The 121,896-nt window shown below is 44.2% G+C and overlaps 1 protein-coding gene across 2 annotated transcripts; it reads left to right on the top strand.

Moving 5' to 3' along the window:
- Nucleotides 1-5,155: 5,155 nt before the first annotated feature.
- On the top strand, nucleotides 5,156-89,003 carry FAM131A (family with sequence similarity 131 member A). 2 transcript variants are annotated; one of them, XM_077290109.1, is made up of 7 exons: nucleotides 5,156-5,425; nucleotides 64,986-65,110; nucleotides 68,817-68,897; nucleotides 79,114-79,207; nucleotides 81,333-81,515; nucleotides 81,925-82,053; nucleotides 87,742-89,003. In XM_077290109.1, exons 1-7 carry the CDS (start codon nucleotides 5,386-5,388, stop codon nucleotides 88,143-88,145), a joined length of 1,056 nt encoding a protein of 351 aa, XP_077146224.1. In that variant the 5' UTR covers nucleotides 5,156-5,385; the 3' UTR covers nucleotides 88,146-89,003. The 2 variants fall into 2 exon arrangements, with proteins under 2 accessions (XP_077146224.1, XP_077146225.1); XM_077290110.1 differs by lacking the exons at nucleotides 5,156-5,425; nucleotides 64,986-65,110; nucleotides 68,817-68,897 and adding an exon at nucleotides 78,807-78,961.
- The last annotated feature ends 32,893 nt before the right edge of the window (nucleotides 89,004-121,896 follow it).

Below are 121,896 nucleotides of genomic sequence, written 5' to 3'. Positions count from 1 at the left end.
TAGGCCAGTCTGAAGAAATGCGTTTTAGGGCACGCTTAAAACTGTGGGTATTGGGGATTAATCGAATTGTCCTGGGTAGTGCATTCCAAAGAATTGTCGCTACACGTGAGAACTTTTGGAGACAGGAGTATGAGGTTCAGATTATTGAGGATGTTTATCTTAGGTCATTAGCAGAACAGAGGGCACGGGAGGAGTAGTAGACAGACGAGAGAGGAGACATAGGGTGGTGCTGAACTGTGGAGCGCTTTGTGGGTGAGAGTGATAAGCTTATATTGAACTCTGGAGTGGATGAGTAACCAGTGCAATGACTGGCACAAGGTACAGGCATCGGTGTAGCAGTTGGTAAGGAATATGATCCTGACTGCAGCATTCAAAACAGATTGGAGTGGGTAGAGTTTAGTAAGAGGGAGACCGATTAGTAGAGAGTTACAATAGTCCAGACGAGAATAAAGAAGGGCTACAGTAACTGTTTTTGCAGAGTCGAAAGTAAGAAAAGGTGGAATTCTAGAAATGTTTTTGAGGTGTAGTTGACAAGAGAGAGCCAGTGATTGGATGTGGGGGTGAATGAAAGATCTGAATCAAGTATTACCCCAAGACAGCAAGCATGTTGCTGGGGAGTAAAGGTAGAGCAAGATAGGTAAATGGCAATGCCGAGCATAGGTAGGTTAGTGGAAGGAGGAAACACAAGGAGTTTGGTTTTTGACGGGTCCAGTTTCAGATGGAGGACATGATGTTGGAGACAGCGGTAAGACAAGCACTGGTGTTTTGTAATAATGCACAAGTGATGTCAGGAGTAAAGGTGTATAATTGGGTGTCATCAGCATAGAGATGGTACTTGAACCTACTCCAATAGGGGCAGTATACAAAGAGAAGAGGAGTGGACCTAGGACTGATCCTTGAGGAACCCCGACATTAAGAGGAGAGGAGGAGGAGCCAGCAAAAGATACAGTGAAGGAGCGGTCAGAGAGGTAAGAGGTGAACTAGGAGAGAACGGTGTCCTTGAGGCCGATGGAGCGGAGCATAGTGAGGAGGAGCTGATGATCCACAGTGTCGAATGCTGCAGAGAGATCCAGGAGAATCAGCAAGAAGTATTGACCATTAGATTAACCTGTTAGTAGATCATTAGAGACTTTAGTCAGGGCAGTTTTAGTAGAGTGTAAAGAGCGGAAACCGAATTGTAGAGGGTCAAGAAGAAAGTGATCTGAGAGATAGCAGATCAGACTGGAGTGGACCAAGCATTCCAGGAGTTTAGAGATGAAGGGAAGAGTAGAGACAGGTCTATAGTTAGCGGCACAGTTTTAGTCGAGGGATGGTTTTTTAAGTAATGGATGTAAGTGGTGACAGCTGGGGAAATGGACTGGAGGAGATGTGAGGGAATAGGGTCACTGGTGCAAGTAGTAGGGTGAGAAGATGCAAGGGGTCTGATGACTTCTCCAATGACTGGTTCAAAGACAAAGTGAGCTAGATTCAGTGGGGGAGGGAGGACAATGCATAGTATGAGGGGATTGGGAGAAAATTTCCTGTTGGATGTGGTCAATTTTTTTATTTGAAATAATTGGCCAGATCGTCACTGCTGAGATCCGTGGTTGGGGCCTGCCCTCTTGAATTGAGGAGGGAATGAAAAGTGTCAAAGAGACGTTTAGAATTGTTGGCTAGTGAGGTGATGAGGGTGTTGAAGTATATTTGTTTGGAGAGGTGAATGGCAGAGTTGTATGTTTTAAGCATAAACTTTTAATGGTTGAAATCTCCGGCCAGATTGGATTTTCTCCACAGACGTTTGGCACACCTGGAGCACCGTTGTAGGAAACGTGTTTGCAGCGTGTGCCAGCGTTGTCGCTGTCTGTGCCAAGTTGTTCTATGTATAGGAGGTGCAGCTTCATCCAGGGCACTTTGCAATGTTTCATTATAATGTTTCAGTGCAGAGTCAGGACATGAGAGGGAGGAGATTTTGGACAATGATGACTGCAAATTCTTCATAAGTTTCTGGGTATTAATGGCACTTATATTTCTATAAGGGTGGAAAGGAGGGATGTCATGAGCATGGTGACAGTTATTGACAGAGAATTAAAGGGAACCTGTCACCTGAATTTGGCGGGACAGGTTTGTGTTCCCGGAACACAGCAAAATACTTCCGGGACATAGTGCACCAGCGCATGCGCACTAATGCTTTTCGGCTTTGCCCGCAGTTGGGCAAAGCATACTGCGCGTGCGCAAGGCAAGATTGCGTTGCGCAGGCGTGTACTACAGAGGACACAGCATGAACTTCAATCCAATATCGCGGCCAGCATGCAGCCAGCGGGTAAGGAAAGGGTGAATCAAACACCCGAAAACCCCGCCCATATGACCGCAAACCTGTCCCGCCAAATTCAGGTGACAGGTTCCCTTTAAAGAAGGTTGTGGTCAGAGCATGGGAGTGAGAAGTTGGTAAAATCATGCAGTGAGCAGAGCCAGGAGAAGACCAGGTCCAGGGAATTTACATCTTCATGCGTAGGAGAGTTAGGCTAGTTTCACATTTGCGGTCGGGAGGGCTGCGGATGGCAGCGTACTTCCTCCTTGAAGCCCCGCCTACTCTTCGCCTACTTCTCCATGCGGCCTGCGTTGCTCTGCCTACCTATCTTTAACAATTTTGCTTTTCCGTGCAGTTGCCGCACATGGCAAATCGCCGCATGCGGATGCATCCGCATACATGCACGTCCCTGTGTACCCATTGTTAAAGATAGGTGGAAACCCAGCGTTTGGTGACATCCATGACTTCCAGCAGTCATTGCCTGCAAAGGTTTCTCCACAAAGTATAACTCCACATCAAAAACTGCAACTGGTATTTTGTATGACCTCCATGATTTTTAAGGACAGCACTAAGTCTTCTAGGCATGAAATGAACAAGTTGGTGGCATATTGCAACATGCATCTTTTTCCATTCTTCAAGAATGACCTCTTTTAAAGACTTGGGTGGTGGATGGATATTGAAGCTAAACTTGTCTCTTGAGAATTCCCCATAGGTGTTCGATTGGGTTCAGATCCGGAGACTTATTTGGCCACTAGTGATGTGTCGTTCGCGAACAAGCCGACACAAAGAGCCGGCTCCCTGCTGTGAACGATGGGAGCCGGCACACCAGTGAGAGCCACTAAAATTCCTGAATGGCTCTCACTGGGCGTAAAATCCCGGGCTTCGGCATGTGTAACTCCGCCCACCTGAGCACACCCCGCCCACTCTTCAAATTAATTAGCTCTAAAGAAGTGGGCGGTGTTTCTGCGGTAGGTGGGCGGAGTTTCGCACACCTGAATAGATATTCAATAGGGATCCATTTAGGATCCAAAAAGAGCCGGTTCGTGAGCCGAAAGAGCCGGCTCTTTTTGGTGAGCGGAGCCATGAGAGCCGGATCACGAAAAAGAGCCGGACTGCGCATCACTATTGGCCACTGAATCACTTTCACCCTGTTCTTCAGAAATGCAACAGTGGCCTTAGATGTTTTGGATCATTGTCATATTGGAAAAGTGCACATCTGCCAAGGGCACGGAGTGATAGCAGCATCTTCTCTTTCAATCAAGAACGGTACATCTGTGACTTCATGATACCATCAATGAAATGTAGCTTCCCAACACCAGCAGCACTAATTCAGCCCAACATAAGGACACTGCCACCACCATGTCTCACTGTAGGCACCAAGTATTTTTCCTTGCATGCCTCAGCTTTCTCACACCATACAGTTTTGAAGCCATCAGTTCCAAAAACATTTATCTTGGTTTCCTCACTCTAGAGTTCCAGTAGTCTTCACATTTTTTTTTAGCTTGGGACTTGGCAAATTGTAGATGGGCTTTTTTGTGTATAGGCTTTAGGATTGGCTTCCTTTTTGGATGATGCCCATACACACCATTCCCTTGCAGTGTACCCCGTATTGTGTCATGGGAAACACTCACCCAAGTTTCACTTTTTATTTCTTTAGCTAACTGATGGGAACGCACCAGCAGGGAAATGTTTAACTTCACAGAAAGTCAGCTGTGATCCTGTGCTGCCATGTCAGTATACTCTTTTGTGTCCTCACCTGCCCAGGAGATGTGGCAAGATCAGACCATGTTCCTGCACGGTCAGACACAGCCATCACACAGCAGGGGCACATTTATAAGATTATCTCAGCATAGGGACATTTGTATTTAACACATCCAATTGTGGAAGCTATTATTATTCCAAGATCTATTGAATGTACTTTATTCGTGACACATCCAAGAATTACCTCCTTATTCTAATTTAGAGTAGGACAATAATGATATTAACCCCGCCACTTATTTACACCACCGGGGAAGTTCTAATTAGCAGAAAACAGGTTTAAACTATTTTCTCATATGTAAACCTGGGATATGCCTTACAATCTGAAATATGTCAGCGGCGGGCTAGGACGTCCCATGGACGGACGGGGGTGTATGCATGTGGGGGGCTCTGGCTCTCCTATTTATGCCCCTGCCGCCATTCCCCTGTAAGGAAAGGAATACATTGATATCTATATTATCTGGGTGTTACCACTTAGGTGTGGTGCTTCAGAGCTGCTATTGCATGGATAATACAAGCATTTGCTAAACCAGTCAGGAGAGGTGACGGGAACCAAAATGGTTAGGAATAGTGTGGCTTTATTATTCCTGTCTCATTCTCCAAATGCAGCCAGCCACTGTTCACAGGGAGGAACACAAGGTAACATAGACTGAGGCAGCATTTGGTTTGTCTGTTACCATGGAGACACATTGGTATGCACAAGAGCTGTAGACAGGGCTGTTTACTAAGTTTGCAATAATGCACCCCACCCAATGCACACAAGAATCTGGGGGTCTCTACTAGGTAAATCAGGTGGTGGGCTGCCCTGAGCCACTAGGTGTAGCTAGGGGGCTTTATCGTATTTCCTGACAGACCAGCGCCCATGTAATTGGCCCCATAATTATCAGCCAGGCTGAGAGGCTCCCCTCATCCCCTATTATCAGGGAGCACTTCCCAAGGGACAGGTCAGCACTCTCTCCTCCAGCACCGCCATTTCTTCCGTGTGGGCAGCTCCCCGGTGTGTGACCAGCTCCCCGGTGTGTGACCAGCCATTGCTTCTCCTCATTCCCCCAATCTGTCCCCGGCCCCCTCTCTCCCGCCCCTACAATAAGGCGGCACAGGGTGTTGCTGTGGATGCTGTAGTCGTGGAGGGGCAGTGACGTCACGGTCTCCGCTCATCAGCAGCTGCAGCTCCGGGGAACATAACGGGAGCAGGGACGCGGCAGTCTCCCCGTTCTCAGCGACGGCCCCTCGTCCTTACACTGGGGAGCGGTTCTTCAGCACAGCCGGGCTCCTCAGTCACCCAGAAACGCGTGTGCCCGGGTCCTGTGCACTGTCGGGATGTGCCCGGACTGCTGAGGATGACTATGGGCTGTATCGGGAGCCGGAGCAGCGGGACCGGTGAGAGGAGGGGGCGATGTGTGTGTTCTGTGGAGACATGGAGCAGTGCTGCCGGGTCTGTGCCTGTCTGTTCTGTGTGATGATGATACACCTGATGAGCAGAACGGACAACAGCCTCCCACTGCAGTGCACGCAAAGCTCTCCTCTGCTGTGCTCTGCCTGCACTACTAGGGGATGCTCTGCCTGAGGGCTATGCCCTGCCTGCACTACTAGGGGATGCTCTGCCTGAGGGCTATGCCCTGCCTGCACTACTAGGGGATGCTCTGCCTGAGGGCTATGCCCTGCCTGCACTACTAGGGGATGCTCTGCCTGAGGGCTATGCCCTGCCTGCACTACTAGGGGATGCTCTGCCTGAGGGCTATGCCCTGCCTGCACTACTAGGGGATGCTCTGCCTGAGGGCTATGCCCAGCCTGCACTACTAGGGGATGCTCTGCCTGAGGGCTATGCCCAGCCTGCACTACTAGGGGATGCTCTGCCTGCACTACTAGGGGATGCTCTGCCTGAGGGCTATGCCCAGCCTGCACTACTAGGGGATGCTCTGCCTGCACTACTAGGGGATGCTCTGCCTGCACTACTAGGGGATGCTCTGCCTGCACTACTAGGGGATGCTCTGCCTGAGGGCTATGCCCTGCCTGCACTACTAGGGGATGCTCTGCCTGCACTACTAGGGGGTGCTCTGCCTGAGGGCTATGCCCTGCCTGTACTACTAGGGGATGTTCTGCCTGCACCACTAGGGGATGCTCTGCCTGCACTACTAGGGGATGCTCTGCCTGAGGGCTATGCCCTGCCTGCACTACTAGGGGATGCTCTGCCTGCACTACTAGGGGGTGCTCTGCCTGAGGGCTATGCCCTGCCTGCACTACTAGGGGATGCTCTGCCTGAGGGCTATGCCCAGCCTGCACTACTAGGGGATGCTCTGCCTGCACTACTAGGGGATGCTCTGCCTGAGGGCTATGCCCAGCCTGCACTACTAGGGGATGCTCTGCCTGCACTACTAGGGGATGCTCTGCCTGCACTACTAGGGGATGCTCTGCCTGCACTACTAGGGGATGCTCTGCCTGAGGGCTATGCCCTGCCTGCACTACTAGGGGATGCTCTGCCTGCACTACTAGGGGGTGCTCTGCCTGAGGGCTATGCCCTGCCTGTACTACTAGGGGATGTTCTGCCTGCACCACTAGGGGATGCTCTGCCTGCACTACTAGGGGATGCTCTGCCTGAGGGCTATGCCCTGCCTGCACTACTAGGGGATGCTCTGCCTGCACTACTAGGGGGTGCTCTGCCTGAGGGCTATGCCCTGCCTGCACTACTAGGGGATGCTCTGCCTGAGGGCTATGCCCTGCCTGTACTACTAGGGGATGTTCTGCCTGCACCACTAGGGGATGCTCTGCCTGCACTACTAGGGGATGCTCTGCTCTGCCTGAGGGCTATGCCCTGCCTGCACTACTAGGGGATGCTCTGCCTGCACTACTAGGGGGTGCTCTGCCTGAGGGCTATGCCCTGCCTGCACTACTAGGGGATGCTCTGCCTGAGGGCTATGCCCTGCCTGTACTACTAGGGGATGTTCTGCCTGCACCACTAGGGGATGCTCTGCCTGCACTACTAGGGGATGCTCTGCCTGCACTACTAGGGGATGCTCTGCCTGCACTACTAGGGGATGCTCTGCCTGCACTACTAGGGGATGCTCTGCCTGAGGGCTATGCCCTGCCTGCACTACTAGGGGATGCTCTACCTGCACTACTAGGGGATGCTCTGCCTGCACTACTAGGGGATGCTCTACCTGCACTACTAGGGGATGCTCTGCCTGCACTACTAGGGGATGCTCTACCTGCACTACTAGGGGATGCTCTGCCTGCACTCCTAGGCAATGCTTTGCCTGCACTACTAGGCGATGCTTTGCCTGCACTACTAGGCGATGCTCTGCCTGTACTACTAGGGGATGCTGTGCCTGCACTACTAGGGGATGCTCTGCCTGAGGACTATGCCCTGCCTACACTACTAGGCTATGCTCTGCCTGTACTACTAGGCGATGCTCTGTCTGCACTACTAAGGGATGCTCTGCCTGCACTACTAGGGGATGCTCTGCCTGCACTACTAGGAAATGCTCTGCCTGCACTACTAGGAGATGCTCTGCCTGCACTACTACTGCGTGAAGCTCTACCTGCACTACTAGGCGATGCTCTGCCTGAATGAACTACTAGGCAATGCGCTCACTGAGGGCTATGCTCAGCATCAACTAGTAGTGCAAACAATGACTGAGGGCTATGCTCTGCCTGCACTGCTAGGCAATGCTCTGACTGAGGGCTATGCTTTGCCTGCACTACTAAGCGATGCTCTCACTGAGGGCTATGCTCTACCTGTCCTACTAGTCGACACTATGATTGAGAGCTAAGCTCTGCCGGCATTACTAGTTGACGCTATGACTAAGGAATATGTTCTGCCTGCACTACTCGTCGACGCTATGACTAAGGGCTATGCTCTGTCTTCACTGCTATGAGATGTTCTCACTGATGGCTATGCTCAGCGTCAACTAGTAGTGCAAGCAGTGACTCAGGGCTAGACTTTATCTTCACTGCTACGCAAAGTTTTCACTGACGGCTATGCTCAGCATCGACTAGTAGTGAAAGCAATGACTGAGGGCGATGCTCTGTCTGCAATACTAGTTGGCGCTATGACTGAGGGCTGTGCTCTACCTGCACTACAAGGCGTTGCGCTCACTGAGGGCTATGCTCAGCATCGACTAGTAGTGCAAACAATGACTGAGGGCTATGCTCTCTTCACTGCTACGCGATGTTCTCACTGACGGCTATGCTCAGCATCGATTAGTAGTGCAAGCAATAACTGAGGACTATGCTCTGTCTGCACTACTAGTCAACGCTATGATTAAGGGCTATGCTCTGCCTGCACTACTAGGCGATGCTCTGCCTGGCACTACTAGTCGATGCTATGACTGAGGGCTATGCTCTGCCTGCACTACTAGGCGATGCGCTCACTGAGGGCTATGCTGTGCCTGCATTACTAGTCGGCGCTATGACTGGGGGCTATGCTATGCTCTGCCTGCACTACTGTGTGATACTCTGACAGAGGCTAATGCAGGGGCGCACATATCATTGGTGCCAAAACGGGCAAAATAAGTAAGGGTTCCACGTTAACCTTCAAATCCGCAAGCAGGTATTGTCAAAGACACAAAGAGGGGCCCATATACTGTTCTTGCACAGGGGCCCTCTTTAGTCTGTTTTTGCCACTGGATTAATGCTCTGCCCACACTACTATGCATTGCTCTGCCCGCACTACTATGCAATGCTCTGCCCGCACTACTATGCAATGCTCTGCCCACACTACTATGCAATGCTCTGCCCGCACTACTATGCAATGCTCTGCCCGCACTACTATGCAATGCTCTGCCCGCACTACTAAGCAATGCTCTGCCCGCACTACTAAGCAATGCTCTGCCCGCACTACTATGCAATGCTCTGCCCGCACTACTAAGCAATGCTCTGCCCGCACTACTAAGCAATGCTCTGCCCGCACTACTAAGCAATGCTCTGCCCGCACTACTAAGCAATGCTCTGCCCCCACTACTATGCAATGCTCTGCCTGCACTACTAAGCAATGCTCTGCCCGCACTACTATGCAATGCTCTGCCCGCACTACTATGCAATGCTCTGCCCGCACTACTAAGCAATGCTCTGCCCGCACTACTATGCAATGCTCTGCCCGCACTACTATGCAATGCTCTGCCCGCACTACTATGCAATGCTCTGCCCGCACTACTATGCAATGCTCTGCCCGCACTACTATGCAATGCTCTGCCCCCACTACTATGCAATGCTCTGCCCGCACTACTATGCAATGCTCTGCCCGCACTACTATGCAATGCTCTGCCCGCACTACTATGCAATGCTCTGCCCACACTACTATGCAATGCTCTGCCTTCACTACTAAGCAACGCTCTGCCCGCACTACTATCCAATGCTCTGACCGCACTACTAAGCAATGCTCTGCCTGCACTACTATCCAATGCCCTGCCCCGTACTATGTGTGATGCCCTGCCCCGCACTGTAGGCGATGCTCTGCCCCGCACCGTGGGCGATGCCCTGCCCCGCACCATGGGCGATGCCCTGCCCCGCACCATGGGCGATGCCCTGCCCCGTACTATGTGTGATGCCGTGCCCTGCACTATAGTCAATGCCCTGCCCCGTACTATAGTCGATGCCCTGCCCCGCACTGTAGGCGATGCTCTGCCCCATACTATGGGTGATGCCCTGCCCCGCACTATGGCCAAGCATGACTTCTGTGTATTATGACCCTTCAGACCATGAAGATAACTTTGTACAATACCCCTGGAATGGTCACTATGCTCATAGAACAAGGGTAATATTATCCATATCTTGTTACAGCTGTTGACCAGAAAAACTAAGTATTCTCTGATAAAGGGAAGACCAAAAATGAAGTGTTGTCCCATTCTAGTAAATTGTTAGCGTACAGTAATGAATGTACCCATAGAATGCCCTCCTACACAACCCATCTTGGCCAGGGGTATTTCCAGTAATGGGGTGTGAAGATGGAGACCTGAATAGTCTGTCTGAAGGGCTTTTATAACAAAACCAGGGAGCAAGGAAGAGATAGGTGAGAGTTGGTTGTGACTGACCGTGCCAAGTATCATTGAGGTCAGTGCTGGGCATCTCTGTACCTGGCATGGGCAATAATTGCCATAAGATGTACAATGCATACCTGGTATACAGAATAACTGTGTGCCATGCACAGATAGGTGAGGTAAGCAGTGCTAGCGAACCCTAATAACTATTCGTGTGAAGGTGTCTGTAAGTGTCCACAGCTTTTCTCAAGAAATTTGTGTAGACATGGCTACTACTGAATCTTGAGCTGCATAAAGGCCTTGCACAAATGATTTCATGGTAGATCTTGCTGCATGTGGTTAACCCTGGCAGTGCTGGAGAATGGGAACAATATTCTGCAGGCTTTGTCAGTATGTAGTAACTGCTCTGGCTGAGGATTGTGCTTTCTAGGCTCAGTATGCTGTCAAACGAGGATGTGCTTAATGCTTGGCAGGCTTTGGCAATGCACTTGAGGGGTTAAAGCAGTGCTAGCTGAAGTGGGCATAACGGTGCTGTGTCGGTACAGGCAGGAGATGGTTAATACTTTTTGAGACTATGTGTCACCTAAACAGTGATACACTGCATTATACACCTGTGAAAAAAAATGACATATTGATTGTGGCAATACCAGCAGGGTCTTTTCTCTCTTTCTTGCCTGGTCTGCTATGTTCCTCCTTGCTCTCCTGTGCCCTCTAACTCCGGCACATCTCACATTGGGTTGCCTTATACATTTTACAGGGGGTCACGATTTCTTCTCTTCATTATGTGCATACAATATTGTCTTGTGATGCGGCATTTTGGGGTTCAGTGACCTTTCTCCCTCCTCCTGCACTGATCTCTGGGGTCCAGGTCCCTGTGTCTTATTACCTTGAATCAGTAGACGCCTGGAGCCCTTTCTGCCCTCTCCTCCTGGGACCTCTTTCTTTCTCCTGTCCCCTGGGACCTTTTTGTCTGCACTACAGTAGAGGATGACTGTATTCTATCAGTACAGTTTCCTCCCTGCTGTTTGACATGTAGCAGTGCATGGTTGCTCACAGACTTGAGGCTTGGACACATTTGCACGCCAGTCCAAGTGATCACTGCAGCAAGCACATGGACCAGTGTGAGTAGGAGCCCTGCTCCCTGCAGATTAAGGAGACATTGAAGCTACTGTTACTTTATACCCAAGTATTATAATTAGGAAACTAGCAACGCTGGCCATATATGATGCAATTGTTGCAAATATTTAATAAAACCGCATTCTTTTTCTGCTGCTGATTTCACAACAGTGTTACAATCACACCCATAAGGGACCTTGTGCTGCATGTTTTATTTATTTAATTTTTACTTTATTTATTTTGGTGAATAGTTATTTCAAAATCATATGCCACACCAGAAAGTGTTATGTGAATGAGTACGGTAACTTCTGTCACCGGCAACCACCTATAGAAATTAATTTACATCCAGACGTTAAATCATTTCCATGGATTGTTTTTAAATGCCCCATTTTTTTCGATTGAAAGTGCATATTCACTGCCAGCTCTTATATATTTGGGAAAATTGTGTTATTGAGTACCATTAGGTTATTAGATTTATAACAGTACGAGTCCAGAGTGTGCCGGGAAACTCTGCAGATCATGGCGTTGTAAGGTTTGCAGTGCGACTACCTGGATTTACTGGATTCGATCAGGCAGATTCCTCCAGATAGTCTGATGGGCTTCTCCATGGAAGGTTTGTGTGTTGTGCAATATTGGAAGCTATGATGTATTTTTCAGTATGGTTTTCACGTTGGCACCTCTACATGGGCTTACTTTATTTGTGTACTCTTTCTGAATGATGAAAGAGACCAGTAAATGATGCATCTGAGTGGTGTGCAGTGCGTCTATAGCTGCGGATCAGTGCAGGTTACAAGGCTTTTTCTGCAGTTGTTTGTACTATGTATTTTAATTTTTCTTGTAGAGTCCCAGCATGGTGTATTGGGTCACTCTGCATGATATCTGCAGGGTTTTGCAGATGACGCATTCTTTACATTTATGCCCAGTGATCCTGTTTAGCTTAAAAACATATATCCAATTTCTAGAAAGTCTCACCCCCTTTTTTTTTTCTTTACTTATTTGCCTATGTGACTGTACCCGTAATGTACACTGAGCATCATTAGTGCTGCCATATAATAAACTGCCAGGGGAGATTGTCGCTGTGGCACCTTTATTACTTGTATCACTGAATGGTATCTGGCTTTGGTCCCAGACTGTAGTAGTAAATGGACCAAGAGATATGAGCAACCCCCTGCGAAGGACAAATAGTACCATTACAGCTCTCTGTACCAACGTCAGATGTTTTCTAGGGATCCATATTTACTAATCATTAGTTTCCTGACTATATTGAATTTTATGGCAGTACATTTACATATGGCATGCGGTGTAAAATGTCATTTTGGTTTTATATGAATACGCAAAAATGTTGTATAGGCTAACTTTAAGCGGCACATTCAGGACCATACAACCCATGCAGATGCCAAATATCCTGGTGGGCATGAACACCAAGACCAAGCCTTCGTTCAAAGCTGTTCTTTCTGGAGAGGAAATAGTAAATGTATTAATGAGAATTCACTGTTACTGCCTCATATGCATATACATTGGTGTAACATTATATGACAATACCTGAGCTGCTCAACACTTAGGGCAAACAAGGACAGCAGTGTCCTCCGAATGTACCTCTTATGCATTTACCAGGCAATAGTAAGCATGGCTGCTGTCAAGGGGATTTTCTGGTTATAAAACATTGATATCTATCCATAAGATATGTCATCAATATTATATCAGTGGGGGACAACATGTGGCACCCCACCAATCAGCTGTTATTTGCTCAAGTGGTAGCCAGATATATACACATGGTATGGAGCTGCAAGGCACCCCTCCATTCAGTGCGCAGCAGCCGCTGCCAGGTACTGCAGAACAGCTCCTATTCTTTTCTGCAATACCCAGCAGCCACTATACATTGAATGGAGATTCGCTTTGCAGCTTTGTTCCACCTGTATACATCCCGCAGCTGCCAGGACAAATAACAGCTGATAAATTGGGGTACTGGGTATCAAGACTCCACCGATCTAATAGTGATGACCATCTTAAAGATAGTAATCAGTATGTCATGACCTGACAAACACTTCGATGGGTTCTTAAATTTGACTAAAGACTGGTCTGATAATGACTCATATTCTTGCTTTGAGTAGATACAATGCTTCACAGGGAATCATCTGTCAGGAAGATTTTACTACTGAAACTAGATCCTAGTACAAGAATAAAAATCTTGTAGTAATCCAGTGTACCAGCACAAGGAAATAAAGCCACTTGCAAATTAGTCTGGAAGTGCACTGGGGGCAATCAGAGGGCATCGACATGCCTCCAATGCACTTCCAGGCTCATTTGTAGGTGTCTTCCAAGCTTGCTACTTCAGCAATGTCACATTGGATTACAACTGGATTTTTATTGTTGCCCTATCATTTATACAGCAGCCGTACCACAAGGTTTAATAGTAAGATCATCCTTATTGGCTTCCTTTAAGTCGTATTAAGTTCATATTGTAAATATGAGAGGAGTTTCTGTAACTTGCTCCCATGTAATATATCTGATGCCTCTGATCACACTACTGCCGTAGCTTCCACTCTTACAAGAGCCATAGCAGCTATGAATTAAGATTGATCTCATTCACTTATAATGAAACTGTGATTTATTCTTTTTTCTCCAAAAGTATTTCTTGATTTTTTTTTTCTCAAAAGCCTATCAATGATTTGAGTCATTTTTTTTAAATAATACACCATGTATACATGTGTCTATAAAACCATAAAACGGCACGAGAAAGAAGTGCAAGGCAAATATCGGTGTTAAATCCAATTTTTTATCAATAGATTTAAAATGAAATACACAGATTGTATTAGTCATAGAGACAACACAAGAATACAGACAAACGTGCACAAACACCTGAACAAGACTGTGCACCCTGCAATTTCGCTGTCTACCCTGCAGCCGTTTTTTAGCAGGCTGTAATACCTGCACGTTAATGTGTAAACACAATGCACGGGAGACCATCTGCATTATTTAAACTCTTTACATTTTTTCCCGTGATGAGAAATGGGCTCTGCAGGCTGTGATGCAAATACATTTCTTCGCAGCAGTTACAGCGCGGCCTGCCCATATTATTTTTATCCATCTTTCCATCCTACATTACTTGGCACTGTCACTTCCTGTCACATAGACCTCTGTGGCTATGGAAGAGCTATGAGAGCAGCTGGTCAATTAATGGCTACAGGCATGAGCAAGACGACCTGACTGTCATTATTATTATTGAAGGTCTGTGCCACGAAAATGCAGTCATCACTGTTCGCTCCCTTACTGCAATGAATTACTTTTTTTTTTATTCTCACTGCTACATTCCTTCCCATTACCGATAATGTATACAGGCTTTTAATTCTGTCTCTAACTTGATCCTTGTCAATAACCAACTGCCTTTCCAAGCAGCCACTCTGATATTATGGGACGTCTTCATGAAATATCGAAAAGTCAGTGTGTTTCTAGTTTGTCATTCTGGTGAGCAGTGTTATCATCCCTTTACAAAGTCAATCCATTAACTGGGCAATTATTGTGAATGTGCGTTCCTAGGAACACTTGTTTGCCGAGAATCATGCAGTGTAAACGGGCTGCCAATCACCCTCCTTTTCGGCAGCACATTGTCCTGAGTAAACAGGACACGTGCTGCCGAGAATAATAGCAGTCTATATTCACGGAATGATCTAAGACTTACCATTCCACCTGCATAGGAAATGAGTTCTGCCGATCTAAACAGGCTATTTAATGACTGCCGATCAGAACGGCGGTCGTTTAACTTCGAAAGTCATGTGTTGTAAACCTGCCCTTGGGCTAGGACTACAAGGCCAAAATTGTTGTATTGTAACACTGCTGGTAAAAATACCCCATAGATGATCATCAGTTGGTCCTCATTCAGATGCCGTTTTACAAGTACGGTACATGTTCTATTTGTGGTTTATGTGGATAGATTAGGTGGCTGTTATAGTCTATGGTGCTATTCACAAGTCCATGTTTTTTTTGCGGTCCGTGTGTCTGCAAAAATGTATGACACATGATCCGTTTTTGCTCTGTGTTCAAAATTATCCATACCCATACCAGTCTACGGATCAGTGAAAATCACACACAGCACAGGGATGGCATCAGTGCACAATCCATGCGATGACTGATATTATAAGGAATAGAAAATCTTTCCTATTCTATTTATTTTTCAATATATGAAAGTCACTGCTGAAAACTGATACAATGACCAGCCGCAGGCGAAAATGATGAAAAATACTGTAGTGATAAAACCGGGATCATTTTTTGCATATGTGAAAAATCACAGACATCTGAATGAAGCCATGTTTCTTGATTCATGGGCCGACTACGGATCTTCTGACTCGAACTTGACAGCCTCATACATGCTATTGTTAGTCGTTCCATACTCAGACTGCCAAAAAAAGGTGTGTGAATCCAGGCTGATACGCAACATCTAATTTACACAGCGGAGATGCACATTCGCCTTCCACTGCCACATTTTAAGTAGTATCCCTAAGGCTACTTTCACACTAGCGTTAACTGCAATCCGCCACAATGCGTCGTTTTGCCGAAAAAACGCATCCTGCAAAAGTGCTTGCAGGATGCGCTTTTTCCCCATAGACTAACATTAAGCGACGTATTGCGACGGATTGACACACGTCGCAACCGTCGTGCGACGGTTGCGCCGTGTTGTGGCGGACCGTCGGGACCAAAAAACGCTACATGTAACGTTTTTTGCTCACGACGGTCCGCTTTTCCCGACCGCGCATGCGCGGCCGGAACTCCGCCCCCACTTCCCCGCACCTCACAATGGGGCAGCGGATGCGCTGGAAAAATGCATCCGCTGCCCCCGTTGTGCGGCGGAGACAACGCTAGCGTCGGGAACCTCGGCCCGACGCTAGTGTGAAAGTAGCCTAAGGCTGCCGTCACACGTTCAGTATTTGGTCAGTATTTTACATCAGTATTTGTAAGCCAAAACCAGGAGTGGGTGATAAATGCAGAAGTGGTGCGTATGTTTCTATTAGGGCTTGTTTCCATTTGCGAGAAACACGTCCGTGTCTCGCATGTGGAAACCAAGCTCTGGTGCCGGCACTTGGGTGCGGAGTGTGCGGCCGCATAGGAACACATGGAGCCGCACGCTCCGCTCTGGAGTGCCGGCACCAGAGCTTGGTTTCCACATGCGAGACACGGACGTGTTTCTCGCAAATGGAAACAAGCCCTTATACTTTTCCTCTGATTGTTCCACTCCTGTTTTTGGCTTACAAATACTGATGTAAAATACTGACCAAATACTGCTAGTGTGACGGCAGCCTAAGTCTCCAACTCCAAGCTCCGGATTAAATAAAATATTTAGCAAATATATCTATTTCTTCTTATCTTAAGTAATGGGGCAAGGCTCATTAACCCCTTCACCCCGAAGCCTGTTTTCACCTAAGTGACAGGGCCAATTTTTACAATTCTGACCACTGTCACTTTATGAGGTCATAACTCTGAAACGCTTCAACGGATCCTGGTGATTCTGACATTGTTTTCTCGTGACATATTGTACTTTATGATAGTGGTAAAACTTATTCGATATGACTTGCATTTATTTGTGAAAAAAACTGAAATTTGTCGAAAATTATGAAAATTTAGCAATTTTCAAATTTTTCGTTTTTATGCCCTTAAATTAGAGAGTTATATCACATAATATAGTTAATAAACAACATTTCCCACATGTCTTTCTCATTTTTGCAACAAAATTTGCAAAACCATTTTTTTTACGGACCACCTCACACTTGAAGTGACTTTGAGGGGTCTATATGACAGAAAATACCCAAAAGTGACACCATTCTAAAAACTGCACCCCTCAAGGTACTCAAAACCACATTCAAAAATTTTATTAACCCTTCAGGTGCTTCACAGGAATTTTTGGAATGTTTAAAAAAAATTGAACATTTAACTGTTGACGTTTTTATTGGTACCATTTTCGGGCACATGACATTTTTTGATCGCTTTTTATTATTTTTGGGAGGCGGAATGAACAAAAACCAGCAATTCCTGAAATTCTTTTAGGGGGGGCGTTTATAGCATTCCACGTGTGGTAAAATTGATAAAGCAGCTTTATTCTTCAGGTCAGTACGATTACAGCAATACCTCATTTATATAATTTTTTTATGTTTTGGCGCTTTTACACAATAAAAACTTTTATATAAAAAAATAATTGTTTTTGCATCGCTTTATTCTGAGAGCTATAACTTTTTTATTGTTCTGCTGATGATGCTGTATGGCGGCTTTTTTTTTGCGGGACAAGATGACGTTTTCAGCGGTACCATGGTTATTTATATCCGTCTTTTTGATCGCGTGTTATTCCACTTTTTGTTTGCCTGTATGATAATAAAGCGTTTTTTGCCTTGTTTTTTTTTTTTTGCGGTGTTCACTGAAGGGGTTAACTAGTGGGATAGTTTTATAGAGCGGGTCGTTACGGACGCGGCGATACCAAATATGTGTACTTTTATAGTTTTTTTTAAAATTTGCATAAATAAATGGATTTACTGGGAAATGTTTTTTTTTTCCTTTATTTGGGGATTTTTTTTTTTTCTTATACATTCTATTTTTATTTTTTTTACTTTCTACTATTGTCCCAGGGTGGGACATCACTGTATTAGATCAGATCGTTGATCTGACAGTGTGCATAGCACTCTGTCAGATCAACGATCTGACAGGCAAGTTTAGGAGGCTTTCCGGCGCCTGCTCTCAGCAGGCGCCGGCTAGCCAGGTCATTTCATGACCCGGAAGGAGTCCCGAGGCCATTTTGGATCCGGGGACTCCTTTCGGATCACCGGAGCAATGCGATCTCATCGCGTTGCTCCGGTGGGAGAGCGCAGGGAGCCCCCGTCCCTGCGCGATCCCCCTCTATGCTGCTGTCACTACTGACAGCGGCATCAGAGGGGTTAAATGCCCGCGATCGGCGCTAGCGCCGATCGTGGGCATTGCTGCGGGGTGTCAGCTGTCATATACAGCTGACACCCGCACCCGATCACCGCGGCGCTCAGCGTGAGACCGCGGTGATAGGTGCGCCGTACTAGTACTGCTGCTGGCACAAATGCAGTGCCGGCAGCGCAGTACTAGTACGGCGCATGTCGCGAAGGGGTTAAGGGGTCGATTTTGACTTTTAGGATTGCCTTTGTATATGTAGGATTTTACAGTATATGTAGGAACTCTTTGAAATACTACTAGATTTCCGGTCTTCTTTTACTATTTTCCTGTCCAAATATATCTCTAAAATAGTATAGAAAATTCTCCTAAACGAGAGATCTTCGTTTAAGTTTTCATCCAAAAGTAGATCAGGTTGATCACACAACCCACCTCAGTTCCTTAGCCCAGGTCCTTGGGCATGCTAGACACCCACAAAGGTACCAAGGATGGAAAGAGTTCTAAAAACTAATCAAGTAATCAAGAATCTACATTCATTTCGTTATCACTTGGCTACAAGTATCTTCATCAGTATAAGCAGAGCCCTAAATACTGGTAGCAAATCTGTACATCAGCTATCTGGCTTCTGGTCATTTGCAGGCATTGGGTTAACTCAGTGACTTTCTTTTTAAGACCTTGTTAAAGAGGTATCTATCTCATGATATTCTTGAAATACAGTAAAAAGGAAATGATTTTGATCTGTACAGTAAGTTTTCTCCCAATAAGCACTGGCCCAATATATATGGACATAACTGTTTATCACTCATGGTAATTCTGCTTCATGTCACTTGTCTTATCCATGGTTTTTCCCCTCCTTTTTTTTTTCTATGCTGTTGTGCATAAATATGTGATTCTTCAGAATTTCTTTTAGTCTTTGCCTGATGAAGAGACCTGTGTAGTTTCGAAAGCTTGCAGTTTGTTACCATCTTTTCAGTTAGCCATTAAAAGGTATCAACCACTGAGGACTCTCAATTCTAAATATTTTCTCCCAATAAGCCTTAATTTTCAACCAATTTCATGGCTGTAATGATGTAAGAATGACACTTTATAGTTCTCCTTGTAAGCTTTGCCTACCTGGTGACAATGTAAGCAGTTGTCCGGTTGCTTTGCAAACAATAGGCTGCTTATATCATATCAATTACTTGACAACGTATGAACAAGATCGTCTTTTAGGAGATGTACGTTTTGCAGGCTGAAGAGTAATTTGCATCTTTTTTTTGTAATGTGCAAAAAAATTGCAGTTTTTTTATTTATTTGCCATGATAAAAAGGAAATGATTTTGGAAACCATTTCTTACATCCCCTGCAGAAAGAAGCAGCTGGACTTTCACTGACAGCATCCATCTGATGACAGGTACATTGCCATCTCTTAATTGATTGATGCAGGGACATTAAGCAGCATTGAGCAGGCAGTAAAGGGTAATAGGCTGCTCTCACGTAGGTCCTGCCTGCACTGCTGTCACTTGTGGGAGGTCGGCTGCTGCTGGTACCAGTGGGGAGCACTACTAGGACTATTGGGGAGGTGGGCCTGTCAGCCTTCAGGTTGAAGGGGAGGGTCGTTACGGTGAAATTAACCAACTACTGAGGGTCTGCTGTGACAAGTGGGAGAGTCTTCTGTCTGTTATTACTAGAAGTGATTCCATAATTATTGCTGCGATTATGGAATGAGGAACACAGCATTATTTTGACTACCAATGATGACGGATAGAGCAGTGACTTGTTCTTAAGAAGGGGCAATTTTTATTGTAAAAACCAAACATAACTGCAATTAAAAATTAGCTAAATTCTTCTATTTATGCAAAATTCACTTGGATTGTACATACAGTCGTCACATAGCCAGATTATACATATAAAATTAACTTGTGTGTGAGGGAAAAGATGAAAAATAAAGACTTTGCAAAATGAAATCATCATTTTTCAGCCAAATATCTCATTCTTCTGTAACTTTACATTTTTCTGGTTCTTCCTAATTTCTTATGATTTTGTCCATCTGAGTTTGAACACTATCTGGTTGACTGCAGCCACGTGTGGGGAGGCCTCGCTGTGTAGGGACACTCAGGTTCTTGTGTGCCAGTGGTAATATTTCATGACGGTGATTATCAGGTACATTTGGGTAGGGGGCATTGCTGTTAAAGGGGTCTGTGTGACTGCAGACTTATAAATTCCTCCAGCGCACACACTGTGTACCGCAGGGATTTGCCAGTTTCAGACCCGGGAATGAAAGGTATGTATGAGTTTTATATACCCGGCGAATGAGCGTGGCCTCGCTCCATAACAGTGTATGGCCTCACCCACTGACCGGGGTGTATAAAACTCAAACAACCCATAACCGGCGAATCCTCGCAGCACAGTACGTCCGCTGGACGAATTCATAAGTCTTCAGGCACACAGAGTCACTGCAGACTTTTATAGGTTTTGATTGGCAACCCCTTTAAAGGTAAATTTACTACATGTGTGCATTGTTATAGGTTTGATTGGAAACCCCTTTAAAGGTAAATTTACTACATGTGTGCATTGTATTTTGAGAGCTTAGATAATACTCCACTTGGCCCAGATATAAGACATATGCATTTCTTTAAATTAAATATATACATATATACAGTGGCTTGCAAAACTATCCACCTCCTTTGGCATTTTTCATGTTTTGTTACCTCACAACCTGGGATTTAACAGTTTTTTTGTTTGTTTTTTTAGGGTTTGCATTAGTTCATGTAAAGAACATACCTAGAACTGTGAACATTTGGTTTTCTTTTTATTGTGAAGCAAACAACAAATAGGACAAAATAACAGAAGACTTCAGTGTGCATAACTATTCAGTACCTTGTACATTCTCCTTTTGCTGCAATTACAGCTGCAAATTACTTTTGGGTAAGTCTCTATGAGCTTTCCACATCTTGCTGCTGGAATTTTTGCTCATTCCTCAAGGCAAAACTGCTCCTGCTCCATAAAGTTAGATGTTTCCTCTGGTAAACAGCAATCTTCAAATCTGACCACAGATTCCCCTTTGAATTAAGGTTTGGGCTTTGACTAGGCCACTCCACAACATTTACATGTTTCCCCTTAAACCACTCAAGTGTTGTTTTAACAGTATGCTTTGAGTCATCGTCTTATTGGAAGGTGAACCTCCATCCCAGTTTCAAATGACAGACTGAAACAGGTTTTGCTCAAGAATATCTCTCTATTTCGCACCATCCATCTTCCCCTCAACTCAGACCATATTCCCTGTCCCTTCTGCCGAAAAACATCCCCACAGCATGATGCTGCTATCACCATGTTTCACTGTGGGGATGGTATTCTTGGGGTGATGAGCTGTGTTTGTTTGGCGCCAAACATAGTATTTATTTTGGTGACCAAAAAGTTCAATTTTGGTCTCATCTGACCACAGCACCTTCCTCCATACATTTGGGGAGTCTCCCACATGTCTTTTGGCAAACTCAAAACCAGCCTTGCAATTTTTGTGTGTAAATAAATACTTTTTTTCTGCCCACTCTTCCATAAAGGCCACCTCTATGGAGTAGGGGGCCACTGGTGGAACTGGGAGAATCATCCGTTTATACATGGGTAAGCTGTTGTGGCCTTATACTTTGATTGGGACCAACTAGGGGGGATTGCAGTTTTGCACTTTTGTACTCCATGGATCCGATTTGGACCATGGGATTTCCCTGCTAGGTTCTTAGTACCTGTATTTCTTACGTATTTTACCCGGGATGTAATTTGTTTCTCCCATTCTACCTAGCATACCTACATGGTTCCTCCACATTCTTCCTGTTTGTATGTGCTATTATAGTATTTTACTATTTAACTTGATGTTATTGGCTATAATAATAAAATATATATTGTTTTTAAACTATTATGATTCGTGGGATGTCCTTACTCCGTTCTCTTGTTTTGAATGCATTTTGGAGTTTTCCTGCCTGTCCTGAATATTTGGACAGTACTATTGGGGGAGTAATATCTATCTACTCTCGGCCACAGGTTTATTATATGCTCGATGATTTTTGTCTGGCACCTCTATGGAGTGTACGGCTTATTGTGGTCGTATGTACTGATACTCCAGTCTCTGCTTGGGAACTCTGCAGCTTCTTCAGGGTTACCTTTGGTCCCTGTGACGTCTCTCTCATTAATTCCCTCCTTGCCCAGGCTGAGAGTTTTGGTCAGCTGCCTTCTCTTGGCAGATTTGTTATGGTACCATCTTCTTTTCATTTGATGATAATGGATTTGATTGTGCTCAAGGGGATTATCAGAGATGGGGATAATTTTTATAACACACCCCTGACTTGTACTTCTCCACAGCTTTGTCCCTGCCTTGTTTGGAGATCTGCTTGGTCTTCATGGTGTTTGGTTAGTGGTGCCTCTTGCGTAATGGTGTTGCAGCCTATGTGGCCTTTCAGAAAAGGTGTGTGTATACTGACAGATCATGTGACACTTAGGGTACCGTCACACAGTGCCATTTTGATCGCTACGACTGTACGATTCGTGACGTTCTAGCGATATCGTTACGATATCGCAGTGTCTGACACGCAGCAGCGATCAGGGATCCTGCTGAGAATCGTACGTCGTAGCAGATCGTATGGAACTTTCTTTCGTCGCTTGATCACCCGCTGACATCGCTGGATCGTTGTGTGTGACAGCGATCCAGCGATGTGTTCGCTTGTAACCAGGGTAAACATCGGGTAACTAAGCGCAGGGCCGCGCTTAGTAACCCGATGTTTACCCTGGTTACCAGCGTAAACGTAAAAAAAACAAACAGTACATACTCACATTCCGGTGTCTGTCCTCCGGCGTCTCAGCTTCTCTGCACTGTGAGCGCCGGCCAGCCGGAAAGCGATCACAGCGGTGGCGTCTGACGTCACCGCTCTGCTTTCCGGCTATGGTGCTTACACAGTGCAGAGAAGCAGAACGCTGGGGGACAGACACCGGAATGTAAGTATGTACTGTTTGTTTTTTTACGTTTACGCTGGTAACCAGGGTAAACATCGGGTTACTAAGCGCGGCCCTGCGCTTAGTAACCCGATGTTTACCCTGGTTACCCGGGGACTTCGGCATCGCTCCAGCGCCGTGATTGCACAGTGTGACCGCAGTCTACGACGCTGGAGCGATAATCATACGACGCTGCGACGTCACGGATCGTGCCGTCGTAGCGATGAAAATGGCACTGTGTGACGGTACCCTTAGATTGCACCCAGGTGGACTTCTTATCACTACGCATGTGACTGATTAAGGTAATTATTTGCACCAGAAATTTTTAGGGGCTCCATAGCAAAAGGGGTGAATACATATGCACATGCCAATGTTTAGTTATTTGATCCCATAAATTGTATTCATACCTATATTTTTCTCACTTCTCTTCACCATGTATTTATGAATGAATGAAGCACACCATTTAATAAAGATGGAAAGAAAACCCTATGACAGGGTTTACTTAGTATTTTAAAAGTGCCCCCTGGACCTGTTTGGTCACTTTTTTTGTGAATAAAAATAAAAATTGTGGATTAATAACCCATAGGGGCTCAGCAATGTTTTGGTTCAACTGAGAACCTTTTTCAAGCCAGGCTTTTTAGTTATATTTTGAGGTTGGAGGATTCGTCTATGCCTGGAAGGCTTTTGGCACCCAAATTATTGCATGGTTTGCTAGTGCAGACCGTATATATACGGTATATATATATATTTTTTTCTCACTGGCAAAATGATCTTTCTAGCTGTTTGAATTGAATTTGGTTCTATTGTTAAGTTTGTGTGTATATATTTGTGTGTGTATACATATATGCATATATAAATATAAAATAAATGAATATTCTATGTATATAATGCACAGGCAGCTGTTAGGCCGGTTTCACACGTCAGTGATTCCGGTACGTGAGGTGACAGTTTCCTCACGTACCGGAGATACTGACACACGTAGACCCATAAAAATCAATGCATCTGTGCAGATGTCATTGATTTTTTGCGGACCGTGTCTCCGTGTGCCAAACACGGAGACATGTCAGTGTTCGTGGGAGCGCACGTATTACACGGACCCAATAGAGTCAATGGGTCCGCGTAAAACACGGACCTCACACGGACATTCTCCGTCTGGGGTCCGTGTGCGTGCAGGAGACAGCGCTACAGTAAGCGCTGTCCCCCCCACATGGTGCTGAAGCCGGTATTCATATCTTCCCTGTAGCAGCGTTTGCTATAGAGAAAATATGAAGAATAGTGTTAAAAATAAAGATCCATGTGTCCGCCGCCCCCCCACCCCCTGTGCGCCCCCCCGCTGGTCAGAAAATACTTACCCGCTCCCTCGCTCCTTCCTGGTCTGGCCGCGCCTCCTACTGTATGCGGTCACGTGGGGCCGATCATTTACAATCATGAATAGTTGGCTCCGCCCCTATGGGAGGTGGAGCCACATATTCATGACTGTAAATGATCGGGCCCACGTGACCGCATGCAGGAGAAGCCGCGGCCAGACCAGGAAGCAGCGAGGGAGCGGGTAAGTATTTTCTGACCAGCGGGGGGCGCACAGGGGGTGGGGGGGCGGCGGACACATAGATCTTTATTTTAAACACTATTCTTCATATTTTCTCTACAGCAAACGTTGCTGCAGGGAAGATATGAATCGCAGCTTCAGCACCATGCAGAGTGGGTACCACACGCTCCGTGTGGTACCCACTCGCCATACGGGCGGCACACGTGTGCCGCACGTATGGCCTCCGTGAGTTCCCAGGCACACGGACACGGATAACTCCGGTACCGATTTATTCCGGTACCGGAATTATCTGGACGTGTGGGACAGCCCTTAGGCTGTACTGAATGTGGGTAATCACACAGGTGCAACTGCTGGTCCCAGTGCCATAAGTATATGGCTCTGGGCCCTAATCGCTAAGTTCCAGTGTTGTAAATTTCTGTCAGAGTTGCCTAGAAAGCACAATAAAACTATTGTAATGAGGGTGTCTGTCCCTGTGAAATGCTGCCTGTAGCCCGGGTGGCATGAATCACATGACCAGTTTCTTTTCATGCTTATCTTTACCCAAAAATAAAACTTGACTTTACTCTTGTACCCTTATGTTCAGCAATTACATTTAATCTATCTCTAGTAGAAATAGATTTTTTTTTTTGTCTAGATTTTCTTCTCAATTTCATAATTTCACATTAGCCTTAACGACCTGTCACCAAGTCAAAAGTGGCCTATTTGGGGGGGCGGTGCTCACAGGGTAATAATGCAAAGCAGCCTAAAGAATCCCCCGTATAAAGGCCATAAAAAGTCACACTAAATAAAATAGGCCATATTTTCTGAAACCAAATGACAAACTTAAAAGAAGAAAAATACTCATGTTCAGAGGAGCAAGGGGAATAAAATAGGAGCAAACATTGTCCAGTTTAACAAATCCAGGTTCTCTTTAACAAAGGGGTTGTATAATAAAGGATCCCTGTCGGTACGAACTGCAAGGCTTTGGCACCATTACGTGGTTGGCCATTGAATTCAATGGCCAGTAGGTAGTACTTGTGGCGAGCAAGAGTTTCCTGGACCTGTGGCAATTATAGACAAGCACAATAAATATGAGCAATACAAGGCACACACAAGTACTCGAGGAGAGAGGACCATGCCCGCGAGGGCTCACAGTCTACAGGGGATGGGTGAGGATACATTAGGATAATAATCTATAGGTGCAAATTATAGAAAGCCCTTGTCACTCATTACAGAGGTATGATTGACGTCTATATTACCTAAGCACTGTGAAGAATTGCAGAACGAGTGTTGGACTCCATCCCACACATCAAGGGGTGTCCTATACCCCTAGTAATATAATCTTTGGTGACCTTTCTGTATGGTATTGTTCATGTTATAATCCAGGGGTTCCTGTGTATTAAACTATGGTTTCTATGTGGATTGTCAGGATCTGCGTAGTGACATCAGTCAGTGGTGGATCAGTCTGAGGATGGATAGAATCTGCAGGGATAGTGGAGAAGACACAACTTTATCCTTGCGATTACTGAATGATCGTATCCTGTCACGCGCACTGACCTCAGTGTGTTTTCCATGTTCTGATAGACAGCCTCTACCGTTTGACATACTTTTATGACACTTTATTGATGGACTTCCACTTACAGCTAAGGACATCCACTCTTAGTGCTGATTAAGTGGTTGTCAACACAACAAACCAGTGAAGTTGGCAGCATTCCACCATGGAGTCTGGGGCGTTGTGTCTTAGGAGAGTATATCCACTACAAAGGGCCTCCAAGGGCACGAATGGGAAGTAACAGATGAAACAGAATACTGTATGTGCTTCTTCACTGATGTCTCAGACTTTGTCTTGGGTTGATCCATTTATACTGTCAGAGAAGTGGCATAAAGAATCATACGGTTCCCAAAGTAATTACTTCTAGTTATGTGCTGTCAGTAACGCAGCTTAAAGACAGTCACAGGCAGAGTGGTAAGACGCCATAGTATTACATTTTACAAATAATCCTTAAAACGGACTTCCTGGTAAAAGAAACGAGGAACACTATATTTAACAATAATCTGCACGATTCCAGCCCCTTGGATAGACAGCAGAAGATATGTTGTACTCTCATTTTTGACGAAGACATGTTGTATAGTAGTTTCCGCAAGAAGTGTGAAGCCGCAGGGGTACAGCTGTGAGTGGATACTTCATTTATGAAGCCATGTATTTAATTTCCATTGAAATTGGTAATCTTTTCTTATACCAGGATTTTCTGCAAAAAATACTAGTGTTGTTCTAACGTACTAATGTCAAACAGACTAGACATTATACTTAGAAGTCTGAATCAATAGATTAGGCTGCTTTCACACTAGTGTCGGTACGGGGCCGTCGTGCTGCGTCGGCCCGACGTACCGACGCATACTGTGCTAAAAATGCCCGACGGCAGTGGAAGCAGTCTTAAGATTCTTCCGCTGCTTCATTGTAAGGTCCGGGGAGGAGGGGGCGGAGTTTCAGCCACGCATGCGCGGTTGAAAATGGCAGTCTCGACGCACAAAAAAAGTTACATGTAACTTTTTTTGTGGCGGCGGTGCGCCAAAACACGGCGCAACCGTCGCACAACGGTTGCAACGTGTGGCACTGCGTCACAATGCGTCGCTAATAAAAGTCTATGGAGAAAAAACGCATCCTGCAGACAACTTTGCAGGATGCGTTTTTTATCCACAACGACGCATTGTGACGTGCAGTGCCCGACGCTAGTGTGAAAGTAGCCTTAGTGGGAACCCTGTAACATCCAGAAATGCTATATACCTGCTTATACAGGGGCAATCTGCAGGTAAATGGTACTGGGTTACTGAACTCCATGGAATGGAATAACGTAGTCTAGTACACTGTTCTATACCTTATTTGCCATTTTCAGATATAAATCAACTTGTCAGTCAAAAGTACACTCCTTGGGTCCTTGTCTGGCAATAAAAGTTGATAGTTGAAAGTTAAGTATGCACATCAGGAGCTTTGTTGGCATTTACCCTAGATCTGTATAAAAAACAAGATGTGAACAGTCCATAGTGTGTCGAGGGTTAGTAGGTACACATGATCCCACCACCATGGTCCTCCTGTACACAGGCTGCTATGGTATCATGTGTGATATACTGTCTCTCACCAGCACTGACCCCATTAAGTGGATATTCTGTGAAGGAACTGCCAAAAATAGGGGTTTGTAAATGCACTAACTAGCCATAGGAACATGGTTATAATATGATCCCAATTTTGAAGGAACCTGACACCATGAAAATGCAGGTTCAGTATAATAGAAACCCGTGCACCAATTGTGTATTTATCACCCACTCCTGAGGTTTGGATTACAAATACTGATGTAAACTACTGACCAAATACAACATGAACATGGCTTAACCTGTATTTTCATCATTTAATTCTGCTCTTTCTGGGATTTTGGGTCCAGTGGGCGGTCCTAGCAGTGACTGACAGCTTCCTTTGCATAAGAATGCACACAGGGATAGCTGTCAGTCACTGATAGGACCGCTCACTGGACACAAAATTCCCAGAAAGAGTAAAATTTCAATGGTGAAAATACAAGGTAGTGCGCAGTCAGACGGACGTATTTTCCGTGTGAGGATCGCATCACAATCCTCAGGCTGGCTGGCGGCTATTCTCACCTGAGTGACAACTGCAAGGAAATACATGCTGTCAGGCTCAGGTCAGGAGAGCAGAAGGCCAGTCCGAGGATTGCAATGTGATCCTCACGCGAATAATACGGCCGTCTGACTGCAACCTTATAATGAATCTTTTCTCACAAAGCTGTATGTCAATCTACTCTGCTCCCCCGCTCTATAACATGCTGCCAGCAGATTGGACGGCATTTGTCTGGTGACAGGTTCCCTTTAAAAATAATATTTTATACCATCTAACAGGGAAATGTAATATATATAAAGGGGAAACCCCCTTTAAAATGTAATTTCTAGTGTAAGTATCTCTAATCATAAACTGCGGCAGTATGGCTTAATATCATATAAGTCCTTCATTACACTGCTGAACTTTGTACATTCCGTACTTCTGATCCTCAGGACTTTGGGATTAGTACAGGTTTGTAGTTGGTTTATTAGATACAAATGTTCAATGAGTTTAGAAAATGTAAGAAATGTGTTACTGTATCCAAATTTGTCCTTCTTGGGTCTGTGCGGAAACATTCTCTATTGCTATAGTAACAGAAACTGCGTGTATTTCTGCTCTATTTGAAAAATAATTGTAGCGTGTGATGTATTAAATGTAAAATATTGTGCACAATACTCAAGAACACATTTCCTGTTTGCGATATATATATTTTGTAGAAAAACTTATGTAACATAAAACTTTATGAAACAAGGCAACCAAATGTCATGTGTTGTTAGCTTAACCCCTTAACGACCAGGGGTATTTTTGCTTTTGCATTTTAATTTTTTGCTCCCCTTCTCCCCACAGCTATAACTTTTTTGTTTTTCCATCAATATGGCCATGCGAGTGCTTGTTTTTTGCGGGACAAGTTGTACTTTTCAACGACACCATTGGTTTTACCAAATGCCAATGCCTAGTTTTATGTGCTGAGGTACATATGTATATATATGTCTTAGGCCGGTTTCACACGTCAGTGGCTCCGGTACGTGAGGTGACAGTTTCCTCACGTACCGGAGACACTGACACACGTAGACCCATAAAAATCAATGCATCTGTGCAGATGTCATTGATTTTTTGCGGACCGTGTCTCCGTGTGCCAAACACGGAGACATGTCAGTGTTCGTGGGAGCGCACGGATTACACGGACCCAATAGAGTCAATGGGTCCGCGTAAAACACGCACCTCACACGGACATTCTCCGTCTGGGGTCCGTGTGCGTGCCGGAGACAGCGCTACAGTAAGCGCTGTCCCCCCCACATGGTGCTGAAGCCGGTATTCATATCTTCCCTGTAGCAGCGTTTGCTATAGAGAAAATATGAAGAATAGTGTTAAAAATAAAGATTTAGGTGTCCGCCGCCCCCCCACCCCCTGTGCGCCCCCCCGCTGGTCAGAAAATACTTATCCGGGTCCCCCGTCGGCTGTCGCTCCTTCCTGGTCTGGCCGCGCCTCCTACTGTATGCGGTCACGTGGGGCCGATCAATTACAATCATGAATAGTCGGCTCCGCCCCTATGGGAGGTGGAGCCACATATTCATGACTGTAAATGATCGGGCCCACGTGACCGCATGCAGGAGAAGCCGCGGCAAGACCAAGAAGGAGCGACAGCCGACGGGGGACCCGGGTAAGTATTTTCTGACCAGCGGGGGGGCGCACAGGGGGTGGGGGGGCGGCGGACACCTAAATCTTTATTTTTAACACTATTCTTCATATTTTCTCTGCAGCAAACGTTACTGCAGAGAGGATATGAATCGCAGCTTCAGCACCATGCAGAGTGGGTACCACACGCTCCGTGTGGTACCCACTCGCCATACGGGTGGCACACGTGTGCCGCAGGTATGGCCTCCGTGAGTTCCCAGGCACACGGACACGGATAACTCCGGTACCGATTTATTCCGGTACCGGAATTATCTGGACGTGTGGGACAGCCCTTATGAGATTACTTGCCCTGGGAGGTGTTAGTTGCTATGTACGGCCTTTTTTGGCCTTTTTAAATGGTTTTAAATTGTCTTTTTCATTGCCCTGCATTGTATAATTATTTTCAATAAAGATTATTATGGTTGGTTGATCCCACTAGTGTGCATATTCTTTCTCTTGTTCTTTGTTGTACCATTGGTTTTACCATGTCGTGTACTAGAAAACGGGAAAAAAATTCCAAGTGCTGTGAAATTGCAAAAAAAGCGCAATCCCACACTTGTTTTGTTTTTTTTCACCATGTTCACTAAATGCTAAAACTGACCTGCCATTATGATTCTCCGGGTCATTACGAGTTCATAGACACCAAACATGTCTAGGTTCTTTTTTTATTTAAGTGTTGAAAAAAAATTCCAGTTTGCTTTTAAAAAAAAAAAATGGCGCCATTTTCTGATACCCGTAGCATCTCCACTTTTTGTGATTTGGGGTTGGGTGAGGGCTTAGTTTTTGGGCGCCGAGCTGATGTTTTTAATTATGCCATTTTGGTGCAGATATGTTCTTTTGATCACCCGTTATTGCATTTTAATGCAATGTTGCGACAACCAAAAAACGTAATTCTGGCGTTTTTACTTTTTTTCTCGTTACGCTGTTTAGCGATCAGGTTGCTTCTTTTTTTTATATTGATAGGGTGGGAGTCCAACATCGGTGTACCTTTACACCCAATATCGAAAAGGGGTTATTCTCTTTCAGAAGGGTTTTTCCTAAAACTTCTGTTAGTAGTAAACTGTCTTCCCTAATAGTTGCGCTTCACTCATCTTCCACAGATCCAACACCGCTCTCTACCGCTGATCCCAGTGTCTGTTTTTGTCCGTAGTGTTGATGTCAGTCAACGGTTCTATCAGCAAATATGCTCAGAGGCTCCACCAATGCAAGATTTATGTAGGCAAATACTTAAAGGGGTTTTCCCACAAAAAAAGTTCATTTTATTTATTAGATCTTGGAATAATAATAAGTTTCACAATTAGATGTGTTAAAAAAAAATGTTCCTGTGCTGAGATAATCTTATAAATATGTCCCTGCTGTGTACTGTGTAATGGCTGTGTCTGACCGTGCAGGAACATGGTCTGATCATACCACAGCTCCTGGGCAGTGGAGGATGTTAAAGACTATACTGACATTACTGCATGGGATCACAAGTGATTCTTTTTGTGAGGCAAAACACTGTCACTGCCTGTTTTTAAGCAATGTTTTACATCAAAGAAAGCTGCATTCCCATGCTGTAATATCTGTATAATCTCTTTTGCGTCCTCCCCTGCCCAGGAGATGTGGTATGATCAGTCCATATTCCTGCGCGGTCAGACACAGACATTACATAGTACACAGCAGGGGCACATTTATAAGATTATCTCGGAACATTTTTTTTTAAACACATCCAATTGTGGAACTCATTCTTATTGAAATATATAGTGATTAAAATGTTGATTAAAATTCACTTTCTTCTTGGGAAAACCCCTTTAATATTAAAATGCAACTTGTAACTTGTAATAACCTAGAATTCAACACACATACAGTTCAGGGGAGTTTAAGTATGCCACTGTTTAAAGTGGAAAACCCCATGTAAATGTAATAGGTAGGTGGTATTGTTAAAGTGCGGTTATTTTTATCATAATTTGTAGAGTCCATGAGCAGAACAGGCTAAGTGCTAATCTTGATGTCAATGTGGCATTATGGTTTCACAGCTTTCTTAAAGTCATTCATTTTGTGGTGTACTGGTCAGACAGGATTTATATGTAAAACTGAGGATAGTTTAAAATAACTCTTTTCCTCTAGTTTGTTTCTATTCTGAGATATGTTCACAGGCCTTGTGTACTTATATTTGTAGTATACTTATTAAGCACAGATGTCAGGATTAGTGATGAGCGAATGTGTGTGGATAACCTGTTATCCGATGATGCTCGGGTGTTATCCAAGTATCTTCGTTTGCTCAAATATTATGTTCGAGTCCCCGCGGCCGCATGATTTGCGGCTGTTAGACAACTGCAAAACATGTGGGGATTGCCTGTCTAACAGCCGCGAATTATGCAGCCGTGTGGACTCAAACATATTACATGTTGTCTGAGCAAGATCGCACATCACTAGTCAAAATGAATGTCGGTGTAAATGCCCTATTTCCAAACTCTAGTATGTAGTGTACAGGGCCGGGACAAAGTATTTTGGTGTGCTAGGCAGATGAAGCTGACACCACCCCCCTCCCCAATGAATCCTCAGCACCCAATTAAAGGAACGAGTCAGAGACTAAGGTAAAAGAACCTTAAAGTACCCCCTGTTTTTTACCCAAAAAATGCCCTCAAAAGTAAAAATAAAATAATGTAGGTACTTTAGGGGTGAGGCTCAACAGAGTGGAGCCGTTTGGTTTCAAGTTAAAATGTCCATTATTTGGCAGATAGATAAAGGGATACAGATACACAGGATTGTTTTTAAAGAAGCACTCCTCCACCTATCAAAAGTTGTATTCTCTTAATATATTGTAATCATGATATTTTATGGCACTGTGTACTTACGATTGCTCATTTTGCCTGCTCAGTTAATTCTTTAATGTTCAATTGGGTCTATGATATCACATGATTAAAAACAGACTAGCTAAATCCTTCTAAGTCTGGCCCATATACCGTATATTTGTATCTCATGAACCTACAAATCCCAGTATGTCTTTTACAATGGTAAAAAGATACTGTGAGTTGTTGTGACCATTCATTGCCAGACTATGGACCATACAGGAACCACGGTACTGATGAGCCAGTCAGTATCAACAAATAAACATGTATATCCAGGTACCTTATGGGCGACATCTTATTTGATTGAGTCTTTTCTTAGTTTTTGTCTCCATCTTGTCCAGACGCCATGATGACTTTTAACATTCAAAGCTTGTCTCTCCAGATTCCCTCTTCTCCAGCCTTCTGCAGCACATCCCCACACAGTGCCCTTTAAAAATAAGTGTTATTAAAATGTCCCCTGCATAAAAATATCTGTCCTTATTATGCCCTAAATATGCCTCATTTGGTATATGGCCTCCACACTGTCCGCCTTAATGAGCCACACCATCCTTCCTTATCAACTGCCTACCTCAATACCATTTCATGCTGCCCCTCTCCATATCTGTGCCCCTTTTCACACTATGCCCTCATACTGCCCACTACGTTGTCCTCTCCAAACTATATCCCCCCACATTGTTCTCCTAAACTGTATGATGCCGACCACAGCTGTCCATACAGTGTGATATCCACAATGTCCCTCCGACATACAGTATGATTCCCCCCACAGCCCCCTCACATATCCTATATAGTATAATCCCACACCTCCCAGTATAATGTTCCCCACAGTCTCTTAATATAATACGATGTCCCCCACAGCCCCTCTTGTGATAGGTCTCAAAGCCAGCCCCTCTTATGCCCTCACAGTCAGCACGTGTTTTGTCCCCCCACAGCCGGCCTCTCTCAGGTCCCCCAATAGCTGGTCCCACATATGTCCCACATTCATTGGCAATATGTACAAAAATAAGGCATATACTCACCTAATCCAGGCTTCCTGTACACCGCGGCTGCCGTCTATCTTCCTGTACAGCAGTGGATTCTGGATGGCGCGATGGCGTCATTGTATTGCGCCATCCGACATCTGCTGCATTCACCATCTCCAACAGGGCTCAGGCCGGAAGTGGCCCCATTCTGCTAGAGTTCCTGGTAGGGCAGGGATCTGATTGCAGCTCCTCTGCTCCTGTCACGGGCGGCGCGGCTCTGACATCATTTGTATTTACTTCTGATAGACGCAAATACAATGGAGTGCAGGGAGGGAGCGACAGCTGGAGTGCAGGAGAGAGGGGTGACTGACACTATTCCCCCGTGTGACTGCGCCCTGGCCTTCACTGTGCTGAATGTCTACAGCCTGAGGAAGATGCTGGGCGGCCAAAAGCATTCAGCCATGGCACTTTTTTTCTCCCCAAAGTGAGCCCCCCTCAGGGAGGCAGGAAGCAGCGTCCTAGGTGGATGCCTACCCTGCCTCTCCCTTGTCCCAGCCCTGGTTATGTATCACTATGAAACACAATCTCCTCTTCTTCCACATTCTTCTCCCGTTTAGACAGGCCGACTGCATGTTATTGCATGTAGAAAAGCCGTGGAGACACCATCACGTGTTTCTCAACGCAAGCAATGAATAGCCAGGTATTTCACTGGGAAGGAACAACCATGGGAAGGGCAGCATCCAATAAAGGAAAACCACCTATGCCAAAACATGGTATCCATCCACAGACAGCTGTTTCGGGGTATTTGCCCCTCATCAGTGTGGAGTAGGAAACTGGCTATTAGGAGCAGTGCCTGGTGAAAAGACTATAAACATAAGGGTGAATGACCTCGGGGAGATCAAAACATCCAACACCGCGGAGACACCATCACGTGTTTCTCAACGCAGTGATCCAGAACACTTCCCCCATCCATAGGTGGTTTTCCTTTATTGGATGCTGCCCTTCCCGTGGTTGTTCCTTCCCAGTGAAAGACCTGGCTATTCATTGCTTGCGATGAGAAACACGTGATGGTGTCTCCGCAGATTTTCTACATGCATTTGCATATTTCCCTTTAGGGATGGGGGCAGTGTTCTGGATCACTGCGTTGAGAAACACGTGATGGTGTCTCCGCGGTGTTGGATGTTTTGATCTCCCCTAGGTCATTCACCCTTATGTTTATAGACTGCATGTTATTGGCAGCAAATCTCCTGTTTAAACAGCAATGTGCTGCCGAGAACGATGGTATTTAAGCAGGTTTATAAATCGTCTCATTTGATGAGTTAGGTGATTTCCGAGCTGCTTAGACTCTCCAATAATCTGGAAAGGTGCATTCCTAAGAATACTTATTCCTAATTGCCTGTCTAAATGGACCCTAAGGTCTCCTTGACACATCCGTGAAAAAACAAGAACTGCTGCCATCATTGTTTTCCCATCACTGTGTCATCAGTGACATCCTTGTGTCCATATTTACCATGATTTTCCCATATGTTGAAAGAAAGAATTAAATAACAAATCTTTTCCTATACTTTACAAAGTTAAACACGGACAGCACATGGATGCCATCTCTGTGTGCTGTACGTGTCTTACACGGACCCATAGACTTATATTTGCCATTGTCATCCATGTTGCCAGAAAAACATGGACATGTGAATAGCATAGTATGAAGTAGAAGTTTACCGAGTACTGAAAAAAATGTAAGTGGCCAAAAATTAAAAAGAATACATCTTTGAATATTCTTACAGGCAATCATAATTGATCATGGCGATGAAGTTAATATTGAAACATACATTGCGTACAGGCAGGGCTGTGGAATCAGCAAACCAAGGTCCAAAATCCTCTATTTTTCCATACTTCATTTCCTTTTTAAATGGTCAATATTTAGTTACATTTTAATGTAATGAAACAGTAATATTACTGTGTCATTTATATTTAATTTTTTAAAATAAATTAGGACCCTAGATTGATAGAACATGGAGTTTATGTTTATTTATATTTCTAAGTTTGTCTAAATTAATGAGAGTTAATAAATTGACCAATGTTAACAAATATACGTTTATATTGACTCCATTATTTCAACCTGGTACTGATAAGGCCTAATTGTCTACTGCATAATAGCCACATGCCTACAGGCAGCCATGAGGGAAGAGTCGCCTGGGAGAGGAAGAGCTCACATATAAAAACACACCTGAGCAATGGGTAGTTACATGTAACAGATATGAGTCGATGTGTTAATTATGCAGCGTGGACAGACAGTGAGAGATGAGGGGAACGCTGTACAGGATTCACACCATTGTTTTTCTTGTGAAATTCTCAATAAGTTTGATGTGTACATGACCCTTTTCCCATTGGAAAAAATAAAGTTGGAACCAAAATGGCCGGCTTCAAAATGGCCACCTTCAAAATGGCCACCATGGTCACCACCCATCTTGAAAAGTTTTTCAGACAAAAACATCTGGAAACCATGGACCGACACTGGCAACGAAACTAAAAAAACAAAACAAATGAACACTAGAGGTGATCAAATTTGTTATAGAGGCATTGAATTCTACTGGAATATACAAAAAGTCTGCATTTATGAGAATACAGAAAAAACTTATACTAACCTAACTGCTAACTTGTTTGGCCCCTCTGATGATCACTGCCTGCTGTCTCATAGTCAGATCTGCCTTTCCCCTTTCGCGATCCACATCTCCTGGCTGGTTCACTCAGGGCTTGAACTTCTGGGCACAACCGGGCCTCAGAGGTCACTTTGCATTGTACATCGTGTTGTCAAGGACATGTGATGCACAATGACCTCTGAGGCCTGGTAGCACCAACAAATCTCAACTTAGAGTAAACAAGTCGAAGATGGATTAGCTTAAAGAATAGGATCAGATGGCAGGTAGCACTGCTTGTTGGCCTGCGCCTGTGGCTGTCCTCTGGGTTTCTTCCTTCTGCCATCATAGTTGTGGCCTGTTCACTCTAGGCCGAGACTTCCAGTCACTACCAGGCCTCGGAGGTAATTGTACAGCTCATGTTCATGATGTTACAACTAGTGTCAGAATGAAGAACATTGGGCCCACCAGAGAATTTGATTCTGAGGGCCCACCTTTCTCCCCCACTCAAGAGCCCCATAGTAGCTGCAAGGTTTGCACTATGAACTCACCTGAAGGAGAAGGCATGGTCCACCGAAGGATTCTCCAGATTTCTGGTGGGCCAGTGCAACCCTGGTTACAACGTACAATGTGCAGAGACCCCCAAGGCCTGATTGTGGTTGGAAGTCCAAGCCTTGAATAAACAGGCCAGAAAATGGGGCTTGCAGTGGTGGAAAGAAGAGGCAGCTCTGCGGACCTGATGACAGACAACGAGCAGTATGGGAGCTTGACAGGTAAACAGTAAGTATAAATTCTTTATTTGTTCTTTACATCTGATGTCATCATGCTCTGGTGTCCCGAGATACCTCAGAGCGTAAGGGACATTAATTTCTTGGACAAAATAGGTAATAATGAATTGGGTCCTTTGTCTCCCCTTAGTGTTTATAGATATAATTTAGTGTTTACCGGTCACTTTATAATTTGTGTAGTGTTTTGTACAATATTTTTCCATTGCTATATCATTTATTAGATAAAGAGACACATAATCATTTATCTTGTGAGGTTGGCAATTAGTTCACTGTTAGGGCTGTTCTAGTAGGTACAATTACATATAGTAGTGCTACAAATATCGTAATGGAAGAGCTTCTTGTTACAATAAGTTCACACCTTGCAGCTGCATTTATGCCAAAAGTATTCTCGTGATGTGACCAAAAACAATGTTTGAATTGACTGCAGCTAAAAAAAACGTTTTGCTAATGGCCAGATGAGTAGGCATAATGACAGTTCAGTGTGCAGCGGTTACTCAATCAATGAAATTTAGCATTCCCTCTAGCACATCTGTGCAATTTGGTGAAAGGGCTCTTATGCTGCAATTTTTAAACTGTTTTTGTGTCAACAGTCACCATCTAAAAAAGGGCCACCGAATGACAAATTTTCTGTAATGTTTGACAGAACGCTGGCGTAAATTGTAGCCGAGATCTATGCCATTCCCATGTTTTGTCATTTCTGCCTTTGTTATATTTGTCAACCAAGGAATTTGTCACCATAAAATAATCTTGCTTTGCTTTTTAGAAAATGTGTTATTTATGATTTGTGAGATTTTTTTTCCATTAGCTCCCTCTTTTGTGAGCTTTTCATTTGTTAACATCAATTAGGTGATGTTAAGCTCAGACTGACTTTCCAGTTGTTGCTTGTACAGTACATTGCATTGCTAGATATTTATCATGTACATTTCCTAATTTACTACATTTATAATGGTTATTTATACATTTTTTTTTCATTAGTGAAACAGCCACAAGGTAACATTTGTTGGGTACAGACGACGGCCTCCTAAATGGCATCTGAAAAACGTAATTAAATGCATTAGGGTATATTCTGATGTTGTCGTTGAGGTGCTGCACAGTGGCATCTTGTTTTTATGTATTATTGTGATGAGACTTCAGCTGTACATCAATCACAGTTTGCTATATCCTTACTGTGCATGCAATTATGCTGATTTTATGGCCTGGTTAGGGCAGAGCTTCTCATCCGCTGATGCCCTGATTGAGGTGGGTCTTCTTATCAGCTGATGCTCTAGTTTGGGCTGAGCTGCTTAGCGGCTGATGCCCTGGTTGAGGCGGAGCTTCTCAGCGACTGATGCCCTGGGTGGGGTGGAGCTTCTCAGTGGCTGATGCCCTGATTGGGGCAGAGCTTCTCATCCGCTGATGCCCTGATTGAGGTGGGTCTTCTTATCGGCTGATGTCCTGATTGGGGAAGAGCTTCTCAGCAGCTGATGCCGATTGGGGCAGAGCTTATCATCCGCTGATGCCCTGATTGGGTTGGGTCTTTTTAGCGGCTGATGCCCTGGTTGGGGCCGAGCTTCGCAGTGGCTGAAGCCCTGATTGAGGCAGAGCTCCCCAGCAGCTGATGCCCTGATGGGGGCAGGGCTTGTCCTTTGGTGATGTCTGATACTGCATACTTGTGCAGCGTCCAACCTGCTGCGGCCAGATGTTACAGCATAGTGGATGGGATTTCAAGAAATCCGATGCTCACAATGCGTGCACAGACACCCGTGGCTCACCCACGGAGACGCACATGTGGTGCGTCTTTTCAGACTGCAGCATGTCTATTTATCTTGCGAAGATGCGAGCCTCCGCAAGAAAAGTTTTACCAGTACAATGTATTGAACGCGGTGATTATGCACAGTTCAACTAAACATATGCCGATTTACCTGCATTCACTAGCGGTCAACACTTTGGATGCCGCAGACATGCGCTGGGTTCAAAGTGCTGCCAATTCCTGAAAGTGTGCACCTAACCTTAGGTGGACTGCAGCTGCTGAGAAAGACCCTGCACCACAGCTAGTATGATTTCAGCTGCTGAGACAGACCCTGCACAACTGCTAATGTGACTGCAGCTGCTGAGACAGACCCTGCACCACTGCTACTGTGACTGCAGCTGGGGAGACGGACCCTGCTGCTAATGTGTCTGCAGCTGGGAAGATGGACCCTGCACCACTGCTAATGTGACTGCAGCTGGGGAGACAGACCCTGCACCACTGCTAATGTGACTGCAGCTGGGGAGACAGACCCTGCACTGCTGCTAATGTGACTGCAGATGGGAAGATGGACCCTGCACCACTGCTAATGTGACTGCAGCTGGGGAGACACACCCTGCACCACTGCTAATGTGACTGCAGCTGGGAAGATGGACCCTGCACCACTGCTAATGTGACTGCAGCTGGAAAGATGGACCCTGCACCACTGCTAATGTGACTGCAGCTGGGGAGACAGACCCTGCACCACTGCTAATGTGACTGCAGCTGGAAAGATGGACCCTGCACCACTGCTAATGTGACTGCAGCTGGGGAGACAGACCCTGCACCACTGCTAATGTGACTGCAGCTGGGGAGATACACCCCGCACGGCACCTAATGTGACTGCAGTTGGGGAGACAGACCCTGCACCACTGCTAATGTGACTGCAGCTGGTGAGGGAGACTTTGCACCACAGCTAATGTGTCTGCAGCTGGGAAGATGGACCCTGCACCACTGCTAATGTGACTGCAGCTGGGGAGACAGACCCTGCACCACTGCTAATGTGACTGCAGCTGGGAAGATGGACCCTGCACCACTGCTAATGTGACTGCAGCTGGGGAGACAGACCCTGCACCACTGCTAATGTGACTGCAGATGGGAAGATGGACCCTGCACCACTGCTAATGTGACTGCAGCTGGGGAGAAACACCCTGCACCACTGCTAATGTGACTGCAGCTGGGAAGATGGACCCCGCACAGCACCTAATGTGACTGCAGTTGGGGAGACAGACCCTGCACCACTGCTAATGTGACTGCAGCTGGGGAGACCGACCCTGCACCACTGCTATTGTGACTGCAGCTGGTGAGGGAGACTTTGCACCACAGCTAATGTGACTGCAGCTGGGGAGACGGACCCTGCACTGCTGCTAAAGTGACTGCAGATGGGAAGATGGACCCTGCACCACAGCTAATGTGACTGCAGCTGGGGAGATAGACCCGCATGGCACCTAATGTGACTGCAGCTGGGGAGACAGACCCTGCACCACTGCTAATGTGACTGCACCATTGCTACTGTGACTGCAGCTGGGAAGACAGACCCTGCACCACTGCTAATGTGACTGCAGCTGGGAAGATGGACCCTGCACCACTGCTATTGTGACTGCAGCGGGGAAGACAGACCCTGCGCCACTGCTAATGTGACTGCAGCGGGGAAGACAGACCCTGCACCACTGCTACTGTGACTGCAGCACTGGTAACCTGACTACAGCTGTTGTCTAAGTGGCTTTCATTTCCCTGTAAAAATTGTTCATAGATTCCTAACAAATTTATACCTCCTTGTCCAGAGATGCTACAAGACTGGTCCAGTAGGAGCTATCCAATAAGGCTGTGTCAATTTAGCATTCCTTATCCTACGCACACTACCTACGCACAGATGATTAAAGGTCTTTTTCTGTATATTACATTACAAGTCTATCCTTACAATAAGCCAATAATATATGATCTGTGGTGGACTCACTAGCTGACAACCCAATCATTATACCAATCAATAGAACTAAAAAGCAGTAGTAATACGACCCTTTCACTGCAGTGACTGGCGTGGTCATATCCACAGAAGTCTGGCTATTTCTAGTCCTGTAAACATAGGATAAAGAAGCAATTTCAGCTATCTCCTCTACAAGGCAAAGTCCATGGTCTAATGAGCCAGGTGATGCACGGAGTGACGCAGGCAGCCGGTCCCAAGGAATATAGAAAAGGTGTATCCAGCATTCATTCCAAGGTTCAATCAAAAATTACCATTTACTAGTTTAATTAAAAATCAACACTACAAACGTTAAGACTTGTGATTAACAACCCATGGACCTGGGTTTGAAGCATGTTAGTTTACATGAGTGTTTTTTTAATATTATTGCACTGTTGATTTTTAATGAATCTAATAAATAGCAACTTTTTATTGAACCTCGGGATGAGTGATGGATACATATTTTCTACATTTTTTTGTGTTTAGTACTGTAAGGCTATGTGCACATGTTGCGGATTCTCTGCGGATCTGCAGCGTTTTTTGCAGTGCAGAAACGCTGCCGATCTGCAATTAATTTACAGTACAATGTAAATCAATGAGAAAAAAAATGCTTTGCACACATTGCGGAAAATCCGCTGCGGAAACGCTGCGGTTTAAAAGAAGTAGCATGTCACTTCTTTTTTGTGAATCTGCAGCGTTTTTGTACCCATTCCATTATAGAAAACCGCAGGGGTAAAAAATGCAGCAAATCCGCAAGAAAACCGCAGCAAAAACTCACAAAAAAATGCTGCAGAACCGCACAAAAAACCGCAGGTGCGCTTTCTGCCAGGAGAGACAGAATCCGCACCAGAAATTCCTAAGCCTAATCCGCAACGTGTGCACATAGCCTTACTCAGCCATTCTCTGGGCTGCAGTAGCAAGTACAGTCAAGTAACATGGACATCGCGGAGCCCGATACTAGTGTAAGGTTAGCTCCTTGGTTCTGATGATTGGTGGGGTTACTGGAGGTAGGGTAGACCATCAATTTAATATGTCAGAATACTAAGGGTATGTGCACACGATGCAGATTTAGTGCAGAATTGGTGCAGAACTGCAGCAGATTTTTCTGCTGCAGAAACGCTGCAGAACTGCACTGTGATTCACAATGTAAATCAATGTGAAAAAAAAGCTGTGCACATGGTGCAGAAAAATCTGCGCAGAAACGCTGCAGATTTCAAAGAAGTGCATGTCGCTTCTTTTGTGCAGTTCTGCAGCGTCACCCCTCCATGATAAAAATCTGCACTGGTAAAATCTGCACAGAAACTGCATAGAAACTGCATCAAATCTGCACCTGCGTTTTCTGCCAGGAGATGCAGATTTAGTGCAGAAAATTCTGCACCACATTTCCTTCGTGTGCACATAGCCTTAGGGTATGTGTCCACGTTCAGGATTGCTTCAGGCTTTGGTCAGGATTTTATGCAGGTAAAATCCTGACCAAAACTGCACCTGATGTCACTGGCAGGTCACCTGCGTGTTCCTGCGTGTTTTGCTCATTGTAGCAACATGCTGTGTTCTGAAAAAACGCACCGCATGTGCGTTTTTGCGGGAAAAACGCATGCGTTTTTTAACGCACAGTGGAGACGGGATTTCATTAAATCCCCTCCACTATGCTGTAACATCTGGACGCAGCGTTTCCTGAACGTGGACACACACCCTTAGGCCGGCGTCACACTGGCGTATTGCATCCGATGCGAGAGCATCGGATGCGATATGCTAATGACACTCGGCTCCTGCTCGCAGCAGAGCAGGAGCCGAGTGTCATGCGTCTGTGCTCAGATTCTCTTGCACAGGGAGGATCGGAGCACAGCTGCGGAGGAGGCGGAGAAATGAATTTCTCCATCTCCTCCATTGCTGGGGTCCGCTTATAACGCACAGCACTCGGATGATATCCGAGTGATGTGCGCTGTCTCACTCGCACCCATAGGCTCATATGGGTGCAAGTGAGCCGAGAGTTTTCCTTGGTCCGAGACAATCGCAGCATGCTGCGATTGTCTCGGACCGAGGAAAACGGCCGTCAAAAAGTCGGCTGGTGGGAGCTGCCCCATAGCTGAACATTGGTCCGAGTGCAATGCGATTTTTTTTATCGCATTGCACTCGGCCGATTAAAACGCCAGTGTGACGCCGGCCTTAGTGTGTTAACAGGTGGAATGTTGCCTGGCACTGTTTTAGCATTGTGATTTTTTTTTTTTTACGGCATGCTGAAAGTTATAGTTTCTCCACAGAATAAGAGTCGTAGTTGGCTGTCAACTGATCTGTAAATTTATGAGCAATGTAATAATTTATTGAATAGTTTCAAAGACTGTATTTCTCTTGATAGTTTACAGGCATATCTAAGAGGTGTATGTGTACAATGCTTTCTTCAATGAAGATTAATATTATTTGGCTTTGTTGCTGAGCCATACCATGAAGGATTACAATTCCCCACAAGCTGAGTAAGCATACTTTTGTTAATTATTTTGTACAGTAATTCCCAAGCATGGCTGTACTTGATAAAGTAAGTTCAGTAAAATTCCTTTATTCCAACATCAGAAGGTCCAGATAAGTTCTTGCTTTATTATTCGATATTCTGTTATTATTAGCTTTTCATATGTTTGTGAGTTAGTGCTGATGCCAAAGATAAAATATGTTCATTATTGTATTCCTATGCACATTGTGGTAAGAAACTCTTAAAATGGCTTCAATAAATCGGAATAGTTATTGAATAACTGTTGGTCTACTCCACCATAAAAGGTCTGCCAGCCAAATGTTAATGTTGTAAAATTGTTTTGGGAAGTCTCCATACACATGGGCCATCTGCTTATCATGGGCAATTTAGCAGACTTGGATAATATTTTTATGCTTACTAGTGTTTATAGCCACCTTAATCTGGAATACTCTGGCAGTATATGTGCCCTTTTTAGGGCTGTCCCACACGTCCAGATAATTCCGGTACCGGAAACAATCGGTACCGGAATTATCCGTGTCCGTGTGCCTGGGAACTCATGTAGGCCATACGTGCGGCACACATCGTGCTGAAGCCGCGATTCATATGTTCCCTGCAGCAGCGTTTGCTGCAGAGAAAATATGAATAATAGTGTTTAAAATAAAGATCTATGTGTCCGCCGCCCCCCCCCCCTCTGTTCAGAAAATACTCACCCGCTCCCTCGTTGGCTGTCGCTCCTTCCTGGTCTGGCCCCATCTTCTCCTGTATGCGGTCACGTGGGGCCGATCATTTACAGTCATGAATATGTGGCTCCACCTCCCATAGGGGCGGAGCCGACTATTCATGATTGTAAATGAGCGGCCCCACGTGACCGCATACAGTAGAAGGAGCGGGGCAGAGAGGAAGGAGTGACAGCCAACGTGGGAGCGGGTGAGTATTTTCTGAACAGCGGGGGGGGGGGCGCACAGGGGGTGGGAGGGCGGGGGACACATAGATCTTTATTTTAAACACTATTATTCATATTTTCTCTGCAGCAAACGCTGCTGCAGGGAACATATGAATCGCGCTTCAGCACGATGCAGGGTACCACACGCGTGGGTACCACACGCTCCGTGTGGTACCCACTCGCCATACGGGCGGCACACGTGTGCCGCACGTATGGCCTACGTGAGTTCACAGGCACACGGACACGGATAACTCCGGTACCGATTTATTCCGGTACCGGAATTATCTGGACGTGTGGGACAGCCCTTACACAGGGTGATGAACATGTATTCTCAATCTTTGCTCTGTGTAAGTTTGCCAGTGATTAAACAGACGCTGCTGTGATGGCTGATTATATCACTAATACAGGTTTTTAAAAATCATCTTTGGTCGACAGCACATCCCCAAAATGTGCTTCCCAAGAATATGCAACATGTATGCAGACAAAGAATTTTGGTTTGTTTGTATACAGTTTGCACAATGAGATGATTGCGGAATGGAAGTACCGTATGCAAAGTGCCGATCAATGAGCTATATTTTGCAATACTAAATAAATAAAATAAATAATAATAACTAATAATGAGTATGGTAACTTTGCTTTATTTAGGCTGGACTAGTCCTAGTTTACAGCCTTTACTTATGGAAATCTGTGACTGTGACCAGCCCTCCTAAGCTGTCTATATGGACATGCAGGTCACAGAAAGTTGAATAAAATGATATATTGATATCTGCAATCTGATGTCTTATTCCAAATAAATCCAGGTTTTTCTTAATATATAAATGTGCTTTGGGCAGGACGTAGATGCTCCCCGAGAATCTGCCTCCAGAGCTAATGTTAAATGAAAGTGGCTGACAGCACTATTAAGGAAAACACTGATTTCTTTGGAATAATACATTGGATTGCAGATATCAAGATGTCATTTCATTCAATTTTCTATCTTCTATGTGCCCATATAGATAGACGGCTTAGGATGGTTGATCCTACTGACAGATTCCCTTTAAAATCCAGAGCTACATTAAAAAATATAGACTTAATAGCTTAGATCTCTCGGCATCCCTTATTTGCTCATTTAGGATTATTGGAAATATACCCTTTGCATTAGTCATGTTAGATTAGTCATTAGTCACATATATTCAAAACTATTGGCTCATTGAATTCCAGAGGTTCAAGTAAACTATTAGAAATACACCTGTCAAGAATATTCTATGATGGCTGCACAGTGGCCGGGAAGGTAAGGGAGGCCCACAGCTAAATAATAAATATATTGTCTTTTTTTGGAGGATACAATTTTTTGTGGCCAGTAGGTGACAGCATGCTCCCTCCTGCTGGTATGAAACACCACAGGAGGAGCTGGGGCCAGGTAGTGCGACTAGTGCAGGCTGCTGGTACGTGAATGTATATGCTTTATAGTTTACATCTTTGTAGTATAGGAGAATATGGGGTCCGGAAGATGTCCTGTATAGTGATGCAAAGCATGGATAAGGATATAGTGGCTGTGTACATTAACTTACGGCATATACTTTATGTGAATAACCCCTAGGCACCATTTATTTACAGCAGAGGGTGCCTGCAAGAATAAATGGGGGCTAAGCTCGCTCTATGAGAGAGCTGTAATATACAGTCAGGCTACTACCGTAAAGGTTGGTTTTGGATCTAGCAGTTCATCCCTTAGATTTTTTTTTTTTAAACTAATTTAGAACATTCTAAAATAACAGATGACGTGATACTTGCCTACTGATCTGTTTTGCAGCTTTTTGATCCATCAATGACTTTCCGAAACGAACAATGTGACTGTAGCAGCCATTAACTGACGCTAGTCAGCTCATAACTGCAGACTGTAATTACCTGCACAGGTCACGTCTTTGTCAAAAGTCATCCCTTGAGGAGTAAGTTCAGAAACAAGCAGGAGGACCAAGAAGCATCAGAAGCCAAGCAGCATGGGATCCTCAAAGCAGTGGTCCAGTAAAAACAAGTCTATCCACTGGATAGATAGGTTGCTGCTCGGTGGGTGTCCGAAGGTCCCAAAGGGGAACTTTAATAACATTTACAAAATGGCACAGCAGGTTGGACCCCCAACCTTCACTTCATTTATTCGCTATGGTTCCGTGAAAAGAAGCAAATGTAGTGCTCAGCAGTCTCATAGGGGATAAAAGGAGCATTCTTCAAGCATGTACACTGCCACTGAATTCTTCTAATAGGGATAACCGTTCTCAATTCTGAAGATTAGTTGCACCCCCACGATGAACATTGTTAGGTGATAACTTTTTTTTTACCGTACAACCCCTTTAAGATTAATATGACTTTTTTTGTTATTTTAGAATTTTTCCAATCAACTCCTTTAATACGATTATGCTGACAGACCGATGCAGGGCAATACATCACAAGCTCAAGTACCCTAGTGGGACCAGAAAAAAGGTGAAAAAATGTGCTAATATGCACATATTAAATAAAAACGCTCAAACTTTACATAAAAGTAAAATAAAATATATACATTTGTTATGTAAAAATCAAAGCAATAGAAAATAAACATACCGTAATCACTTAAGCCAAGACTTTAACTAAACCAAGACTATAACACAAAATTTTAAAATATCACAATATGTATCCCACAAAATGGAAGTCATAATGCATTTACCATTTTTTTTTATTATAAAGTCCCCCCAAATTATATAATAATATTACATTGGAACCAAAAGTTTAAAGGTGTAAAAGAAAACATTAATCACTGATTCTTCTATTGTCCCTGTCCCCGTCGATCCATTGAGCCAACGGATTGTGACTGATGGCGAAAAACTGATGTGTGAAAGGGGCCTTAGCTGGCTTCCTGCCAGCATGTCTTCTGTGCTCTGTGACACGTTTGGAGCTGATCTGCTCCTGTAAGAGATGATGTCATGGAAAGGGGTGGAGCTCATCCCAGGAAGCAGTGATGTGCCTTTGTGTTGGTAACCAAAACGCTAAATGCAGAGATATACTTCAGGATGGGGCTGTGTATATAGGGCTGAGAGGAGTGATGTATTGCAGGACGAGGCTGTGTATAGAGGGCTGAGAGGAGTGATATATTGCAGGATGGGGCTGTGTATAGAGGGCTGAGAGGAGTGATATATTGCAGGGTTAGGCTGTGTATAGAGGTCTGAGAGTAGTGATATATTGCAGGATTGGGCTGTGTATAGAGGGCTGAGAGTAGTGATATATTGCAGGATTGGGTGTCAATAGAGGGCTGAGCGGAGTGATATATTGCAGGATGGGGCTGTGTATAGAGGGCTGAGAGGAGTGATATATTGCAGGATGGGGCTGTGTATATAGGGCTGAGAGGAGTGATGTATTGCAGGATTGGGCTGTGTATAGAGGGCTGAGAGGAGTGATATATTGCAGGATTGGGTGTCAATAGAGGGCTGAGAGGAGTGATATATTGCAGGATGGGGCTGTGTATAGAGGGCTGAGAGGAGTGATATATTGCAGGATGGGGCTGTGTATATAGGGCTGAGAGGAGTGATGTATTGCAGGATTGGGCTGTGTATAGAGGGCTGAGAGGAGTGATATATTGCAGGATTGGGTGTCAATAGAGGGCCGAGAGGAGTGATATATTGCAGGATGGGGCTGTGTATAGAGGGCTGAGAGGAGTGATATATTGCAGGATGGGGCTGTGTATAGAGGGCTGAGAGGACTGATATATTGCAGGATGGGGCTGTGTATATAGGGCTGAGAGGAGTGATGTATTGCAGGATTGGGCTGTGTATAGAGGGCTGAGAGGAGTGATATATTGCAGGATTGGGTGTCAATAGAGGGCTGAGAGGAGTGATATATTGCAGGATGGGGCTGTGTATAGAGGGCTGAGAGGAGTGATATATTGCAGGATGGGGCTGTGTATATAGGGCTGAGAGGAGTGATGTATTGCAGGATTGGGCTGTGTATAGAGGGCTGAGAGGAGTGATATATTGCAGGATTGGGTGTCAATAGAGGGCCGAGAGGAGTGATATATTGCAGGATGGGGCTGTGTATAGAGGGCTGAGAGGAGTGATATATTGCAGGATGGGGCTGTGTATAGAGGGCTGAGAGTAGTGATATATTGCAGGATTGGGTGTCAATAGAGGGCTGAGAGGAGTGATATATTGCAGGATGGGGCTGTGTATAGAGGGCTGAGAGGAGTGATATATTGCAAGATTGGGTGTCAATAGGGGGCTGAGAGGAGTGACATATTGCAGGATGTAGATTTGTATAGAGGGCTGAGAGGAGTGATATATTGCAGGATGGGGCTGTATATAGAGGGCTGAGAAGTATAATATAGTGTAGGATGGGGCTGTATTTGGAAGGCTGGGAGAAGTAATATATAGGAGTAATATATTTCAGGATGGGGCTGTGTATGTGCCTAGTTAAGGTCACATAAAATTCTTTACTAGTATAGCATTCTTTATAAATACCATTGACAGTGAATGGAGCAGTAGTAGGGCAGCACGGTGGCTCAGTGGTTAGCACTGCAGCCTTGCGTGGGTTTCCTCTGGGTTCTCCGGTTTCCTCCCACATTTCAAACACATACTGATAGGGAATTTGGATTGTGAGCCCCATCAGGGACAGCGATGATAATGTGTGCAAACTGTAAAGCGCTGCAGAATATGTTAGCGCTATATAAAAATAAAGATTATTATTATTATGCGTGTGTGACCATTGCTACATTCACATGGTTACAACACAAGACTCAAGTTCTTTTGATCAGTGTGCGTCACAGTGGTGGTATCACTATGAATAGATGATAAATGTTGTTGAGGGTCCAAAATATTTTAAAGCAGATTTGTCCAGATTTGACAATACAAACTACATACTTTACTAAAAAATTCTTAAACCTGATGTTGGTGTACGTCATTTGAAGATCCATGTTACAACGACTGTGTAATCCTGATGTTAAAATTAGCATTTTAGGAGTCCATGGTCATAACAAAATGGAGGGTTTTTAAAAAACTATACTGACATGAATTTTCAAAGTAAGTACATCAGTTTCATCAAGTAGATAGATCTATTAACCCCTTAGTGACAGAGCCAATTTGGTACTTAATGACCGAGCCAATTTTTAAAATTCTGACCACTGTCACTTTATGAGGTTATAACTCTGGAACGCTTTATCGGATCCCGCTGATTCTGAGATTGTTTTTTCGTGACATATTGTAATTCAAACTAGTGGTAACATTTCTTCGATATTACTTGCGATTATTTATGAAAAAAACGGAAATATGGCGAAAATTTTTAAAATCTTGCAATTTTCAAACTTTGTATTTTTATGCCCTTAAACCACAGAGATATGTCACGAAAAATAGTTAATAAATAACATTTCCCACATGTCCACTTTACATCAGCACAATTTTGGAACCAAATTTTTTTTTTGTTAGGGAGTTATAAGGGTTAAAAGTTGACCAGCAATTTCTCATTTTTACAACACCATGTTTTTTTTAGGGACCACATCACCTTTGAAGTCATTTTGAGGGGTCTATATGATAGAAAATAAACAAGTGTGACACCATTCTAAAAACTGCACCCCTCAAGCTGCTCAAAACCACATTCAAGAAGTTTATTAACCCTTTACATACTTCACAGGAACTGAAACAATGTGGAAGAAAAAAATGAACATTTAACTTTTTTTTGCAAACATTTTAATTCAGAACCATTTTTTTTAATTTTCACAAGTGTAAAAACAGAAATTTAACCACAAATTTTGTTGTGCAATTTCTCCTGAGTACGCCGATACCCCATATGTGGAGGTAAACCACTGTTTGGGCGCACCGCAGAGCTTGGAAGTGAAGGAGCGCCGTTTGACTGTTTCAATGCAGAATTGGCTGGAATTGAGATCGGACGCCATGTCGCGTTTGGAGAGCCCCTAATGTGCCTAAACAGTGGAAACCCCCCACAAGTGACACCATTTTGGAAACTAGACCCCTTAAGGAACTTATCTAGATGTGTGGTGAGCACTTTGAACCCCCAAGTGCTTCACAGAAGTTTATAACGTAGAGCCGTGAAAATAAAAAATCGCATTTGTTTTCACAAAAATTATTTTTTCGCCCACAAATTCTTATTTTCACAAGGGTAACAGGAGAAATTAGACCACAAAAGTTGTTGTGCAATTTCTCCTGAGTACGTCGATACCCCATATGTGGGGGTAAACCACTGTTTGGGCGCACCGCAGAGCTTGGAAGTGAAGGAGCACCGTTTGACTTTTTCAATGCAGAATTGGCTGGAATTGAGATCGGATGCCATGTCGCGTTTGGAGAGCCCCTGATGTGCCTAAACAGTGGAAACCCCCCACAAGTGATACCATTTTGGAAACTAGACCCCTTAAGGAACTTATCTAGATGTGTGGTGAGCACTTTGAACCCCCAAGTGCTTCACAGAAGTTTATAACGTAGAGCCGTGAAAATAAAATATCGCATTTTTTCTACAAAAATGATCTTTTTGCCCCCAAATTTTTATTTTCACAAGGGTAACAGGAGAAATTAGACCACAAAAGTTGTTGTGCAATTTCTCCTGAGTACGTCGATACCCCATATGTGGGGGTAAACCACTGTTTGGGCGCATGGCTGAGCTCGGAAGCAAAGGAGCGCCATTTGACTTTTCAATGCAAAATTGTCGCGTTTGGAGAGCCCCTGATGTGCCTAAACAGTAGAAACCCCCCAAAAGTGACCCCATTTTGGAAACTAGACCCCCCATGGAACTTATCTAGATGTGTAGTGAGAACTTTGAAGTTTATAATGCAGAGTCGTGAAAATAAAAAATATTTTTTTTTTTTAACAAAAAAGATTTTTTAGCCCCCAAGTTTTTATTTTCACAAGGGTAACAAGAGAAATTGGACCCCAAAAGTTGTTGTCCAATTTGTCCTGAGTATGCTGGTACCCCATATGTGGGGGTAAACCACTGTTTGGGCGCATGGCTGACCTCGGAAGGGAAGGAGCGCCGTTTTGGAATGCAGACTTTGATAGAATTGTCTGCTGGCGTTATGTTGCGTTTGCAGACCCCTAATGTACCTAAACAGTAGAAACCCCCAACAAGTGACCCCATTTTGGAAAATAGACCCCCTAAGGAACTTATCTAGATATGTGATGAGAACTTTGAATGCTCAAGTGCTTCACAGAAGTTTATAATGCAGAGTAGTGAAAATAAAAAAATATTTTTTTTCCCACAAAAAAGATTTTTAGCCCCCAAGTTTTTATTTTCACAAGGGTAACAGGAGAAATTGGACCCCAAAAGTTGTTGTCCAATTTATCCCGAGTACGCTGATGCCCAATATGTGGGGGTAAACCACTGTTTGGGCGCACGGCAGAGCTCAGAAGGGAGGAAGCACCATTTGACTTTTTTAGCGCAAAATTGTCTGTCGTGTTTGGAGATCCCCTGATGTACCTAAACAGTGGAAACCCCCCAATTCTAACTCCAACCCTAACTCCAACACACCCCTAACCCTAATCTCAACCCGATCCATAATCCTAATCACAACCCTAACGATAATCACAACCCTAACCCCAAAACAGCCCTAATCTCAACTCTAACCATAACCCTAATCAAAACCCTAAATCCAACACACCCCTAACCCTAATCTCAACCCTAACCTCAAACCTAACCCTAATCCCAATACACCCCTAATCCCAACCCTAATCCCAACCCTAACCCTAATCCCAACCCTAATCCCAAACGTAACCCTAATACCAACCCTAATCCAAACCCTAACCCTAATTTTAGCCCCAACCCTAGCCCTAACCCTAACTTTAGCCCCAATCCTAACCCTAAATTTAACCCTAACCCTAGCCCTAACTTTAGCCCCAACCCTAACCCTAAGGCTACATTCACACTTGCGTCGTGTGGCATCCGTCACAATCCGTCGTTTTGGACAAAAAACGGATCCTGCAAATGTGCCCACAGGATGCCTTTTTTGCCCATAGACTTGTATTACCGACGGATGGCCACACGTCGCGTCCATCGTGCACTGGATCCGTTGTGTTTTGGCGGACCGTCGTCACAAAAAAAGTTCAATGTAACCTTTTTTTTGTACGTCGCGTCCGCCATTTCCGCGCATGCGTGGCCGTAACTCTGCCCCCTCCTCCCCAAGACATAGACTGGGCAGCGGATGCGTTGAAAAACTGCATCCACTGCCCACGTTGTGCACAATTTTCACAACGCGCGTCGGTACGTCGGGCTGACGCATTGCGACCGCCCCGTACCGACGCAAGTGTGAAAGAAGCCTAAGGCTACTTTCACACTAGCGTCGTACTCGGCCCATCGCAGTGTGTCGGGCCGACGTACCGACGCTAGCGTAAGCGCCGCACAACGGGTGCAGAGGATGCTGTTTTTTCAACGCAACCGCTGCCCCATTGTGAGGTGCGGGGAGGCGGGGGCGGAGTTCCGGCCGCGCATGCGCGGTCGGAAATGGCGGACACGTCGCACAAAAAAAGTTACATGTAGCATTTTTTTTGTGCCGACGGTCCGCCAAAGCACGACGCATCCGTGTGGCAATCCGTCGCAATGTGTCGCTAATGCAAGTCAATGGAGAAAAAAAACGCATCCTGCAAGCACTTTTGCAGGATGCGTTTTTTTCTCCAAGACGCATTGCGACGGAAGCCAAAAAATGCTAGTGTGAAAGTAGCCTAACCCTAGCCCTAACCCTAGCCCTAACCCTAGCCCTAACCCTAATTTTAGCCCCAACTCGTCTCTCCTGCCGGCCGGCAGATGGCAGCAGATGGCAGGCGCACTGCGCATGCGCCCTCCATTTTCTTTGCAGAGGAAGAAGCCGGCCGGCAAGAGGAGACGCAGGAGGACCCGGGGACACCGGGTGAGTATGATAGGGTCCCCGAATCCCCCTATTTCTCTGTCCTCTGATGTGCGATCACATCAGAGGACAGAGAATTACAGATCGCTTTTTTTTTTGTTTGTTTTTTTTTGCGGTCGCCGGTAAAGAGTTAATTACCGGCGATCGCAAAACAGGGGTCGGTAAAAACCGACCCCGATCATGTTCTTTGGGGTCTCGGCTACCCCCGGCAGCCGAGACCCCAAAGATCTTCCGGGTGGCGGGCGCACTGCGCATGCGCCCGCCATTTTTTCCCGGAAAAAAGATGGCGGCGCCCATCGGGAGCCACGAGGAGCACCGGGGGAGATAGTTGAGTATTGGGGGCCATCGGGGACACTATTTCTCTGTCCTCCGATGTGCGATCACATCGGAGGACAGAGAAATTAAATGGCAAATCGCGTTTTGTTTTTTTTTGTTGCGACCGCCGGTAAACGGTTAATTACCGGCGATCGCAACTCGGGGGTCGGTAAAAAACCCCCGAATCATGTTCTCTGGAGTCTCGGCTACCCTCGGCAACCGAGACCCCAGAGAAAATCCGACTCTGGGGGGCGCTATTCACTTTTTCCACAGCGCCGTTAATTAACGGCGCTGTGGTTTAAGTACCCTTAGCGGCCGCCGTTAAAAGGCGTATCGGCGGTCGTTAAGGGGTTAAATAATGTATGGCATTTATATTGTGAAATCTGGTAATAGATCCTCTTTAAGTAAAAACTCAACTTTTGAACAACTCAGTTTCACAATAAATGTACACGAAACATTGAATAAAGGAAATCTGTCAGAATCAACCTTCCTAAGCCATCTATATGGGCATGTAGGCCATAGGAAGCTGAATAAAATGATATATTTATATCTGCAATCCAAAGTCTTATTCCAGAGAAATCCATGTTTTTTTAATATGTAATTGAGCTGTTCAGGACACTGATCTGCATAAGATTCTGCCTCCAGAGCTTATTTTATATGAAGGGCAGTTACCAGTGTGATGTGTGATGGTTACCAGTCTGATGTGTGATGGCCGCTGTCAGCTCCCCTGATCTCACTGCAGAGCTGCGTGTGACTATAGCTGACACATAATAATATAATAATAATAATTTTTATTTATATAGCGCCAACATATTCCGCAGCACTTTACAACTTATAGAGGGGACTTGTACAGACAATAGACATTACAGCATAACAGAAATCACAGTTCAAAATAGATACCAGGAGGAATGAGGGCCCTGCTCGCAAGCTTACAAACTATGAGGAAAAGGGGAGACACGAGAGGTGGATGGTAACAATTGCTTTAGTTATTTGGACCAGCCATAGTGTAAGGCTCGGGTGTTCATGTAAAGCTACATGAACCAGTTAACTGCCTAAGTATGTAGCTGTACAGACACAGAGTGCTATTAACTGCATAAAGTGTATGAGAACACGATGCGAGGAACCTGATTATGTGTTTTGTTTTTTTTCTATTTTTAATAGGCCACACAGGGATAGTTAGGTTAATGCGTTGAGGCGGTAGGCCAGTCTGAACAAATGCGTTTTTAGGGCACGCTTAAAACTGTGGAGATTGGGGATTAATCGTATTAACCTAGGTAGTGCATTCCAAAGAATCGGCGCAGCACGTGTAAAGTCTTGGAGACGGGAGTGGGAGGTTCTGATTATTGAGGATACTAACCGGAGGTCATTAGCGGAGCGGAGGGCACGGGTAGGGTGGTAGACTGAGACCAGAGAGGAGATGTAGGGTGGTGCTGAGCGATGGAGTGCTTTGTGGATGAGGGTAGTAGTTTTGTACTGGATTCTGGAGTGGATGGGTAGCCAGTGTAATGACTGGCACAAGGTAGAGGCATCGGTGTAACGGTTGGTGAGGAATATGATCCTGGCAGCAGCATTCAGGACAGATTGGAGGGGGGATAGTTTGGTAAGAGGGAGGCCGATTAGTAGAGAGTTACAATAGTCCAGACGGGAATGAATAAGAGAAACAGTAAGAGTTTTTGCAGAGTCGAAAGTAAGAAAAGGGCGAATTCTAGAAATGTTTTTCAGATGCAGACACATCTGCAGGTTCCTCTCAGCTTCCATCTCACAGGCAGACAGGGTTGGAATATTGTTACAGTACAGCAGAGCTCAGAGCTGCAAATAATGTGTTTGTAAGGAGATAAAATTCAGTTCTACTGTTTTCTGTTACATACACGTCTCACAGTGGTAACTCCCCCCCCTTCATGTAACATAATCTCTGGACGCAGATTCTCATGCAGATCAATGTCAGGCCCATCGGATTGTAAATATCAATATATCATTTTATTCGGCTTCCTATGACATACAGGCCCATATAGACAGCTTGACCCTACTGGCAGATTCACCTTAACATTAAATAATAGAATAAAAAGTTCATTTTTGTTTTCTAAACCTGGATATGAATGCTAGAGGCCATGCTTAGTGATCTTAGACTTATTTGTCCTAGTTGTTCAGATGGGTATAAAATATGGAAAATGATATTATTTCATGATGATAATTAAAAGCTAACTCATTTCCTAGCTGTATATTGTCAGGCTGTTAAAGCAGATCTGTCAGCAGGACATGCTGCCCTATGTAAGGGGCGGCCTACTGAGCTGACAAATCCGCTTTAAGGCTACTTTCAGACATAGCGCATTTTTGAGCGCTATTTTGCGGGCGCTTTTCAAAAATGCGCAATGTCATTTTCGTCTGCCGGCAAAGTGAATGAGAAATTCACTTTGCCGTTCAGACACACCGCAAAAAAACGCGGCGCTTTTGTCTGCAAACACGCCGGCGTAAAAAGAATTGACATGTCAGGCTGGGGTCACACATGGCGTAAGAAAATACGCCACGTATTATACGTCCGTACTACGGCCGTAATACGGAGAAATGTCCCCAAAATATTGATCCGTAGTCAGGGTGTTTCAGCGTATTTTGCGCATGGCATCCTCCGTATGTAATCCGTATGGCATCCGTACTGCGAGATTTTCGCGCAGGCTTGCAAAACCGACATCTAATGGATTTATGTGCTCAAATGTTAGGGAAAACATATATACAGTATATATATATATATATATATGTCATTGAGACACATATATATATATTCTGTATTTAGATTTCATTCAGCGCGATATCTGTGAACAGCCGCTAATTCAATTGCCGGCTTTTCATTTCTCCTGCACAAACCCGACAGGATATGAGACATGGTTTACATACAGTAAACCATCTCATATCCCCTTTTTTTTTGCATATTCCACATTACTAATGTTAGTAGTGTGTATGTGCAAAATTTCAGCGCTGTAGCTGCTGAAATAAAGGGTTAAATGGCGGAAAAAATTGGCGTGGGCTCCCGCGCAATTTTCTCCGCCAGAGTGGTAAAGCCAGTGACTGAGGGCAGATATTAATAGCCAGGAGAGGGTCCATGGTTATTGGCCCCCCCGTGGCTAAAAACATCTGCCCCCAGCCACCCCAGAAAAGGCACATCTGGAAGATGCGCCAATTCTGGCACTTGGCCACTCTCTTCCCACTCCCTGTAGCGGTGGGATATGGGGTAATGAAGGGTTAATGCCACCTTGCTATTGTAAGGTGACATTAAGCCAGATTAATAATGGAGAGGCGTCAATTATGACACCTATCCATTATTAATCCAATTGTAGGAAAGGGTTAAAAAACACACACACACATGATTACAAAGTAGTTTAATGAAATAAACACAGCGGTTGTTGTAATAATTTATTGTTCTCCCATTCCATTTCCAGGACCTCGCTTGGCAACATAATAAACGCACAAGATACATACCTTCTGCTGTCAGATCTCGTCCCACGAAGTAATCCATCTGAAGGGGTTAACTAATATTACAGGCAGGAGCCCTGCAAATGCAGCTGTGCTCCGTGCTTGTAATCCCCGGGGAATGAATGAAATGTAGGTCATTGACCTACATTTCCTTCAGTCGCGGTGATGCGCCCCCTGGTGGATGTCCTCATATGACCTGGAGCGTGGGAAAAAGTTCCCAGGCTGCAGTTCATGAGAACATCCAGCAGGGGCGCATCACCGCGACTGAAGGAAATGTAGGTCAATGACCTACATTTCATTCATTCCCCGGGGATTACAGGCAGGGAGCACAGCCGCATTTGCAGGGCTCCTGCCTGTAATATTAGTTAACCCCTTCAGATGGATTACTTCGTGGGACGAGATCTGACAGCAGAAGGTATGTATCTTGTGCGTTTATTATGTTGCCAAGCGAGGTCCTGGAAATGGAATGGGAGAACAATAAATTATTACAACAACCGCTGTGTTTATTTCATTAAACTACTTTGTAATCATGTGTGTGTGTGTTTTTTAACCCTTTCCTACAATTGGATTAATAATGGATAGGTGTCATAATTGACGCCTCTCCATTATTAATCTGGCTTAATGTCACCTTACAATAGCAAGGTGGCATTAACCCTTCATTACCCCATATCCCACCGCTACAGGGAGTGGGAAGAGAGTGGCCAAGTGCCAGAATTGGCGCATCTTCCAGATGTGCCTTTTCTGGGGTGGCTGGGGGCAGATGTTTTTAGCCACGGGGGGGCCAATAACCATGGACCCTCTCCTGGCTATTAATATCTGCCCTCAGTCACTGGCTTTACCACTCTGGCGGAGAAAATTGCGCGGGAGCCCACGCCAATTTTTTCCGCCATTTAACCCTTTATTTCAGCAGCTACAGCGCTGAAATTTTGCACATACACACTACTAACATTAGTAGTGTGGAATATGCAACAAAAAAGGGGATATGAGATGGTTTACTGTATGAAAACCATGTCTCATATCCTGTCGGGTTTGTGCAGGAGAAATGAAAAGCCGGCAATTGAATTACCGACTTTTCACTAACAGCGCTGCGTATTTCTCGCAAGTCACACTGCAGGTCCGTGTGGAATCCGTATTTTTCGCGCCCCCATAGACTTTCATTGGCGTATTATTTGCGCAGTACGCTGACAAACGCAGCATGCTGCGATTTTGTACGGCCGTAGAAAGCCGTATAAGGCCGGCGTCACACTGGCGAGTTTTACGGACGTAAGAGCGCAGAAACTACGTCCGTAAAACTCGCATAACATACGGCACAATTATTCTCAATGGGGCTGCTCCTATTAGCCGTATATTACGGTTCAGTATTATACGGCTTTCTACGGCCGTACAAAATCGCAGCATGCTGCGTTTGTCAGCGTACTGCGCAAAAAAAATCGCCAATGAAAGTCTATGGGGGCGAGAAAAATACGGATTCCACACGGACCAGCAGTGTGACTTGCGAGAAATACGCAGCGGTGTTAGTGAAAAGTCGGTAATTCAATTGCCGGCTTTTCATTTCTCCTGCACAAACCCGACAGGATATGAGACATGGTTTACATACAGTAAACCATCTCATATCCCCCTTTTTTTTTGCATATTCCACACTACTAATGTTAGTAGTGTGTATGTGCAAAATTTCAGCGCTGTAGCTGCTGAAATAAAGGGTTAAATGGCGGAAAAAATTGGCGTGGGCTCCCGCGCAATTTTCTCCGCCAGAGCGGTAAAGCCAGTGACTGAGGGTAGATATTAATAGCCAGGAGAGGGTCCATGGTTATTGGCCCCCCCGTGGCTAAAAACATCTGCCCCCAGCCACCCCAGAAAAGGCACATCTGGAAGATGCGCCTATTCTGGCACTTGGCCACTCTCTTCCCACTCCCTGTAGCGGTGGGATATGGGGTAATGAAGGGTTAATGCCACCTTGCTATTGGAAGGTGACATTAAGCCAGATTAATGATGGAGAGGCGTCAATTATGACACCTATCCATTATTAATCCAATTGTAGGAAAGGGTTAAAAAAAACACACACACATGATTGAAAAGTATTTTAATGAAATAAACACAGCGGTTGTTGTAATAATTTATTGTTCTCTCAAATCCATTTGCAGTCCCTCGCTTGGCAACATAATAAACGCACAAGATACATACCTTCTGATGTACTGTCAGGTCCAACGATGTAATCCATCTGAAGGGGTTAACTAATATTACAAGCAGGAGCCCTGCTATAATGCAGCTGTGCTCCGTGCTTGTAATTCCCCTGCGAATGAATGAAATGTAGGTCATTGACCTACATTTCATTCATTCGCGGTGAGGCGCCCTCTGGTGGATGTTCTCATGAACTGCAGCCTGGGAACTTTTTCCCACGCTCCAGGTCATATGAGGACATCCACCAGGGGGCGCATCACCGCGACTGAAGGAAATGTAGGTCAATGACCTACATTTCATTCATTCGCAGGGGAATTACAAGCACGGAGCACAGCTGCATTATAGCAGGGCTCCTGCTTGTAATATTAGTTAACCCCTTCAGATGGATTACATCGTTGGACCTGACAGTACATCAGAAGGTATGTATCTTGTGCGTTTATTATGTTGCCAAGCGAGGGACTGCAAATGGATTTGAGAGAACAATAAATTATTACAACAACCGCTGTGTTTATTTCATTAAAATACTTTTCAATCATGTGTGTGTGTGTTTTTTAACCCTTTCCTACAATTGGATTAATAATGGATAGGTGTCATAATTGACGCCTCTCCATTATTAATCTGGCTTAATGTCACCTTCCAATAGCAAGGTGGCATTAACCCTTCATTACCCCATATCCCACCACTACAGGGAGTGGGAAGAGAGTGGCCAAGTGCCAGAATAGGCGCATCTTCCAGATGTGCCTTTTCTGGGGTGGCTGGGGGCAGATGTTTTTAGCCACGGGGGGGCCAATAACCATGGACCCTCTCCTGGCTATTAATATCTGCCCTCAGTCACTGGCTTTACCACTCTGGCGGAGAAAATTGCGCGGGAGCCCACGCCAATTTTTTCCGCCATTTAACCCTTTATTTTAGCAGCTACAGCGCTGAAATTTTGCACATACACACTACTAACATTAGTAGTGTGGAATATGCAAAAAAAAAGGGGATATGAGATGGTTTACTATATGTAAACCATGTCTCATATCCTGTCGGGTTTGTGCAGGAGAAATGAAAAGCCGGCAATTGAATTAGCGGCTGTTCACAGATATCGCGCTGAATGAAATCTAAATACAGAATATATATATATGTGTCTCAATGACATATATATATATATATATACTGTATATATGTTTTAATGAACATTTGAGCACATAAATCCATTAGATGTCGGTTTTGCAAGCCTGCGAGAAAATATCGCAGTACGGATGCCATACGGATTACATACGGAGGATGCCATGCGCAAAATACGCTGACACACCCTGCCTACGGATCACTATTTTGGGAACATTTCACCGTATTTCGGCCGTATTACGGCCGTAAAATACGGACCGTATTGTCTTACGCCGAGTGTGACGCCGGCCTAATACTGAACCGTAATATACGGCTAATAGGAGCAGCCCCATTGAGAATAATTGTGCCGTATGTAATGCGAGTTTTACGGACGTAGTTTCTGCGCTCTTACGTCCGTAAAACTCGCATGTGTGACCCCAGCCTCAATTCTTTACGCAGCGGCGTGTCTGCGTATCCCCCTAGGGCCCCATATTAACGTGCACACACAGCGCCTTTGTCCTGGGTGTCGGCGTCTTTGTACAGAGGGGTTTGATCGCTGGAGAGCTGTCACACAGACCGCTCTCCAGCGACCAAGGATGCCGAGGCCCCCGGGTAACCAGAGTAAACATCGGGTTACTAAGCGCAGGGCCGCGCTTAGTAACCCGATGTTTACCCTGGTTACCAGCGTAAAAGTAAAAAAAACAAACAGTACATGCTCACCTGCGCGTCCCCCAGCCTCTGCTTCCTGACACTGACTGAGCTCCGGCCTTAACAGCACAGCGGTGACGTCACCGCTCTGCTTTCACTTTCACTTTAGGGCCGGCGCTCAGTCACTTTGATACGTGGCACTTTGATACGTGGCACGTGGCACTGAAATATGTGGCACTGAAATATGTGGCACGTGGCACTTTGATACGTGGCACGTGGCACTTTGATACGTGGCACTGAAATATGTGGCACGTGGCACTTTGATACGTGGCACGTGGCACTTTGATACGTGGCACTTTGATACGTGGCACTGAAATACGTGGCACTGAAATACGTGATACGTGGCACTTAAATATGTGGCACGTGGCACTTAAATACGTGGCACGTGGCACTGAAATACGTGGCACTGAAATACGTGGCACGTGGCACTGAAATACGTGGCACGTGGCACTGAAATACGTGGCACTGAAATACGTGGCACTGAAATACGTGGCACTGAAATACGTGGCACTTAAATACGTGGCACTTAGGCTATGTTCACATTTGCGTTGTGCGCCGCATGCGTCCTTTTTTTGATTGATTTTGGACGCAGCAAAAATGCAACTTGCTGCGTCCTCTGCGGCCGGATGCGTGCGCTGCAGTGACGCATGCGGCCGGCGCAAAACGCAAGTGCGACGCATGTCCATGCGCCCCCATGTTAAATATAGGGGCGCATGACGCATGCGGCGCCCGACGCTGCGGCGCAGACCGCAAATGTGAACGTAGACTTAAATAGCTGGATAGAGCTGGATCCGCGGGCTGTGATCTGGCCTACGCTCAGCACTCTGCGGAGCGCTGTCATTCAAAACACGTCCACTCATTTTGGTGTTTAGTCCCAAAATGGAGGATGGAAGAAGAAAAGGGTTGGACAAGGAAATGACATCATTTCTTTTTTTTTTTTCCCCCACTGCAGTTAAAGCTTTATTTGTGTCAAACACAGACAATCTGCAGAGAAAACTGCATAAAAAACCGCACTAAAAACCGCATCAAAAACGCACCTGCGTTTTCTGCCAAGAGCTGCGGTTTTTGTCCTGAAAAAAAAGGATTGAAATCAGGATCGTGTGAACATACCCTTACCGTACAGGGTTACGAGGGGGGGCGTCTGACTGACGCCTGCCCTAGTAACCTGGGGTTAGTGACAGTGGGGTTAGTAAACCCCAGCTGATGTCTGTTCCGCTTGCTGAGGCGTCTTTGGCTCAAGGCCATTGCAGCTGGCAGAATCGACATGATGTTAACTCCAGTGTGTATTGTATTCTGAGTCATAAAGACAGGAAATGACCTCAATGACTCTTTTTTTTTTCCCCTTTTTTTTTTTTTCAAACAAACTTTATTTTCAGTACACAATGCTGAAAAAAACGCAGCTGCAAAAAACGCAGCAAAAAACGCTGTGTGTGAAAGCAGCTGCGTTTTTTGCCTGCGTAAAAAAACGCAGGTAAAGCAGCAGCAAAATACGCGCGCGTAAAAATACGCAGCAAATATGCTGTGTGTGAAAGTAGCCTAAAACAATTATATCATTTAATGGCATCTATAAAGGTTGGCAGTCACGGTAAACAATAGTAGCTGAGATTGTAGATCAATTAATTATGCTCTTGGAACTGCTTCTATGGAAACCACATCATGGTGACCGGTTTATAAATGGCGTGGTTCTGCAGCAGCTGCTATAGTTATCTCCCGCTGTGCCGTAGTGTAAGGTGTGCATTTATGCCTCATTGTGCGAGGCATAGCAACCTGTTTTGTGAAAGGTTTAGGGACATACCTGAGCAGTCCTTGACCTGAAATCCAAGCTTACAATATCCACTGAAAAGACCTGACAACATCATAGAGAAAAAGAAAAATCTGATAAAAATGAGATAAAATACCAGCACCTTAAAGTAACACAGCATAAAACATGCACTCATGTAAGGCTGGGTGGCATTATGGAAGTAGCTAGGCAAAGACGTTTTACAGTCAGGTAATGATTTTCTCCAAACCTTGATCCAAATCTGAAAAGGTGTTTATTTAGCAGTAATTAGAAAAGCTCAAAACTGAAGAAGTACCTGGGGAAATGTGTATTTTGTTTTTTATTTTTAATTATTGGAGTGATGTGAAAGTGAGCTTCAAGGCATCGGAGCATGAAAGATAAAAATCTACTTTATAACAGAAAAAAATGCAGTGTAGCAAATTAATGCAGAAAATGTGTGTCTTCAAATGTATCGAGACTGGTCTGGTGTAATATACCCACCTACCGGACCATGTAATCCTGTCAGAAGGTAAGCCGACCTGCTCCGAGCGACATGAAAGTACTGAGAGCGTCGGTAAGTAGAAAAGGGTTAATTTATGACGTGGACTGGCCTCATCACCAGGTTTTTCGAGAGACAGGGGCTTGGTTTCATGCAGCTGTCTGTTGCTTGGCACCTAGAGATTGTGGGATTGGGTCATTTAGGACTGGACACTGTTTTGTTTTGCACCCTTTATATGCATTTATAGGTTTTGCCCTTTTATGTTTACAACCCCTTTTCCTTCTTCATGCACACGCCGTCCTCCGTAGTTTTGGTGTTGACTTTGCATAGGACATTGCAGAGTTGAGTATTTGTTCATTGCCGTCTTGTCTCGTCAGCAGACATCAAATATTGCCATGTTAGCACATTTCTATTAGAAGTAGACAGTGTGGCCAACAAAATAGCAATTTACTGTTCAGAAAATCGTTCATTGGCGTGTTACTTGGCTTATTTTCAAGTATTTAAAGAGAATAATAAAAAAAATTGTGAAGATAATTCTCATGTGTACAGTCAGGAAGGGTCTTTGTAGACCTCATTTTAGAGAAAATTGAAGGGATTTAGTTTGGTTGATTTTCTTTTGCAGTAGTTGTTATTTTTTTCTCCTTCAGCCAAGAAGAGGCTGTACTGATTGCCCCATTACTCGCTTTGTGTTATGGTTATAAGTTTTACAGTTCTTAAAGTAGTTGATATTACAAGCACATCTTACGCTGTTGTCTAATGGTACTCAATTGCACTTTACAGTTGCTGCCAAGAGTTTATATTGCATTAAAGGGGTATTCCCATCTCCAAGGTCCTTTCCCAATATGTAGTAGGTGTAATAATAATATTAGCAAATACTTCCAATTAGAAATGTACTATAGTTCTCCTGATTAGCTATGTCACTTACCTCATGTACAGGGCATTGCAGTAGCTAAGGTAACCATGGTTACAACCACTCATATAGTGACAGTGAGTTACTAGTGGTCATATCCATGGATACCTAGGCTACTGCAATGTCCTGCACGAGGTAAGCGACAGCGAATCAGAATTATACTACATTTCTAATTGTAGGTATTTGCTAATCTTATTATTATTATACCTACTACATATTGGGATAGGATCTTGAAAGATGGGAATATCCCTTTAACTTTGTGCATCTGCAATTTCATTTCTCTGTCTTCATTTCATATTAACCACATTTTTCAAAAGTTGCATCTTGTCAAATCCAAATATTCACTATGAACCCCACTGAGGAGTTCAGTAACAGCGGCATTAGACAAGGAGGCATCTCAGTCATCCATCTCTTGCTGTATATTTCGCCAGGCTCTCTAGCTACATAAGTTAGTCGGACAGAATGTGATCCAGAACCCACAGGAAAAACGGTGTAATTCTGCTTTATCACAGCTTCATTAACACATAGGTAGGAAGCCGCAGTCACTGGAAACATGTCCTGCGCGTCTTGAAGCTATCAGGGTCCTTAATAATGGTTGGCTATGACTAAGAACCCTGGCAGATTTGAAACGCGCAGGACATGTTCCCAGTGACTTACTTTCTACCTCTGGTAATGAGGTTGTAATTAACGTTTTTAACTTTGTTCCTGCTGGATTACAACTATACCCTTCTGTCTGACTACCCAAGAACCGGCTTGGAGATTATCCACTGGACATTCCTTACGATCATTCCCAAGGAACAGCCAGTTGATGAAATTTTCTAGAATGACTGTATACATGTCTGACACAACCTGTGCCTGTATGTCCTTTAACCCTTCTATCTGTTCTATTTAATATCTCTCTGTCTTCTGAAAAAGACCCTGCTTTGCTACCTGTCAATAGTGTACCCGCCATTCACTACACATAACCGCCTACCACTGCATGCCAGTACCACCAGCACCAGGTTCTGTGGTTGGGGGGCTTCTCTCTGCCCCATGGTTGTTGTTATATGTGCTTGTCCTCACTAATTCCTGCGTGTTCCCATCCAGTGGAGGCTCTGCAAGTGGAGTGGCGTGAGGGGAGGTGCAGTACTGCTTTTTATCATCAGAAAAGACCGTACCTTGTGCGAAGGTTTAAGCTCCAAGTCCCATCGGAGAGCCAGGAGTTCCTAGAGGTGACACATGGTTTGCCTTGCTGTGACACATGCCCTCTGCACACTGTTACAATGCACTGACGATTTCTGCACCTGTAATCCCAGCAATTTTCTGCATGAGCAAGCATGTTTACGTCATGTAGGGGTTACTGCCATGTTAAAAGTGACAATGTCGCCTCCATGATTCACGTTATCACTGCTAATGCTGTAATGCTTTGTAGCAGCAGTGACATGTTTAACTCACCTTATTAGCATCATGATCTAGATAGGGGCCTACAAATAGTGTTCCCTTCAGCCGCGGTCCTCATGTGAAGGCCTACGTACTTTGTGACAGTCAAATATGATAATTTGGTTCCTGTCTACGTACGTAAGTAATGGCTATGACAAGCATTCGACAGGCGCAAAAACGGCTAATGTGTTCAGTATAACTGGGCTTGAAGTCATGCGGCTAAAGCTCTGAGGCTAGAGAGAGACCTGGTTGGGTAGAAGAAGGATCAGAGATGGACAAAATGATGGCCACATTAAGAGCTCTGAGCTCATTTCAGGAGCCTGATGTAAACATATTTTCCTGGCAGTAAGTACCATCATCAGCACCAACAGAAAGCAAACGCAAAACTATCGAGGACAAGTTCTCCCTGCCCCTTGAACTTTTGAAATGCTTTGTTATTACGTAAATGTTAAAAATGAGATAATATATCGACGATTAGTTAATTCCAACTATGTAATTCTAGTTAAATCTAGTTAGATTGGTCAATATGTGAATCATTCCTCGGGAACCTGGTGACCTTAGTAGAAACTCTAACCTGCCTACTACAAACATTATTGGGTCAATAGCCTAGTTTTTTCTTGAACCTAAAAAAGTACTCACATCTGTGAAATGGGAATGGAATGGAAATTTGCATGGGTTTGCGGGATTGCGCAGCTTTTCTTTGGTTACCATTAGGGTTGAGCGACTTTTGCTTTTTTAGGATCGAGTTGGGTTTTGTGAAACCCGACCTTCTCGAAAGTCGGATCGTGTGAAATCGGCCGATTCTACTGTAAAGTCGGGTTCCGGACTGGAACACGAAACCCAATGCAAATCAATGTGGATTTTTTTTACATTTACTTAATCTCTCTCTCTCTCTCTCTCTCTCTCTCCCCCCCCCCCCCTCCGTGCAAAGCATATGTTGTGTTTGACTGCGGAAATCACGAAACCCGACTTTGCCAAAAGTCGGCGACTTTTGAAAATGAACGATCCGTTTCGCTCAACCCTAGTTACCATGCATTATAATTCTGGGGTTCAGCATGCATGTGTCGTTCTGCCTGCAGTATTTTGTGAACTTTTTTCAACTTTCAGTAGGTTTCTTTCACATGAAGAAATGCTCGGTACACACACAGTTTTTATTGTTTTTTTTTAAAACAGATCCCCTGAAACATTGTCCCCAAAACAGCTTCAAATGCTCCTTGAATACTCTTCCTATTCTGTTGCTGTTTTTTTACGACAAGTTTTTTGAAGCTTTTTTTTTTTTTTTTTAAACCTCGCCTTGAAAAAGAAGTGCCAAGTCAGTTCCTTGAAGTGTCTTCCTCATGGCATCCGCTACATACTTGATACTGTGACGTCAAAAGCTTCAAAATAGCGTGGGAAAAGACCTTGAAAACTGCTTCAGGAAATGCTTCTGGGGATATAAGTGTTATGACCCCAATACAAAAATCCAGCTCATAGGGCAGTGGTAACTGGGTTGACCATATATCTACTCCTAACGCCAACACTAGAAGTAGCCGGGGATCATTCCTACGTTGATTCTAGATGACACGCGCCAGCCGGAGAATCTAGCTACCCCTAGTAGAGGAAAACAAAGACCTTTCTTGCCTCCAGAGAAGGGGACCCCAAAGCTGGATAGAAGCCCCCCACAAATAATGACGGTGAGGTAAGAGGAAATGACAAACACAGAAATGAACCAGGTTTAGCACAGAGAGGCCCGCTTACTGATAGCAGAATAAAGAAAGGTAACTTATATGGTCAACAAAAACCCTATCAAAATCCACACTGGAAATTCAAGAACCCCCGAACCGTCTAACGGTCCGGGGGGAGAACACCAGTCCCCTAGAGCTTCCAGCAAAGGTCAGGATATAGATTTGGAACAAGCTGGACAAAAATACAAAACCAAAACAAATAGCAAAAAGCAAAAGGCAGACTTAGCTGATATAACTGGAACCAGGATCAGTAGACAAGAGCACAACAGACTAGCTCTGATAACTACGTTGCCAGGCATTGAACTGAAGGTCCAGGGAGCTTATATAGCAACACCCCTAACTAACGACCCAGGTGCGGATAAAAGGAATGACAGAAAAACCAGAGTCAAAAAACTAGTAACCACTAGAGGGAGCAAAAAGCAAATTCACAACAATAAGATACCTTACAAAAAAGTGCTGCACTCCGGCTACGTTTGTCTTTGCCCTTACAGTTCTTATTAGCCATGGAGATCCTCAGTAGTATTTTTGCTTTAACTACTTCATTTCCAGAGTGGGAACACTACATACTGTATGGCAATTGTGACATGACAACTAGGAGTAAAGGAAGCAATCAAAGGTGATCCTAATGCTCCTGCAGTGTCAAATACTGGAAAAGCTCTAAGTATCTAATCTCCTTAGTAGTTACCAGTACCATAAGTTGTGTAGAATGGGCCAGAGTGTGATCCAATTCTCTCGGATGAGGAGAAGATGGAGAAAAAAAATTCTCCCATCTTCTCCATTCTGTCATCCATGAACATCATACTGCACTCAGATGTCATCAGAATGCAGTCCGATGTTTTCCACTAAGTCATTGACTTACATGTCCGAGTGCAATCCGAATATTTGATCAAACTCTGACATGCAGGGTTTTTTTACCCTCAGGCTGAAGCAAAAAATCTGCCTCATAGGCGAACATTGGTCCAAGTGCGACCCGATGTTTTGTTGCTACACCTCTATGGCATTGCATTTAGTCACATAGAACTGGAGTTTTTTCAAACCTAAATTTCCCTCTGTGTTTGGGCATGCGTTTACAGACAGAGTATATTGGGAGTAGTAGTTCTATGATGAGCTACTGAGAGATTCCGATGCATCTCTATGTCGGACTTTGGTGCGCGGCCTTGTGTCCTGCTGCCATAAGGCTTATCAGACAATAAAGAAAATGTGATGTTGATTTCCAAAGTAACTGCAAGCTCTCAATTGAAGAATGACTGGCACATCTGCTACCTGTCCTGTGGGTGACGGCCTTCTAGCGTGCTTCGTGGGGACCATGAAGTGTTCTTTGTGACGGAGGCCGGTCGCCCATGGACGCTGTTTTTCGTTGCTTGTTGCCTACTTTTTGGCTGTTTGTGTTTTAGTAAAATATATAATTTCTGGTACAACGCACCTGTTGATTTGGGACAAGGGAACATTTATCTGCTCTTTCAATCTCCTCCTCCGCCTCCTCTCTTTGCTTGATCTCCCCCTTATTTTTCTCTCACCCCCCACCTGACGTGTTCTTTGTATCCTGGGAGATTCTCTCCATGCTGAGGTTTCCATAGAAATTCACCTTGTTGATGTTGGCGCTCAATGAGTAGGTGGCAGGAGGGGGAGATTGGAGTAAGCGCCACCTGTTCTGAGACTGTATGTGATGGAAAGTGCAGCGCATGTTGTGCTCCCCCTTTTTGCATTGCATGAATTGTCTCCCTGGCACATTGCATTGCAGAGCACTATATGCATTCCTCTCTCTCCCTAACAGAGCAACGCCTGTGTGTTGAGTTGGGAAGATCTGCAGCAGAGCGAAGGAACAGCCAAAAGTTTGGGCAATTCTGGGGTAGTGGTATGTGCACTGGGCTCCATAACCAGTATTTGACGTGCGTTTTTCTATGTCTGTGCCATTGTTTTTGTCTCCCCTCTCCATCCCAGCACAGTGATTAGTTTCTATGATGCCTCTTTTGTTTAGAAGTGATGTAGGTAAATGGTTTATATGTTATAAACTGAAATCATGAGGGATATTTGCATTTTCTTATTACATTACATGTCCATTAGATTTAATAGTAGCGAAGATTTACTAAATTCTGCATTGTTATATAGTAAACGGACTTGTCTTGTAATGGAGACGTTCAGTCTATGCCTGCAGTGTTTCAGGGCAAGGATGAAAACAATGCAATTGTCTGTATATAATGTGTTCTTCCTACTAATTACATTTATTTATCCTTCTGCATTTCGCTAAGTAATAAATAAGTACTTATATACACCAGTCTGCCATATCATTAAAATCACTGACAAGTGACACTGGCTGCAATCAAGGGTTGGCATATATTTGGCAGCAAGTGAAGTTGACGAGATGTTAGCTGGATAATGGGCAAGGATCATCCAACATTGACAAGAGCAAAATTGTGGTGGCTAAACAACTGGGACAGATCATCTCTAAAACGGAAGGTCTTGTTGTTTCTACTGACCAAAAGTAGTTCAGAAAGTGCAAATGGAGAAACAATGACAGGTCATGGGCGCTCAAGGTGATTTATACCTGTACGGACCATAGGCTACCAGTCTTGGTCTATTCAACAAAAAGCTGCTGTAGCGCAAATTGCCAAAAAAAGTTATTGCTGGCTGTGATAGAAAGGCTCAGGACACACAGTGCACTATGGAATGCGTAGACCTGTTTACACCTCTCCACCACAAAAACCACTTACAGTGGGCAGGTGGATATCAAATCTGGACTGGAGCAATGGAAAAAGATGACCTGGTCATCATGTGGTTATCCGGGTGCAAGTTCTTTGCGCAAGAGATGGTGCCAGCAAGAATTATGCAAAGAAGGATATCTGCCATAGGCAGTGTGGGCATTCTTATGCTTGACAATTTGGGGTCATAGCATTTATGTGGACATTACACCTATCCACCTAAATGTTGTTGCAACTACAATGGCAAACATCATTCCACAAAAGTTTTATGAAAGTGACAAACAATTTGAAGGTGTACCACCTAGAGAAGTCCATGACTTAAGGGGTCACCCCCGGACTTAAGGGGTCACCCCCGTTTTGTTGGCTTAAGGAGGGAATTGCACTCTATTAGACTGGAGTTTTTGCTAATATGGCTGATCATTATATTTTCTTACAATAAATGTATAAATCACTGTAGCGAACTACCAACAAAAACACAAAGCTTTTCAGATGAATTGTAGAGGTAAAAACACCATTGGTTACTCAGAGGACACAACAAGGATTGTTCATTGTATGTAAGGACAGCAGCAGTCAATGGGTAAAGTCAATATTCCTGCCAGTGTGCTGTGTAGAGGTGTTACTGAGCATGCAATACGAATATATCAAAAACTGTATGAGTATGTATACCTGTCTGATGGATGCACCTGTCTGATGGATGCACCTGTCTGATGGATGCATCTGTCTGATGCACCTGTCTGATTGATGCGTTAAGGGTTAAGTTCCCTCCTCTGCACAGGGGGAGTCTTGAACCATCTCCGCTGCGGTCTCCCATTCTTCTCCAGCCGCAGTGGAGCCTGCTCAGTAGAGACGTCGGTCTCATCGTCTGGTTCAGCCTGATACTGTGCGGATGGTTACTGCTGCCTTTCCAGGCTCAGCCATTGTAGCCAGTACTGGTCAGCGGCGAGCAGATGTCTCTGGGACTAAGTCCTGCTTTTCCCCTTCTGAGCATGTCCAAGGTAAGACCTCTCATTGGAGGTCGGGTCACATACTCAGGTACTGCAGCAGCTCCCATTGGTCCTCTAAGAAGGTCCTGAAGTTGCTCAGGTACTGTGGCAGCTCCCATTGGTCCTCTAGAAAGGTCCTGAAGTTGCTGCAGCTATAAAAGGTTTGCATGGCTGCACGGTCATGCGCTAGGATCAGCTTATGTCATGAGCTTTTGCTATTCTGTGGTCTTGTCTGCTTGTAGTCAGGGTCCGGCTGAAATAAGCCACTAGAATACCGGCACCTCTGGTGAGGAGTTTTGTATGGTGAATTCAGGGCTGGCATAAAGCCATTAGAATTCCGGCTCCACCGGAGAGGAGGTGTTTGTGTGCTTGCTACTCCCTGACCACTGATTGCTTTTGCTCTGTTAGGCAGCTGTCTTCCCCCTGTGACGTTAACAGGGCACAGCATTTTCCCTTCTGTGCGACTCTGAGAAGTAACAGAGTTCGCTTATACCGCCATATTGTGCCTCCATTTGCTAGCAGCAGGTTGGTCTCCTGCACGGTGGACCCCGGGCTGCGAACGCACCAATAATTATATACTCGGTGCATTCCGCCAGCCCTAACATAGTCCTAGCGCCAGGGTCTGGCTAGCAATGGCGGACAAACAGCAATCTTTGCTGTACATCCAGCAGCTGGAGGGCAGGTTGGTGGCTCTCGAGTGTACAACCTCAGCTGTGGATGTTACTGCAGTGGCTGTTCAGGCTGCTAGCGTGGCTGCAGCAACTTTGTCCACTGCCACCCCTGCTCCGACTCCTTCTCGCCACCCACTGCCAGAAAAATTTTCTGGTGATGGCAAATCTTGTAGGGGTTTCGTGAGCCAGTGCTCTATACACCTCGAGCTCCTGGCTGCACGTTTCCCTACAGAGCGGGCAAAGGTGGGATTCATTATGTCTCTCCTGTCGGACAGGGCGTTGGAGTGGGCTACGCCGCTGTGGGAGCGTGGCGATCATGTGGTGCAGAGTGCTCCGCTGTTCCTGAACACTCTGAAACAGGTCTTCTTAGGACCTTGAGTCACCCATGATACGGCGCTCCAACTGTTGGCATTGACTCAGGGCTCGTCCTTGGTCAGCCATTTTGCCGTCCACTTCCGCATCTTAGCATGTGAGCTGGAGTGGTCGGATAAAGCCCTCATTCCTATATTTTGGAGGGTGCTGGCTGACCATGTTAAGGACGCTCTGGCCACTAGGTAGATTCCCGCCACTCTGGAGGAGCTAATAGCTGTGTCTACTCGTATTGACCTCCGTTTTAACGAGCAGAGGTTAGAGCGAGCCCCGTGTAGGCAGAGGTTTCGGCTGGCTCCCACCTTTGCCAAACCTTTGGAATCTCCGGTCCAGGCGCCCGAGTCACATGAGGCCTTGGAGGTGTCACGAGCGGGATCTAAGTCCCGGACCGCTCGTGCACTTAGGGTCTGTCATGTTTGCCGGCGGTCAGGACATCTTGCCACCAGATGTCCCCAGCGGTCGGGGAAACGTCAGCGTCTAATGGTAGTAGGTGGAGGTACACTAGACACTGCGACGTTTGCCTCCAAATTGTCCTTTAAGGGGACAATTACCATTGGCCCATCCACTCATTCGGTAGAGCTTTGCGTGGATTCCGGGGCGGAGGGCAATTTTATGTCTTCTGCCTTCGCTAACGACACGCAATACCTCTGGTGATGCTCCCCCAACCAGTGACCGTATGAGTGGTGAATGGGTCGACACTGCCCTCACAGATTACACACCAGACCATCCCATTTACTCTATCCATGTCGCCATTTCATCAGGAGATAATATCTCTGCTCGTCATTCCTGAGGGAATTGATGTTAGGGATACCATGGCTACGGTACCACTCTCCTCATATTGAGTGGTCCACAGGCAGGATTTTGGGATGGAGTGAATCTTGTGGGGGTAGATGTCAGAGGGAATGCGTTCAGGTTGCTACTACTGAGGTACCCGCAAATCTCTCTCCCCAAGCAATATTGGCCCTATGCGGACGTGTTCTCCAAAAGGGTTGCGGAGACCCTTCCGCCTCACCGCCCCTATGACTGTCCTATTGACCTCTTGCCTGGTGCTGAGCCTCCCCTGGGTCGAGTCTAACCATTGTCTCTCCCAGAGACGAAGGCGATGTCTCAGTACATCCAGGAAAATCTGGCAAGGGGATTCATTAGGAAGCCAGTGTCACCTGCAGGGGCTGGGTTCTTCGTGCTGAAGAACGGAAAATTATGTCTGTGCATAGATTACAGGGGCCTTAACGCCATCACCGTTAAGAACAAGTACCCATTGCCCCTGATATCTGAGCTTTTAGATAGGCTTCGGGGAGCAAGGGTGTTTACTAAACTAGATCTGCGGCTCTGCGGGGTGCTTACAACCTGATTTGCATCCGTGAGGGGGACGAATGGAAGACGGCTTTTAACACCAGGGATGGGCACTATGAATATCTGGTGATGCCCTTCGGGCTCTGTAATGCCCCAGCCGTTTTCCAAGACTTTGTGAATGATATCCTCCTGGATATGCTCTCCACCTCAGTTGTCGTCTACCTGGATGATATTCTCATCTACTCTCCAGATATAGACTCCCACCGGAGAGATGTTTGCAAAGTCTTCGACCTCCTATGGGCAAATTCCCTCTATGCCAAGATGGAGAAGTGTGTGTTTGAGCAGGAGTCTTTGCCTTTCCTGGGCTATATCATCGCGGCCCAAGGATTGGCTATGGATCCCACCAAGCTACAGGCTTTGATGGACTGGCAGGAACCCCATTTTCTCAAAGCGGTGCAGCGCTTTATGGGGTTCATTAATTACTATCGCCAGTTCATTCCCCACTTCTCAACTTTGGTAGCTCCTTTGGTTGCCCTCACCAAAAAGGGAGCAAATCCCAAATTGTGGTCAGAGGAGGTCTCCAAGTCCTTCCTCTCTATTAAGTCCCACTTTGCTAGTGCACCCATGCTACATCGCCCCGATGTAGATAAACCTTTCATAATGGAGGTGGATGCCTCATCTGTCGGTGCTGGAGCTGTCCTATTCCAAAAGGATGCTCAAGGTCGGAAGCATCTTTGCTTCTTTTTCTCTAAGACCTTCACACCGGCGGAGAGAAATTATTCCATCGGGGACAGGGAGTTGCTAGCTATGAAGTTGGCCTTCTCGGAGTGGAGACACCTCCTGGAGGGGGCTCGCTTTCCCTTCCAAGTTTACACCGACCACAAGAACTTGGTCTATATTCAGACTGCCCAGCTGCTAAATTCTCATCAGGCCAGATGGTCCCTGTTCTTCTCCTGGTTCCATTTCACCCTCCATTTTCTCTCCAGGGAGAAGAACATTCATACCGACGCTCTCTCCCGCTCCGTAGTGTCATCAGCGGAGGAGAAGGAACCTCGGCTTATTGTCCCTTCTGAGAGCCTGAGGACCGTGGCTCTGGTTTCGCTAGAGTCTGTGCCCCCGGGCAAGACCTTCGTGCCATCAAATTTGCGTTCGGAGGTTCTCTCTTGGGCTCAGTTGTCCAGGGTGGGTGGACATTTTGGGATCAAAAGGACATCTGAGCTTCTGGCGAGGACGTACTGGTGGCCGCATATGGCCTGTGACGTCGGAGACTATATTCGGGCGTGTGTCTCTTGCGCCAAAAATAAGTCTCCTCGACAACAGCCAGCTGGGTTACTTTATCCCCTGCCGGTGGCAGACAGGCCCTGGGAGATGGTCGGGATGGACTTTGTGGTTTACCCAAGTCCCGTGGCTGCACCATCATTTGGGTAATCACCGACCATTTTTCTAAAATGGTGCACTTGGTGCTGCTTCCACGGCTACCTTCTGCACGGGCCTTGGCAGCGTTGTATATAAAACACATTTTCCGCCTACTCGGCATGCCGGACAAAATTGTCAGTGACCGGGGTCCCCAGTTTGCGTCTCGGTTCTGGAGAGAGCTTTGTCGTCTACTCAGCATCCAGTTGAGTTTCTCTTCAGCATACCATCCCAAGACGAATGGGTTGGTAGAGAGGGCCAACCAGACCTTGGTCACATATCTGTGACATTTTGTTTCAGCCAGGAAGGATGACTGGGCATCCTTGCTACCGTGGGTGGAGTTTGCGCTGAACAACGCCTCAGCCGACTCCACTGGGCAGACCCCATTCCTTCTTAACTACGGTCAGCATCCGCGGGTTCCTGTGCCTATGCCCGTGTCTTCCGCCGACTCCAGGGTGGCAGACTGGGCTGTGGAGGCACTGGACATTTGGGACCGCACTCGGTGCGTTCCGCCAGCCCTAACAGGATGCACCTATCTGATGGATGCACCTGTCTGATGGATGCTCCTGTCTGATGGATGCTCCTGTCTGATAGATACACCTGTCTGATTGATGCACCTGTCTGATTGATGCACCTGTCTGATGGATGCACCTGTCTGATGGATGCTCCTGCCTGATGGATGCTCCTGTCTGATGGATGCATCTGTCTGATGGATACACCTGTCTGATGGATACACCTGTCTGATGGATACACCTGTCTGATGGATGCTCCTGTCCGATGGATGCTCCTGTCTGATGTATGCTCCTGTCTGATGGATGCACCTGTCTGATGGATATACCTGTCGATGGATATACCTGTCTGATGGATGCACCTGTCTGATGGATGCACCTGTCTGATGGATGCACCTGTCTGATGGATGCACTTGTCTAATGGATGCTCTTAACAACCACAAATTTGAAGTATAAACAAGCTCATAAAAGATTTAATTTGATCAAAAAGGTAAGTTTATTAGATAAAATACAAAACATAAAAAACAAATCCATGAAACATATAAAGAAAATAGTCCGTTACAGAGTGCTTAGAATATTGGGTGCAGGTGCACCAAAAGAATACGCTACGTGTCACAGCATGGAGAGAGAAGGGAAGGGGATAAAGTCACATGAATACCACAGCTGGGTCAAAACTAATTTTAGTCCATATGACAATTCCTATCACAAAAGTGACCCACCACTGCACTAGCGCTAATCATAAGCCAACATAGTGGAACAGTAACCAAATTTCCCAAATGCAGGAGGAACACTAAGTCTCAAGTTTCTTACCCTTCTCCCTCTCCATGGTGTAGACACACGCCCCTACGCGCGTTTCGCCCACCGCTTCGTCTGGAGGCTAGCACGGTGATGGATGCTCTTGTCTGATGGATGCTCCTGTCTGATGGATGCTCCTGTCTGATGGATGCACCTGTCTGATGGATACACCTGTCTGATGGATACACCTGTCTGATGGATATACCTGTCTGATGGATGCTCCTGTCTGATGGATGCTCCTGTCTGATGGATGCTCCTGTCTTATTGATGCACCTTTCTGATTGATATACCTGTCTGATGTATATATCTGTCTGATGGATGCTCATGTCTGATGGATGCACCTGTCTGATGGATGCACCTGTCTGATGGATGCTCCTGTCTGATGGATGCTCCTGTCTGATGGATGCTCCTGTCTGATGGATGCACCTGTCTGATGGATTCACCTGTCTGATGGATGCTCCTGTCTGATGGATGCTCCTGTCTGATGGATGCACCTGTCTGATGGATGCACCTGTCTGATGGATATACCTGTCTGATGGATATATCTGTCTGATGGATGCACCTGTCTAATGGATGCTCCTGTCTGATGGATGCACCTGTCGGATTTATATACCTGTCTGATTGATATACCTGTCTGATGGATGCTCCTGTCTGATGGATGCTCCTGTCTTATTGATGCACCTTTCTGATTGATATACCTGTCTGATGTATATATCTGTCTGATGGATGCTCATGTCTGATGGATGCACCTGTCTGATGGATGCACCTGTCTGATGGATGCTCCTGTCTGATGGATGCTCCTGTCTGATGGATGCTCCTGTCTGATGGATGCACCTGTCTGATGGATTCACCTGTCTGATGGATGCTCCTGTCTGATGGATGCTCCTGTCTGATGGATGCACCTGTCTGATGGATGCACCTGTCTGATGGATATACCTGTCTGATGGATATATCTGTCTGATGGATGCACCTGTCTAATGGATGCTCCTGTCTGATGGATGCACCTGTCGGATTTATATACCTGTCTGATTGATATACCTGTCTGATGGATGGTCCTGTCTGATGGATGCTCCTGTCTGATGGATGCACATGTCATTCTGTCTCAGCCCATATCAAGCAGTAGTCTATAGCAATGACTTTTGACACAAACTATATTTTTATAAGATCAACTGAAAACTCTTAAAGTTGTCTGAAGACAACGTGTTTTACAAATAAAGCCAGTCTTGTGATAAGGAGCCTGAGGATCTGCTGCATAGAAATAAATGAAGCGTTCATGCTCGGGTCAGGAGAGCCATCTACCAACACATGCACTCCGTTCCGATCTCGTTCCGAATTATACAGCCGTCTGACTGCACCCTCACAGACACTCTTAGTTAGTTAGCGGCACTCCTTTCGGCTCATTGTGTCAATAGCATACAGTACATGTGCACATCCTATATGTTGTGGATACACAGAGGCTGTTGTAATAAGTTGAAAATAATTGTGTTTTTAGTAAGATAACCAATAGTGTTAAAAACAGATCCATGTCTATGGTCCATGACACTCAGAGCGGGTCCTCAGAGTGAGTCCTATTCTCATCCATTTTGTCTGTCATGAAAATCTGTGGACATTTGTATAAAATGAGTAGGAGACAGACTACAGTATTTCAGACTTCATCTGTTTTTAACGGATCCATCACTAAGAATCAAAGGATGAAAATAATAAAAGTGGAAGAAACTAGAATGTAAGTAGGATTACACCATTGGAAAAGATCGGTCTGCTTCCCTCGGATGGTAACCTCATTGGGATGTGTTAATCTAGCCTTAGCTGATCTAAGATGCCATTGAGCCAGCTGTCAATCAGCTGACAACTATTCTTCCCAACCTCCCCCATATTGGATACGTTTATATATGACCTCAGTAGGTAGAGGGGAGTCACCTCTGGCAGTGTCTTACCTTCCTTAATAACTAAAGGAATGGGCATGTTGAAATGAAACAGCCTAATAGTTCTTTCTCTAGAATCTGTTACAGGGGAACATTTGCAACTCCTTAATACACATTAGATGGTCATTGAACATAGACACTAGTACTCAGGAATAGGCTCTTTCCCCTGCAATATTGGTTTATTAGCTGTGCATCTATTATGTTCTGCTTTTGTACTTTCCACTGTGGTTTAATTGGAATTCTAAAATGGTGTTTTATTTTCAAGACCTATATCTGGACCATTAAAGGGGGCTTCCCATCTCATACTTTTATAGCCTATACACAGAATGTATAGTCCATAAATGTATAGTAGATGTGTGTTCCGGCAATGAGACTCTCATGTATCTCGAGACCAGGCCCTCTTGTGTACGGCTGTTGGGGGAGATCTGGCTGGAATTCCCCTACACATTAATAGAAATTCCAACCACTTCTTCATTGACTATTATCGGGGATAGAGGGAGGTCCCGTTGGATATGACATAAACGCTTGAGATGTAAATACCCCTTTCAAGATATGTTTGAGCAGCCAGTTTCAGCACCATTATGGACAAGCTAAAGTGTCTTACTGTATATTCGATCATACCTTCATGCATCCACCTGCGCAGAATGAGAAGTGCTGCCACATCTGCTACGTTATAAACCGACCTGTGTAGACACTGTTGTGCATTACATTTCTAAATTAGACCGTTGTTACTGATATATTCTTTATTCTACAGTATATGTGGAAAATAAGATTTTTACCCTAAAATAGTTTAGAACATGAAACTTTTTTATTTCCCAGAATTTCAGATAAGCTGAAGAAATGCCGTTATATTCTTGCTTGCTTTGCCTACGAGGCAACAGATTGATTGCTGTATTGTTTTTTTGCACTTAAAATGTAACCCATAATCGAGCACTAATGAATAGAGACTGTAGTCTTATGCACTTTATTATGACTTCCCTAGAAACAATGCTCGCAGCCTGAACAAAGTGTCCTCCTTTCAGCTGTAAGCTCTTTTTATTTTTTAAAAGCTGCATTTGTTAAGGATGTGTCACATGGCAGAACTTGGATGCTGTGTTTTTCCATGTAGAAGTGCACAGACTTCAGGAGAGCGGAATCTCTGCCCTTGTGACTGGGCGAAGTGGAGAAATAACAATTCTCTTCTGTTGCATGACGAATGCCCTAGTGTTACCCCTTCACTCTATTATATCGCTATGGCAGTGAACCTGGAAAGTCATGCACTACCTGTAAGCAATGACCACAATGCTGCGCACATCACTATTAGTGCCTGGTTGTGTAGGACTTTTGTGTTAAGCAGCTGGATAGTCGTATTGTCTCTTGTGTAGGCAGGATACAAGCTGGATGTCAGTTACTATATAACATGTTTCTTTTGTGATAGTTACATGTTGAAGACACTGGTGAAATGTTACCCAAGTCTCGACGAGCCCTCACTATTCACGAAATCACAGCCCTTGCTCGCTCCTCTCTGCACGGTGAGTTCATTAACAGTTTATTTTCTTGCAGGTCTGTGTTTTTTGTTATTTTTTATGTATAATGATGCATGTCTTACCCCATTTTTTCAATGTTTGATTTTTGCTAAGGGCATGATTCAATAGTTGGACAATTGGCCAAGTTCCTTGACTGTATGGACTTACTACTCCCACAGTTTCCTGACTTTATTGTTTTGCTTTTTCCCCCCTTCAGTTTGTTCTTCATTATGCTATTTAAGTACAATGGAGAAAAAAAAAAAAAGACTAAATCGAATGTCATTTCTTAGGGTGAAATACTTAGTTTCCTTTGAAGTGGTTATATTTTGTGTCCAGACAGTGATCAGACATTGTGAGCTGAAGAGCTTGGCACATAACTGCAGAAAAGTCAGTTTATTGACACAACTCCCTCATTACCAAACTTGATCTCAGTCTTGGATTACTATGTTAGTTATGTACCTGGGAGGGAATGAAAAATAGAAAATCAATGGCATAGATTTACTTATCCCATCTAATTTGTAACCTACATAAACTTAGACTAAACTGTATTAAAATGGCCAAATGTATCGTAGTGGATCATGTCTGATGATCAGTTTCTCCCATCTTTACACCACCTATTGGTTGACTTTTTGGGCCAATAATTTTGTTCCAAAATGTTTACATAGTTTTGACTCATAGGGACAAAAAAGTACCAAAAACTATTAATAATTGTGGTGCAGGGCATCTTCACCAAGGGAGCAGATTTATCAAGTTAAATGAGCCAGAATCCTTTTTTTAATGTTTTTTATTTTTGCTTTTGAAAGTTATAACATTGCGGTAAGATTACAACAAAGCTGTGACATTCACAGTACAGGCAGAACACATTTACATGTGCATATAATATATATGAGAACGCACAATACTTTATATAGAGAGGCATTCGCTGAACTGGTCAATGAATTGTGTATCTAACAAAAATACAAAAATAGTTGACATTGCATGTTTTGGAATCTCTGTCTGCCTAGAAAATGCATTTGTTCATTCTTCAGACATCTTCATACACCAAAGATTAATTGCCCTAATCTGGAAGTGAAGATTAGCTGTTTGAGCGTTAAGCCGTAAGTCGTGAGTTCCGCAAGCTGCATATTTTTATATCAGTAGGGATATATCCGAATGTTGGATGGTGGGGACTTTAAAATGAACTTTCTGGCACAAAATATTAGAAGTTTGTGCAAAATTCTGCTGTACTTAGTGGAAATTTACTCTCTTACCAGATCCAGTAGACTATGTACCAGGAAGCATACCCCCAGAAACCCCAGTTGTGTTTTCAGAAGACCATGGATTCCAGAACAAGAAACTTGAATCCCCTGCATTCCCATATCACCAGCATTCCCTGCCCTTGATTGCAACTTTAAGATATATTTTTTTCATTAGTCACAGCTTTGTAGGAGTCAGGCACCAGAATTCTGCTGCAATTTTCACAAAACTTTGTCTTTTTTTGACTTGCACCCAATTCGTGATGTGTTTTTAGACTTTTTTTTTCACATTGTCTGTTAAGGGGGCTTGACCTAGCTAAAATGGGTATGACTTCTCAGAAAAGGGTTGTGGCATAAAGTGTGACACCATGCACGAAAAAAACCCACATTAGAATGGTGGCACACATTTCTGGAGCAGAGTAACCCAACTAAAAGGTGGTGTAAACTTATACTAGACAGGCTTAAAATACTCCATATTTATCCAGTGGCATGAATGACTATTGCAAATCTGTCTCATTTTGAGATTATCTAGTCTTAGGTTGTACTGCATGAGGAATAGTTCCGTATTGATAAATTTGCCAGAATTCTTCTCCATTTAATTTAGTAAAGCTCTCCTCCTGTTGATTTTAGTTGGTGAAGACAAATTCCACAAAGTTTTAATTCCTAATATGTAGCTACTAGATCTGGTGGGTCTTTACCAAGACCATGAAAGCCTAAACATGTAATAGTAGAGGTAGTGTAACTGATGCCAGGGTAATTCACATGTTTTGGCTGAATTAGATAGGTATATGGAAGGGCACCCAATTACATAGATGTAAGTACACATGAGTATAAATGGCTGTAAACAATCTCCTATTATTACACTGAGACACCTGCACCTTCTCTCCATGTACCAGGAATCTCACAGGTGGTGAAGGATCATGTGACCAAGCCTACCGCCATGGCTCAGGGACGTGTGGCGCATCTAATTGAGTGGAAGGGCTGGAGCAAACCCAGTGACAATCCCGCCGCTCTGGAGACTCACTTTAACTCTTACTCACATCTAAGTGAGGGAGAACAGGAGGCAAGGTTTGCTGCAGGTGAGAGAGATTCTACAGCAATTAATAGAATACTGTATGAAGGATTACTCACTCACTCTCCTTTCCATACCTGTGCTTTCTTTCCTGGCTTGCCATTGTTTTTTTGTGTTGTCTTTTCCTGCTCCTAAATTTTCTTCCCTTTTGCTGCTCTTATCTCATTCTTCTTTCACTCTCTCTCAATATCCTTTCTTCCTTTTTTACGGCCTGAATACAACATTAATTTTATGTCCTTTTTTTTACACTTTCGGCCATGCATTTTTCCTGCTGCTCCTTCATGCTTTGCGTTTGAATTCTGCTGTCTTGATACTGTCTTTTCGAACCATGTTCCGCTGCTGTCTATACTGTCCTATGCTTGTTCTCTTTGCTCTTCTGGTTTCCCTTCTTCCTCTACTTTTCCAAAAACTACCAGGAGTAGCTGAGCAGTTTGCTATAGCAGAAGCCAAACTCCGAGCTTGGTCATCAGTTGATGGTGAAGATTCCACAGATGATTCCTATGATGAGGATCTGCCTCCTTCTATGGAACATTCTCAGCCTGCAGGTCAGTCTGGGCTTTTATGTGCGCATATTAGGAATAATGGAGATCCTAAACAAATCTCTTTGCAGAATTATTTGGTTGAAAAAGGCTATAAGAGTAGCAACGGATATTAATTCAAAAATTAAAACATAACTTTTACTACATTATATTAAAAATATCTATCCTAAGGTGCATGTAAACCGTGCATTGAAAAAGTGCTAAGTGCAACACAAATAAAGAAGTGAAAATAAAAAGGCAGTATAAAAAGATGTATACCACTGTTGTATTGTACCGGACCTATTAGATACTAGAGTGTCCCTTTATATAATCCAAATGGACGGACGCTCAATCAAATTCCGTATACATAAAGTCCTTTTACCAGTCACTGCATATACCGGGATTTTATATGTTTCATTAGGTATAACCAGTATACCGTCGTACAGCGATCTGTGAGCAGCCTTTCTTTTATGCCAGAGTAATTCCAACACGCTTCAATGCTTTATGAAAGTAATCCCACATCAAGGATTGATCGCTACCTTCGATCAGATGCATATGCAGTATTGAAAAAATAGAACATTTTAGTGGTATATAGTCAACATGCTCGTCCACATAATGTTATAGAGATGTACCATGAATCACATGTCATCTCTCAGTCACGCAATCTTTGTTCACTATATATATGTGAATACATCAAATGCCAATACATGTAGCATAGGTTCAAGATAGTGAACTGGAATAGTTTTGAAACACATAAAATCCCGGTATATGCAGTGACTGGTAAAAGGACTTTATGTATACGGAATTTGATTGAGCGTCCGTCCATTTGGATTATATAAAGGGACACTCTAGTATCTAATAGGTCCGGTACAATACAACAGTTGTATACATCTTTTTATACTGCCTTTTTATTTTCACTTCTTTATTTGTGTTGCACTTAGCACTTTTTCAATGCACGGTTTACATGCACCTTAGGATAGATATTTTTAATATAATCTAGTAAAAGTTATGTTTTAATTTTTGAATTAATATCCGTTGCTACTCTTATAAAATTTGTCGGACTTACAAATAAGGCCCTTGCTGAAATATTAACATTGAAAAAGGCTATGTATGAAGTAGATCAGAGGTACTGGGCTACTAATTACAAATCTCAATGCTGATTGGCAAGTTATGACTACGTTTCCTTTTGGCCGTTCCTTACTTAGTTGGTTAGGAAACTATTTTTTTTTCTTCACATACAATGAATCACTTTGACCAAAAATGGTGAAATTTGTAGCATATTTTTTCATACATGTACTCACTTAAACTCCACCACTCCATACTTATCAAATGCCACACTTTAGCTTGGTAGTAGACGTTGCAATGTGGTATAAGAGCCTGAGACCAATGTGTCAAACTTCAATGCAATGTGTCAAACAATGCTACATTTTATTGTTCAAATTGTGACTTTTTATGAATTTTCATTGGTACAGTTCAAGAAAACTCCTAATCAATAAAGACCAATAGAGCTAAAGGTCTCCAGCAAAAGAAAAGTGAAAACAAAAGTAGAATTAATTATTTATTAAATAACAAACATATATAATGATATAAAGGTAACTAAGCATCCATTGCACCAACAAGATCAAATTAATTGTTGAACAATGAATTCATTGATTGACAGCACCTGGCTGCTACTTTTCTTATTAATTACTGTGGAAGGGTGTGCTTAATTTTTCACTGTTTCTGCATTTAAGCATACAGTGGCTTGGAAAAGTATTCACTCATTGGCATTTTTCATGTTTTGCTACCTCACAACCTGGAATGTTAGTGTTTTTTTTGTTGAGGGTTTGCATCAGTTCATGTAAAGAACATGCCTATAACTGTGAACATTTGTTTTCTTTTTATTATGAAGCAAACAACATATAGGACAAAATAATGGAAAACTTCAGTACACATAACTATTCACCCCTCTAAAGTCAGTACTTTGTAGAGTCTCCTTTTGCTGCAATTACAGCTGCAAGTTGCTTTGGATAAGTCTGTCTGAGCTTTCCACATTTTTCCACTGAGATTTTTACCAAATCCTCATAGCAAAACTTCTCCAACTCCTTCAAGTTAGGCCTTTTTCACACGTCCTGATATTTCCGGTACCGGAGATGTGTGTGAAGCAGCGCGGTACAGTTAGCACTGTTCCCCAACACCGGGTGCTGAAGACCGCTCTCATCATTTTTCCTTGCTTTGCCGGTGATCAGCGTGAGCAGGGGAGAATGTTGAGTTATATTCAACTGATAACAGCGAGAGCAGGTGGCAGCTGATGGGAGTATTCATCACCCGCCACCTGTGCTATAAATAAATAAGTTCCCCTGTATTTTTGATAACCAGCAAGGCAAAACTGACAACTGCGGGCTGTAACCCTCAGCTGTCATCTTTAGCAAGGCTGGTTATCAAGACGAGAGGGGTCCCCACTCTGTTTTTTTAAAGTATTTAAATAAATAATTTAATAAATGGTGTGGAGTCCCCCCATTTGTTACAACCAGCCTTGTTAAAACAGATAGCTGGGGGCTGGTATTCTCTGGCTGGTAAGGGGCTATGGATATTGACCCTCCACCCCAGCCTAAAAATAGCAGCCCGCATAGCAGCCCGCAGCCACCTAGAAAAGGCACATCTATTAGATACACCATTGATGGTGCTTTGCCCGGCTCTTCCCTCTTGCCCTGTAGCGGTGGCAAGTGGGGTTCATATTTGTGGGGTTTATGTCACCTTTGTATTGTCTGGTGACATCAAGCCCACGGCTTAGTAATGGAGAGGCATCTATAAGACACCTATCAAAACAAAACATACTTTTACATTTTTATTTAAAAATGACAAACAAGTTATACTCACCTAATGCCCATTCCAATGAAGACAACGTTTCCTGTAATAAAATAAAAATAACACAATATCCCTCACCTGTCCAACATTCTGTCCCACGCCGAAATCCATGTTTTTTAACTTGGACAGTGTCAAGATGCGACTGTCCAGGCTGAGAACCACTGATGAATGAGCTGCTGCGAGCGCAGCATCAGTGAGCTGCAATGACCTCATCAAGGTTACCGCAGGTCACTGAGGCTGCGTTGCCAGCCGGGCTGAACTGTGGTGACCTCATCACCGTGAGAAAAAGTCACTGAGTGAACAAAAGTAGAATAGAAAAACATCACCACTTATTTATTTTTCTCCCTCTCCTGGATTTGGCTTGCAAATACTGACCAAATACTGAATGTGGGAACGTGGCCTAAGGGTCAGTGAAAAACACATCTGTTTGCTGTCAGTGTTTAGCATTGCAAAGGATACAAGATACTTTGTAATTTATTTATCCATCCGTGAAAAACACTGATGACACACAGATGGTAAAAATGGACACACTAATGCACAACACTGATGACATAGCTACCGGTTTTTCACGTACAATTGAAACTTGAATGTGTGAATGAGACCTTAGTCATTTTTTGGAATTTACTCTTCAAGGGAATTGGTTAGTGGAAAGAAATGTGGCTTAAAATGCAATATCGCACCATATTTTTTATGTCCCATACTAGAGTATGTTTAAGCCAACAAATATTTGATGTAATGTTAGAGAAAGAGTTTAAACAATTCTAAAAAATTTTAATCAAGCATAAGCCACGGTAATACATTTGGTGTCTAGTCTAAGTTTTGCAAAGATATAACAGGGTTAGTAAATGTCTTCTTTCTTTTTTTTCTATCCATTTGTATTGTACAGAATTTTTACCTTTAAGCACCACTCCAGCGTTTTTGATTTTTTTTTCAGAGCTGGAGTGGTGCTTAAAATCTAAGCCCACTGCCCCGGTCCTATATCCACCCTCTGGCGTCTTTACAGTTTTTTTTCTGTGCCGCTCCAGTCCCCCTGCACCATCTTGTGAGCGCAGCTTCTGACTGGCTGGAGTCCAAAGCTATATCACAAGAGCGCAATGCAAGTCTATGCAAGAGCCAGAATGGGGGCAGAATGAGGCTCTCTTAGACTTGTATTGAAAAGTGACAGCTCCATAAAACATTGGAGGTCACTTTCCACTGCAGACCGACAGGAGCAGCGGCGAAAACACAACAACTGATGAAAACACTGGAAGGGGACTTACATTTAAACCATTCCAGCGGTGCAATAAAAAACCCAGCTGGAGTGCTTTACAGTAGTAGTATTGACTAATGTAAGAGACCATCCATTGTAAGGTGCTGAATATTCAGATTCTGTTATCCTACTACATAAATATATTTGTGAGGAGTGATGGAAAATATTTTTACCCTTTGATAGGGACAGGCCTTTGATGTAGAGTACATAGACCATCAATAGACGTTTCTTTTTAAACATATGAGAAGATGCTACTGTACCTACTGTTTGGGAGCACTTCAAAGGTGATATAAATGATCACGAAGCCTGACCCAGAGCAGTAAAGCTGGCAATTCATATTAGATGGTGGTTGAATGATGCTTTAGCCAATCGTTTGGCCAACAGCCACTCTCCCATACATAGGAGCGCTTGCACCGCCAACTACTCCTGTGTTCTTTATGAGAAAGCCTCCAACTGACATGTCGGCCAGAGACTTATCTCAGTGAGATCAATATGTTCAGCAGTCCAAAATTAGGCTTGTGTAACATTAGGCCATCACCTGAACCTGTCGATATTGGGAGTTTCCGCCAACATTTATCTAATGTGTATGGTGGCCTTAAGAGTAGCCACTTCTACTGGAGGTTGAAATGCAACTGGAGATATGTGTCACACTTCACTCACTGATTGGCATTTCCAGGAGAATCCTATTGATAGTCTTGGTCAAATGGGCTTGTCCTGGTAAAAAATTCTAACTCCATCACTGGGTCACTTACTGGGCTGCTTGCTGCAGTTTTGATAAAATCACTATTTTATCTGCTCCAGATCTCCCATTTCTCTGGTTGCTGAGCTCTGTATATCACTGCCCACACCACTGATTGGCTAATTCCTGTTTACACTGTGTATAAACAGACAGCTGCCAATCCGTTGGGGGGTGGGGTTATTAAGAGCTTATGGCAGCAGCTTTATTAGATTTTATCAAAATTACAGCAAGCAGCCCAGTAAGTGACACATCTCTGGGATCAGAGTCTCATGTTGCTCTCAGATTAGGTGGCAAAAGCCTGGTGACAGATTCCCTTTAAAAGGGTAAAAAAGATTTTTCATTACACCTCAAAAGTGTGTTGCGTTTTCAGTGAAGGAAAATGTCCAGTTGTCAGATCATCTTTAATCTAGAATGCCTAAACGTTTATTAGGGCTAGGGTCACACGACAGTATGAAAAATCAGTACTATTTTCATCCAGAAAAGTATTACGATTTTTCTCTCATTTGTCATCCGTGTGCTGTCTGTATGCCATCCGTTTTTTATTCAGCAGCTATTAATTTTTTACAGGACCATTTTCAGTTTCCTATTCATCCAGAATCGTAATGTATCTGTAAAAATCGGATGGCGTACTGTGACTCTGAATGGCATCCGATTTTTTTTTTAACCTCGCACCCATCCATTTTTGGACTGAAATCACATAATTCTACAGTTCTTTCACAGACAGATTCTGACAGTAAAAAAAAACATCCATCAGCACTGCCTCATTGAATATCATTGGTACAAGTGCTATCCAATAAAAAATCAGACATCACTTGTTCGATTTATACTGTGGTGTGAGCAAGCCCTGAATGTAATTCTTTTTCTTTTTCTATTTGTGTAGATTTTCTGAGCCCAGTGCAGAAGGATTTGGTGTCTTCTCGTGTGTGTTGCTGTGACAGTGACTCCTCGCGCACCTTGTCTCCTCAAACTCTTTGTTCCAGTCTCTGCAGCTTAGATGAGGAACAGCTGCTTTTGGGATCTCCAACTCAGATGGTTGAAGAGTCTTTACTGACAAAACCACAATCAGGTCTAGGTCCATATGATCGTCTCCAAGATCTGGAATGTGAGGACTCTTCATATTCCATGTCCTTCACTGAGTCCTGTTTAAGTCCAAGTGAAGATGAGCTTATTTCTTTCCCTACACTGAGTGGAGGGTCTGGTGTGCTCGCTTTGCGTAGGAAGGGCTCTGATGTGGTGTCTTCTGGTGTGGTGTCACTAGATGAAGATGAAGAGGACCAACCCTGACTTAAAATCAAACTGCCACTGCCACTCTCTCACTTTTCCAGTCTCTCCTTTATTCTGAATTATGGTATAACTTTCAGAGAATCATGGACTAACAAAAGGGCATTACTCATGAAAGCATTATCTCTCTTCCATATGCTTAATTCAATCATTTTGGATTATTATTTCCAGACATCTTGATTTCTCTTTTCAGTAACTTTTTTTCTTTTCATCATTTTTTTGGAATTTCCTTTTTTCATGTTATTTTATTTACATACACACAATTAATTGCCTGTTTGGTCTATTTTGCATGATTCTTGCCCTTGGGCGCCGTGCTGATTCAGTGGAGGGCCTTAAATCTGTTGTCTGCATGTGTTGCACCCCATTTTATGTCACCTCCAACTGATGCCACCTCCAGCCTGATTTTGTGTTGGTGGTGGAAACTGGGTTAGGAACAGTGGCAGCACGGCTTGTCCCCGTCATCTCCTGGAACTGCTCGCAAATCTGTGGTTCCCTCTGCACCACAGAATCCAGGAACCAGATTGTGAGGAACATGGGGTATGTTATGGATTCTGTGACATTTGTGCAGCCTCAGGACTGTACAAGGACTTGTGGAGCTCCGGTGACACTGTGGGGACCCTCCTCCCTGTGGGCTCTGTGGGCGCATGCTTTGTGCAGGGGAGACCCTTCTTTTCTAGCATTTTGTACGTGTCTGTTTGCTGCTCTTGGAAGGTCTTGTGCGGTAACATCAAAAGTTTGTAACTCATTTTCCTGCGTCTATGAAAATATATGACCGGCTGTGTATATATAAATATATATATCTATATATATAAAAAATGGCAATCATTTGTTTTTATTTGCTTATTGGTATTGCTGACGGAGAATTATATGAAAATATGAGGAGGTGATGCTGTCACAGATATGTATAACAATATTTGATTCTATAAATATAAAATTATAAATTATCCTTACACTGAAGCGTCATATAATGTTTGGCCTAAATATAATATTAGGCCTGCTCCCCTTGCTCGGGGATGCAGTGTCAGTATTTAGTAGTAAGGAAAAAACTGTACTTTTTTATTTCCAGTTTTCACTGATGAGCAACATAGTTTTTGCTTTGTTTTTTGTTATATTTGCTGTAAGACATTGTAATAGTTTTATACATTTATGCAGTCCAACGGCATTGGTAACCTTCACTATCAGGCTAGGGTCACATGACCGATTTTGTCTCATCCGAGAAAATCGATTGATCCGATTATGCTAATCACACTGATCAGAGATTGATCATAGTGTGATCCGATTTTTTTCCAATGTAGAGAAAATCGGACCACACTTAGATTTCATCCAAGTGCAGTCCAATTTTATCCACAGCCCCATAAACATGAATGGCCGAGTGTGACTCAATAATAGGAGGCAACTTGTGCATGCTGCGATTTCTGTTCTTGGACTGATATGGTCTGAGGAAAAATATCGGACATGTGCACAGCCCCTTAGCACTCGTCCTTATGTAATTCTATCTATCAACGCCCTTACTGTATATTTATGTTCACTAGCCTCTTTGAGTCCATGGATGCCATATAATCAAAAAGAATCTTGTGCGTTTCAGCTATTAAAAAGTACACGTCTCGTTAGAAAAAGGAGAATGGAAGAACATACAAGAACAGTTCGAGGACCCCTTAGGTTACGTGCACAAGTTCAGTATTTGGTGAGGTTTTTTACCTCCGTATTTGTAAGCCAAAACCAGGAATGGGTGATAAATACAGAAGGGGTGATGTGTTTCTATTATACTGAGGTAAAATACTGACCAAATACTGATAGTGTGAACGGGGCCTTAATCCAACAGCTGCATTTTTAAGAATGTCGTGATTATTATGGAGCGTCTCATTCTTCATTTTGTAGCGTATACTTCACCAGTGTGCCACTTTGTCTTGCTGATTGCAGACCACCAGCCTACTCATGTAATCTAATACTTATTAGTTTTTTTTATTGTAGAGGTAGGCCCCCCATGCCTAAAGGGCTCCTGGCTGTTACCCTTAAGCCAGATTCATACATCAATGTGTCGGGCTCTGAGTACAAATTGTGATGTATAGTCTGGCTGTGTATCTCCTGGCTCGAACTTGACAGCTGCACATATACCTATGAGGCTGTTGAGTTTGGGTAGGAAACTCATGGGTGGGCTTTGACACACAGATGTGTGCATGTGGACTTAAAAGCATACCCTTTATAATTATAGTAGCTCTGGAGTCTACCGTGGAGTTTTTCATGCCAGCTTTTCATTCTTCAGACATGAGTTCCTGACACAAGACAAAGCGTCTTTGTTTTCACTGTTAGTGCTCCCTTGGCAGAGGTGGACACAGGCAGGAGAGGGTCCATGTGCAGGAACAGTATATGGGGGTCCTTTGCAGTGCAATAGCTCATCATAACGCACAAATCCACCTGCTTTTTTTTCTGGTGGACATGGACTCCCCTACGACCTGGGCCTTTGTGTGACTGCACAGACTGCACCACTGAGATGTCCACTCAGTCTCTTGGAATCAAAATGTAAGTCTCCCTGACACAGAAAACCATCGCCTCCATCTGTCCACTCACTTTTCTATGTAAAAACTTGAGTGATTGACTGCTCAATGTGATGTCATTGTATTGTGTCGAGAATGCCACTGTGACATTAAATTTTGTGACAGTTTATCTCTGCTCAAAAATGAGAATATTCACAATTAAAGCAAAAAAAACCTAAGCATGTTAAAGGGGATTGTCCACTTCTTGTGACTTTTTTTTTTTTTTTAACTAAATTCATGTACAGTGGCATGTAGAAGTTTGGGCAAAATGACTTTTATTGTGAACAGTTAAGCAAGTTGAATATGAAATAATCCCTGAAATGGATAAAGTGAAAAGTTGACATATTTACTTTGTATTTTAGGCAAAAATATTCTTATTTTTTACATTTTAAAAATTACAAATAAGAAAATATGTAGATGAAAAAGTTTTGCTTAGATAACTTTGACCAAGGTTTCAGATCTTAATTAGTCCATTAGGGTTATGGCTTGGTCACTAGGTCACTATTATCGTTAGGAAATGCCAGGAGATTCTATTTTTCCAGCTTTATAAAAACCCAGCCTCCTCTAACCTTATGCCAAAAACCAGCAGCCATGGGTTCTTCTAAGTAGCTGACTGGCACTCTGAAAATGGTGGAGGCCCACAAAGTAGGAGAAGGCTATAAGAAGATAGCAAAGCGTTTTCAAGTTGCCCTTTCCTCAGTTGGAAATGTAATTAAGAAATGGCAGTTAACAGGAAAAGTGTAGGTCTAGATAAAGTCTGGAAGACCAAACAAAATGTCAGTGAGCTACTCATAGGATTGATAGAGGGGCAAATCAGAACACCTAACTTGACTGCCTGTAAAAGACTTTCGGAAAGATTTAGCAGACTCTGGAGTTGTGGTACAGTACGTTGTTCTACTGTTCAGAGACACCTGCACAAATATGGCCTCAATGGAAGAGTCATCAGAACAAAACCTCTCCTGCTTCCTCACCATAAAATGCAGCATCAGAAGTATGCAAAAGAACATCTATACAAGCCTGATGAAACAAGTCCTGTGGACCGATGAGGTTAAAATAGAACTCTTTGGCCACAATGATCAAAAGTATGTGTGCCGAAAAAAAGGAACAAAATTTCATGAAAAGAACATCTCACCAATCATTAAGCATGGGGGATGGATCAATCATGCTTTGAGGTTGTGTTGCAGCCAATGGCATGGGGAACATTTCACAGGTAGAGGGAAGAATGGATTTAATGAAATTTCAATAAATTCTTAATGCAAACATAACACCATCTATAAAAAAGCTGAAGTGGAAAAGATTATGGCTTCTACAAATGGATAATGATCCTAAACATACTTCAAAATTCACAATACAGTACATCAAAGGTGCAAACTGAAGGTTTTACAATGGCCCTCAAAGTTCCCTGATCTGAACATCATTGAAAATCTATGGCTAGACCTCAAAATAGCAGTTCATGCAATACAACCTAGGAATCACACAGAACTGGAAGAATTTTCCAAGGAAGCATGAATGAAAATCCTTCAAACAAGAATTGAAATACTCACGTCTGGCTACAAAAAGCGTTTACAAACTGTGATACTTGCAAAAGGTGGTGCTACTAGGTACTAACCATGTTGGGTGGCCAAACTGTTGCATCGGCCCATTTCCTTTTTTGTAATTTTTAAAAAGTAAAAAAAAGATCACAATTTTTTTTGCCTAAAAACAAAGGAAATGTGTCATCTTTAACTTTAAAGGGAACCTGTCACCTGAATTTGGCGGGACCAGTTTTGGGTCATATGGGCGGGGTTTTCGGGTGTTTGATTCACCCTTTCCTTACCCGCTGGCTCCATGCTGGCCGCAATATTGGATTGAAGTTCATGCTGTGTCCTCCGTAGTACACACCTGCACAAGGCAATATTGCCTTGCGCTGGCGTGTACTCCGGAGGACAGGGAATGAACTTCAATCCAATATTGCGGCCAGCATGCAGCCAGCGGGTAAGGAAAGGGTGAATCAAACACCCGAAAACCCCGCCCATATGACCCAAAACTGGTCCCGCCAAATTCAGGTGACAGGTTCCCTTTAATCCTTTTAGAGATCATTTCATCTTCAACTTACTTAACTGTTCACAATAACAGTAATTTTGACCAGGGGTGCCCAAACTTTTATATGCCACTGTATTTGGGGCTAAAAATCGTCTTAAATATAAAAAATATAAAAATAGAGAATGCAACATACATGCAATTGAAGGCAAACGGCAACATTTTTAAAGCTCCACTTAAGAGGTTTTTTTTTATTTCAGCGCTGGGATGATTCAACTAATCTAAGTTCTCTACCCATAGTTTTATACTTACCAAAAGCTGTCTACAGTTATTCCTCCTGATGCTGTTCCTAAACCTCGTGGCCATCTTGTTAGCACAATTTCTGACTGACCGGAAGTTAGTGGTAATGGTCACAAGCTCTCAGTCTAAGTCTATGAGACCCTCATTCTGGCCCCGTTCTGGCTCTCATAGACCTACATTTAGTAGTGATGCTTGACTCGCTAACCAAACTCTGAAACGATCTGGCAGGTCACAACCTGCAGAAGACCAACCGGAGTGGCGCCAAGAATGGATTAAGATGGTGGCTGGTAAGAATAATACTAGGGACAGAGAACTTGGATTCGAATCACCACTTCAGTGCTGCAATATAAAAAACCTTTTGTGAAACCCAATTACAAAAATGATTTTTACCCCAAAAATACATGCATGTATGTAAATAAAGAAAATCCCCAAAGGTGGACAGTTCCTTTAATGGTCAAGGCACAAATTTGCTTTAACTGGGAATGGCATGCATAGAAAGATTGTGACAGAGTGAAGGGATGGGGAACAAACAGATTGTCTCATGTCCTCCAGGAGTGCTGTGATGTGCGCACTGTCAGTGCTCTGCCTTGTCAGTTTACATATTCTTATCTTCTTGTTACCTAATTAGAATGTTTTCTGGCAGTACAACATGTCTGTTTTGGATAACTTTCATATTGTCCCTGCTGGAATCATAACAACATGGTGTTTTAAAGGTGGTATTACATTGTGAGAGTCTGACATACTTAAGACATCATCTGGAACCAGGTTGACTGTGTAGGAGTGCTATGACAGTTTCCATAGTTACTGATGTTCCAGAGGATTCTTGGATATCTTTGATATATTTTGCAGCAGTGAAACCTCCCAACAATGGACAATAAAAAAGCAGTAGGGTTGGGAGTGACGAGAGCGGAAGGATCAGATACAGACACATCTGAACAGTGTAAGGATTACATCCAGTGCACACACTCATTAATCGAAAGCTCGGTGTGTCTCTGCGCCAATCGTTGCCGCCCCAGCAGTACTGATCACATGATGTCATTGCATTAGTTCAATTCCATCACTGGCGTATTAATTGCAGACCAGATTGGTGGATGAGGTATATCCATGTCACACATATAGTATATATTATGGAGAAAACCTTATTAGATGGAATCTTGCTTCTGGACTTCAGCTTGTCTATCCATATTTCTGAAAAGTGCTCTAGTGTCAACTTGTAACAGATATGATGTCATGTTGACGTGTCCCCTATGATAAATATGAATAGAATGCAGATTCCAAAATCCTATATATGCAGGAGAGCACCATTGGGACTTCAGTCTTCCCATTACATTGTACATATATGATTCATAATCCTGGAATTTGCAGATGAGATCAGATGGTTACCCCTCATATACATCATCATGCATTTATGGTAAAGAAACTCTGGGTACAGCTATTGCTGTATGCTTTTTGAGACTCTGCATGGCTGGTATTTTCTTTTATTCTTTAAATGGAATCTGCCAGCAAGTTTTTGCTATGTAATATGAGAGCAGCATGATGTAGGGGCAGAGACCCTAATTCCAACAGCGTGTTACTTCACAATGATTTTATCAATTGTCACTGAAATCAGCGTCTTACATCATGCTGCTCTCAAATTACATAGCAAAACCTGCTGACAGATTCCCTTTAAACTCCTTTGTCTAACACCCCTGATTCTGTGCATTGGGGGCACACACATAGCGCGTCTCTTTTTGTTTCACAATAACATAAAAATAAGGTATGTGCACACCAACAACATTTGTAGCAAAAAATCTGCCGCACATACTGATGTGTTGGCAGGAAAAAGCTGTGTAAAATACGCATGTAACTTTTTGATGTTTTTTTTATGTGTTTTTTTCTCCAATTCATTAAAATGGGTGAACAATGCTGCAAAATCACTGAAAGAATTAACAGGTTGCAGATTTGAAACTGCTTCAAATCTCCAAGGAAAAAATAAAAAGCATGTGCATGAGATTTCAGAAATGACATTGATTTCGCTGGGACAGTAAAATGCTGCTTGTTTTCTGTTAGTGCTTTAGAGACAAGGGACATTATCTACTTTACTACTATTTCATTTTAATTTGAATCTTTTTTATACATATATCTGTTCTTGTATTACATATCTGATCTTTGGATGGATGCGTGGTGGTGTCTGTTCAGCATAATCATACATAGAATATGGAGAGTTAGGCTATGTGCCAACGATGACGTTTAGTTGAGTTTTTGATGCTGTTTGTTTTCAACACCGCGTCTTAGGCCGGCATCACACTCAGCGTATGTAAATACGGTCCGTTTTTTACGGCCGTAATACGCAGAAAAGTCCCCAAAATAGTGGTCCGTATGTCATCCGTAGGCAGGGTGTGTCAGCATATTTTGCGCATGGCATCCTCCGTATGTAATCCGTATGGCATCCGTACTGCGATATTTTCTCGCAGGCTTGCAAAACCGACATCTAATGGATTTATGTGCTCAAATGTTCGTTAAAACATATATACAGTATGTATATATATATATATATATATATATATATATATATACTGTATATGTCATTGAGACACATATATATATATATATTCTGTATTTATATTCAATTCAGCGCGATATATGTGAAAAGCCGGTAATTCAATTGCCGGCTTCTCATTTCTCCTTCCCAAATCCGACAGGATATGAGACATGGTTTACATACAGTAAACCATCTCATATCCCCTTTTTTTTGCATATTCCACACTACTAATGTTAGTAGTGTGTATGTGCAAAATTTGGGTGCTGTAGCTGCTAAAATAAAGGGTTAAATGGCGGAAAAAATTGGCGTGGGCTCCCGCGCAATTTTCTCCGCCAGAGTGGTAAAGCCAGTGACTGAGGGCAGATATTAATAGCCAGGAGAGGGTCCATGGTTATTGGCCCCGCCCTGGCTACAAACATCTGCCCCCAGCCACCCCAGAAAAGGCACATCTGGAAGATGCGCCTATTCTGACACTTGGCCTCTCTCTTCCCACTCCCGTGTAGCGGTGGGATATGGGGTAATGAAGGGTTAATGCCACCTTGCTATTGTAAGGTGACATTAAGCCAGATTAATAATGGAGAGGCGTCAATTATGACACCTATCCATTATTAATCCAATTGTATGAAAGGGTTAAAAAACACACACACATTATTAAAAAGTATTTTAATGAAATAAACACAGGTTGTTTTAATATTTTATTGCTCTCTCAATCCACCTGAAGACCCTTGCTCTGCAAAATAATAAACCAACAATATACATACCTTCTGTTGATCTGTCACGTCCCACGAAGTAAATCCATCTGAAGGGGTTAAATCATTTTACAGGCAGGAGCTGTGCTAAAGCACTCGCTCGTGCCTGTAAACCCCGGGTGCTAAAAGGAAAGCTGGGTGATCTGTACTTACATTGAGTCGCGGTGAGGGGCCATTGCTGGATGAACTCATATGAACTCGAGCGTGGGAACTTTTCCAAGGCTCCAGTTCATGAGTTCATCCAGCAGAGGGCGCCTCACCGCGACTCAATGTAAGTACAGATCACCCAGCTTTCCTTTCAGCACCCGGGGTTTACAGGCACGAGCGAGTGCTTTAGCACAGCTCCTGCCTGTAAAATGATTTAACCCCTTCAGATTGATTTACTTCGTGGGACGTGACAGATCAACAGAAGGTATGTATATTGTTGGTTTATTATTTTGCAGAGCGAGGGTCTTCAAGTGGATTGAGAGAGCAATAAAATATTAAAACAACCTGTGTGTTTATTTCATTAAAATACTTTTTAATAATGTGTGTGTGTTTTTTTAACCCTTTCATACAATTGGATTAATAATGGATAGGTGTCATAATTGACGCCTCTCCATTATCAATCTGGCTTAATGTCACCTTACAATAGCAAGGTGGCATTAACCCTTCATTACCCCATATCCCACCGCTACACGGGAGTGGGAAGAGAGAGGCCAAGTGCCAGAATAGGCGCATCTTCCAGATGTGCCTTTTCTGGGGTGGCTGGGGGCAGATGTTTGTAGCCAGGGGGGGCCAATAACCATGGACCCTCTCCTGGCTATTAATATCTGCCCTCAGTCACTGGCTTTACCACTCTGGCGGAGAAAATTGCGCGGGAGCCCACGCCAATTTTTTCTGCCATTTAACCCTTTATTTTAGCAGCTACAGCACCCAAATTTTGCACATACACACTACTAACATTAGTAGTGTGGAATATGCAAAAAAAAAAAGGGATATGAGATGGTTTACTGTATGTAAATCATGTCTCATATCCTGTCGGGTTTGGGAAGGAGAAATGAAAAGCCGGCAATTGAATTACCGGCTTTTCACTAACACCGCTGCGTATTTCTCGCAAGTCACACTGCTGGTCCATGTGGAATCCGTATTTTTCTCGCCCCCATAGACTTTCATTGGCGATTTTTTTGCGCAATACGGTGACAAACGCAGCATGCTGCGATTTTCTACGGCTGTACAAGACCGTATATTACAGATGCGTAATATACGGCAGATATGAGCTAGGCCATAGAGATTCATTGGGCCGTGTGTAATGCGAATTTTACGGACGTAGTTTATGCGCTCATACGTCCGTAAAACTCGCTAGTGTGAGGCCGGCCTTACAGTTCCAGCAAAGTGGATGGGATTTCTAGAAATCACTGTGCTTTTTTTACGCATTGTATACTGAACTGAGGAGCGTGTTTCTAATCCACAACATGTCAGTTTGTGGATACTGAGTTTTATGTGCAGATTTTTCCCATAGGCTTGGAATAGATGTGGAAAATCAGGAAGTTAAAAAACCCACAAACGCTCTTAGGCTGCTTTCACACATCAGTTTTTTGCCGTCAGGCTCAATCCGGCGAATTTTGAAAAAAATGGTTCCAGCGAATGATGCCGCCGAATTTGTTTTTTTCTCATAGACTTGTATTAGCGATGGATTGCGACAGATGTCCTCACGTTTCATCCGTCGTTCGCCGGACCCGTTGAAAATAGTTTATCCGGCGGCGGGAAAAAATGGACAAAGTAAAGTTTTTTGTCTCTGGCGAAAAACCAGACAGCGATGGATTTGGCACCGTCCGGCGTTTGCTAGAATGGAAGCCTATGGACGCCGGATCCGTCACATGACGGAATCCGGCGCCGGATTCCGTTTTTTTAACTGCGCATGCTCAGATATAATTGGCCAGCCCCCAATTAGGAAAGTGATATAAAGCCTGCCAGGTAGGACTTCACTCTTCCATTTATCAGCCAGCAAGCAAAACACAGACATGCCGCCAGAGCTTAAACCTGCCACCAGAGCTTAAACCTGCCCCAGGCCAGCCAGCCACAACCTGCCAGCAGCCAGCCACAGCCTACCAGGCCAGCAGCCAGCCACAGCATGTCTTCTTCTGGGAGCCCTCCCTCGTCGTCAGCGCTGTGAGGTAAATAATTGTTTTTTGTTTGTTTTTTTTGCTTTTTGGTGATGTTCACGTAATATCTATATATATAAGAGGCATCGTGATTACTCGCTAATCCCGCCCCCTGCACAGTAGCTCCGCCCCCACCACATCACCACACATTATCCCGCCCCCCACTCCATTACCACACACAATCCCGCCCCCCACCCCATTACCACACACAATCTTTCCCCCACCACATTACCACACACAATCCCGCCCCCCACATTGTCACACATAATAGCGCCCTCCCACCCCATTACCACACATCCCGCCCTCCCACCCCATTGCCACACATAATCCCGCCCCCCACCACATCACCACACATAATCCTGCCCCCAACACTTCACCACACATAATCCCGCCACACCACCACACATAATCCTGCCCCCCAAAACATCACCACAGATAATCCCACCCCCCACCCCATTACCATACATAATCCTGCCACCCCACCCCATTACCACATAATCCCGCCCCCCACCCCATTACCACACATAATCCCGCCCCCCACCCCATTACCACACATAATCCCATCCCCCACCCCATTACCACACATAATCCCGCCCCCACCACATCACACATAATCCCGCCCCCCCACCAAATCACCACACATAATCCCGCCCCCCACATCACCACACATAATTCCACCACATCGCCACACATAATCCCGCCCCCACCACATCGCCACACATAATCCCGCCCCCCACCACATCCCCACACATAATCCCGCCCCCACCACATTACCACACATAATCCCGCCCCCCACCACATTACCACACATAATCCCGCTCTTCCACCACATTACCACAATAATCCCGCCCCCCCACCAAATCACCACACATAATCCCGCCCCCCACATCGCCACACATAATCCCACCCCCCACCACATTACCACACATAATCCCGCCCCCCACCACATCACCACACATAATCCCGCCCCCCACCAAATCACACATAATCCCACCCCTACAACATCACCACGGATAATCCCCCCCACCAAATCACCACACATAATCCCGCCCCCCACATCGCCACACATAATCCCACCCCCCACCACATTACCACACATAATCCCGCCCCCACCACATTACCACACATAATCCCGCCCCCCAACACATTACCACATAATCCCACCCCCCACCACACATAATCCCGCCCCCCCACCATATTACCACACAATCCCACCCCCACCACATTACCACACATAATCCTGCCCCCCCACATTACCACACAAGGCTCTGTCCCCACACATTGCCACACGAGGCTTCGTCCCCACACATTACCACACGAGGATCCGTCCCCACACATTACCACACGAGGCTCCGTCCCCCCACATTACCACATGAGGCTCCGTCCCCCCACATTACTACACAAGGCTCCGTCCACAGACATTACCACACGAGGCTCCGTTCACACATTACCACACGAGGCTCCGTCCACACACATTACCACACGATGCTCCGTCCCCCCACATTACCACATGATGCGCCGTCCCCCCACATTACCACACGATGCTCTATCCCCCCTCATTACCACACGAAGCTCCGTCCCCCCACATTACCACACGAAGCACCGTCCCTACACATTACCGCACGAGGCTCCTCAGCGTGCCGAGTGTTAGCTGGCTGGAAACAGCTAGTATATATACATACACTCACCGGCCACTTTATTAGGTACACCATGCTAGTAACGGGTTGGACCCCTTTTGCCTTCAGAACTGCCTCAATTCTTCGTGGCATAGATTCAACAAGGTGCTGGAAGCATTCCTCAGAGATTTTGGTCCATATTGACATGATGGCATCACACAGTTGCCGCAGATTTGTCGGCTGCACATCCCAAAGATGCTCCATACAAGGCAGGATGGATCCATGCTTTCATGTTGTTTACGCCAAATTCTGACCCTACCATCCGAATGTCGCAGCAGAAATCGAGACTCATCAGACCAAGCAACGTTTTTCCAATCTTCTACTGTCCAATTTCGATGAGCTTGTGCAAATTGTAGCCTCAGTTTCCTGTTCTTAGCTGAAAGGAGTGGTACCCGGTGTGGTCTTCTGCTGCTGTAGCCCATCTGCCTCAAAGTTCGACGCACTGTGCGTTCAGAGATGCTCTTAGGCCTACCTTGGTTGTAACGGGTGGCGATTTGAGTCACTGTTGCCTTTCTATCAGCTCGAACCAGTCTGCCCATTCTCCTCTGACCTCTGGCATCAACAAGGCATTTCCGCCCACAGAACTGCCGCTCACTGGATTTTTTTTCTTTTTCGGGCCATTCTCTGTAAACCCTAGAGATGGTTGTGCGTGAAAATCCCAGTAGATCAGCAGTTTCTGAAATACTCAGACCAGCCCTTCTGGCACCAACAACCATGCCACGTTCAAAGGCACTCAAATCACCTTTCTTCCCCATACTGATGCTCGGTTTGAACTGCAGGAGATTGTCTTGACCATGTCTACATGCCTAAATGCACTGAGTTGCCGCCATGTGATTGGCTGATTAGAAATTAAGTGTTAACAAGAAGTTGGACAGGTGTACCTAATAAAGTGGCCAGTGAGTGTATATAGTGTGTATATATATATATATATATATATATATATATATATATATATATAATTTTTGTATAACAGGAATCTGCAGCATCAGAGGTGCTTCCAGAAGCAGACGGAGGGGTGGAGAAAGACCCGGAGCGGGCTCGCAATCGGTAAGTTTCTTACATGCATCGCAGAACCACCATCACAGATATCACAGTACACATAACACATAAAAACAGATCATTACAGACATCACAGTACACACAACACATAAGCCTACATCCAAGCACATAATGTTTTTTTTTTTTAGTCTTCTGATTCTGGGGCTCGATCTAGAGGTCCTCAAAGCGCCTCCCAGGGTCCCAGGAAATCCATGTTGAGGATTTCAGTGTAATCTTTTTAATGTTTGTCTTTTTTAACAGGCTTCACAGCGTGCTCCGGACTTGGACGGTGAGGAGGCCGGTCTAGTTATGGACCTCCTCATCGTTCTAATCCAAGAGCGAGAGCCGCTGGGAATATGGGGGACCGCCGCCACGCAGATCTTGATGTGACCCGTCGGCTCTGGGAGGATGTAGGCCACAAAGTTGTGGACCATTGGGAGGACCTTGATGTTCGAGCCAAGAATCAAGCGCGTAACTATTCACAGTTAAGTACGTTATGTTGCTGGATGTAATGTGTTGTATACTAACCAATTTGTGCTTTTACTTTACAGGGGAAAGAGTTATCAAGCGGTGGCGGTCACTCAGGGATCGCTTTCGGAAGGAGTTCAACAAAGAGATGCAGGCCCCGAGTGGATCGGGAGGACACAGGAGCAAATACAAATATGCAAGAGCCCTGTTGACGGAGCAAATGACTGCAGGATTTAACCTCCTCAGCAACAGTATTCTCGAGTTGCACACACGTCTGGATAGGATGCATTCAGATGCAAGTAAATCGCCAAATCACTCCTTTTTCCAGGCAATAGTCGAGCGCATAGACAAGCTATCTCCTGACCAGCAGATGCATGTAATGCAAGCCTGCCAGTTTGCCCTAGCGCATGTTAGATCCCAAGCCCCTCCACCCGCCATGGTAGTTCCTCCGGCACCTGCCCCCCCTCCAGCCACTGTCCCTCCTCCCCCTCCTATAAAATACCAGCTTCATGCCCCGCACCAGCTTCCTGCCCCGTACCAGCATCCTGCCCCATACCAGTTCCCAACTACATCATCTGTGCCTCCACTCCCTGCCTAACCTCTACTCCCTCCCCACTACCACCAGTCTCCTTCCACACCCATCATGCCCCAAACACAACCCTCTTCTCCACCCACCACCTCTTTTGCCTCCCAATCCCTCCACTCCACCCCTCAAACGTTCCAAATTCCCATCCCTACTTCAGGTTTTATGTCCACCCGTTATCTTTCTTTCTCCACCCCTTCACCTTCTGTTTTACCTTCTGATCCGTCACCACCACAATACTCTCTCCACACTCCCACTGTCAAAGTGGTCCAATCTGACAGCCCCTCCAGTATTAATCTCCACCCCACACTACCTAAATTTATAAATGTATAAAAGTTGTAAATACAAAAATAATTTTTTTGCTTAAAAATTTTTGTCTTTCATTTATTTAATTATAAAAGGTTAAATAATTTGGGTAAAACAAGGTACAATACTTTGGGTAAAACCCAACCAGGTACAATAATGTGGGTAAAACCCAACCAGTTACAATACTTTGGGTAAAACAGGTACAATACTTTGGGTAAAACCCAACCAGGTACAATACATTGGGTAAAACAGGTACAATACTTTGGGTAAAACCCAACCAGGTACGATACTTTGGGTAAAACAAGGTCCCATACTTTGGGTAACAAGGTCCAAGACAAATTTTTCAAACTATCTCATCCTGCCAGTGTACTCTTCCTTGAGGTGAAATAAAGTTTTCAGCAAATTTGTCCCTCATTCTGGAAACTGACACAGAACTTCTAAAAGTAATGTTCTGATAATCATTCAAGGTGGTTTCTTCAAAGTGGTCATCAATGGCAATCTGTTCCTTGCATATTACAAAATTGTGCAGGACCACACAAGATATCACCACCTCGTCAACAGTGACAGTCTTCAGGTTTATAGCGGTCAACAGAACTCGCCATTTGGATGTTAGAATCCCAAAAGCGCACTCCACCATTCTTCATGCTCGTGTTAGGCGGTAGTTGGCGTCAATCCACTACTTGAGTATGGCTTCAGCAGGTGTTCTGAGAGTTGGAACGCTTCATCTCCAACACATACAAATGGCATTGGTGGCCCAGAGGTTTCAGGCAGCGGTCTTGGGGGTGGAAATTGGAAGGTGTTTCCGTAGAGATGACGCCCCATTGCAGACACATTAAAAACTTGCAAATCATTGGAGGCCATAGGCCCCAATATTGACCGCTCTAAACTTGTATTCTGCCTCTGCCATGGTCATGAGCACAATGGAGAAATATTTCTTGTAGTTGAAATATTCTGAGCCAGATGCAGCAGGTTTGACCATGCGGATATGTTTCCTGTCCACTGCAACTGGGAAACTGACAAATTTGTTGGAATTTTTCAGCAATATCCAGCCAACTCTCCGTTGTGGGATGTGGGATAAATTCTTCATGCAAACAGTCCCACAATGCACGGCAGGTGTGCTTAACAATCCCCGATATGGTGGAAATCCCGAGTCTAAATTGAAAATGGAGTGAGGAAAGTGATTCTCCAGTTGTAAGGAATCTGTGAAAAAAGGCAAGGCAATAATTAGTACAAAATACCAGCAACAACATTACAGTTATAAGTGTGCTTTAACAGTAGGAGATACAATAAAAATGTCTTACCGAAGAGTAACCATCAAACGCTCGGCTGGTGAAATGGAGAAGCAGCAATATGTGTCATTTCTTCGGATGAGGTGTCCAATCCGTTCCACCAAAAAATCGAAGCTATCTGTTTGCATACGAACGTAGCTGAAAAAGTTCTCGGGGTTTCCTCTTTACTCCATGTATAATGTTGAATACACCCCACGTGTCATTCTCTGTGCAGTGATTGGGTGGATCCAAAAACGTCTTGGCGCAGACGCATGATGCACTGTCTTTCTCGTTCCTTCTTTATAACAATCGCTTTCAAACGATTCGCCTCCACATAAATCTTCATAATGTTTGCCATCACGCCTTCCATCTTCGCCACTTGCTCTACAACTTGTCAAAGATGCTGTAGCAACACTGTATATATAGGTTTTCAGTAGCCAATAACGTTTGGGAGTCTCGCATGGGCGTTTTTAAAAAACGGATCTGTCGTAAAACAGATTTAAAAATGGAAGAAACAGATGAAAAACTGATGCAACGGGTCCATTTTTTGCCGGATCCACTAGTCGGATCCAGCGGAAAAACGTATCCGTCGCATCAGTTTTTCACAATTTACGACAGATCCGTTGATCCGTCAAGCAACTGGATTGAGCCTGACGGCAAAAAACTGATGTGTGAAAGCAGCGTTAGTGCATTTCCACAGCGGCAATGCATGTAATTCACACATGACTATATCAATAAAGTTTTGTGAAAGCCAAATACCAGGAAATATCAAAACAAAGCAGCTTTATTTAAAATGTGACACACAAACAAGAGACAAAAAAATGCAGCGTCAAAAATCATGTTAAAAAAAAAACGCGCTAAAACATGCAATGAAAAAACCGCAAGTCAGCTAGTTTAGTTGATATGTGCAGAAAATCTGCAACATCCAAAGGTCATCTTGGGAATGTAGCATTATGGCTATTCAGACGTCTAATTTTCTCATACAACAAAAACGGACCGATTATTTTAATCAGACTCTGATCAGAGTTTGAGAAAGTTTGATCAAGTGTGGTCCGAGTGTCATCTGAAGGCTTACATACACTACGTATGCTCCTCTGGGACATTAAATATGCAAATTGCTCACTTTGTACTGACGAGGGGCAATACCCCAAAACACTGTGTCTCCAAATTAAGATTCTGATTTGAATTTTACCCTAAATCATATGGCAAGGCTCCATAAAGGGTCGATATTGACTTTTAGGATTGCTTCTTCCAATAGGTTACACTACAGTTCTATTCTTCCTCTCTGAAGAGGCAATTTGCACATTACATTTCCCAGAGGAACATGCATGGCGTATAAGTCTCCTCACACTGACATAGCAGGCCTGGCTTGTCACTCTCCACAAGGAGAAACGTTACCCCTTAAATCCCAGTCTTAAGCCTCTCACCTAGACAAATCCGATCTTACACTTTGCACCAATGAAGGGCAGCACCCTGAAACACCATCAATGCAAAAATACCCAGACTCATATTGGTCAGTATGCCAAGCAATTAATGCTTAGCTACTTACATACCACTCCATGATAATTATATTCAAAAAGGAGAAACATTGGAGTTTTGGGCAAAATTTCTATAACAACCTTTATTGAAACAGACCATCAAAGATATATTAACAAACAAGATTTAAAAGATGTGATTAAAAAGGACACCAACAATGGCCACACTCAGTACTAAATGTGGGTGGAGATAAGGGGAGGGGGAAAAATAATAAATTACTGATAGGGGTTTGTTATAAGTCTCCAAAAATAATGGAAGCAACAGAGAATATCCTCATAAAGCAAATAGATGAAGCTGCGACTAAGGAGAAATCATTATTATGGGGGACTTCAACAACCCTGAAATAGATTGGGAAACAGAAACCTGCAGTTCCAGCAAAGGTAATCGGTTTTTGACAACTATGAGAGACAACTACCTTTCACAACTGGTTCAGGACCCAACAAGAAGGGGGGCACTGCTAGACCTAATATTAACCAACAGGCCAGACCGCATATCAAATATAAGGGTTGGGCGTCACTTGGGGAATAGTGATCACAAAATAATACGTTTTCATGTATCCTTTAATAAGATGTGTAGTAGAGGGGTGACAAGGACACTAAACTTCAGGAGGGCAAATTTCCAACGGATGAGAGAGGATCTTGGTGCAATTAACTGGGACAATATCCTGAGACATAAAAATACACAAAGAAAATGGGAGACGTTTATTAGCATCCTGGATAGGACCTGTGCACAGTATATACCGTATGGGAATAAACATACTAGAAATAGGAGGAAACCAATATGGCTAAATAGAGCTGTAAGGGGCGCAATAAGGGACAAAAAGAAAGCATTTAAAGAATTAAAGGAAGTAGGTAGTGAGGAGGCATTAAATAAATACAGAAAAATAAATAAATTCTGTAAAAAGCAAATCAAGGCAGCAAAAATTGAGACAGAGAGTAAAAATAATCCCAAAATATTCTTTAACTATGTAAATAGCAAGAAACTAAAAAATGATAGTGTTGGCCCCCTTAAAAATAGTCTGGGTGAAATGGTGGATAAGGATGAGGAAAAAGCCAATATGCTAAATGACTTTTTTTCATCAGTATTTACACAAGAAAATTCCATGGCAGACAATATGATCAGTGATAACAAAAATTCCCCATTAAATGTCACCTGCTTAACCCAGCAGGAAGTACGGCGGCATCTAAAAATCACTAAAATTGACAAATCTCCGGGCCCGGATGGGATACACCCCCGAGTACTGCAGGAATTAAGTACAGTCATTGATAGACCATTAGTTTTAATCTTTAAAGACTCCATAATAACAGGGTCTGAACCACAGGACTGGCGTATAGCAAATGTGGTGCCAATATTCAAAAAGGGGACAAAAACTGAACTCGGAAATTATAGGTCAGTAAGCTTAACCTCTACTGTGGGTAAAATCCTGGAGGTCATTTTAAGAGATGCTATGCTGGAGTATCTGACGAGGAATAACCTCCTGACCCAATTTCAGCATGGGTTTACTAGGGACTGTTCCTGTCAGACAAATCTGATCAATTTCTATGAAGAGGTAAGTTTCGGACTGGACCAAGGGAACGCAATGGACGTAGTGTATATGGACTTTTCAAAAGCTTTTGATACGGTGCCACACAAAAGGTTGATGCATAAAATGAGAATAATGGGGATAGGGGAAAATATGTATAAGTGGGTTAAGAGCTGGCTCAGGGATAGGAAACAAAGGGTGGTTACTAATGGAGCACACTCGTACTGGGTCGCGGTTAGCAGTGGGGTACCACAGGGGTCAGTATTGGGCCCTCTTCTTTTTAACATATTTATTAATGACCTTGTAGGGGGCATACAGAGCAGAATTTCAAAATTTGCATATGACACTAAACTCTGCAGGGAAATCAATACAGAGGAGGACAATTTTATATTACAAGATGATTTATGTAAACTAGAAGCTTGTGCTGACAAATGGCAAATGAGCTTTATCGGGGATAAATGTAAGGTCATGCACTTGGGTAGAAGTAATAAGATGTATAACTATGTGCTTAATTCTAAAACTCTGGGCAAAACCGTCAATGAAAAGGACCTGGGTGTATGGGTGGATAACAAACTCACATTTAGTGGCCAGTGTCAGGCAGCTGCTACAAAGGCAAATAAAATAATGGGATGCATTAAAAGAGGCATAGAAGCTCATGAGGAGAACATAATTTTACCTCTATACAAGTCACTAGTTCGACCCCAATTAGAATACTGTATACAGTTCTGGTCTCCGGTGTATAAGAAAGACATAGCTGAACTAGAGCGGGTGCAGAGAAGAGCGACCAAGGTTATTAGAGGGCTGGGGGGTCTGCAATACCAAGATAGGTTATTACACTTAGGGCTATTTAGTTTGGAAAAACGAAGGCTAAGGGGTGATCTTATTTTAATGTATAAATATATGAGGGGACAGTACAAAGACCTTTCTGATGATCTTTTTAATCATAGACCTGAGACCGGGACAAGGGGGCATCCTCTACGTCTGGAGGAAAGAAGGTTTAAGCATAACAACAGACGCAGATTATTTACTGTAAGAGCAGTGAGACTATGGAACTCTCTGCCGTATGATGTTCTAATGAGTGATTCATTACTTAAATGTAAGAGGGGACTGGATGCCTTTCTTGAAAAGTATAATCTTACAGGTTATATATATTAGATTCCTTGATCGGGCGTTGATCCAGGGAACTAGTCTGATTGCCGTATGTGTAGTCGGGAAGGAATTTTTTTCCCCAATGTGGAGCTTACTCTGCCACATGGGTTTTTTTTTACCTTCCTCTGGATCAACATGTTAGGGCATGTTAGGTTAGGCTATGGGTTGAACTAGATGGACTTAAAGTCTTCCTTCAACCTTGATAAATAACTATGCTACTATATAATACTAAAGGGCTTCAATCAACATGATATTTTAAGGACCCCATCACCTACAATGTCCATCCACCTGCTCCCAAGGGTTAATGGAGGGAGAACATTAATCAATATAGCCCCATGGCTGTTGTAGAATCTTCTCTGGGGATTCCTCTCCCATACTGCCCCCTTAATACATATGGTGACAAAAATCAACCTATATTAAGTTGAATAAAAGGGTCATCTTACCCAGACTGAGGCACACTGCTGGACGCACCCTGAAGCACGTTTTGCCGCTCTATAGCCTTGCTTTCTCAAGGGGAGTTGTGTTAATCGTCTCCTACAGGACCTTTTATATCCATGGTAAGCGGTCATGTGTGTATCACATGACCGGCCACCGCTGAGCTGTGTATACAAGGCGCATGCGCCCGCGGCCGGCCACACCATACCCCCGTGACCCGGTACATTGCCGTCCAACATCCGAGTGGAGGCCAAAACCCCAGTCAGACACTAGCAACGACAGAACGCCGGATGACGCGGGGCAGCAACGGACAGCAAGCCGGCACATGCACACCACAACCGCAGCGGTCAGATAGAAAAACACATAACCCGATTAAAAATATTGTAATGTGCATGCATCAAATAAATATTACAAAAATTTTACAAAATTTTTTTTTTTTTTTTTACATGCTTTTAAGATCATAACAACAATAGATGATAATACAAGAAATGGGATTTTTTCCATATCTTTGTGGTCCCATTCCGCAAAAGAATGACTTCTTCATAGGGCATTCCAGGGAAATCACGAGGTCAGCGATATGACAATCAGGTAAAGTCCATCATACCACAGAAGAAAGACTAAAATTTAAAACTATACAAGAAAAAACAATAATTAAAATCAAAATCAAAACACACAAAATCCAGTTAAAACATACAGCCAGAAGGGATTGGATGCAGGAGAAATATGAATTATATATAAATTCTTTAATTTCTTTTCCAATTTATAAAAACGGCGCAAAGTTCAAAGAGTCATTTAGCCCAAATGGTTTCATGGTCCCCAATGTAACGATCCACTTCAGTTCTCGTTGTGCCAACAATTTTTTAACATTGCCTCCCCTTATGCCTGTGTGGACATCAATCCCCCTTATCTTAAGTCCTCTAGGTTCACAATTGTGAGCCGACCTAAAGTGCCGCGGGATTGTTTTTAATTCTGAAGGGTCCACCGACCGGGCTGCGCCAATGTCCCGCATGTGCTCCCTCACTCTTATCCTTAGTTCTCTCGATGTCAATCCTATATAAACCAATGAGCAGCTACATGTGGCATAATATATCACATTAACACTACCACAGTTGATACATTCTTTAATTTGGAATTGCTTTTTATCATCTACCGAACAGAACGAGCGGAGGAAGCCACACAATGACCACAAGTGTAGCATCCTTTAATTGGTTTAGTTACTCCAAATGGGCTTTTACTCGGCGCTACATAATGACTTCTGATTAGGAGATCCTTCAAATTTTTTGCCCTACGGGAGGTCATAAGGGGACGGTCACTAAAATATGATCCCAGGGAGAGTTCTGTGCTCAAAATCGGCCAATGTTTGGTCAAGATGGCTCTCATGTTATCCCACTCATGATTAAACACCAAAATAAATCGGATGTTTTCGTCTCCCTTCTTTTTATTTTTGTTCTGATATAACAGCATATTAGGGGGATAGACTTGGCTCTATTATAGCCCAATTTCACGCTCCTTTTACTATAATCCCCGTTGGTCAAACCGTGATCTTAAATCTGTAGCTTGCATTTCAAATTTTTCCTCCATCAAGCAGATCCGCCTCACCCTCAAGAACTGTCCGACCGGGACGGCCCTCACAGTGGCTTGGCTGTGTGCAGTAGTGGCGTGAATTATTGCATTCACTACCGTCATTTTATGAAAGACATCAGTCTGTATGGTCGATGATGAAGCATCCACCTCCAGACTGATGTCCAAAAAGTCCCTGAAACACCATGTCTGCAAATTGAGATTCTGGTTTGGCTTTTATTCTAATTTGTCTGGCAAGGTTTGTTAACGGGTCGATATTGACTTTTAGGACTGCTATTTTGAATAGGTGCAATAGAGTTCAAGTCCTCTTCATCTCTGAAGAGGCAATTTGTATATTTACCTCAGTATTTGTAAGCCAAAACCAGGAGTGGAACAGTCAGAGGTAAAGTATAATAGAAACACATCACCACTTCTGTATTTATCACTCCCTCCTGATCTTGGCTTACACATACTGAGGTAAAATACTGACCAAATACTAAATGTGTACACGTGGCCTTAAGGTGCGATTTTTATAAAGGTTATAGCCCTTTACAAGGCTATATACTTAGGTTGTATGGTCAGATTTGGCTGCTATACTCCATTTAGACATGGATACACTAAGCTTTAGTCTAGTTACATAGATGTTAAACTAAAAATAGATTTTAGTCACACCATGCCTTTTTCTCTCCTTGCATGACTCTGTTGGGAGCTTCCATCGAATCTGTGAGAAAAAGGACTCTGACGTGACCCCAATGGAGCCATTGAGAATGGCCAAATGTTGTATAAATCTGGTGATTTCTAAAATAGTTTTCATGGGGAACAGTATTCTATAATTTATTACCCTATACAAGTTTTCTCCACCCCAAATAAATGGGTATAGCACCTGAAATAATTCCACAGAACAAAAAAACATGTTTCTTCAAGACCACCTCTGAGAATGTGTAGCAACAATTAATGCGGAAACCTCATTTAGAGGGGTAAATGAAAAAACAGCAATATGGGGCCAAACAAAAAAACAAAAATAAGTTTATTACATCAATTATAATAGCAGCAATTGGTACTGTACAACTAAAGTGAAGAAGACGGATGGCTAAAAACATACATAGGGAGAATAGTGTAGCGCCCCCACCGCCGCAGGGCCGTAGGGGCTACCCGGTACCGGGCCTCTGAGTCTCTGCTCTGAGGTTGTCACGGTGGCTAGGCCCGGTCCGTGACCCTGCCGAGGGGCGTACAGTGATAGGTATGATGTAGATGGTGGTGATGAGGCTGTAGTGGTGCAGTGCAGTAAATAACGAGGACACCAGGTTGCAGTCTCTTTACCTCTTTACTGAAGATCTCTGGGTCCTCAGTCCAGAACACGGTTCACCAGGCTGCGCAAGTCCGGCCGGTCCAATAGCACCTCCAGAGTTCTCTTCACAGGTGGAAATCGGTGCCTTCCTTCTAGCGCTATGTGTTGTGGTCCTTCCCTGCTGTGCTTACAGAAAGTCCCCACAACTGTTGTGTCTGTTTCTTAAGTTCCATCACAACTCGATTAGATGATGTTCTGCTAATCCTCCGTCCCTCCCTGTTGTTCTGGTTGGAACGGCACCCGTTTGACGGGTAGGCTCGGAGCTCTTCCGGGACCCTAGAGTCGCCCCTCTCCACAAGTTGCCCCCCCAAGACTGCATAGGTGATTAAAGTTAGACAGCCCGCCTTAGACTGACTGTCCTGCCGCTGTTTGGAGTATTGCTTGAAGCTGAATGTTATGATACTCCCTCGGCGTTCCGGCCACCGGTAGTGCGCCTCAGTAGGATGTTGCTTCGGTCTTACAGCACGACTCCTACTGGTATTTCTCCTTTTGCGTGATCTTGTTTCTCACTCAGCACAATCTATCTCTCTTCTAATCCTTCCTTGGGCACCGCCGCTACCCGGAGCAGGCACGGTCCCGTTACGTTCGTTCAAGTTGCCAAGCCTCTGTCAGGATCCCACCCCTGACAGAGACCCTACTGTATCTTCCCCTACAACACCCTCTGCCACAAGGTGTTGCCTGGTTCCAACCCAGTCAGCTTTCTGATCTAACTTCCTGCCTGACCCCCAGTTTACCCACTATGGTGGGGAGTGGCCTAGTGAATAGAACCCTTAGCTCCCCCCGGAGGCCCGACTGTGAAATGTATTGGTGTCTGTGATACCTGATCAGATGAACTCCTTCAGTGCCATCAGACGCACCATAGCTCCCCATAGTGGCGGAGCCACAGTACTGCAACGACCAGGACTCTGGGGCGCTGCAATAGATTATATACTCCAAAAGACAAGAGGCAAAACATCCTGAAGAAGCCCAGTGTGGGGAAATGTGCATCAAGGTGCCTGTGCGCCTTTTTCTGTGCTTCGCCATATTGTGCCCATACACCATGTTTCAAGGTATTGTCCTTAAAGGGAACCTGTCACCCCCCCCCAGGCATTTGTAACTAAAAGAGCCACCTTGTGCAGCACTAATGCTGCATTCTGTCAAGGTGGCTCTTTTAGTTTGGGTCCCTGCAAATCGCTTTTATAATGTGCCCCCCATAGCTGAATTTGTCAGGGGGGCATGTCTTTTCCCCCCTGTCAAACGCCTCCCAGCTGTCACTCAGGGCCTCCATGCGCCGCCTCCATTTCCTTCCTGAACGTCCCCGGCGCCTGCGCTGTAAGTTTTTTTTCGGGCATGCGCAGTTTGCGCTGCCCTTCGAACTTACAGCACAGGAGCCCTGACAGAATGCAGCATTAGTGCTGCACAAGGTGGCTCTTTAGTTAAAAATGCCTGGGGGGGGTGACAGGTTCCCTTTAATTTATTTCTATTGCTTATGTTACTATTACCTTCACATAGCATTTACCGTAGTTAGTATGAGCTCTAATTACCTGATGTATTTGCTGGATTTGTACCTGATGTCATTTTTACATATTCTGCCATATTGAATTGTTCTTTATACATTTATTGATTATATTGTACACTATCTACATCAGAACAATCCCCTTGTGTATATGCTGGATAGGTTCTTTTATGCTGTTCCTGTATATTTTGCTGAATTGAGTTATAATTTACACATTATTGAACTATATTTTATAATATTTTTCATATACCGTAATCTATATTAATACAAATCCTTTGGTCATTATATATATTTTGATATTATTATTACATGCCCTGCCACATTTATCTTTATGCATTGCACAATACTTTTTATACTGTGGTGAGTCATGTATATGTTCAATGTGAAAATATTCTCTTATCCTATACTAGATGGCAGCCCGATTCTAAAGAATCGGGAGTCTAGAATCCATATATACTTTATTTATTCAAATGTAAGAATAATACAATTAATAAATAATAGTAAGAAAGAACAAAAAATGGCTGCACTCACCAGCTCTTGACAATTCTTGACAGTACGGCACATTTCTGATTGGTCGCTCGTGGCAGGCGGCAACCAATCAGAAAAGTGCCGCGCACCACGAAGGCATATATCTTTGTCCACCCTGAGCGGGTGTAGGACGCTGGTGACGTCACTTATCTCCGGACATTATCTCCGGACAAAGCCACGGAAGTTGGCACAAATTGCCGGAAGTAGTATTCTAGGCAATTATATATTAGATTTTAATGTTATCAGTGTTTACCTTTGAACGTTTATATTGTATTGTCCTGTCACCAGCCATGTGTACGATTATCGGCCGAAAGCCTCTCTGGAACCAATAATCACCCCATGTAAAGGTATCTTTATAAGTTAAAGATTCAGAATACTATGACTTTTATCATATCCTGAACAGTCAAGTTTTTTATGAACCGTTAAGGTTTTCTGGTTGAAGTAAAAAAAACTCTGAGTGTTTACAGTTTGAAACCATAAAATGTTGAAAAATTATGTCATTCTTGAGTATATCACTCAATGGTGCTCATAAACGTGTCAAATTTGATCTATAATATACTTTAATATACGTTACTTTAATCTTTAATATACTTAAGAACAGGGCCCCAGACATCACACAGGGGGTCTGAAACACCGCACAGTGGTCCAAAATATCACTGTGCTCTGCCTGGGGCCCCATATGCTGCCTGGGGCCCCTGTGCTCTGCCTGGGGCCCCATATGCTGCCTGGGGCCCCTGTGCTCTGCCTGGGGCCCCTGTGCTCTGCCTGGGGCCCCATGTTCTGCCTGGGGCCCCTGTGCTCTGCCTGGGGCCACTGTGCTCTGCCTGGGGCCCCATATGCTGCCTGGGGCCCCTGTGCTCTGCCTGGGGCCCATATGCTGCCTGGGGCCCCTGTGCTCTGCCTGGGGCCCCATAGGCTGCCTGGGGCCCCTGTGCTCTACCTGGGACCACTGTGCTCTGCCTGGGGCCCCATATGCTGCCTGGGGCCCCTGTGCTCTGCCTGGGGCCCCTGTGCTCTGCCTGGGGCCCCATGTTCTGCCTGGGGCCCCATGTTCTGCCTGGGGCCACTGTGCTCTGCCTGGGGCCCCATAGGCTGCCTGGGGCCCCTGTGCTCTGCCTGGGACCACTGTGCTCTGCCTGGGGTCCCATATGCTGCCTTGGGCCCCTGTGCTCTGCCTGGGGCCACTGTGCTCTGCCTGGGGCCCCATATGCTGCCTGGGGCCCCTGTGCTCTGCCTGGGGCCCCATATGCTGCCTGGGGCCCCTGTGCTCTGCCTGGGGCCCCTGTGCTCTGCCTGGGGCCCCATGTTCTGCCTGGGGCCCCTGTGCTCTGCCTGGGGCCACTGTGCTCTGCCTGGGGCCCCATGTTCTGCCTGGGGCCATTGTGCTCTGCCTGGGGCCCCATAAGCTGCCTGGGGCCCCTGTGTTCTGCCTGGGACCACTGTGCTCTGCCTGGGGCCCCATATGCTGCCTGGGGCCCCTGTGCTCTGCCTGGGGCCACTGTGCTCTGCCTGGGGCCCCATATGCTGCCTGGGGCCACTGTGCTCTGCCTGGGGCCCCATATGCTGCCTGGGGCCCCTGTGCTCTGCCTGGGGCCCCTGTGCTCTGCCTGGGGCCCCATGTTCTGCCTGGGGCCCCTGTGCTCTGCCTGGGGCCACTGTGCTCTGCCTGGGGCCCCATATGCTGCCTGGGGCCCCTGTGCTCTGCCTGGGGCCACATATGCTGCCTGGGGCCCCTGTGCTCTGCCTGGGGCCCCTGTGCTCTGCCTGGGACCCCATCTTCTGCCTGGGTCCCCTGTGCTCTGCCTGGGGCCACTGTGCTCTGCCTGGGGCCCCATATGCTGCCTGGGGCCCCTGTGCTCTGCCTGGGGCCCCATATGCTGCCTGGGGCCCCTGTGCTCTGCCTGGGGCCACTGTGCTCTGCCTGGGGCCCCATAGGCTGCCTGGGGCCCCTGTGCTCTGCCTGGGACCACTGTGGTCTGCCTGGGGCCCCATATGCTGCCTGGGGCCACTGTGGTCTGCCTGGGGCCCCATATGCTGCCTGGGGCCACTGTGCTCTGCCTGGGGCCCCATATGCTGCCTGGGGCCCCTGTGCTCTGCCTGGGTGTAGGACACTGGTGACGTCACTTATCTCCGGACATTAGCTCCGGACATTAGCTCCGGACATTAGCTCCGGACATTATCTCCGGACATTAGCTCCGGACAAAGCCACGGAAGTTGGCACAAATTGCAGGAAGTAGTATTCTAGGCAATTATATATTAGATAGAATTACTATTACCAATTACTAGCACAGATATATTGGACTTTTTTGCCTCTTGTTTTCGGGAATATATCATCTATTCTCCCTATGTACCGCATGTTTTTAGCCATACTTCTTCCTTACCCTAATTGCACAGTACCAATTGTTATTATAATTGATGTAATAAACTTATTTTTGTTATATTTTTGGCCCTATGTTCTTGTTTACTCATTTACCGCTCTAAATATACTGTAGTATTCTATAGTCATCTACAAACCACAAAATATAATTGTTTCCTTCCATATGGTGCTGCGTATATGAGGAGACATGCTTTATCCTCTGAGCTATAATAAAATAATGGCCACACTAATGGAAACCAAATAAACCCTATTATAGTCAATAGGGTTCTGTAATGCAGTTCGCATCCATCATGTAAAGGGTCCTTCTTCCTCTATAACTCAGTTTCTTTGTTCTTAGAATGGAGCAAAGAAATAGAATTACCTCATGTCTGAACTGAGCCTAAGGGCTCGCCCGCATGAGCGTATAACTCAGACGAGTGGTATCCGATGTTTTATTGGATAACACTCGGACCAATGTTATAACATGGGGCATTGCAGATCTGCTTTTTTCCACAGAAGCTTGATGATATGGGGTTGTTTCACAGCCAAAGGAATTGGATACTTGACCAGGATAGATGGTGGTCTCAATGCTGAGCTACATGTGAGTATACAACAAGATGAATTACTTTGTACACTCAAGTACTATGGGTATGAAAAGGACAACATAGTGTTCCAGCAGGACAACGAGCCGAAGCATATGTCAAGATTGGCGAAGAATGGTTCATTGATAATGAAGTAGAGGTACAGACTTCAACCCACTTGTGGGTAGAGTTGAAGAAAAAACTGTATACTAAGTGTGTGGACCAGTATGCACTAACATTGGGAACGTGAGAAGAGATCAGGGATCAGATTTTGGTTGAGACATTCTTCAATCTGATCGAGAGCATGCTCAGAAGGATTCAGGCAGTGTTGAAAGCCAAAGGTGGATTAAAAAAATACTATCAAAATTAATAAAGATTAAAGTTTAGATTTTTAGGAGCAAAAGATTAACAATGCAGTGAACTTTGAAGAATCTGCATAACTAATCATATGCAAAATAGTTGCAAGTCAAATTTATGTATGAGATAGCCAAGATGATTGTCTATAAATGATGTCAGCCTCACTGTCAAAGCAGTAGTGGATGGTGAGATACAGAGCCTGAAAGTCAAAAGCTCAAAACATTGTTACCCTTTTATTCATCAGTGTATTCATGTAAGCATATCATCTTGATGTCTGATACGTCCTTTTTGTTCTAAAAAATACGAACTGCTGTTGCGCCTAGTGTACATAATTGTCTGCATCTCTGACATTATGTCTACAGCACTGTAGACAATCAGTTAGCTGCTGAGCTCCTTGATTGGTTGCAGCGCAGTCATTGTGATGTGACAGCGGCGCTTAAGACAACTCACTCTCCTGGGGAGAGTGAGTACAGAGCAGTTTTTTTTTTTCAAACGAACAATATAGGGAATTGGTTTCCAATAGCAGAAAACCACTTTAAAGGAGTTGTCCGGACAAATCCGATAAGTCTGCAGTCACTGTGTGACTGGGACTTATAAATCCCCCCCAGCGCACGCACTGATTTGCCGATTTCATACCCGGGACCGAAGGGTATGTATGAGTTATACATATCTCTGACCAGTGGGCGTGGCCTCACTCTCCATACACTTGTATAGAGCCGAGGCCACTCCACATCCAGATACGTGGCCAGACAGTGGGCATATCTGACTAGAGGGCACAGCTTCTATCCATACACATGTATGGATAGCGAGGCCGCGTCCACTGGCCGAGGTTATGTATAATACAGACATACCCTCCGGTTCCGGGTCTAAAACCGTGAAATCCCCACAGTGCACAGTGCGTGCGCTTGGGGGCTTCATAAGTCTGCAGTCACGCAGCAGTTTCCTGGGCATTTTTTCTATGGTTTTGTCCACCTTCATTTTTTTTAGTGTTTTCCCCTTGTTTTTATCACATTTTTTTTTTATTTCATTTTTTTAAATCTCCATTGAACAATATGGTAATCACTTGCAATTTGAAGCAAAAGCAATGTTAAAACCCTACAATAGACTTCTTGGCGTCTTGTGAGTCTTCCTATTGACTTGCATTGTAAAGTACAGAGCGATAAGTCGTTTGTTTGTTTTTATCAAAATGCATATATTCATTTGAGTATTTTTCATGGTGTTATCTGCCCCCCAAAAATGTAATTTCCACATACACCAAGTGGTATGCATCTAAAATTAGCACCAGTGAAAACTACAGCTTCCTAATCCCATTTCCCCTCTAAAAAAAGTGACGTCATGCGCTGCTTACAAACAGAGGCCAGCTGCCGGAATACTCTCTGCTCTCCACGCCGGGACTATGGGTGTGTGGAGCAGTGAATGTTCATTGATTTTTAATAATGGGCACAGTAACCTCAGCAGCCGGCTTCCTGCAGCTTTTTGGGTGATCATATGTGTCCGCTACTACAGACAATGAATATTCACTGCTCTCCACTCCCATGAGCGTGGAAAGCAGTGAATATTGATTCTCTTTAATAGCGGGCACACGTGATCTTCTGGCGGCTGCAGGAAGACGACTGCTGCGACTACTGTGCCCGCTTTTAAAGATCAATGAATATTCACTGCTCTCCACACCCATGGGACTGGAGAGCAGTGAATATTCATTCCTTTAAGTAGCTGACACACTTCAGAGCCAGCAGCTGCAGGAAGAAGGCAGCTGCGGCTAACAGCGTTTCTGCTATAAAGAGAAATAAATATTCACTGCTCTCCAGTCCCATGGGCGTGGAGAGTAGTGAATATTAATTTCTCTTTAGCAGCGGGCACAAGTGTTAGCCGCAGCAGCTGGCTCCTGTATCCTGTGACACACTGCTCCGTCGCTGCTGCCCCCCCACCTACCCATCCACAACAGGTACATTCGTACTATAAGACTCACTTCCCCATTTTCCCTAAAATTTTTGGAGGAAAAAAGTGCGTAGTCCGAAAAATACGGTATATTTTATTCAATTACTCTGGCCTTTAAAGTGATGATCAAGGACTTGAAACTGATCTCCTTTCTGTTGTAAAGGGTGGGCCATTTATATGGATTCACCTAAATTAAATGGGAATGGTTGGTGATATCAACTTCCTGTTTGTGGCACATTAGTATATGGGAGGGGGAAACTTTTCAAGATGGGTGGTGACCATGGTGGCCATTTTGAAGTCGGCCATTTTGGATCCAACTTTATTTTATTTCAATGGGAAGAGAGTCATGTGACACATCAAACTTATTGAGAATTTCACAAGAAAAACAATGGTGTGCTTGGTTTTAATGTAACTTTATTCTTTCATGACTTATTTACAAGTTTCTCTTTGTTTACAGCCATTGACATGTCACAGAGGTTAACACGTAAGGAGCGGATTGAAATTGTGTTGATGTCTGGTGAATGCTGTACCTGGGTCATTGCAGCAGATTTCAATGCAAGATACCCTACGCAAGAAAACTGTCACCATTCCCATTTTATTTAGGTGTATCCATATAAATGGCCCACCCAGAAAAGTTTGCCTCATCACTGAACATAATGTTCTGTGTAAACTGAGGGTCCTGTTCCAATTTTTGTTTTGCCCATTCTACAATCTGGATCACCAACCATTCCCATTTCATTTAGGTGTATCCATATAAGTGGCCCACCCTGTAGAATAGGTCATCAATATTAGTTCAGTGGGTATCTGACTTTTTGCATCCCTGCCCATTAGCTAGATGAAGAAGCCATAGCACTATGGAGAGCACAACATCCTCTTCATTATCTACGAGACTCAGCTCTGTATGTAAAATAGCGGCTTTGCCAGGTCCTGCACCTGAAAGCAATAAATAAAACTGAGCTGTAATACTGGACGCAGCTGTTATGTTATATGTTATATAGTCATGTTACGCTCTCCTCACTTCTTGTAACATTCAGGTGCACAAACAAATTACACATTCAACAAGACAAGTGGGCCTGTGTACCTACAAATGCCAGGGCTGAATTTTAGTCCCAGTCCGGCCTTGACACTGAGTAAAAAAGAAGCACAGTGGGCATGAGATTTTTATGAATGCCATTCCTTTTTTCTGGAACTGTATGATGTTGCATTTTTTGGCGCAGCAAAAATATGCTGGGTTAAAAACTCACTGTGGGCACACAGCTTTTTCTTCTTCTAATTCTGCTTCTTTAAGAGTGTATTTTATGTGTTAATGCCTGGTTTTTATTTTTTATTTATTTATTTTGGGCAGGGTTTGGGATATCCAGATATTTTCAGCTGATTCATCAATTGAATAATTCACAAGATTTTTGCACAAATGTACTCCAGTCTCCTGTTAAGTAATTTTATTTACCGTATGTCTAAAACGTATGTCTAGGGGAAAATTGCTCTAAAATAGTGCAATAAAGGTGAAAGGCAAAAATGAAGGGCATTCTATTATTATGCACAAAATTCAAACACCACATGTGGTATTTTGATGAAGTTGGCACAAAAAAAAAATCTTACAACGCTTACCACAAGACAAAAAAGAAAAGTGACAGTCCATGCATTACAGTCTGTGCTCAGACCATGACACACAAATGGGTGAATGCGGCATTACAGAATACATAAGACTTAGCCAGTTTAGATGAACAGTATGAGGAGTCAGGCCTTACAGAGTAACCTACTTGCTGTCTGCAAGTTCCTTATGATTTGAATAAATACGGTATTCCTCAGACCAATTTGCATGGACGTCTGAAGAAGCTCTAAAAAGTTTAAGGTGGTTTTCCCATGAATAAATATTTAGCTTCTCTGTTGAATCATGCAAAACAGAACCATTCCTCAACGAGAATCCTCGCACTGTGTCAGTGCAGGAGAGTAGAAGCCTCATCTAGTGCTCTGATTCTTACTGAATGGTCTGCACAATAGCAAGATTCACTGCTCCATCAGTGATGGGACCGAGCTACACTGCATGACCACCATCACTGGATGCGTTAAGAGTAGAGGCTCCATTACTACTCTGTTGAGCAAGATCTTGACACCGGCATTGTTTTGTTTTTATTTCTTAATCAAATTGAAAAAAATATGTTTTGCTTAATTTTATAAAGAAATGTAATATTTACTACAGGAAGTGCAATTAGACAGGCAAATCAAAGATAATTTAGATCAGTGTATCCCAATCAAGGTTCCCAGGAGCTTGGAGGTTCATTTAGTGCTGATCAGACCCAAAAAGACCTGTACTGTTTACAATAGGAAAACCAAACTCATTTTAGCCAACTCAAATGGTGCTCTGTAAAGTAGTAAACACATCTGAGCCAAATTATAAAATGGTTTACCTGCCCTAACAACAAGCTTTTTTTTGGAGCAGGAATGTCATTAGAGGTTTCCCAGAAGTGGAACTAAGCAGGGGTTCCCATGCAGTAATAAGGGTTGGGCAGTATTGCATAGATAAATGCTTTCCAAAGGCATGGTGTAAATCCAGATCAAGTGTATAATAACTAAGAGTGCTGGTAAGGAGCCATTATTATTGTTACCCAGGGGCCCAGACCACTGTCGTTTTCCTTATCTTTTTCAAGTCTAGCAGATTTATGTACCTAAATAAATCAGGCCAATGTACCAGAAAACAAACATATTATTTTGTGCATATCAGCCAATTTATACACAGCCTTCGCTTCTAAGATCACTCATTTCTTTTTTTTCCTTCGAACTAAGCACGACATTCACTCACATTTTAAGCTCCAATAAATTTGCGGCTAGAAAGATGCTGAGTGAACCTCATTAGTGTATTTCAGACACTTTTATACACTGAACACATTGCCAGTTTGCAGTACTAAGCATCACTTAATGCATAAGAGGCCATTGTACATTACTCAGGAACAAGACAACAAACATCAGAATCTTCCTCGTGAAATTGAAAGCCTGCATACATTGAGAAACCAACATTTACCATTGCTTCTTGAAATTGCAAGCAAGGGTTTAGAAAGTGCTACTCTGAGAGACAAAATTCTTCATTCACATAAGGTACACGATACATCTAAACAAAAAGGCCAAAGAAACCACCATCGTCAAGTGAAGCCATGAGCATCGTGCTTATCAGTAAGTACAAGACAGATCAGGATTGCAGAAAAGGCAAAAGGGTCCATTGCCCAGGGCCTCCACCATCGAGTTTCCTCCAGGTGCTTAAATCTGGGTGTTTGTAAAGATTTAAAGCATATCTCTATAAAAAAGTGTTAATATTTAGCAGAAGATATTATGCATAGTTTTTATTAAG

Source organism: Ranitomeya variabilis, chromosome 2, assembly GCF_051348905.1.
Source record: "Ranitomeya variabilis isolate aRanVar5 chromosome 2, aRanVar5.hap1, whole genome shotgun sequence".
Classification (NCBI taxonomy): domain Eukaryota; kingdom Metazoa; phylum Chordata; class Amphibia; order Anura; family Dendrobatidae; genus Ranitomeya; species Ranitomeya variabilis.
Note: the sequence above shows the minus strand (reverse complement) of the source record. Positions and strands in the feature narration are given on the sequence as shown.

Excerpts from the sequence above, each read along its gene's own strand:
- FAM131A (XM_077290109.1), top strand. The coding sequence starts at position 5,386 with ATGACTATGGGCTGTATCGGGAGCCGGAGCAGCGGGACCG. Across the intron at positions 5,426-64,985 it reads GAGCCGGAGCAGCGGGACCG|TGGAGGCTCTGCAAGTGGAG; the intron begins GTGAGAGGAGGG and ends GTTCCCATCCAG. Across the intron at positions 68,898-79,113 it reads TGGGCAATTCTGGGGTAGTG|TTACATGTTGAAGACACTGG; the intron begins GTATGTGCACTG and ends CTTTTGTGATAG.